Source organism: Rhamphochromis sp. 'chilingali' (assembly GCF_963969265.1).
Source record: "Rhamphochromis sp. 'chilingali' genome assembly, chromosome: 2".
NCBI lineage: Eukaryota > Metazoa > Chordata > Actinopteri > Cichliformes > Cichlidae > Rhamphochromis > Rhamphochromis sp. 'chilingali'.
In genome coordinates this window covers 54,445,050-54,587,056 of record NC_137930.1, presented here as the reverse complement: position 1 = coordinate 54,587,056, position 142,007 = coordinate 54,445,050, and the positions used below count along the sequence as shown (strand labels likewise).

The 142,007-nt window shown below is 40.9% G+C and overlaps 9 protein-coding genes and 1 long non-coding RNA gene across 14 annotated transcripts in view; 7 read left to right on the top strand and 3 right to left on the bottom strand.

The window, feature by feature from the left end:
• The first annotated feature begins 197 nt into the window (after positions 1-197).
• On the top strand, positions 198-13,550 carry ctdspl2a (CTD (carboxy-terminal domain, RNA polymerase II, polypeptide A) small phosphatase like 2a). Its single transcript, XM_080868426.1, has 13 exons — positions 198-376; positions 2,411-2,622; positions 6,535-6,670; positions 6,844-6,990; positions 7,179-7,418; positions 7,561-7,654; positions 8,167-8,278; positions 8,393-8,479; positions 8,591-8,653; positions 8,751-8,830; positions 10,610-10,736; positions 10,883-10,978; positions 13,242-13,550. The coding sequence occupies exons 2-13, from the start codon at positions 2,434-2,436 to the stop codon at positions 13,305-13,307; spliced, it is 1,437 nt and encodes a 478-aa protein (XP_080724552.1). The 5' UTR covers positions 198-376; positions 2,411-2,433; the 3' UTR covers positions 13,308-13,550.
• Positions 13,551-16,229: 2,679 nt separating this feature from the next.
• On the top strand, positions 16,230-18,026 carry LOC308392298 (uncharacterized protein). The gene is made up of 4 exons (XM_080875271.1): positions 16,230-16,565; positions 17,128-17,215; positions 17,294-17,489; positions 17,594-18,026. Exons 1-4 carry the CDS (start codon positions 16,238-16,240, stop codon positions 17,651-17,653), a joined length of 672 nt encoding a protein of 223 aa, XP_080731397.1. The 5' UTR covers positions 16,230-16,237; the 3' UTR covers positions 17,654-18,026.
• A 2,729-nt stretch (positions 18,027-20,755) lies between these two features.
• On the bottom strand, positions 20,756-27,852 carry parp16 (poly (ADP-ribose) polymerase family, member 16). 3 transcript variants are annotated; one of them, XM_080875179.1, is made up of 8 exons: positions 27,620-27,851; positions 27,357-27,514; positions 26,479-26,675; positions 25,613-25,750; positions 25,323-25,529; positions 25,013-25,184; positions 23,034-23,178; positions 20,761-22,201 (listed from the first exon to the last, which is right to left on the bottom strand). In XM_080875179.1, the coding sequence occupies exons 3-8, from the start codon at positions 26,665-26,667 to the stop codon at positions 22,066-22,068; spliced, it is 987 nt and encodes a 328-aa protein (XP_080731305.1). In that variant the 5' UTR covers positions 26,668-26,675; positions 27,357-27,514; positions 27,620-27,851; the 3' UTR covers positions 20,761-22,065. The 3 variants fall into 3 exon arrangements, with proteins under 3 accessions (XP_080731307.1, XP_080731306.1, XP_080731305.1); XM_080875181.1 differs by lacking the exons at positions 27,357-27,514; positions 27,620-27,851 and adding an exon at positions 27,140-27,337 and having other exon boundaries at positions 20,756-22,201; XM_080875180.1 differs by lacking the exon at positions 27,357-27,514 and having other exon boundaries at positions 20,758-22,201; positions 27,620-27,852.
• Positions 27,853-31,303: 3,451 nt separating this feature from the next.
• On the top strand, positions 31,304-40,261 carry scamp5a (secretory carrier membrane protein 5a). The gene is made up of 7 exons (XM_080873946.1): positions 31,304-31,508; positions 32,353-32,431; positions 32,534-32,653; positions 33,753-33,909; positions 33,994-34,095; positions 35,185-35,302; positions 37,288-40,261. Exons 2-7 carry the CDS (start codon positions 32,425-32,427, stop codon positions 37,474-37,476), a joined length of 693 nt encoding a protein of 230 aa, XP_080730072.1. The 5' UTR covers positions 31,304-31,508; positions 32,353-32,424; the 3' UTR covers positions 37,477-40,261.
• Positions 40,262-43,030: 2,769 nt separating this feature from the next.
• LOC308391572 (ubiquitin-conjugating enzyme E2 Q2-like) lies at positions 43,031-55,087 on the bottom strand. 2 transcript variants are annotated; one of them, XM_080874223.1, is made up of 13 exons: positions 54,837-55,087; positions 50,066-50,170; positions 49,836-49,958; positions 49,694-49,750; positions 49,444-49,596; positions 48,995-49,079; positions 48,825-48,885; positions 48,638-48,728; positions 48,485-48,543; positions 46,910-46,958; positions 46,738-46,833; positions 46,540-46,606; positions 43,031-45,345 (listed from the first exon to the last, which is right to left on the bottom strand). In XM_080874223.1, exons 1-13 carry the CDS (start codon positions 54,993-54,995, stop codon positions 45,314-45,316), a joined length of 1,137 nt encoding a protein of 378 aa, XP_080730349.1. In that variant the 5' UTR covers positions 54,996-55,087; the 3' UTR covers positions 43,031-45,313. The 2 variants fall into 2 exon arrangements, with proteins under 2 accessions (XP_080730349.1, XP_080730350.1); XM_080874224.1 differs by having other exon boundaries at positions 49,444-49,593.
• Positions 55,088-60,870: 5,783 nt separating this feature from the next.
• LOC308392264 (UDP-glucuronosyltransferase 2C1-like) lies at positions 60,871-62,472 on the top strand (the record flags this gene model as incomplete). Its single annotated transcript, XM_080875232.1, has 1 exon — positions 60,871-62,472. One exon carries the CDS (start codon positions 60,871-60,873, stop codon positions 62,470-62,472), a length of 1,602 nt encoding a protein of 533 aa, XP_080731358.1.
• A 1,460-nt stretch (positions 62,473-63,932) lies between these two features.
• On the top strand, positions 63,933-81,630 carry LOC308392006. Its single transcript, XR_013970739.1, has 6 exons — positions 63,933-64,221; positions 75,778-75,838; positions 75,952-76,000; positions 77,578-77,733; positions 77,937-78,029; positions 80,534-81,630. It is a non-coding gene; the product is annotated as an uncharacterized lncRNA (long non-coding RNA).
• An 11,264-nt stretch (positions 81,631-92,894) lies between these two features.
• On the top strand, positions 92,895-113,445 carry LOC308384550 (neuroplastin-like; the record flags this gene model as incomplete). Its single annotated transcript, XM_080863077.1, has 7 exons — positions 92,895-92,985; positions 99,542-99,814; positions 101,144-101,312; positions 101,396-101,490; positions 102,221-102,342; positions 104,290-104,560; positions 113,348-113,445. The coding sequence occupies 7 exons, from the start codon at positions 92,895-92,897 to the stop codon at positions 113,443-113,445; spliced, it is 1,119 nt and encodes a 372-aa protein (XP_080719203.1).
• Positions 104,422-131,596, top strand: LOC308383531 (potassium/sodium hyperpolarization-activated cyclic nucleotide-gated channel 3-like). Of its 2 annotated transcripts, none has more exons than XM_080861573.1 (8): positions 104,422-104,560; positions 120,651-121,074; positions 122,097-122,258; positions 122,797-123,015; positions 124,658-124,804; positions 125,404-125,644; positions 126,807-126,971; positions 129,790-131,596. In XM_080861573.1, exons 2-8 carry the CDS (start codon positions 120,670-120,672, stop codon positions 131,355-131,357), a joined length of 2,907 nt encoding a protein of 968 aa, XP_080717699.1. In that variant the 5' UTR covers positions 104,422-104,560; positions 120,651-120,669; the 3' UTR covers positions 131,358-131,596. The 2 variants fall into 2 exon arrangements, with proteins under 2 accessions (XP_080717699.1, XP_080717698.1); XM_080861572.1 differs by lacking the exon at positions 104,422-104,560 and adding an exon at positions 115,454-116,452.
• Positions 131,597-134,343: 2,747 nt separating this feature from the next.
• The window catches only part of pkmb (pyruvate kinase M1/2b), a 7,853-nt gene continuing 189 nt past the window's right edge, over positions 134,344-142,007 (bottom strand). The window contains exons 2-11 of the mRNA XM_080875897.1: positions 140,761-140,939; positions 140,509-140,600; positions 138,754-138,885; positions 138,485-138,671; positions 138,128-138,398; positions 137,865-138,015; positions 137,621-137,773; positions 135,891-136,057; positions 134,891-135,072; positions 134,344-134,780 (exon numbers count right to left, since the gene is read on the bottom strand). Of these exons, the coding sequence (XP_080732023.1) occupies positions 134,674-134,780; positions 134,891-135,072; positions 135,891-136,057; positions 137,621-137,773; positions 137,865-138,015; positions 138,128-138,398; positions 138,485-138,671; positions 138,754-138,885; positions 140,509-140,600; positions 140,761-140,911 (1,593 nt within the window). The 5' untranslated portion in view covers positions 140,912-140,939 and the 3' untranslated portion in view covers positions 134,344-134,673. The remainder of the gene's footprint in view (positions 134,781-134,890; positions 135,073-135,890; positions 136,058-137,620; positions 137,774-137,864; positions 138,016-138,127; positions 138,399-138,484; positions 138,672-138,753; positions 138,886-140,508; positions 140,601-140,760; positions 140,940-142,007) is intronic.

Sequence of the window (142,007 nt, the reverse complement as noted above, 5' to 3'; positions counted from 1 at the left end):
CAATTTGCAGTCCAAACGTTCAGATTCGGCTTAATTAATACAGGATTCTTGCAGTCGCACAACAGCACCAGCAGGGATAAAATGTGACGGAGAGCCCGGGTCCAGCTGCGCACATACTAAAGCCATTTTCCTGTTGACTGCGCTCGCCACGTTGGTTCACCTACGTGTGTGTCACATTCTTCTGCGCACCGCAACGTTATGTTTGTGATGAGGCGGGAAATGGCGTCCGCAGACATGGTCGATCTGTGACTAGCTACTGAGCGACGGACACAGCTGGCGGCAACAACCACGGCCCGATCTTTGTCCGTGGCCGCCACGGTCGTGGCCGAGAGCTGACAACGCTGCGGGACGTTTTGAAGAGCTTCCTAGATCATCGGTAAGCATCGAACAACGTCAACATGTAAACAAAAAGGCTTGTACCCCCCGTGAAAGCCCGACTCCTGCTAGCTAGCAGCTAACGTTGGCTACCGAAGGGGGCGTAGTCTCAATTGCTAAAGATGGTTACGGGAGCGAACAAAATGACGCGTTAGCCACAGCGAAGTTTGCTTTAATTACCTTTATTTCACTGAAGGATTAAAGAGTAATTTCCATATTACCTATAGATATGCTGTCGGAAGACACACTAGAGGAGTTTTTTGAAGCGGAGGGAGTAATGTCACGAAATGGCTTTTGCTGCCTTTGGCGTTTTGTTAGCTTGCAAGCTAACTATAGTTTGGTTAACGTTAGCCACAGAACCCACTGACAGACAGCGCCTGTTTTATGCTAGCATTAACAACAGTTCTGTTAAGCCTACAGGTGTCAGTTCTGACTACGTAAAGTCGGCGGTGGGCCAAATAATGCGGGGCATCAGCGTCAGAGCGGTGTTGTCTGTGTAGTATTGATGCTAAATGTCAGCGGTTGGCTAACGTTAGCGGTAGCTGACGTCGTTGGCGTTAAGGCAGCCCGTCTGATGTTACATAACGTTAGACAGCGGTGCTGTTTGCTGTCAGATCTCATTTAGCAACAACTTAGCAAACATATATAAACACAAAGCCTATCCTCTAAGCAGCAGCTAACCTCGGATAACTCGAAAGCTTCATATTTTTGCTAACTTCTGCTGTTTACCACCCACTCCGCTGACCGGTCCGGCTTACACGAATTTTTTGTTTTCATAACTTTTCTTTCATTTATACCGGAGTCGAGTGGCCGTGACAGCTAAAAAAAAAAGGCAAAGGTATGCGTTTCATCTGAACTAATTTGATGAGCTTCCTTAAGTTACTCAATTGTCTGCACACATTTTGACTAGATTGGTGGTGAAGTGTCCATAAATCGTGGGTTTTCGTTGCACAGCTTTAGCACGCCAATAAAAACGCATTTGACTGTATCTGCGAAGGGAGACAGAATGAGGATGTGAAAACTGTAAACATAAATAAATACAACTTTAGGAACTTGCTTCTTTGCTATAGTAAACTAGAACCACACACAGTCATGTCAACGTATGTGACCTGTATTTACACGTATTTCATAAAACAAGAATTTGCGTTGGAAACTGAGGGGAATTTAGAAGCTGCATCAGTGTTTTTCGTGCATTTAAAAAAAAAAAAAAAAAAAAAAAAAAAACTGAAACACATTAAAGAGGTTTTTGGGTAGAGCTTAAAAAAGATGGTTAGCTTTGTGGTGTATTTTTATTTTTTTAGTATTATTTTGTTTAGAAAATAAGCAAGAAAGAACATAGATGAAGTAACTCAGTCTTAGCCCTTGCTGTACTTGCATAGTAACGCCCAAAGGCCAATTTTTTTTTTTTTTTTTTTTTTTTTTAATTTTTAAGCCAGGAAAAACCCTGACACAGTTTGTCTGCCGAAGAGAGAAGTTGCTATATCCTGCTCAGCACAAGTCCTTGTCAGGATAAGAAATGTTTGCTTTGTGTTTATGTAAAAAGTCTTGTCTTGTATGATATTGGCTGGGCAGCAGATCTGAAAACCTATCAGGATTTTTAGGCACATGGTTGGAGAGGAACTTGTGCAATTTCCTGCTGTTTCTGACCTTTTGGTAAACAAAAGCCCTTTTGATACTCAAGTAAATTAAAACACCTTTTTTACAAATTAAAAAAACAATTTAAAATAGTGATAATTTTTATGTTTTTATCACAGTCTAGGTTTTTTGAGGGGGTTTTCTTGGGGGGGGGGGGGGGTAGAGTTTCATGTACTTGAGTGTAACTTGCATTTTTGGTCATAAGTAATGGGGACATGCACGATTCCTGTCAGAGCGGCAAAGCACACTTTTTTTTTTTTCTTTTTTTTTTTTTTTACCATTTATGGATGGATTGTGTTTACTGTTATAACACAAAGGATTGAGTGTCTACCCTTTGTGTTTGAAGTGCAGTGTCAAAACCGCTCAGTCGACTTAACTCCATCTTTTCCTTCCTTGTCAGATTTTTCTATGTGACGTTGGTACATGATGAAGCTGAGAGTGCGTAAAGCTCCTCAGCAGCCGAGCGTAGGCCATCAAACCCACCCGTCCCAGGCCAAAAGGAAACACTGTGAAGTGGAGCCATCGCCGGTGAGAGGTCGAGGCAAAATGCAGAAGAATGAGACAGGCCTGTTCTCCACTATCAAGAAATTCATTCGTGGAAATGCAGTCAAGGTAAGCACAGCTTTTTTTTTCTTTTTTTTTTTTTTTATGTGCTTCATTCTGTGCTTCATAGTACGGCGCAAGAACACACACAGCTACTTAAAAAAACAAACCAAAAAGCTGATAAAGGGAAGCTGTGTCACGCATGTAACTGTTAGTAGTGTTTTTAGACATCGAAACAGCAGGTTTACAGTTATTTTAAGTCTGACTCAAATTACTGATGTCCACACAAAAGTTAGATATTTTTGTCTTAGACTGCCGAAACCTCCTATAGGCTTCAGTGGGTTCGTTAATTTTTTCCACGTTGTTTAGTTTTACAGTTTCCACATAGTGCTAGTTTGCTTGGTTTTTATTTGTTTTTTTTAGTTTTCATTGTAAATTTTTGTTAATATAACACAGGTGATGAATGTCAGGGGCAAGATCTAAAAAGTTCAGAATAGGGATTATAATACAAGCACAGCGTTCATGCTATGCAGGCATGTCAGCCTTAATAAACACATACACTAATGCATCCTAAGGTGTATATTAGTTCTACACAGCCAGGTTTTCTTTGTGTCTGCTGGCTTAACAATACCTTAACTATACCTTAAACCCCAATCAGAGATAAACTTAAGCTTTCTGCTTGCACGCTCACGTAAAAGGGGCGGCGTTTGCCCACATCGTTTGACTCTTCTGCACAAAAATGGTTCGATTTAGCACCACTCATTCCAATCAGAGACATTTTACTCTGTAAAAAAAACATGACAATATCACAGTAAAATGCAACACTGCTGCTTACAGGAATACAAGAAAATGCAATGCTGCAGAAAATCCCCAGATCTACTGAGTTCATGATCATTATTAGCATACTGTGGAGTAAAGTAAACATGTTAATATCTTTGCTGTTTTTTTATTTCCGACCAAGCAGCCACACATTAGAGCTTGAAACCTTTAAAATGCATCTATTAAAGCATCAGAGGTTACTCTGTGTGTTTGACTCTGTCTCACAACCTAATAAATTAGACTTGGAAATCAGTTTAGTTTGCCACCAGATTAAAGTGAAATCAATTTTATTGATTGAATAGATATCCTGTTTGATAAACGGCCTAATAATGTAACCATAATCAGTTTTCTGGTCTGTGTTCTAGTAACTGAAGTTCCAGCAGTGTAAAACAGGTAGAACAGAATGTAAAAAAAAAAAACAAAACATGTAGACATTTTCTGCATCACCAGCTGCATGCAAATGCAGTGACAATGTCACACATTCATTTCAAAGGAGGGCTTCATTTAGTGGTGTTGGGACAGTTTGACTTAACAAGTTGCATTGAGTTGAGTGTTCTCCTTTTTCCTGTCAGTCAAAGCACTTTGCACACTCTGTTTTTACCCCTCAGCCATAAAAAGGTCCATGGGGTTTTGTTGTCTCCCTACTTGGCAGACAAAACTCTGTGTGTGGCATGTGCTCACGCAGGTTTGTGAAAGTGATAACTTGATAATGTGCCATTCATACCATAGGTGCATCTACTATGTTTGAATTTCAGTGATCTCAACCTCAAGGTCAGAGGTCACTGGGAGTTTGATTTATAAGTGCATCTACTAGGAAGCTGAGGGGTAGCACTGGCAGCTGCCAGTATTGTTATCATTGTTATGTCCTTAGAGGGGTACTACAAAGCAAGTTTAGTGGGTTAGTGAGGTATGTCAGTGCACTGACTTTTAACAGATCATCCTTCAGTTTTCTTCCATTTATTTGATTCATAGTGGTGAGGCAGACTTGAGGCTATCGTAGAGGTCATGGGGTAGAGATGGAGTGTACCGTATTTTCACGACCATAAAACGCACTGTACTAAAAGGCGCAGTCTCAGTTATGTGTGCCATTACTGTATTTAACACACACATAAGGCGCACTGGATCATAGGGCGCATACAAGTACCGTATGCGTATTTAAAAATAAAGCGGGAGCAAACCTGAGTTCGGTACCTTACTCACATTTTTATTACCAGTAATCATCATCATCAACAACACACAAGCATACAAGTGCGCGTATTTAAAAATAAAGCAGGAGCAAAACAAAGTTTGGTACTCACATTTTTATCATCAATCAAACCCATCGAAGTCCTCATCCTCTGTGTCTGAATTGAACAGCTGCGCTAAATCTCCATCAAACATGCCAGGTTCACTTTCTTCACTGTCAGAGTCACTTTCCGTGCCGTGCGGCTCCTCGGAAATGATGCCGGCTTTTGCGAAAGCTCGAACAACAGTGCCAGCAGACATGTTAGCCCAAGCATCTACAATCCATTCGCAAATTGTGGCGTAACTCGCCCGGCGCTGCCTTCCACTCTTGGTGAAACTGTGGTCTCCATCGGTCATCCATCGCTCCTAGGCCGCTCGCAGCCTTACTTTGAACGGGCGGTTCACACCGATGTCCAGCGGTTGGAGATCCTTTGTCAGGCTTCCCGTAATGACAGCAAGCTCACAGTTCATTTGTTTCACTAGTTTTTTTTTTCACATCGGCTGTGAGATGGGCACGCATAGAGTCACAGATTAAGAGCGATGGTGATGCATGGAAAAAACCACCTGGTCTCCTTACATACACCTCCCTCAGCCACTCTTTCATCATTTCCTCATCCATCCAGCCCTTTTCATTTGCCTTAATGATGATTTCTGCTGGAAACTTCTCTTTAGGCAAAGTCTTTCGCTTAAAAATCACCATAGGCGGCAGTTTCTGTCCATTAGCATGGCAGCCAAGCACAACAGTAAAAGAAGACTTTTTGTGCCCCGTTGTGCGTATCGCTAGCATGCTGGTCCCCTTCTTCTCCACAGTGTGACTCACCGGGATGTCAAAAGTGAGCGGGACCTCGTCCATGTTTGTGATGTGGCTGGGCTGGATGTTTTTGTCGCCGATGTGTTTGCTGCAGTAGGAGCGGAAGATGGCCAGCTTTTCCTTATAATCCGCTGGAAGTTGCTGCGCTACCGTAGTCCTGGTCCGGATGGAAAAATGGCACCGTTTCATAAAAAGTGAAAGTGAAACTGCTTTTAGCCGAATGGTGACCGTCGAAACGCTTCTCCCACTCGTTCTTTGCTCGATGATCCACCGCTCGAGTCTTTCCTCCAACTCGGGCCACCTCGCCTTATGTCCGCGGAAACTCAGCTGCGTTTTCTTGACCTGCCGGAGCTTGTTTTCTAGCTTCCTCCATTTGCGAACCATCGATTCGTTAATCTTAAATTCTCTCGCCGCTGCTCGATTTCCATGTTCCTCCGCGTAGCTGATGGCCTTCAGTTTAAACTGTGCTTCATAAGCGTGTCTCTTTGCCATTTTCAGGGTTGCCCCCACACTTCACCGTTTAGCGTTCTCATGGTGTTCTCTACTACGTCCTCCTTACAACACACAGGGCGCACTGCGCTATAGGGCGCGCCGTACTTTTTGAAGAAAATCTAAGACTTTTAAGTGCGCCTTATGGTCGTGAAAATACGGTACTCTCGACAGGTTGCCTGTCTATTGCAGGGTTGACCCACACAACCATTGACAGTCACACTCAAACCTGCAGCCAATTTGGAATCACCATTTAACCTAACATGAATGTTTTTGGATTGTGGGGGGAGGCTAGAGTACCCCGAGAGAGCCCACGCAGACACAGAAAAGGCCCCGGGCGGCCAGTGGATTCAAATCTAGAACCTTCTTGTTACGAGGTGGCAGTGCTAACCACTGAGCACCGTTCCGCCCCAGAACAGAAGTCACATTTTTAATCAAATGTCATCACATGCTTGTAAAACATCCACATTGAGAAATTAAAGATGCGCTTTCTGTGGTAATGTCATGGCAACTGCTTTCAGTGCTGCTAAATATATTTTGCATTGCAACATGTTAGCGATTTGCACACTGAAGAAGTTAAAGCTGTGGAAAAATGTCAATTATGTACATTTGTAACTGTGTGTGTCGTTTCTTTTTAGGTGGAGCAGGATATTCCTGCCAAGCGGAGTCGTATTGATTGTAATCCCGACGGTGATCTCATTACTTCAACACCACAGACTAGAGGCCTCTCTAATAAATCCGTATCCAGAGTTTGCCGGAAAAGTCCAAATAAAGGTATGACAGACCAGTCTATAGAAGCTGACCATAACAATTCGCATATCTTTCATGTATATTCTGCAGTTTTATAGCTCTGTCTTAAGAACCCTAAAAATTTTACAATAGTGTCAACAAACTAAAACCATGTCCTTTTTCCCCCTCCTTTTTTTTCTTCTTCTTTTCTTCAAAAGACACCATGACCTGCCATAGTAAACCAATTAAACCAAACGGTAAACTGGAGGCCCCCGTCGACTCAACGAGCAGCCCACCACGCACCACCCTCCTTGGAACCATCTTCTCCCCAGTCTTCAACTTTTTCTCACCAGCAACTAAAACTGGTAAGAAAGTCCACAAGTATTCTGTAGCCGATCCACAGGTAATTTAGGCTGAATTAATAAATAATAAATAAATGATAACAAACAATCATGCTGAAATATCATAAACTGAATGGTTTTAGGGTTTTTTTTCTGAAGAACCAGCGATATATGACTGAAAGCCACATCTTATTTGTATTCCCTCTGTTAAGCCACTCCTGGCTCTGATTCTCCCGGCCAAGCCATGGAGGCAGAGGAAATCATGAAACAGCTGGACATCGAGCAGGCTGAAGAGATGCCGAGCAGCACTCTCACATCCACCCTCACATCCACCGAGGGCATCGCTCCGTGTCACACTGCTCCGATTTTACCACAGAGGCTCCACATTACCTCCGATACAACCATAGAAGAAGGAGAGATCGTCACTGAAACTGACATGCCCCCGTTAACAGGTACGACCACGCACGTTAGGCCTAATCCTCCTTGAATTTAAAACTTAATTCACATAAACAAGGACAACTTCACAGTAGAGGCTTGTTATTTCTCAGAATCATTGCATTTGAATTTCTCTTAAATCTTATGTGTCTCTGTCAGCTCCTGGGTGTATGCCAGATGGCAGCTATCCACACTCATTACCTGCAGTTCCAGCAGAACCCTCATACGATGAGGACTGGGAAGTTTTCGACCCGTAAGTTAATCAATTTTTTTTTCTTTCTTTTTTTAAAACAAACTCTAAATTTAATATAAATCCTTTCAGTGTTAATTAAGTAAACATTAATAGACTTGGTGCTAATAGAATAAGTGCTGCATTGTTGTTAAATTTGAGCTTGCACTTTGCGCAGCAAACCCTGTCTTTGTTGAGTTTTGTGGTGTGATTCCACTTGAAATCACATTCAAGGTGACTTTGTATGCTGGTGTTGAGCTTGTTGTGAAACTTTCAGCCACCAGGTGGCAGCAAAACCACACTTTTAAGTCTGTGCATCGCTCTGCGTTTACTTCACTGGAGGATACTGTTTGCTCATCCCCGATTCCCCCAGTGAAGATTAAATATTCTCTTTGTTTTCCTTTATTTTTTTTATCCAACATCTATAAAAGAAACAGTAAATAAGTTATATTACTATCAAAGGTTCAACTGGGACATTTAAATACTTGTGATTTTTGACTGTTGATATATTTCCTTTTGGTTTCTTTAAATTCGAGGTACTTCTTCATCAAGCACGTGCCTCCGCTGACAGAAGAGCAGTTAACACGCAAACCGGCGCTGCCTTTAAAAACACGCAGCACACCAGAGTTTTCTCTTGTCCTTGATCTGGTAAGCAGCAAAATGTCCCTTATGCTTTCATCTCAAAATAAAATAAAAAAAAGACTCAAATTAAAGACAACAATAAAATAAAAATAATTTGTTTTTTTCTTCTCTTGCTTCCAGGATGAAACTCTGGTTCATTGTAGTTTGAATGAGCTCGAAGATGCAGCTCTGACATTCCCCGTGCTTTTTCAAGATGTAATATACCAGGTACAGGTTCAGCATCATTCCCCAGTTTAAGAGACTCACTTTTTATGGCTGTTCCTAAACCTTCTGTCTCTTGATCTATTTTTTCTTTTTTTTTTTTTTTTAAACCTGCAGGTGTATGTTCGGTTGAGGCCCTTTTTCAGAGAGTTTCTCGAGCGCATGTCTCAGTTGTACGAGGTAAGAGGCATCTTTTGTTAGAGTGCATACGTTTGTTTAGTCTGGCCTCCTCTCAGATTCAGTATTAGTCATTTATTGCTGTCCATTAAAATTTCAGATTATTCTCTTCACTGCTTCAAAGAAGGTCTATGCTGACAAGTTGCTCAACATCCTGGATCCGAAAAAACAGTTAGTAAGGTCAGTGGGGAACGTGCATCCAAAGATGAACTCTGCCTGCTTTGTAAGATGTCTGGTAGCTGTAGAGTAAGAGAGGAAATGAACAGGATACAAACCTGTATTCATTCCATCAGAGTTCACCAGCTTTATTCTGTAGTCATCCTTAGGAGAAGATCCAAGATGAACATTTAAAATATCGCTCTTGACACAGGAAAAAAAAAAAGGAACTTCCTTGATTTTTATACCAGGTGTACTATCCAGTATTCAAGTTCTTCGTGTTTCCTTTTCCAGTAAAACTAACAGCAGGTTTTCTTTACTGGAAAAGCCATAAAGCTCCTCCCCCTTCCTGATTGTGTTGATTTTGTAAACAAATCCTTTGAAGATTTGTGTTTGGACTTCTCAGCAAGCTCCGTTGTTGTTTAGAAGAGGTTCAGTTTATCAGGCAACCAGCTTGGTTGTGTGTCGCTCCTAAGCAGAGCCTATGCACAGCTCTGGAGAGTCATGAGGGGGAAAAAATCAGTATTCCCCAACTAGTAAGGCTTCTGGCTGTTTCGTGTATCTGAACGGCAGCAAAACTTTGAGCTCCGATCTTTACATCCTCTAATTGCACCTACACCGCAGCTAAAGCCACTCTTTTATTAGCACTTGCTCCGACCCAGCCAGTCAGGATGCTGATTAAACAAGGACCTAAACCTAAAAAAGCCAGAAAGGATGTATCAGATGACGATGTTAGCAACGAACTCCAAACCGAGAAGATGGAAGAAGCTAGCGCCCAACAGACCAAGACTAGTGTTCTGACTGCAATTGAGTTGCAAGTGATTATTGGGGTTGCTGGTAGTCGCTGGAAAAACAGTTGCTTAAGGTCCAGTCACACAGGTTTGCAGAGTGGTTAGTAACTCCCTGGCAACAACCTGTTGCTAGCATAAATGTGCATTCCCCAACTGATTGGCAAAACCCTCTTTGTGATTGCTTTGGCAGCTGCAGTTGTAGTTTGCATGGAAGTTATGGACCTCTCTACAAATGCTGTTCAGCAGCTCTGCTGGCTGTAGTGAAGCTGTGAAAAGTGTAACACAAACCAGAAATTGAGATCATGTTGCCTTCAAAATAAAAGTTTGAAGGCAATGTTGCCTGTAGCACTGAGCCACAAATCATATTTTAAAGACTTTCTCCAATTCTAGTTAGTGTTGCACTTTTCACCATTTTGCTATTGCTGGACTTGCTTGGACTAAATCTCTTTTTTGCAAATATTATGTATCAAAATAGTGTCTTGTCAATCACGAGTTGTTAGCCAGTAAGCATGCAGTTTCCCAGTCATACCCACCTTGCATTGGTATTTTGGCAAACTGATGGTGGGTGTCATTCATTTATTTATTTATGATTAATATTTGAAGGTCATCACTTGCACATAAACATGCAGCTTATATCATTTTTCTCACTCATTCAAGCACAACCAGCATTACTGATTTGGTCCTCTCAGCGTGTCCAGTGTTTCATGAATATATTATTCTGAAAGCACCATTCACTCCCTTTTCATTGTTTCAAACAAACCAATCTGAAATGCCTGTCGGGACGCTTGCATTTGTTTTTGGGTTTTTTTTTTTTCATGAAACATTTATTAATTTCTTTTCCTTCTGTCACCTTACCGCCAACCTCGGGACAAATGCACAGTGTAAATCATTTGACCCTTTGAATTTTTCTGTAAGCATCATTAACTTCACCAGAGCTCTTCTTCCTTTGGTGTTATTTTCTCGGAATAAATCTGTCATGCTGCATTTTTCTTTTTTGCTTTCTTTCTTTTAGACATAGACTATTTCGTGAGCACTGTGTGTGCGTTCAAGGAAATTACATTAAAGACCTAAACATTCTCGGGCGGGATCTTTCCAAAACTGTAATAATCGACAACTCACCCCAAGCCTTTGCTTATCAGGTAAAGTTCTTACACCAGAAATTATTTTATTATTAGTTGTTTATTTGTTTTTTGTTTTTTTTAAATGAATGAATTCATTTTAAACTGCACTTTTATCCATGATTTTGTGTCACATTGATCTAAACACGCGTTTTTGTTTCTTTCAGCTTTCCAATGGAATCCCCATTGAGAGCTGGTTTGTGGATAGAAATGACAACGAGCTTCTAAAGCTTATTCCTTTCCTCGAGAAACTTGTGGAGCTGGTATGTACTTGGACTTGTAAATATTTGCATCTGTGCATTCACACCAGTGGAAAATAACCACAGCTGGCAGTCTGCTGTCACTGTTCCACCCACTCTTCACCACACGCAGAGTTAGCTGTGTAATAAACTTACCAGTTTTATATTTAGTGTTGCTAATAGAGAACATATAAACAAATATGTGTAAATTATTTAAACAAACCAGTTAAGTTTCTTACTTTGCTGCTGATTCATTTAACTGAGTTTCAGTCTGTATATCTGCATTGGTTCATGGTTTGAAAACCACTGCACTGTACCAACAAAATGCTGCGTATGGCTGCTGAAATCGCAAATTTTGATTGGCTAGAAAGCTGTAGTCTAACTCTTGGTTAGATAACAGCTGTCAGTCAGCTGTCAATGGCTTAATTTGGTGCCAGGTTTAGTTTTGTGACCAATGCATTTAACCACAAAAAAGGGAAGTGTCAACTCAGTCAACAACGCTCACATTTTAATATTAGATTTTTTTTTTCAAAGCTTTGTAAGTGTATAAACCCAGTCAGCAAAGAGAAGGTGGTCTGAGAGGAAGTGCAACCAAAAAAGAGCAGAAAGTAAAATGGTGCAGAGAAGTTTTAGGTAATGTGAGTAAAGCAGAGGAAGACGGACGTGAGAGGCAAACATTGCTATTAACACAGCACTGTGTAACATTAACTCTGCTGGATTGACATGCTCAGTAATATCATGATTAGAGCTGGGCAATAAAACGATAACATTATCATGCAAAAGGTTTACTCAATAGTGATATCAAACATGGTCGGTATAAAATCGATAGAGCTCACTCCATCCATGTTTTGACGGACAACACAAAAGGCCATTGACAATAAGTAGTGCCAAGACAGTCATGTGGGTAGAATAACATCAAAGCCACACAGGTTGGGTTGACGTACACGGGGTAGGAGAGACAGCCGGCAGCAGCACATGAGCTTATATTTGGGCTGCTACACGCATTGCGCTAAAAGCTCGGGCAAGGTAAAAGACGACATGGCAACAGAAAATGAAAACTCAGAACAGAGTAGTGTGCGCTCCAACACTGCAAACTGTGTTGAAAGCAGGTTTCCACAAAGGCCAGGTGACAAGGCATGATGCCAGTAAGCAGAGTCGAAAATGTCAGATTTAAGAAGCTGATTAGAGAAACTGAGCCTGTTACCAACTTCGTGGCTATAAACGTTTCTCTCAGACGACTTTATCCTGCTACATGTGGAGAGAAGAGGGAGAGATGAACAGCTTTTTACTACCACAGCGGATTAGTGGTGGAACGAGTCACACATCTGATCCATGACTGAGGTCTAAGGAGCTTGGAAAGAAAAAAGTGTCTGGACTTCTTTAAGTTGCTTGAAGACGTTTCACCTAGCCCCACCTTATCCTGTAATTTACTGAGGTCAGATGGCCCAGGCTGTGAGTGGGCATTAAAGCGTCTGGCGTCTCATTAGGGGGTCCATTGTCCCTCTTCAGGGGGACACTCCCACAGGGCTTAAATCTGGGACTCTCCACCATTTGACCCTAGAACTGAAGAAGCTTCTTGGATGAGAGGTGAAACGTCTTCAAGCAACTTAAAGAACTCCAGACGCTTTTTTCTTTCCAAGCTCCTTAGACTACAATGACCTGGATGACTGAGAAGCTTCACAGACATCCATGACTGAGACTCCCATTGATACAAAAGTAGAACACAATTGAGTGTTAGTTTTGCTTATGTTCTCCTTTTATGTATATTTGAAAGTTTTTAAAAATTTGTACTGATATGTTTAGTATTTTCTGTTTGTGGAGTTAAAATGCTTTACCTCTATACTGTATTTATTAAATTTTTTGTTGTAATAGCTGCTTTATTTTTTTGGACCTGACCAAAGAATTTAGTGTTGCAGTTCGTTTTTGTTCTTCTGTAACACTTGAAGGTTTTTCCTTGTCAGAAAACCCATGTCACATATTTAAAATACAATTGCACAATGTAGCAGCGCATTTATCATGTTCAACGGCTCAACCGTAAATTTTAACATCTCATTTTGGTGTAAAAGGGAACCTTTGAACTTTACGGAAGTAGGGATTTTAATTTTAACGTGATATCAGTATCAACTGAAAATATTAGCAGCCCAGCTCTAAACACATTGCATTTAGTGAAAGTTTGTCTTTACTTGTTTCTCGTGCAGAGAAGAAGACATCCTGAATGTGTGATCAAAATGAAATTTTAATAATTTACAGTTTTTAAATCAGTCTCACCTTGTCTGTCTCGTCCCAGAATGAAGACGTCAGACCGCACATCCGAGAGCGGTTTCGTTTGCACGACCTCCTCCCTCCAGACTGAGGTGCTAATGTTCATTTACAAGATCGCAGTGGAAGAAGGAAAAAAAACAAACGGACTCATAGAAGGATGTCTTCAGTGGATTCAGCTCTGAATGGCAGTGTTACATACACAACATTGCCATTATTATAATTTTTTTAAGTCGTACAAAAAAAAAAAGAAAAAATGAAAATTATGCTCGAGTCCACAAAAAAAGTCCTGGATGTTTCTCCACACACACACACACACACACACACACACACACACGCACACACAGTGAAGGCAGACTCAGAGCAGAGGTTTCTTAGCTCACTTGTTTTCAGTGCGACCTTGCAGACGGCCTCCTGGAAGGTATTTTGTCATTTGACAAAACTGAATGTCACAGTGTTGGATTACAAGGACATTGTTGGTTTCCTCCTGACCTCCAGTGGCCAGTCAAACCTGTAAAATATTCACTCTATTTGCTTGTAAATATATGTACATAATTGTTTTGTTTTTTTGTTTGTTTGTTTTTCTCTGAGGTTTTTAAGTCCTTTTAGTTTCACTTCAGATTTTAGTATGTACTCTGACTCGGTTGCTTTTTTCTTTTTTAACTGATAAAATGTTGTTTTGTTTGAACTTGTTGATAAGCAGCTGCTTTTCTGTTGTATGCCTGCATAATTCCTGTGATGCTTTACTCCATTACATGCAGTCGTCTCTTATAAGGTGCAGTTTAAAAAAAAAAAAAGAAGAAGAAGAAAAGAAATGAGTGTCTTTGGGAGGAAAAATTTTTCTGAAATAATATTTTAAAGCTATGAAATGTAAGATAGACTAGGGTCTCAAATGAATACCAACCCATAATGGCAGAATCTTAATTTTGGAGATTTTTATTTAAGAGTCCGCTTCTGGTTGCGACATTTTGATCGTCCTCTTTGACAGGAGTGGTGGGTGGGAGGGTGGGGTTCAGGCATCTTGCACTTTGACATCCAGCCCTTTGTAAGTTGATGTAAACTCTTGTCACTTTTCTACACAGATGTGTATCGCCTAAATTTGTTATGTGGGGGAAAAATGAAATTGTAGCACCAGCAAATTGCCAACATGTTTGCTTTGAATCTTCTTTTCCAAGACGTCTTGTATGTGGGATCTTTGATGTAGGAGTCACGAGTTTTATTGACTTATTGAATGATCACTCCTGGTGTATTCAGTGTTACTCAATGGTTTCCTTGAAAATAAATACATTTTTATACGACACAAGGCTTCCTAGCAGTAACTGAGATTTTAGTTTGTTCAGCAACACTTTTTTTTAAAGATTTATTTTTAAAGTGAAGACAGCTTGCAGGATTATGCAAATTGATACAGAGGTGGACGAGTGAATGTGGAGATGCTCCTCTGGGATCAGTGCAACAGGAAAGAGGAGCAGGAGTTCTTTGGTTTGCTTTTTCTGATCAAAGCATCATTTTGATACTTAAAACTTTTTTCTTTTTTTTAATTTAAACTTTATTTTGTTTCCTAGACCTCATCAGATGACATAACCTTCAATGTTTTTGAAGGTTATGGGGACTAGACGGGGCATATTTATCCTATATGGGCTTCTCTCCTTTGGCTATGTCAACGACTAAGCAGTAGGACATGAGGACTAATGTGTAAAAAGATTTAATTGAATAATTAAAATTAAGTGAGAGAATAGCAGCTAACGTTATCTAGCTGGCGTATTATTTAAAGAGGAAGAATAAAATTATTAGTATTATTAAAAATAATAAACCTGTGGCTCTCTTTCACTTTTGTCCTGTCTTCCTCCCCTCGTCCCCAACTGGTCTCTCAGATGGCCACCCCTCCCCGATCCTGGTTCTGCCAGAGGTTTCTTATTGTTAGAAGGGATTTTTTTTTTCCTTCCCACTGTCTCCAAATGCTTGCTCATAGGGGGGTCATCTGATTGCTGGGGTTTTATCTGCATTACTGTAGGGTCTTTACCTTCCTTTTGTAATGCACCTTGTGTGCATTATGTCTAGCCTCTTCATATTTTTTTTAATTGTAGTTTTATCTTCCTTTATTAAATTGTTTCTCTGCACTCAGTAAACCTGGACGTGTTTCCAATTCGCTATGTTTCTCGTTTGTGGACCATCATACTAACAGTTCGTATGGATCCAAATGAACATAGAGCATATTAAGAGCCAAAGCTAAAGAAATCCTTTTCTGTCCTCCAGGATTTTACACAGAACATTTCCTCAAAGTAAAGTCATTAAATATCTCTTGTGGCTGGGGTTATTGTGGGCCTTTTTTTTCATTCAAAAATTGAATAAAAAGTAATGCAAAACGGGTTTAATATCCAAAGCGGCTAATTTTAATATGTTAACTGCAGCATAAACTACAATAACACAAAACAATTTACCTTTTTGTGACTTGCCGAGGACTAAGTATGTTTCTGCAGCAGTTTGTCCTACTTTTAAGCAGATGTTTCCCTCTTCAAAAGGAAAGAAATGACATACAGCAGCTGCAATGTCAACTGACAGACACCCAGTGAGTGCGGCCATATTTTACTGGCATGCACACAACCTGCGAGATTTTTCATTCAGCTAAGAACCTTGTGAGGCGTCCGGATGAGATAACCTGCTGATTTGTTAAACCTTTTGTTCTTTTGGGAAATGGGACATTATCTGATTACAGGTGCACACCGAATTGCCCCTTTCAGAGGTCATGTGACTCCGAATTCACCTTCATCCGAGTTTATCTAACAATGTTCGGACGGAAGACTTGTTTCAAAACAAAATCGCACTGTTGATAGCGTGGAGATAAGACGTGGGGATAATTAACCGTATATTTTAGACTAAATCCATCCATCTATTGGCTGGTGGTGGTGGGAGGAGGTTGTGGCTCATAAACTACGAAGCATGTGGTGTGACAATGCCGGGGTGCCCGGGGATATAAAAGGTGCAGACAGGCGCTCTCCCCTCAGGATAACGTCAGGTCTATCAACGATGCGGATGCTGCTATTTCTCAGTGCGCTGTTGGGGGTGTTCGGGTTGGAGAAAGCGTCCCCCGTGGACACCCAGCAGCTTCGGGCCCTTCAGTGCCCGCCCTGCGAGCGGATACACTGCTCTTCCCGGCGGGCGCTGAAGCTCCAGTGTAAAGGGGGCGTGACGACGGGTGTCTGCGGATGCTGCCCCGTGTGCGCCAAGACGGAGGGGGAGACCTGCGGGGGGACGTGGGACTACCTGGGGAAGTGCGACGAGGGGCTGGTGTGCGTTTTTCAGGACTCGGCAGCTGCCAAACCAGACGCAGAACGCAAAGGGATCTGCAAAGCAGGTGAGATTGTAACCATTACTCTAAAATGATGACAAGCAGCCACTGCGCATCAGATCCACGGGTGATGCTTTAATCACTCGTGAAATGCAATAGTGGGGAAATGAAAAGTTTTACAGCAGCACAAAAAAGTTATCGAGTTGTTCTGATTTATTCACATGTACAGAAACCATCATGCTAATTAAAAGAAGGCTCTGTAAGCAAGAATGCAATATTTAACTCTTCCTTCTGGAAATAAAGTTGGCGGGAACTACAAAGGCGCTAAAATCTTCTCTAAACGCGTAAAATGCACTTGGTGAGATTCTTTGACTGTAAGTCTGTGTAGTGGGAATGGTGCTGGTGCGGTAAAATCTGGTTTATGAGCTGTGAAGACTGATAGTGTGGTCAAGGCTTCCTTTGAATCAAAGGTTCCTCAGCCATAATTACTCATCTTATCTGTCCCCGATGAAAAGAAGTGTCACCGTTATCAATACGATATCAGACCTTTTACAGTTTTCCTGTCTTTTTTTAAAGTCTGACTCCACAATGCGGGACTCTCATTCGTAATTTCTTTAAATCTGTGCAGTGATTGAACAGCTGGATGCAGAGAGCTGCCAACCAGAGTGCACCAAGGAGTACTGCCAGGCCAACCCCTCTGCAATCTGCTCTGCCAGGTGAGCCCCCTCTCCATCCTCTTAATGCCACGTTGTTTTTGTTGTTTTTAGCAATAATCAGAATTTCCTCGTCTGTAGGTCTACATCTCTGCAGAATAAAGAGTGCCAGGGCTCCTGCCAGCACACGTCCTGCTCCAGCTGTCTGCTGCTGAAGCGTCCATCGTGCTCTCAGACCTGCGCCCCGTCCGATTCCACCTGTCTGCAACACTTTGGGAAGTGTGTGCACAATCACCTGACTGCACCTCACAGTCCCATATGCCACAACAACCTCCAGGTAAGGAAAAACAATAATAATAAAAACCAAACTTTTCCCTGTTTTTTCTTTTTTTTTTCTTCATTGCGCTCTGAATCCAACACGGTCTTTTTTTCTCTTTGCAGAGTAACTGCGAGGGGCATTTTGTGTGCTTGATCCCGGACTGTCCGAGCTCATCCAGCTAAGAAGAAACCAAGAGGAACACTTGTAGCAAAATGTGAAGAAAGGCAGCTATGTTTAAACCCTGTGAATATCTCAAAACTACTTAATCAACAATTACTTTTCGCCCCCTGCAATTTAAATCAAGATTAAAACCTTCTACTTTTTTAAATTCTATACCATCATGTATTGACTTTGCTCTATTTATTTATGGGGATTACCAGGCTGGATCTGCACTACTCTAGCTGTTAATTAATGCTGTCCAGTGATGTGCATTGCTTTATATGACGTTAGACAGTTGGCATAATCACTGTTTGTTTTTACGTGTTTTCTTGTATCTTATATGAACTTGTGTGTCACCATAAGTGTTTAATTCATGTACCACAACATGAAAACCTACCTGCTAAGTAAACATATGTCAGATTCTCTCTGTCACCTGTGTGTCAATTATTTAATTAGATCTCAAATTACTGGATATCATTACCAGTGATTGAATATTCTAATCCATATTCTTACAGTTTCAGCTATAAAATACAAATGCAGTAAACACATTATTTATAAAACACAAACTAACACAATACTTTACAAACAACCTGCAGTTTTTGGCCAGACCAGTAAATCCACTGCATAAAAAGAGCCCACAAACATGTGATAGATCTGTATCAGTCAGTCTACTGCCATAAAATATACTGACCAGCCACTTTATTAGGTACACTATACTAATACTGCTTTGGACCCACTTTTAGTTAATACCAATTTAATTCTTTATAGCACAGATTTGACAAGATGCTGCAATTATTCCTGAACTCATTGTCATGCTCTTAAGCAGTTTGAGATGATGTGAGGTTTCTGAAATGGAGCTTTATTATGTTGGAAAGAGCCATCAGGAGATTGGTGCACTGTGATTATAAAGGGATGGACATGAGCAGCAGGAGTACCTGGTACGCTATGGCATTTAAAAATGCTCAAAGTGTGCTGAGAAAACATCAAATCACCACCAGCTTCAACTGTTGATCCAACTCAGGATGGATTCATGATTCATTTGTGCAGTTTATGCCAAATTTTGACCCCACCATATGAGCGCTGAGATACTCAGAGCAAATTCACTTCCTCCTTCTAACGCTTGATTTGAACTTTAGCAGGTCATCTTGACCAAGCAGGGTAAAGACAACCTGCTCCATGTGGTTGGTGTCATGTGATTGGCTGATTAGATATTGGTGTTAACGAGCAGCTGAACAAGTATACCTAATGAAGTAGGCAATGAATGTACATTGCAATCAACAGATAAAAGCAAAAATAACAACAAAAAGAGATTTTACTTCTTTATCAAACAAGTTTCTGAGGTGTTTGAATGCTTTCCACACCTTTTCACTTGTGTGTAGCAATGCTTGCAGCAAGGCATCATGTATAGCAAAACATTTTATATAAGACATCATTATTTTCCTGCTTTGCAAAACCATCCAGTGGACTGTGTTGAACGTTTAAATCACGCTTAAAAACTCGCCTGTTCCATCTAGCTTTTGAAGCAAATTAGTTTGGACTTCCACCTGGTCTGCATTTGTGCTATGTAACTGTAACTGTCACTGTAACTATAATTGTTTTAACTGTTTTTGTTGCCTTTTGTTGTAATCTGCTTGGCTACCTTGTAGGAAGCACTTTGATGGACACTGACCTTTTTAAATGTGCTATAGAAATATAATATTGATTGATTGATTGTACTCTCTGACAGGTCTGCTCTGGCCTCGATCTGTAAGTGAGGGTTTTGGAGTTTTGGAGCAAATGTTGGCAAAGATAACAAACATCATACCTGACTGCAGACCTGCCTCAAGTTCAGTCCTGCACAATACACGTCTTTTACAGGGAAATATTAAATTGTTAATGCATGAATTTTTTTTATGAAGAAAACAAAGTGTGAGGCACAAACATTTAGTGGAATAATACAGATTCCCTTTCTTCTGATTGCTTCTCATTTTGGGAGTTTTTTCCTGATAAACAAGTTGAGCTCCCTCTACGGCTGCCGCCCCCCTCACAGTTGATGGTTATTGAATAACAGACAGTTTATGAGGCAGCAATAATGAAGCCTGTACATAAAGGGAATAAAGTGTGGACCAACAATGGGCAGTTTGTTCTGTGGCCTTCAAATGTGAGCCATTTCTGATGAACAGAAGCAGTTTATCTGAAGGATTTCGCAAGACGGGAATGGTTTTTAAACCAAAACAATGGCCTGCAATGTCTTTCATCTTCTTTCAAACTTGTTAGTAAGCTGCATCCGTGACGTAACGAGACATCGGAATAATATCTGATGTTTAATTAAAGTACAGAGATTTGTGCAGCATAACAAGTACACCTGAGGAAACGAAAACTAAGACTGAAAGCACTGTGCCATCGGTTATTTATGAGTAAATGAAATTATTTATTGACACAAAGTGTTCTCCTGGTTGTCTTCATTTCTTAATGAGAACCCCGATTTAAGCTAAAGTCTTGCTTTACATCGTCGCTCCACAAAACCAAACAAAAAAATTCTCTTTTGCGCGTTTCTCGGGCTGTTAATACACACACATCAGCACATCGGGTATCTATTAGGAAAACAGGATCGGTCACCAAAGCAGGCCGCCTGTGTTATCAAACCCATATATCACTCTCACTTTTTTCTTACTGATAAAGTACCACAGTTAAAAGAGGACTGTCTGTGTGCCAGCAGTAATAAATTTGCCCCTGTTAGAGGTAACCCATGTTTGAATGCAACACGAAAAGCTGAGAACAATAGAAACGACGCACTGTTCGAAAGAGGTGCCTCGCACTGTAAACACTGTTTACATTAGAGATGTTAGTATTTCAAATTCATTTTAACCTGATGCTTTAACACTTTTTTTATGCTGTATGGAAAAAAAAGCATGTGCACTGTGAAAGATTTTGAGCCACCCCTCACTTTTTTATATTTTGTTATCAATATGGGACATAAGTGCAATCATTTATCAAAATGTGCAAAAATACATAGATGTACAGCACCAAGACACAGGGAATAAAAGTCATTATTTCCTGGGCCACCTTTATAGTTAGCTCAGTCCATGACTGATAGTGCTTTATTGTACGTTTTTCTATCCAGGTGCGCTGTTACTGCAGTGGCACTGCGTTTGTGATCGATGTCATGCTGAAGAAATGAGACACACTCCAGATGGTGGATCAAATCTGGTTTCAATTTAGAAATTTTAACAAGACCTCCAACAACACTGGCTGAAATGCAGCCGTGACAGAGCCGCTGCCGTGTCTTACAGATAGCTGAAACTCACGGTTGTACCTTTCTACTGACCTCCATACATACTGACAATGATTTGAACCAAGCCGCTGATTTTCAGTCCACCTCTTGTGTAATTTAACGTCCCCATTTTCCTTCCTTCAGAATGGCCTCATGACAGCCAACCTTCCACTGAGAGTATTTCTGATCAGGCTTCAATGAACAGTAGATGGATCAGCTGAAGGGCCAGTTGCATCTCTCAGATCCTGTGTCTGGTCTTTGCTGGAATTGTTTCATATTTCTTAAGGACATGACTCTCAGATACTGTTCATCTGCATTAGAGGGTTTGTTTGTTTGTTTTTTAGGTCTGCCACTTCTTCTTTTGTCATCCACATCTCCAGTTTCCTCAAATTTTTAAGAACATATATCGAAAGATTCCAAGTTTTTAGCTACTGTAGACATGAAACTGTCATTCCACGAGTTAGGTACCTTTTTTTTATGTTTTGATGATTCAGAGATCAGTGGTTTTAGATGACAACCCTGAATATCTACTGATCCATACTACAACGCCGCAGTCCCCAAAACCGAATGTATACATTAAAATAAAAACCACTATATTTGATCTACACTTAAAAACAAAAGATTTAAAAACATCCCAATTTATTAATTTCCAAAATACAGACAATGACAATCTTAAGAATTTAAAAGTGGAATTTCAGTTTATCATTAAGGCCAGAAAAACTGATTAGTGATAATAATGGCTCAGTTAACGAGGAGTTCACTGCACATCAAACCAGAGAGAGAAAATCAAAACACACTGATTATTTAAACAGGATGATCTCCATCGTTGTGTCCTCGGAGGACTGAAACAACACAGTAACAGAGATTAACTATAAAACTGATTATTTACTGAATCATTCAAACTCAAGGAGCAACACTGCAATTGTCTTAAAATCAACAAAGATCTTCATACAGATTTCATTAAAATCAATATATAACAAGATTCCCATCTGAAACGATATGTTATCTTGCACTTACAGTAATGATGACTATATTACATTACATATTGCAAACAAAGCAAAGAACTATAAGAGAAAACAGTAGAAAGGTGCATAAAACTCTTCTTCTCATGCCTTCAGCCAACATCTTGGCAGGAAGGCACTGTGGATTAGAAACATCCATGCCATGTGTCCTGTTGTCGTTTCACCTGAATAGTCTGTTCCAAAAGGATACAAAGGTGTTGGAGTTTAAGGCACCGATGAATACAAGCAGCAGAAGGTAGAGACTCATCATGATGGCAAAATGGTGTCTGAGGAGCCACGAGCGGCTGCGGGAATGTCTGAGGAAGAAAAACAGAAAAGCACGGTGACCATCAGCACAGAAGAGCGAACTATCAAACCTCGGGATGAAAACAAGTAAACATTTTCATTTTCTTTCATGCTATTGATTATTTATCTGTCAGTTCTCTTAACCACTCATTAAATGAGGGTCACAGCGGAGCTGGAGCCAATCTGACATTGGGCAAGAGGTAAAGTACACCTTGGATCTGGACCCTGTTTTATTTTATTTTATTTTATTTCAAGTGGCTACTCGCGTCCATCCAGCTCTGGGTTTAAGAAGAGATGCCTACACCACTCCTGGTCCAGCCACCTCCTCTAGCTCTGTGGCATTCCCAAGACAGCCAATAGAAAAAATACTGCCAGAATGTCCTGGGTCCATCCTGGGATCGCCTCCTGGGTAGACATGCCTGAAACACCTCACATAGGAGGCACCCAGGAAGCATCCACCACATCAACTGGAGGAGTAGCAGCTCTACACTGAAGTTCACTCTAAGGCCAAGCCCAGATACTCTTCAAAGGAAAGTTGTCTCTACTCAACACTATACTCTCTTTTATTTAATCTGAATTAGTAAATGAATGAGTAAAATAGATAAAAACAAGTTTAAAAAATTGTATTCTGCTTCTCTTCTTTGCTCTTAGTGGGCTGTAATCAGATTACTGAGACTGCGTGCTGGAGGACATTCAAATAAATGTGACCTTTCCACAACTTTCACATTGAATTTCTGATTTGTCAGCCAATCCTGTTCTGTATGAAAGCATTTTTAGGTCTAATGTTGCCTATTCACCAGTACACAAAAGCAAACTGCATCATTTGTCCCAGAAAAGTCTTACCTGGACAGGTGCCTCTGCTGAGAGTAAACAAGCAGGTACTTGACTCGTAAAAGCTGATTATTGGTGACTACAAAGTATTTATGTGGTACATCCCCTCCTTCACTGTTCTTTGCCCTCGAGCGCTGGCGGTCTACAACTTCAGAATCTGAAATGAAAAATGAGCGGAAGGCTTTAATAGGTTCTGATTTAAAGAGCAATAAGCAGGTAGAACATTCCTGGAAAGATTTATGCAGTTACTGAGTGTTTTGAGAGGCATAAAGGTCCGAAATAAATTCAAGACAAAGTGTAGGCCACTTTGTTTTTACCCACAACGTGTCATATTACATCATATAAGAGCATTATCGCTGCCACGAGTACTCTCTGCAGTACTTTGTGACTCCCTGAATTGGTATTTTTGGCAACAGTGAATTTTTCTGTTTCCCTAACTCTAGCCTGTCTGGACATTAAGTCCTCACTCTTCCTGATAAGTGGAGGTCAGCTGTGAATCAGGAGAGCAGATTGCATGCATACTCCAGTGGGCTGGTCCAAGTGTCCCTGTCCAAGATACTGGACAAAGTGCATCCACGTGAGTGTTTGTAAGAGGTAAAAAGTGCTTAAAAGACAAGAGAATAAAGCAGTGCATTAATGTGTGTGTGAATGAATGAAAGTGACTTGTAAGTGTTTTGAGGGCTAAGTTAGAGTAAATGGAAAAAGTGTACTCCGGGTCAGGGACAGGTTCCTGCCCCAAGTTGGAGGAGTTTGGTCTTGTTCATGAGTGACGGGAGAAGGAAGCGGTAGATCGACAGACGGATTGGTGCAGTGTACTGGTCTGTTGTGGTGAAGAGAGAGCTGAGTGTAAAAGCGAAGCTCTCAATTTACCAGTTGATCTACGTCCCTACCCTCACCTATGGTCACGAGCTGTGGGTAGTGACCGAAAGAACGAGATCGCGAATACAAGAGGTGGATATGGGCTTCCTCTGAAGGGTGGCTGGCCTCTCCCTTAGACATAGGTTGATAAGTTCGGCCATTCGGGAGGGGCTTAGAGTAGAGCCGCTGCTCCTCCACATTGAAAGGAGCCAGTTGAGGTGGTTCGGGCATCTGACAAGGATGCCTCCTGGGCGCCTCCTGGGTGAGGTGTCCTGGGCATGTCCCACTGGGAAGAGGCCCCAGGGCAGACCCAGGACACACTGGAGAGATTATATCCCTCGGCTGGCCTGGGAACGCCTTGGTGTTCCTCTGGACAAGCTGGAGGAGGTGGCTGGGGAGAGGGAGGTCTGGGCTTCTCTGCTTGGGCTGCCGCCTCCACGACCCGACCCCAGATAAGCGGAAGAAAATGGATGGATGGATGGATGGATGGATGGAAGTGTATATAGGTATTTAAGCAATAAAAGTACCTTGTTTTAACCAAGTTAGCACAGGAGCCTTGGTGGATCTTATGCAAGCAAAGAGACTTAAAAACATCACTGTGCATCGTCTACATGATCATTAGTGCAGGCTTGGTACCCACAGCTGTTTTGGTCCCATCAGCACCACCCAGATCCCCATCACCTTTCTCTTTCTCCATCTTATGCTGGCTGATCGTTAGGTATTATTATCTGCTATGTGAAGTATCACGACTCAAGTATCAAACAACAAATACTAATTCTGTTACAGCCTTGTTACATGACGTGTCATTCGAAGTTATCCCTATCTAACATCACTCACCCATCAAGTCCCTCGCCCATTTCTGCTCTGGTTCTGCTCACTCCACCGAATTATGTCTCCCATTATTTGCTCTGTTCCTTTTCTCTTCCCAGTCTCTCTGATTCACTCTTATTTAAAAACTGTGACCCGTCATATATGTACAAATGCACACATTTTTGACCTCTTTACTCCATATGTCTTATTGCTAATTGTTGACAGCTCAGGTGTTTTCATAAACTGTCACTTTTTTGTTGCCTCCTCATAGCTTTGGAATCCATGTTGAAGACATACTGCTTTTACCCGACTGTTAAACATACCTTTTTTCTTCACCTGGCATTTAACATCTGGATGATCAATGACTTCACACAAGGCGACACAGCTCAGCAGTGGACCTAGAATGCTTTCTCTCCAGCCGCTGCTGTGGGGACTGTAGAGGACAGCCATACTGAGGTCACTAGTGAGGTAGGTCCCCTCTCCAAACACCGAGTTCTGCAATGAAAAATGTCCATGTAAGCCCAATGTATCACTCTGATTTACACTCCAGCCCTTCAGCATCCTCTTAAACTTGCCTTGCTCCTCATGATCTGTAAAAAAACAATTTTTTAAATAAGGTTTCGGTACACTGACCTTGTTGAGGTGACAGTGTAGGCCGTTGTGAATAATCGAATGAAAGTTCTCCAAGCGGCTCCCGTGGAAAGCATAGAAAACATCTCGTCCTTCCCTCGTCCTCTCAAACCTCGCGTTCATCTGATCAGAGTACTCCAGCTCAAAGAGGAAGTCTGGCACGGGTGCAGACATCCCTTCATTTTCCGTCAGGCTGCAGAGTTTGGCGTACTAGTGAAGATCGGAGAAACACGCTTGAGCAAAGAAGAAAGCTGTGCAAGTTTGTGGTTTATCTCTCTATGCCTGTAACATACCTCTTCCTTCTGTAGTGTCTTTACAGCAAAGCTCTTTGAAGACAGAATCCAGTGTGCGAGGGCCAAATGATGATCTGCTTCTCCAGGTCGTAGTCTCACCAGCTCTCTCACACCAGGCAACGAGTTCACATCTGCCAGCTGGAGAAGGAAAAACTCCTTTCTTTTATCATATTACCACAAACAGATTCAAATGTCTCTTTTACACACGTCTCTCAAAGTGAGAAGACACCAAAGACATGAAATGATCACAAATTCATCTATGAGTAATAATTGGCATGAAGCTACCATTAACAGCACATCACTGCCACCGAGTGGATATATATCATGTTACATTTGATCAGTTCTCTCAATTATCTTAGCAGACCATATCGCAACTGAAAATAAACAATTCTTGTTTCTTCCCACTCATTCAACACAGGATCATAGGTCAGCCTATATGAGTGGTAGTGGATTTGAGAGTTGATACCGATTACTTGCTGGGAATTTTTCTGAAGTAGCTACATTTTATGTTCTACTGTTGAGTCTGCCATCCCTCTGTCTTCCCCTTTTGTGTAGATGTGTGCATGTATGTTATTTTTTCTAGTTGCCATGTAAAGCTCTGTATCCCTTTTCATGTTAATGAGTGTCCTTGTGCTAGGATACCTCTGTCCATAGGCTTGGTGATCATTCTGATCAGTCACCTGAGTGAATGAATATATGGCTGAACTACAGAGGCGCTGCTGCTGTTGGTTTGGTGATCTTGACCCTACCCCTGAGGCTGGTTAAAGCTTGTATGATTAAACTGAGGAGCACTTAGGCAAGCATAGGCTACCAGTGACTATAATCTAGGATCTTCAAGAGGTTTTGACAATCACTTTAGCACTCACCAACTCCTCAAACTCCTTATTGTCACCACTTAAGTAACGAGGAGGGAATGGTCTAAGCAAAGAGTCTCTCTTGTAGTTCTGAGTGGCAGCAACGAAGAGGCTGCATCGCAGGTCTGCTGCTACGGGGTCTCTTTGCAGGCAAGAGCACACCAGCTCTCTGACTGCTTCAGGTGGCAGCGGTGGCTGCATTCCCAGCACTGTGTACAAAGAGATAAGATAGCACACGGCCAAGGTCTAGGTTTCCGCTTTATGCAAGTCTGCAGTCAATAATGACTAAGTTTTTAATCCTCACACATTGAAATATTTCAACTATCAAGGCTCTTGTAGTTTATTTCACTCAAATCCTCACATCAAAGAGGATGCTATAATTTAACATTTAGCTTTTTGGTGAGTATTGTGGCAGTGTGGCATCTCGCTGCCTTTTTTCTTTTACTTTGAAAGATGTTCTGCTTGGGATGCAAACGCTGACATTACACCTCACCCTTGGTTTGCTAAACTAGGACACTAGCTAAATTCAGCTCATCTACTGGAACAATTACATACTTTAGCTTTTGCTAAGTTAGATTGTTTTGGTTTAATACAATCTTTATAAAGTCAATATTAGGACAAAAATGACAGTTCAATTATAGTTACTAATGCTGATTTGTAATGTTAGTCTTACCTTTCTGTATTTGGTTACTAATATTATGCAAAGAAAGCGACGTCTGAGTAGCTAACACTAGCTGAGCCACTACAAGAGAGCATAACTGCCGCTCTTCACTAAATAAAGCCTTGTCGGACTACTGCAGGTCCCCGTATGTATTGGGAATACATCACTGTGGCACTCGTATGAGTTAAATTTGACAGACCTTGTTTAGAAATATAATTTTTGCCCTTACCTTCAGTCTTGCTTAACTCATAGCACTGAAGGGAAAGCTAGCGTTAGCTTCAGGCACTGCTGCGTTCAAGCACAGTTCTGCCTTTTGGAAACCGTATACGAAACACATCAGACAGATGTGCAGCTGAGAAAGCGTGTGAGCCGTGCTATCGAGGCAGTCTGAGACAAAGACGGAGCACAAAATTAATTTCCGCATAAACGCCAATGTGTATTCGGTCTGCTGTTTTAAAACGTTTATTCTAGCAGGAGGGACCATGCGCTTACCTGCTGCTCTCTGGCAGGTAGCTCCAAGCCCTCCTGGGTTTTAAATGCACCTTAGAACACACATGCATCAACATTACAATGAGCGGGTGGAGGGAGGTTCGGAGTCTTCTCTCACCCCCGTTCTCTGCGACCTGCTGGAGCAGGGGGGCTAGGACTAGGAGGAGGAGTTGGCCGTCCGACTGCGGTCTGGAGTGTGGAGCCTTCCTGCTGCTGCGGAGTCGGGGCGGTCTGCCTCCCCCCACCGCAGGGAAAAGGGAAACACCACCTGGGTCTGGGTGCAGTTCCCCCCTCCAGGGGCGGGGGCACCTAGACCCGGTTTGTAGAGTACGCTTGGGGAGTGTGATCGTGTGTACAACGTCTCTTTATGTCTGTCTCCACGTTGGTTGAGTGTGGAGTAAGTGCATATGAGAGCATGAGGGTGGGAATGGATGTTTGTATCTGTGTGTGCCTGTATGTCTGTGTCTATATGTCAGGTTGGGTGTCAGGCGCCACCTCTCTGGGGACATCTCAGGCCCTCCAAGGTTTGGAGGCCTATCTCCCCCTACCACCACTTCCCCTGCCAGTGGCGGACCCCCTCAGACATCGGTGCGTTGGTGGTTCTTTGTGTCCGGGGATGGGCGTCCAGGTACACACCGGCTCACTCCTTGGCGGCCGCTTATCGGGGCCTGGAGCCTGGGGCTCGCTCGGGCCACTTCGGAGGTGGGGTGCCCCCGGCCTCTCGGCCTGGGGCTCGGTCACTCAGGCGCAGCTGGCTGCCGGCGGAGCTCACGGGCGCGTCACTGCAACTCCCCCTGGCTTCTGCTCCGCGGCTGCTGAGTGAGCCCTCATCTGGGACTCTCCTCAGCTCTTTCCGGGACAGTGGCGCAGCTGCCCCTCTGTTGGTCTTCCTTGGTCTCTTGTGTTCTGGGGGCCTCTGGATGTCTGGAGTTTTGATCTCCTCCACACCTGCTTCACGCCCTGGAGGACGGGGCTGTGGCCCCCCCACACCCTCTAGCAGATTATTACATGAAGGAACCTTTTAAAAAAACAAAAAACAAGCGCGTCCATGCTCACAGGTGTACACACGGGTGATCACACCCACAAACTACACCCTTTTTGGCTCCTACCTCAAAGCACACTGTGTTCTGTTGATCTTATGTGCTGCACAATAATGTTTAACATTTAGTATTTACTGTCATATTCCCATATATCATTGTGATGTTGTTTATTCTATTACTCTTGTTCTCTTCTGCTTGCTTTCTTTTTTCTTTCTCAGCAGGTGATCCAGGTGATTGATATATGCATTTTTTTTCTCTGCCCGTTCTGTTGGTTTTTGTCTTTTGCCCTTCTCCCCCGTCCCTCTTCTCAGCTGTTTCTCTTTCCCTCTTTCTTTCTCCCCTTCTTTCCCCCAGTCAAGTCTGTCCCGTATTCAGTAAGTGAAAATAAAATAAACAATAAAAGGTGAATCAAATGGACCATTACGGCAAGGCTGGGATGGTCAGTTTGGTAAAGTAAATCCGTTGGGCATCTTTCTTTGCCTTTAGACAACAATTCTGATGGCAAAAGAGCCAAACGGGACAGGCCAAAAGAAGAAGAAAAAAAAACAAAACAAAAAAAAACAAACGTTTATTCTACCTGGAGTCTAACATTGCACAGGGCACGCGAAGGCAGGATTCATGAGACCAACTGTACCGATGTTTCAGAGAGCCATCTAATGTTTGACAGTAGCAACTAAACAGTGCTTCAGCTGCTGGGGTGGCACGATAGACAGTCTTAGGCCATTCATATCTTTGTATTTTATTAGGCACACCGATTTAGTGAGATATATGCAAACATACAGTACATTGAAGTACAGAAAAAAAAAGATTTTGGACCATTCTAATACGTTTGAAAGTCAATATTTGATATAAACATATCAGTTTTTCACCACACCCTGAACGCTCTTTGATAAGCTTTCTTATCATTTCTTTAAGCAGACTTCAGAAATAGTTCTCCAGGTTTCTTGAAGGGCATTCAGAGGTCTTTTTTGAATGTTCGCTGCCTTTTGTTCCACTCTTTCTCAAGATCTTCCCACACTGCTTCAGTAATGATGAGGTCCAGGCGCTGGGAAGGCCAGTCTATGACTAATAGTGATCCACTGTTTGATTTGAATCACATGTTTTCCAGATGGTAATATGTGGTGGATCAAAATCTGATGGTATTTTTTGTGTTCATTATTCCATCAATTTGCGAAGATCCCAAACACCACTGTGTTTTCCAGGTGGCTGTCTGCTATACCTCTCTCTCCTGACCTGTTGCCACTGTTCTACAGTCCAGTTCTTGTGTAGTTGGGCATACCTCAGCCTTTTCTTTCTGTTTCCCTTCCTTCAAATCTGTTTTCAAAGACATGTTATATCCATCAATTACTCTTAAATAGAATTAAATAATCTACCAGACCAATTCCTTCAAGAAAACCAAACATTTCCTGTGGAATAGACTACTGTCTTTTGGTCTTTCCGTAGATTTTTATACAACAAACACTAAACTCAGAAATATTTGTGGGTGTTTTCTTGTTTGTTTGTTTTTTGTACTACTTGAACACTAAAATGGTCCTCACATGAGATGACAGTGCCAGCAGTGGCCCACAGCGCATTTAAGTTTGAAACCCCTGTTCAAGTTAGCAGAATATGTACTTTGAATAAAAGAAATCCCTTGGTTGCTTATGGTTTCCCAGTTTCTAATAATACTAATCAAGTCACATGAGGGAATTGTTTCACAGCCTGGTATAAAAGTGATCAATAAGTCATTTATAAATAATTTACTACTCCTTAGTATCTTTTCAGCTTGATAAGTATTTTAATTGCACACAGCAATTTCAGCCATGCTGATTATGTGGTTTCTTTGGAATAAACTTAACTTACTGTGAAGCAAATTTGTAGTCAAGCATAGGAGAAAAGCACAAGAGAATTGATCCAGTCCATATTAACTTGTTGTACCTCAGGTAAAGGTACTATAATACTATTGTTTTTGGATGAAAATATTTTGCAGCTGGTGCCCGAAGTCTAGAATTTATAACCAAATGCTGCACTTCCTCCCTTGAGAGGATTTGCCAGCTGTTTAATGAGTGTCTCCTTTGCTTGCAGCGACATCTTTTTAGACTTCGTATTGAGCATGTCAGTGCACTGCTACTAAATGCACGGAATAACGAGGGAACAGACCTCATCTAATCATCAAATAACTTGTTGTATAATTGTACATGTTTCGACCCTCTGAAAATAGGGGGTACATATAAAAAGTTCCTGAATCAATTGAATTGAAATCCATTATCTTGGTGTACAGATGCAAAATTACAAAAAAAGTAATTCTACTTATCAAGTGTGTTTTTATTTATTTTGTTTTGTTTTATTTTGTTTTATTTTATTGCACTTGTATATATATTAAAAACTACTACTACTACTACTACCACTACTGGGAAAAGAGTTGTACATTGAAATGTATTTATACTACTAGTAAAGCGGTATCTTTATTATGGAAGTAGCTGATAACAGGCAGCCAATCAGGTCAGGTTGTGTAATGCCTCCTCTGATTTTTAACACTGTCAACCTATTGGTTAAGAGCTAAAATATTTCTCCTTTGTGATTGGTCAGGTCAGGTCAGCAACAAATCCATTGTTTTTCCAGGGCCCTGGTCCTACCCGGCCGGGCACAACCCAGCGTCGAGGAGGGGGCCGGTATGTACGTAATGAAAAGACCATACGTCACGTGCCCGCCTCTTACTCCCAACCCCATCATTTGAGGAAATACGCGACATTTTCGTGTGATTAGCGCCAGATCTAGCTGTTTCGGCCACTGTATTTTAATACAGATGAAATCGTAGGATGCAATTTAAACGGACGGAGGTATTCTAGCGACATTCACGGACTGAACCGGAGGTAGGACATCGCATTTTCATTCATTGGTCTCCAGCTAGAGAGGGAGGGAAAATATTGGATTTTTTTATTTTATTTTATTTTATTTTAGCGGATTCTAGCTTCGGTAAAACCTCGAAATTTGTAGGCCGGGCTGTTTACTGCGAGGAGTTTGTGCTCGACTTGCTCGACGTCCGGATGATGAACAAGAGCCCCGATGCAGCAGCCTGTCGCGCAGGCTGAAGGACGCTTCTCCATCGCCTGTAATCTCAATGCACTACCCCACTGCAGCATCACTGCCGCCAGCCGAACGAAATACACGTCTAAGACAGCCGGCGATTCACAATGAATAAAAGCAACTTCAGCCAGACAGCATTTTCGTGGCATAGATTGGTTTATCTGTGCCAGAAAGATGCCCTTCAATACACCATGCGTCCACCATGACGTGCGCTACAAATATGATTTTCTAACACAGTTAAATATGGAAGGTAGTTGATTATGGCCTGCTTAGCAAGGAGAACGCGATAAACAGAGAGTAACGTCTATATAATCCAGCCTTTAAGCTCAATAGGCCTTTCAAACGCCTATTTTGAATCCCAAAGGATATGCATTCGAGATCACGACAAGGCCACACTGTGTCCTGGAGCGCGCATTACACCGCTAAAATATGTGACCAAGAAAACAGGTTCATCTCAGTCTATCTGATGCTCCTCTGGAGGCTGGGTACCACCATGGGTACCTCCTCTCTCCAAATCGTGTCAGGATGTCAAAGACTCCTATTGCAGTGATTGTGGCCTGTTGCTTACAAGCAGGGCCGGGATAGTAAGTGATGTTGCACTTAATCATGCACTTCTCTCCTTTTCTGCAGTTTGCTTTTCAAGGGAGCTGAGATTGAAGAACTCTGTGTGCCTGGTTTACAAGTGGCGGAAAGCAGTGAATCATGGCAGGTGAGCTTCCCCCTTTTATAAAGGTTGAATAAAAGCTCATGCACCTCTCTTGACTTGATTTCTTCTTGATGTGAAGCACTGAATCATGTCTCTGTGTCCTAGAAAACAACTTCCCTCCCCTTCCTCGCTTCATCCCCCTTAAGCCATGTTTTTACCAAGACTTCAACGAGATCCCAGACCAACACCGCACTATGTGCAAGAGGCTCTACTACCTCTGGATCTGTGAGTGTACCTGCAGGAAATGCTTTTTATTTTCTTTGCATTTGGAAGCAGTCGGTATTTGCATGCATCTAGCTGTAACCCGTTAACCTGTCTACTTCTCTTCCTCCTCATGCCGGGCTGCTTTGTTTTACCCAAAATATTATGAGAACTAAAGAGTGCAAACACTCCGTGCAGCTGGGAAACTAGATTGGCCGGTCTCACATTATGTCACAGAGCCAGATAACCACCGTTTTCATTTTACCGTGGTTTTTATTTTGAGGGGTAAAGTTCGAAAATGATTTAGCTCACAGATTTACTTTGTGGTTTGTGATTTGACTGACAAACTGTTTACAAATCTGAAGCCCAATTGAGGTCCCACGGGCAGAAAATGAGGACTTCAGCTATATTTTTTTAATTTCCCAAGAAAATAATTTATTTACACAAATCAGTGGGGTACAAAATGAAAAATGGTACATCGTGAAACAAAGTTACAATCCAATACCAATATTTGATAGTATTGATACTTGGATTGTTCCATTCACCTCTAATGTATGCTATAACTCTTAGAATATAATACAGAAGTATGTGTGTGCAATCTTAGGCTTGACAGGTGTCACCTGTCACAGAAAGAGGAGTTATTGTACAGTTTTATAGTGAACGATAGGAATAATTTCCAAAAACATTTATGCTCTTTGTTTATTCCCCACTATTATCTGAGATCCACTAACTCTTAACTCATTAATGAAGAACATAATTTGTACATAATTACAGTCACATGAGTATTATGGTATGTTTTTCATTATCACATAGGTGCTGCTATTTAAAGCAAAAATGTAAGTCTGGTGAAAAGAGTTTAGAGTATATGTTATGTTGGGTGGAAATGGTGTGCTGAATAAAATGCACCTCTATATCATATTTTATTATTGTAGTTTAAGTCTTGAATGTAGAACTGGAAATATGGCAGTGTGTAGTTGTTGGTCTTCATAGTGATTAAATCCTGCTGAGTTATGAGTAATGATGGAGCCTGCGGGGTGTTTGCTGTAGCGTTTTTTTTTGTTTGTTTGTTTGTTTCCTCACTCTTTTATGTTTTTGTCATTCTTCCTCTCTGTGACGCTGATAGTGCATAGTGCCACGCTAGCTGTTAATCTGATTGGTTGCCTGGCATGGATGTGTGGAGGCGGTGGAGCTACCAACTTTGGCATGGCTATCCTGTGGCTCATCCTCTTCACCCCTTGTTCCTACGTGTGCTGGTTCAGGCCCATCTACAAGGCCTTGAAGTAAGCGTGTTTCCCTCTGAGTTACACTTCTTCCTGCTGTTCCGCTGAATCAGATCGTTTCTGACGATTAGTCTCTCCACGCAGGACAGACAGCTCATTCAACTTCATGGCTTTCTTCTTCGTCTTCATGGCCCAGGTGGTGATCAGTATTATCCAGACTGTTGGCATTCCAGGCTGGGGAGTGTGGTAAGAGTTTGTACTGGTTTATTAAAAGTAATGTGTACAGATGAAATGGAAATTAACTGGCATGTATAGAGTTTATTTCTTGTCTTATATTGTTGTTAAAGATGATTCTAGAAGCACCTGAATCAAGGGGTATACTTTGTAATCTAATCTAAAGCATACACTTTCATTCAAAAAATAATTTTTTTCTAAACCAATGAGGCTTTAAAGAGGTTCATTATCCTTCTGAGGTCTAAGCCATCAAACTTTAACTCCTAATTCTTAAATCATTTTTTTGGTGATAAAATATGATTAACTTTGATGCATGGTTGTTTTCTTTGTTCCCTGATTGCCAAGATATGGGAAAATAATTTAATAAATGAAATAACTATATTCCCATCACCTAGGTTTAGAGTTAGTGTTTGGGTTTTCCACCACCACATAAGTATACTGTAATATACTCAACCTCTCTTTAACGTTAATGTACTGAAGAGAAATGGGAAATATTAAAAAGCAGGTATACAAGCAGTTTTTTACCCCTTGTAAATCCTTTTTGTTCGAACCACCATTAGCAGACGGCCTGCTATACCTCCTGAGCTACAGCAACCCCAGGAGACACCCTTTAGGAAAACACAGAGTTTGTCCAGCACAAGGCTCTCTACAACTTCCATTTTGATCAGGCTGTTTTGAACTCCACAAACACAACAACCAGCTGATCCGAACAGAATCATGCCTGAATTATTCTTCGGCAGGAAATCTATGCTGTAGCTTTCGTTGTAACTGAAAACTCTTTTTAACTCTACACTGTAACCTGACATTCAGCTTTTAAGAAATGTATCTATATGCTGGCTCAATGGCATGGAGGGTTGCGATGTAGGGTTAAGAGGGGTTTCTGGTTGTAAAGTTAGGATGTAGATTTTCTGCAGAAGTCTACATCAGGCTTTAGGCACAGCATAGATTAGTAATTCACAGCTTCTAACAATAGTCTCTAAATATTTTGGTATCAATCTTAAAAATCCAATATCAGAATTATCTAGAATTATCAAGCTTAATGTATTATTTAAATATGGCGTATTGTGAGCATATGATGATTCTTCTGTGCTTCTTCTTCAGCGGTTGGCTGGCCACCATCACCTTCTTCAGCACCAACATTGGCTCAGCTGTGGTCATGCTGATTCCCACCATCATGTTCACTGCAGTGGCTGTTTTATCCTTCATCGCCCTCTCAAAGGTGAGTGACAGATTTCTACCTGGTCACAGAAATTATTAGATCAATCAGTGCTGGTATTATCAAGTGAAAGATAGCAATCCAGTCCAAGTAGCATTGAATAATTAGCTTGTATTATAATGCCAGCGCCGTTTCCCACTTAAAGGGAAGCAGTGATAACATGACATTTGATCCATTTGCACTAGCAACAGAAATTTTTGGAGGTGATATTTATTTATTTCAGGCTGTTTTTAAATCCCTTTTTGGTGAATGCAAGGAATCCATGAGGGGCCCAAGTACTCATTAGAACTTGGTGATCAGAGGTTATTGTGGCTGTTTTTTTTGTTTTTGTTTTGTTTGTTTTGTTTGGGGGGGGGGGGGGGGGGGGGGGGTTCTATAACTCTGTATTTGACAACATATTACAGTAAGGTTTAATAGGATAACATTATGACGTTTTCTATACAAAATGTCGAAGGTTGACTTCACTATGACATCAGAGTGTTCTGCAAAAACATTTGAAGCCACAACTCTTGAAAAGAAGAGGGGATTGTGACCATATTTCATGATTGGTGGCATCTAAGTTGATGATGCTAATCCCGAGTTCTAACGTTAAAGCTTTGGTCAAGGTGTGACTGTTTTGTGCTGCAGGATTAAAGATGTGTGTGAAGCATCCACCTTTTAGAATCTGTTGTTTCTTTAAGGCTATTATTCTAGTGTTTTAACTATACCTGCTAAGTCATTGTGGCAATTTCTTACCATGGGAATGCTGTCCATCTATCACCACACCCTCATATATCAATCAGCGGTATTCTTTGCTCTCATTGGTAGTTGCTTCACTTTGTGGATCCCAAGTTAACGGGTCCCAAAATAGCAACACCAGGAGTTATTTTGTCTTGATGTCACTTATTGTCATTGAGGGTCCGATGCCCCTTTGGCTGTGCCTGCCCACATGGACATTACATAAATCAATCGGTAGTCATGACTAGATGGCATAAACACACAGCTCTGGATCTGCACTCAGCTCTTTTGTCCAATAAACTGTGACAAAAAACTAGATGATTGTGAAAACTATCTTTTTGATTTTAGTAAAGCACAGCAAAGCAAAGATATTACAAGAGGGGCCTCAGGAACGACAGAAATTCAGTTTGAAATTACTTGCAAGTATGTACCATTACATATTTATATAAATTTATTATTCATATAAAAAGTGAAGTAAAAACGGTAATAACAGTTGGTTATGTTGTGATAGTGCTCATTACTCTGACCTGAATTTACCGCTCCTGTATTAAAGTTTGTGTCCCAGGCAGGCGGGTCACAGATTGGCCTTAACACTTTGCTTAAGACTGGGTAGGATTAGCAATGAATAGCCAACAGCCTGTGTTTATGTTTTTAATACATTTTTCAGAGAAATACATCAGTTTGCCTTGTGTTTCGATCAGAAGATCTAAGATCGGGTGGGCTTCATGGGATTTTCTGGTTTTTAAGTGGGCCGCAGCATAGTGATGATTTTTCATCCACTTCATTATTGTTTTTTCATATTGGTATAAATTCAACAAAAACAAGATATTAGTGTATTTAAAATGCAACATTAAAGTAGTAAATAATCATAAATATCCCACTGCAGAATTGTCACATACTTAACAAGGTGCGTCAACTTCATTAAGAACGTCATTAAGATATAGGATGATATCATTTAGTATTATAAGCTGGGAATTTCTTGCGTTACAGCAGGTATAACATTATTTAAACATGACAAGCATTGGGAGTGTAAGTCTCAAATATATCTTTTTCGGTCTAGAATTGCTTAGGAACAGCTCTTTGGAAAGTAAATGTTGCCAATAATGTGGTCATGACACAAAAAAATGAGGTGCCACTACAGACAAATAATAAAATTCACCTTTTCTTTATGGTAATTTGGTCAATTTTACAAATTTAAAAAAGTAAAAGTCATACTTGATAGAGAGTAAAATTCATGTTGAATCCCATTTCTCCTTTCTGTCTTTTTTTAGGTGCATAACTTCTACCGCGGCAGTGGTGGCAGCCTGGGTAAAGCCCAGGAGGAGTGGGCTACGGGTGCCTGGAAGAACCCCCATGTCCAGCAGGCAGCCCAGCAGGCCGCCATGGGGGCTGCTCAAGGCGCCATGCAGCAGAATCAGTACTCAGCAGCTCCCACCTACAACTACGACGAACCCATGTAGGACAGAGGAGTAGGCCAGGCGGCTGAGTGGGAGAACTAAAAAGGGATCAATTAAGAACACAATTCAGAATTAGGTGCCCGTCATTATAACACTGTAATGCTGAACTCAAACAGAACAATGTAAAAGTCATGTTTTTGGTGCAAATGTACTGGGATTTCATTATTTTACTCGGTTCACATTTAAATCAACAGTTATTTTAAAAAGCAAAAAATGTTGCTGTTGTTTTATGCTGCTCAGTTGTAGCTGGTCGGTGTTGTTTTCCAACAGAGACACATAGCCTAAAATAGGTAGACCCAGTCCCCTGAGCAGCTTCAGTTTATTTGAGTAGGTGGTCTCCAATGTCACTCTGTAAATTTTCTAATGATCTTTAATGTGATATTTAAGGGACTGAAACAGCTATATTGTTAAGGGTCTTTACTTTTATTAGCCTTGAAGATCACCAATGCTGAAACAGTTATTTCTCAGCTGATGTAATGGACTAGCTGTTTGGCTAAATTCTTATATACAAATGTCAAGAATTTTTTATTTCCCATTAAAGGAATAGTTTGACCATCTTGGGAAACACCTTAATTCACTCTCTTGCTTCAGGGTTATATATAGGGTATTATAAAATTAATCTTTGCTAGCAGCCAGTTAGCTTGAATTAGCAAAAAGACCAGAAACTAAAGCTGAAACAGATAGTTTGGCTTTATCCAAGGATATTAAAATCTTCTTAGCAATTATAGCTAGCAGTATAGCTCTAATAATCTGACTAGCTCGTTATATGTCACTTAAGAGCTCTTAGAGGCAGATTTTATTTCATTTTGACAAAGTCATGCAAGCTGTTTCTCACAGATGTGAAAGATCCACAGATCGCAAGGGGAAAATATGTACTCTCCAACGGGCTAGCAAGTGGTTCCTGGATATTGCCAATAGTCACCAGGTGAAATCACTCAAAAAAAAAAAGGGTGCAACACCAAAAACCTCCCTTGTGGTTGCTTTGGTTGCTAGCAGGTCAAATTTAGTTTGCATTGAAGATGCTGACTTGTATGCAAATGCTCGCTAACTATTGACCTAGCAGCAGTAAAACTTGAAAAAGTGCAACTTAACCAGGAACGTTCTGCCTTTTGAAACATGTTGGCTGCACCGCTGAGGCACAACTTTTATTTTAAAGGCTAACGTTTTCCGTTTCACCACAGCTCAGATAGCAGTTAGACAGTTTTTGTAGACAAGTTAGCATCTTCCTTGCAAACTACTAGCAACCGCAGCAATCTGTTAGCGACCAAAGCTATTTCATATTTACATACAGATGTGACAGGGGTTGCTTTTTAACTTACAGCAAGAAATTAATTGGATCAAACTACCTATTTCTTAAAGGTTATGGTACATTTTAAGTAACCTTTTGAGTTGTTGTTTTTTTTTTAAATTATGCTTAAATACCAGTAAAGAAACTCATCATCTTTCTCTGCTTTTTTTCTTTCCTTTTTTTTGATTGAAAAAGAAAGTTAAACCGACTAAAATGAATATTCTAAAAAACAGAAATATGGAGTTTTTGTTTTGGTGATCTTTTTGACAGTATAAGTCGATTTATTTACATTCTCAGGAAAAGTCTAATAGCTGTTTTTAAATTCTACCTGTAAAGCCTGTAGAGCTTCAACATGTCGGGCTTTTGTCTCCTTATATCGCCCCTATTGACCATGTTTGGTTTTGTCGTTACATACTAGTTTTATGTTGAGCAGGCTGAGTTTAGTTCAAGTATTTCATTTTTTTTTTCATGTTAAAGTGAAGCACACGCAGTATTTAAAGATTGGAGTTTATTGGTCAGACATTCCAAATCGATGTTAGTATAAAGGTCAAAGTGAAAGAAAACCAAAACACTTGCAGGTTATGGTAAGTAATAGTAATAATTGTTGTAAGGTGGTCATAACATTGTATGGAGTGATGGATGTTTACTCTCCCTTTGGCAAACTCTCCCGCTTACCCCTACGTGTAAATGCTTCAGTGACTCCTTGTTTCTGAAATTCGGGATTTCAGGCCTTAGTGTGTTATTTCGTGGATGTTGGTGTTATTCCATGAGTTGGTGTAATAAGAAATCTACATAAAAGAAAAAAAAAGAATATTAAATTCAATCCAGCTATTTCTTTATGGAGTAAAATATCACAAAAAGACATTCGTGCGTAGCCCCGGTGAGGCCTGATGTGTTCAGTCAGAGACGGTGTCGTTCTGGTTTCTTCGAGTCTTTGAAAGCTTCAGCATACAGTAGATGGTTCGTACAGTCGAACACTATTAGATTTAAAACAGTGAAGTTATCTGAATCCTCGTTACTTTAACATCTGTGAGTCGTCTTGTCTGATTGTGATGACGTGGTTTCCAGTAGGCTGTTTGTTGTGCTACCTTTTAGTTGTTTTGTTTATCTCTCTTTTTTCCTGTGTATTTGAATGACGTGTGGATGCTTGTGAAGCACATGATTTGTTGTGTCTTTCTGTTTTTTGTTTTTTTACTATACTTTTTGTTTTTGGAAAAAAAAGTAAGTAATATTTGCGCTGGTTTTCCTCTTGGCATTGGTGCAAACTTCATTCAGAGTGGAGCAATACTAACAGTAGAGTTATTACAATCAGCTGGGGTCCTGTTGTGCAGCCTTTAAATACAGGAAGAAAAATGTTACCAACCCCAACCTAAAGTGTCATAAAATGAATAGCTAGCCTGTTTTTGAGTTGGACACCACTTGTATGATTTTACAGTTTCATAGCATTTTCACCAGCACATGCACACACAGAAGTAAGGAGGTGTAACCCTGTAAAAAGTACCATACATCCACTCATCTGTTAGTAAATGCACAGCTGGCCATTTCTATAACGTAAATGTGAATTTTTTTGCACAAAGTTGAACAAATAAGCTACTTTCCCTGTGTATGTAGTAAGTTGGTGAACTTTGGATCAGTCCAAACTTTCCGCCATATGTACATACGGCACAATTCATGTGTTTATGGAAATTGCAGCTGTGTAGTTATTGTGTAGCAGGAGCCGCTTATACACTTAATGCCACTGTATCAAAGCTTCTGAAAGCCATTTTCCATCTTATTCCCACATGTACTGTATGTTGTGTAAAATGTATTAACATGTACTATATCATAAGTATATATGAATATATAATTACTTGAGGTGCAGTAAATATTTGCCATGGATCAAACAAATTGAGTAGGCCCTAAATAGTCGAATAAGTCGTTTGAGGGGGCTGCGTCTCCACGAGTGAACGAGGAAAACATTTTGTGTATTACTTTTGTATTATTTGGTCTTACCCTAATAGATATTAAATAGTTCTTGTTGCATCCTGTTTTGTTATGTGATGAGTTTGCATACGGGTACTATACAGTTGTAGATATGGAAAATGTAACTTTTTTTTAAATGAACTATTGACTTTTAGGTGTAAATAGCTGTGTCGAGTAGCTGACCTTCAATTTCTTCTGTCCAAATACAAACCTTAAATATTCTAATATTCATCTCACCTCCGACATAATTGAATTTTGATTCTTTTCTAGGTTAAAACTCGCTAAAAAAAAAAAAAAAATCCAATTTAGCCTAAACATGGTGATGAACAGTGATGTGGTTTCTTTTTACATCATAAATTACAATTCATAAACACTTTTATGGATGCTTCATTTTTAAGGAAGGTTGATGATTTGAATACTCCAAATGAATCAGGGGCATTTGTATATATCATTCATTTCATACCTCAGCACACTGTATCCGATTATTACAACTGGAAATGATGTGGTAGTGGAGTAGTAACTAAGTAACCTATAATAAATTACAGAGTTATAAAATATAACAAAATGGTTCTAATAGATACAAATAGCTCTAATTATAAATATTCCAGATGCTGATCACTATGCTAGACAATCTCCCAGTTTATATTTGTTATATTTGTTCAACCTGCCATCAGCAGCCAATCAGCAACTAAGTTTAAATCAGAGAGGGAATAGAGCAGGTTAATGAGGGTGGCAATAAAAGAAAAACACAAGAGGAAGCCCATTGCTTTCTCCATATCCCCCCTGACTCGTATTTCTGTAGCTTTGCTCTTTGCTAGTGCCATCGTCCCTGCTGGTAGCATGAGATGGTACTTGCAGCCTATTCAGGTTGCATATCCATGCATGCTGTCACAAGAAAATTTACTGGGTCTTCCTGCACAGTCCAGCACAGAAATGGAGAAGGGCATCAACCAGGCAGCAGGACCAGCCCCTTTGTGCGAGGAGGAACAGGAGGAGCTCTCCAAAGTGACCTGCAGCAGGCTACTCGTGTAAATGTTTTGTCAGAAACAATGAGATCTGCCAGTGAAGCGCCATGTGAGCCCTGAGCACATGTGACAGATGTGAAAGGGTCTGGACACAGCGTGTTCAAAATTACGCTACCAGCAACATCATCCAGCATGATCCTTCAAGGCATATTCTTGAAGGATACCATAAACCTCCATGTTCCAGCCAGCAGTACCAGGCTAAAACCCTCGGATCTGATGGTGGCCTCACCCATCATGTTCCCCAGGCACATCCATGACTTTATCCAAGTCTGGGGGAAGATTCCCAGCACACCATCCACCATCACTTCACGAGTGTTCCCAGATGTTGGGAGTGCACATGCAAGTGGGGGCTGTAAACAGTAATGAGTACTAAATGAGCTGCATCAGCCTGTAATTTGAATTTTTAACTCTGCTTTTTGTGGTTTTGAATCCAGCCCTCAACAAGCTGCTGAAAGGGTTTACACTGACCGTTATATCATTTCATTCTCAACAATTTATACTGCATCCATGCTTACCAGTAAAGATTTTCATCTTGAATATTTCATTCATCAAGAGCCAATGTATATTTTAAGTGTTTCCTTAATTTCCTGGAGGTGTAAAAAGAATTTATGGATTCCTAAACACAGCTCTAAGAGATTAAGTATTTACCCAATTATTCCAATAAACTACAGACTTAAAGGATATCAATCCTTTGTAGTAATGTTTGTAAACTCACTTGAGTACAAATATTTGCTAAATAAGCAACAGAAACAATTTCCCAAAGGTTTTGTATTTATGTAGTTATTTACACCTTTGCCAAATTTTGAGTCAAATATTCAATTTGTACAATTTTAGTTATATTTAAGTATTTGAATACATTTTCCACGCTTGGCAATAAGAATAATGTAAAACCAGGGAACTCTGAAACTAAACTTTAACATCACTACTAATTATTGCACTTGAGATAAAACCAGATAAGAGTTACCTTACTCTGAATGTGCCGGTAGATTTTACCTCATTTTAACTATTTTTCTTTTAAGTACATAAATTATTACACTACATTGTAAATATGCAACTACATAATAAAATTGTGTAAATTACTTAATACACATTACAACTGCCACCTAATCATCAACTTTAAATTATGGCGAAATATATTTGATATTCAAGAGAAACAAAAACTAAAAAATTTGCTACTGAATAAAATGTAAATTAAAACAATTGAAAAACTTTACAACTCCAATGCTACACACGAATACCAGTGATAATCTTAAAATTCTTTATTCATAAACTTGATGCAAGTTTACAAATTACTGTACATGGTCAAAATTTCTTCAAATGGAAAAAAACCCAAAAACAAGAAACCCAAAATGAGCCAAGAGTGTCAGACTTGTTGGTGCCAGAAAATGAATTGAGATAAATGATACACAGTCCAGTTAGAGAAGCGCCCAATTACCATTGCATGACCGTCAAACTTGAATCGTCTCAGTATCTGCTGTGACCCAAGCTTTTGCATTTTGAAGGGAGGCAGTCACACATGTGGATAAAGGGTCTGTAACAGAGGGTTTAATGTGCACCTCCTCTCTACACCTGACCACACGGGTCCCCATCATTGGTGAAAGTGTCTTGATAAAAGATATTAATAACCTCCACCCTCAGATACATCCTGTTGTCACAGGTCTGATGTAAGCAGTGTGCTGAGAACAAAAGAAATTCTGATCAGAAATTATTCACGATATGACACCTCTCTGGGGAGAAGGGGGGTGGGGGTGAAAAAAAAAAAAAAAAAAAAAAAAAAATCAGTGAGAGCAATTACACAGACTGGTCAACATGCTCCTTGCAATCCAGCACTCGCTATGTAAATTGCTTTATTACAAAGTCATGCGACCTGTGTTTTAAAGTTCAGTTCATCAGTGGGCAAGTATGTCAAAACATTACTGAAACTGCGCACTAATTAAACCCAGAAAGTCACCCGCAGCTCAACATGGACATGTACCGATCCCCCTCCTAAGTATTGTTTGTTACCTGAGTTGCCATTCAAATGTACTTTTGCAGACAGTGTTAGCAAATAAACTGCAAAAGAGCCAACAGATTGATAGATACAACGTGTGTCCTGTAATTTGGGGAACAGCAGCACTCTGTGTGTACTACAGGATATTTCAAGGTCAAAGTTCGAATGTACAGTTTTATAATCACACTACTAAATCATCCTTTTCCACAAGCAACACTGAAACACACCTGTGCTATATTGTAATGGCAGAGGAAGCCCTACAGATAATGGACATTTAGCTCCAAGTCATGTCGAGTGACAGGGCGGCAAACTTTAAATGGGCAGGGAGGGGAACGAAAAACAAAACAAAAACAAACAAACAAAACACTACAACAAATTTATGCGAGGATGATATGACAAGTTTGCTTTAAAATTAAATTTAAAAAAAAAAAAAAAAAAAAAAAAAAAAAAAAATGAACAGAGGAACATCCAAAAAAACCTTAATTTATTTCCTCAATAAAGTCCACTCCAGCAGATATGCTGGATGAAATGACTGCAATAAAATCAAACCCAGCTTTTTAGATCAGCGGCTGAATAGGGGGCTTCTGTACAACGTGCTGTTAACTTTACACACAGATGGCTTCATTGTCAGCATCCAACTAGCCATCAACCTCTACAGCTATTTAAAAAAAAAAAAAAAAAAAAAAAAGCACTTGCAGCCTTTGACATAAATAAGGCAAGAGGACCCAAGAGGGGTTAGAACTTCCAAGCTTATGTATCCTCTCACTATAAGATATACAATATGAAAATTCTGATTTATTTCATACCTATCGGCCTTATTTTCTAATTAACTGCAAGTTGACTTGTTCACAACACTGCAGCATTTTGTTTCTGCTTGACCCGATGTTCTTCACACATTATAAAAAGCAAGTGCCAAAAAAAACAAAAAAAACAAACAAAACAAAACAAAAAACAGTGAGTAGGTAATCTCAAATTTAAGATAAGCTTACAAAATATGGAATCGTATCATTTGTTGTCTAGGATACCCAAATAATTTAAAAAAAAAATGCCAAATAATATTTCTAGAACAATGTTTGCATCTATGTACCAGTTAATTTCCAAAAAAGAGAAAAAAAGAAAGAAAAAAAAAAAAAAAAAAAAAAGCAGTTGTGAGGAGGTTCTGCTTCTGTATCAATCTTCCTTTAAAATTCCCACTAAATGAGGGGTAATGGACTGTGAAGCCCGCTTTGTCAAAGCAGCTGAAGAAAAAGCATTTCCCCAAATTTCAAGGGAGAAAAATTTTTTTGTGTTTGTTTTTTTTTGTTTGTTTTCAAAAGACAAATGAGCATATTTAGAAAACAGAACTAGTGATAACCTCACATAATCCTCCTCACTAAAACACTGAGGGGGAGAAGCAAAGTGAGACCGGAATAAAGTCTTTCCTGGAGCGAGGTGACGGGAATACTTGTCAAATGAGCCACGAGATGGTTTCTGTGAGAACGATGATATATTCCCAGTAAGTCAGAGAGGGAAAATATTCCAAAGAAAGCAAGACGACTCAAAGACATGTTCCCGGTGCATAGTGGTAGAAGCTCCTTATCCATCCTCTTTAGGTGGTGTGTACCAACCTGAAGGAACAGAAAGACAAACGCAGTTATTTAAAGAAGCCTTGTTAAAGTGGAATTCATTGACAGTGCATATTGTACACGAACACACAAAAGCCTGATATAAATGCAGTTTCAAACAACTAGAACTGTAACACAGATGTGGTGAAAGAAGAGTGCACAGTTCATCCTGCATGTGGGTCATTGATGTGACCTATTTCTGTGCACCAGCGCATCATTTCTGTTAAATGAATTCGTTTATTTTATAAAACTTAGTTTGAATACATTTGTAGTGCCTTCAAATATGAATTTTTAAAAGTTATCTAAAACCTGTAAATGTCACATGGTCCAACTGTTCGTTTAAATGAACAGAAGACCATCTCTTTAAATGGTAAAATATTTAAAATAAAATATATCTAGGCTGGTACACTTTTCATGGCAGGTGGTATGACCAGTGTATGTCATAAAAAAGTGATATGTTTATACTATTGCTACCAAAAACAAAGGTCAACATTGGTGTCCAAGTAAAACCCTATTTAAACTGGTAATAGTTGTGAAAGTAAGGAGTGCAATCTCAGATCTTTCTTATCTAATAGCTTTTATTATTTAATAGTTTTACTTAAAATATTTGAGAGACTCAGCTTTTGTCATGAACTGAATAAATTGTTTTATACAGAAATTTAGGCACAAAATATGATTCAGAGACACAAATTTATAAAACATTCATACATAAATGCGTTCATGCATGAATACCAAATACTACGTCACATCGATGACCCACAAATGACTGCAGTACCCAAAAAAAGGCCATTTTAAACCAAGAGAAACAGGGTGTGTGTATATACATGCAAATGAAACGTGCACTTATAACCTTTAAGGAAGTACAGTACAAAAATGCAGTGGTATTTTACATATGTGGAAGTATGCTTAAAGCTAATGGAAATGCCATTAGTAAAAACATAATACTCAAATTGTAATTTGTGTGAAAAAACAGTGGGACTAGTATGGATTTTGTTTGTAAAAAGGTTAATTTTTTTTTTTTTTTAAACACTTTTGCCTATAAATTTTAATTTCCCAGTAAGAAAAGCTTGCTCATGTTTACATTTATATGAAAGTAGACTGTATACATGCATCAGTGAATGGGGACCATTAGCTAAGGATCATGATGTTCCCATTGTGTGTTTATTGAGTGTCAGTAATTCATAACTCTTTCCTTACCATTCTTTTCATGAATCTGAACCAGGGATTTGTATGACTGTTGTGCTCTGGCAAGATTGTACTGGTTCTGAAAGACAAAAGGCAACATGTCAATACGCAGAAGCAGGATGATCCATTTATTTTACTTGTTTTCATTACTGAAACAAAGTTCATTTGAAAACAAAAGCAAACATCACACCAGTTCATGATATGTGTTACCTTATTGGCTCCAAACTGCACCCTGGCTTTTCCTTTAACCAGAGTTGCATTTATCTGCATAATGACAGATTCTATGGAATAGGCACTGCTCCAGCCCTAACAAACGCAAATAGAAATGAATCAGTTCCTGTTGTTAGTCATAATTATTATTTTATTTATCCCATTTGCATACCTGTTTTGTGAGAAGTTCCATGCACAATGCTCCTCCCCCTAAAACATAACTGGAAAAAAAAAAAAAAAAAAAAAAAAAAGATTCACAAATGTGTCATTGAGTGAGAGTATTAATCTTTTCAAAAAAAAAAAAAAAAAAAAAAGTATTTTTCTTGCTCTCCAGAATTTTCTTTCTTAATTTGCTAAAATTATCAGAAGCCTTGAAAGTAAGTATAGCACAGTGATGTATGGCAATGGCGTGTGCTTTATAATTCCTTTTAAATTAAATTTTAACTGCTTCACCTCTACTGCCATAAGCATAGATACAGTGAATCTTCACAAGTCATACCATACTTATTTACAACAGGACTTCTCTAGCAGAGGATCTCCTGTTCTATGATAATAGGTTATTTCTACCCTGTACCGAGCACAATGCAACATAAGCCACTGTATCTTTTAAAAAATAAATAAATGAAAAAAAAAATCCTAAGCCACTTAATTTCATGTAACATTTGCTTTATTGAACCACTTGACACACACTTTTTTATTTTTACTTAACTCTTTAGAGTATTATATATATATTATATCATCAAACTCCTTATTAAGCACCTGTAATTCAACTTTTGTTTTAAATTTTTTTATTTCCGACTTCCTTTGTTTTATCCTGTTTAAGTTCGGTCTTCCCATTTTCATCTTCGTAATATTAACTGCCTTCACTCACTCCACGCCATACTTGTCAATGCTCTTGTCACATCTCGTTTAGATTTTTGTAATTCTCTTCTCTGTGGTCCACCTCAAATCTCTCCATAAATTGCAGTTAGTTCAAAACAAAGCCGCTCGTATTATATTCTGAATTAGATCTACTGAACATAGAACACCTGTTCTTAAACCGCTCCGTTGGTTTCCAGTTCACCTCCGTGTCCATTTCAAGATCCTGCTTCTTACTTTCAAAGCGCTTCTTAACCTTGCTCCCCCATATTTATTTGATCCTTTCCATACGTACTCACCCCCTAGTACACCTTGCTCTTCTTCAGTTTCCCTTCTGTCTGTTCCACCTGCTCGCCTGACTTTCATGGGACTCAGACCCTTTAGTTGTTTTGCCCAGAGACTTCACAGTTCGGAGATGTGGTAGAAGTGCATTCCAAACTCTCTCTCCACTTTTAAATCGCGTCTTAAAACCCATCTATTCAAAATTTCATACCCTTCATCATGATTCCGTCATAGTCCATTTGTACCTTGTTTAGCTTTTATACTTTATTTTTCATTTACCTTATGTTTTATGGGGTTTTTGTACTAATGTAAAGTGACCTTGAGCGTCTTTAAAGGCACGATAAATAAAATGTATTATTATTATTATTAGTTTTTTTTAAGTTATTTCTTTAAACACCACCTATAAAATGGCTTAAACAATCTTAAGGGTGCAATACAGCAGGAATTTACATATTTGTTTAGTCTAAACAGTGGGGTGTTATTTTTTAATAACAGAAGAAACCATTTGAAGTTGTCAAGCAAATCATAAAGCATATTCTGGGCAGTAACATTCATAAGATGCATATGATGTATGTAATTTGGGCTGGGAACACTACTGCACACTCACCCTCCAGAGAGCACAGGCGAGACAACCCGTACAAAAGGTGGGTCAAAGGGAAAATTATCCTGTTGTAGAGAAGAAGAAAAACTGCCTTAAGACAGCCCTATACTACAAAAAAAATAAAATAAATCTGTTGACAATTACTTCCATAGGACTCACTTTATAAGAGAAATTGAGCAAAATGTAATCCACTCCTTCCTTTTCTTTTAAGACCTGCAAGTCACTATGTAATGGACTATCTGGGTCTACCCTGTAACAAACAGCAACAGAAAAGGTCAAATAAAAGCATAATTTTCAAAGTTGGAAATATAAATAGAATAAAAATACACTCAGAATAAGAACTTACGTCCTTAACTTCACATGCCATTCATAAAGGCTGTCATTGACTAGTTCGACTGAATAAATACCTGTGAAATGAGTCACAAACGCACAAAGAGCTTCACTTAAAGCTTCTGGAAAAAAAACATTAAATACAATGCAAGCCACAAGCATTGAGTAATGGTTCCTTGTATTCACCTGTCTTGTAACTCTGTGACCTGTAGATCTCCCTGAGTTCCTTCATTAGGCGGTCTGAGGCTTGCACTGAGCCAGAGACTGCACCCTGCAACATAAAACAACTGACGGTTAAACAACTGGACAAACAGGAAGCATACCAGAGGTTTTCAGATTTTGCACAATTTTCTTGGACTGCTGCATTTTTGCACTGAGTGTTGGAGGTTGCTGTTAAACTGGTAGGTTGCATGAGAATGTACAACTTCTTCCCTTTATAATTGACAGACTCAATGAGTCTGTCAATTATACCGCGCCGAAAAAAATAAACAAATCATAATTAAAATTATTTTCTAGTAGAAATTCATACAAAAGACTAATTATCTCATCGTGATTGTGCATTCATAATCTCCAAAAGCCAAAAATATTAACTGAGATTAAGGTTTGATTAAAAATGTGACAGATGGAAATCTTACATTCAAGTGATCTTGTCTCTGATTTTTACGGATTTTCTCCAAGATAGCCAGATTTTCTTTTTCTATCCCTTCATCTTCTGACTTTTTTCCATCCACCGGCTCCTCTTCTTTCATTTCGTAATGGTCCAGGTCTTGGTCCAGATCAATATCCTGCTGGCAGAACACATACATTTGTTCAGAAAAGAGAAAAAAAAAACCCCCAAAGATATTAAACAAATTGACGATCAATCAATGGATCATATTTGGATACCTCTCCCATTTCGTCTTCTTCTTCCTCTTCAGATGTCACGTCACCTGATAACCCGTGCTGTGAAAGGTTGGAAATTGAAAAACAGTGAGTAGCTAAGGTCAACGAAAGACTCTTGAGCTTTACTCTTATTTACTGAGCTTACTTTTCTGTCTTGGGTGATCGGGCCAGCTGGTAGAGGCTGGTCCAGCATTTCTACATCTGGATGTTGTGGCAGGTTGTAAAGACGACAGAGATCACAAATAAGGCGCTTCAACTGCTGTAGAAGCTATAAGAAACATCGAGAAGATCAACTGTCAATAATAATATTAAATTACATTTTCCTAATGTAGCAAAGCATCCTATGTGGAGCAAGAGCCATATTAACCATCTTACCAATGTGCTGCCTTTCCTCACATCTTCTAGGCGCTCCAACACTTCAGCCAGACTGGGATCATCAGAGTCGACAAACCATATTGGTGGCGTTGAGGGATAGGATTCCTGCAACAGCAGCAATAAGAATCATGCTCAAGTGCTGATGGCTTTACAGTCAACAGAATGCACTTGAATTGTACAGAGAAAACCACTGCTTTTAAGAAACAAAAATGTCACCCTGGGTTAGAAATCTGATTAACATAAAGGGTAATAAAGTTCGTTTCAGAGTTACAAGTGACTTCAAACCAAAAGCCTTAGCCCACACAGCCACCCACTGCACAAAATTAGCCTCCTACAAGCTGAAGAGCGAAAGCAACTCGAGCACGAGAGAGAAGTGGTTAAGTGCTCCTTTGACATTTCAATTAGGTCTTAATACAGCTTTTGAAGTCATGAGTAAAAATCCAGTTTTCAACTGCTGTGCCTAGCAGCAAACGTATTCAAACAAGCATTTAGACACATATGGTAGTACTATGTAAAGTTTGTAAAGCCCAAGAGAAGAAAATACTGCACACAGAAGAAGAGAGAACCGTGTATATATTAATAAGAGATGTTTTATTTTTGATTAGGTTTTTCAGAAAGTTAAGAAAGATGTTGAGAGAAAACATGCTGTATAAAATATGCAGTAATGACTGTGCAGTATTCATGTTAAAATGACTGCACTGAAGTCTGAGAAAACTTCCCTACTTTTCAACTGATTCAAGATCCCAATTTTAAAAAAAAAAAAAAAAAGAAAAAAAAAAAGAAGTTTGTCTCGATTGGTAGTTTTAGTTAAAGTTCAAGACCAATTTTTCTTCTCGTTTTAAAGGTTAATAAATCTGCTGGTTTTCCAGAGTCTGAGTAATCATGCTGATTAACTGAGTCAGAAACATCCCTCAATCATAATGCCTGCTTTCAAACAACAAAGATGGTGATGACCAAAAAGCCAAACTCGTGTTTAAAATAGGATCTGACTGAGTGCCTGATACATGCATGCGCCACAGATGAAAAATATTATAGTATTTACAACCTCCAATCAAACCTGGCATAAGATCTCTCATCCACTGTGGGGAGAAGTTAAACACACGGTGCCACAATGTAAACTACACTGTGTAAACTGGGCATCTAATTGTAACCATGACTTGGATGCTGACATGAATGCTCTTTACAAGTCAGAAACTGGTGAACTGGTAATTACGATGCCTTTATTATCAGCACAGTGCAGTGTTAGTGTAACTCAATAATATGTGCCTTTCAACTTCTTACTAATCTCCATACTAGAGTTCAGCTGATAAACTGATCTTTTACACAAAATGTCATCAATTTCCGAGTTCCTGCTTCTATTTTATGCCTTCGATAACTAAGTGTCATGAGATTTGGGCTGTTGTTACACATTTTAACATTTATTCTTCTGTCTAACTGAACTCTGACTCTCATTCAAGAAAAATGCTGTAAAGTTTATTTTATACTTGCACACAGTGGCCCCCTTTTTGAAAGCTGGAGTGTGTGGTACATAATGGGCGAGCTAGAGGGTCAGTCTCTGCAGGTATTTAAACAATTTATCAAGGACAGAGTACAATGGCAAGGAATTTTTGGAAAAAGACTGCTGAAACAAGTGGAAAATAAAAGACTTTTTGCAGAGAAGTCTAGAAAAAACACCTTTGTGTTTGTAAGACACTTCCTACTTCCTATAAATCATTGCCTACAACTCCAACAGTCAAGTGTACCCGTATGTGTGACTGTCTAGGATAAAGCCATCTATAATTTCATCCATCTAATTTCAAGCTTATCTAAGGTCAGGTCACAGAAGCTGTAACCCTTAACATTATATTTCAAACATCTTTTTACTCCAGTTACTCCTTGAGGACACCCACTCCATCCCAGTACCCAGGGATAAATAACCTGAGTGTTCTGGTTTTGACCCAGGGTCTCCTCCTAGTTGCCAGTGCCCAGAAAACCTCCAAAGGTAGGTGTTAAGGAGGTATTCTGGCCAGATAACAGAACCATCTCAGTTAGCTCCTTTAAAAGTGAAGCAAGAGGGACTCTACTCTGTGCTCCCACTGGATATCTGACTGTCTTACCCAGTCTATAACACTGAGCTCAGCCACCATATGATGGAAACCGATCAACCCCTTTTATTTGTGACCTTGTTCTCCCAGTCGCAACCCAAAACTCATGACAACAGGAGAGGGCTGGAACTACAGACAGTACAAAAGATGATCCAGGCATCTGATTTGGGTCTGAAAAGTGAAGTCTATTTGTCTAAATCTGTTACGTTCACATGACGGCTCTACGTGTACATGGTAAATAATGTGCACTTGTCTTTAAATAATACCAGCGAGAATAACAGCATCAGTGGGTGCTCTCCTATGTTTCACGAGACAGAACATTTGGTTTATGCTTTGACCCGTCTTCCTCCCTTCATACCAACCATTTGTGGAAGATGGCCACCCCTCCCTGAACCTGGTTCAGCTGGAGGTTTCTTCCTGTTAAAACAAACTTTTTCCTTCCCACTGTCGCCAAACACTTTCTCATAGGAAGTCATACGTTGGGTTTCTCGGTGTATGTATTATTGTAGGGTCTACCTTAAAATATACAGTCCCTTGAGGTGACTGTTGTCGTGATTTGAATTAAATGTCTCTTTGCTTTTCTAATCCTTGGAAGACTTGGTTTAAATATCTTTTAAGTATCAGCCGTGCCAGTTTTTCCAACTATTTTAATCAGATATTTTGTGGCTGTCTGCCAACTTAGATGCTAGCATAACACTGTGAATGTGCTGCTTACGTAGCCTTAAGCTTTATTTGTGCTCACCACATTGGTAGCCGTGTGCACCTACTGTGATGTCATTGCAGTACATCAGACTAGAAATCTTCTCCTGATTGATGGAGGTCACCACTCAGACAAAACCTCTGCATCAATGCTTGCATAGAAGGAGGATGCAAAGGAAACAGTTTTATGTTATTTTCCTTCAAAGTCTCATCTTTCTGAAGCAAACTTAAGTGGTGAAAACTGGGCCCTAGACTGCAGTCTAAAGGGGCAATTATAATTTGTATTGTCACCGTTGCAAACAGTGGTGCCTCAAGCCATGCTTGGTCATTTAGGCTGCTTGTACATCTACATTGGTGGCAAAGCTGGTAGACATGAATGTATGGCTGTGACAACTTGCACCACCTTTTCAATGATATAGCAGTATAGGAGCTCAGTGATTCACAAATTATAGAGAGGGAGATGCCTCCAGTTTTGATTTCTTCTACTCCTAAACCAGCACTAATGTGGAGGTTTCTGTCTGAGCAGAGAAGAATGCAGTTCAGGAGAAGAATGAAGCACTGGTATAAATGCTGACCAGTTTGTAGTGACATTACTGTTTGTGCACAACATGATCAATGCAGTAAACCTAATGGGCTTTGGCATAATCCTAGCTATGTAAAAATAAATAAATTTAAAAAAAAAATCACTCTGTAGCTCTGATGTCTTCGTGGCAATCTGCTTCAAATCATACCCAATGATATCCAACATGACCATGTTCACAGCATGGGGCCACATTTAACTCACAGCTACCCCTCTGAACAGGAAGAATGCAATATACCTGAGTGTAATCTAGTTTTCCTTTAGCATGAGCTGACTCAAAAGGACACAGACAGTGAGGTTTAATCTCAATATGGCAGGGTATTCGGAACGTTTCAACAAGCACTCGCGCGTCCTCAAAATGCGCATAAGTGTAACTCTGTGTGTGCATGCTTTTGCTGAGAGGAGGAGGATGTGGTCAGGTTGTCAGGAAGATTCATCATCTGCTTACCTGAACCAAGCAAAACAAGTGCCAAGCGAAAAGAAAGAACCTCAGTTGTTAATAGATTACACCTACCTTCATCCACATTTTGTGATGGCTGGGAATGTCTGCTTTGCGCAAGTTTGAATTTGATTTTAATCGCTAATGTATTGGAGCGGGCTGTGAAACGCGTATAAATACTAGGCCCCTGTTTCGTTTCTTTTTGGTGGTGGGGGGGGCTGCGTTACTAAAAAATATACAGTTCCGCTGACGTTAACAGCTGGTCAAAAAAGCAATATTGTCACGTACATTTCACATGTACATTGCGTCGCTTTCGTCAGGTTTTAGTGTCGAGATAAAGAAGACACTAACGTAACCGCTTTAATGTATGCCAGTAAGTTCGTCAGAGGGATCAGTCTACTTACTGAAAAAGGCAGAAAGGACGACCGAACAGCATTCCATTAAACCGCTTCTATTTCACGTCAATTAAAGCCATGTACGGGACCTCGACGCTATGTCTGTTTAAAAAACACACGTACACAGTAAAATACTGCTTGAAAGCAGCTGGGGTGTAGTGAAAGCCCTCGTATGACCGAACTAAATTAAGTTTAAATTGAACTAGATATAGGCCATAAGTGATAAAGTTAGCCGTTGTACTACTTTCAACAGTAACGCAGTTAATTTGGCAAACAAAAACAAGCTAGCATTAATGTTAGTTTCAGTTAACAAGCTAGCAAAAGCAACCGCAGCGTCGTTACTAATCGACGTTTTATTGTATAATTTTTCAAAGTGAACATAACACTGTTCGTGTGTCGTCCACTTTAATCCACGGGGTTACTCGGATTTTAATGGCCTGACACAGTTTATAAATGAAAGCGAAGACTTTATTCGTAGTTAATTTGTAAACACGGTGCCTTCCGCGGACCGATTTGGTTTCAGTCGATAGTCAGACGCTGGGTTAGCTTGTGCGCAGAGCTGGCCTGGACTCACCGTGATGTTGCAGTGGATGATCAGCAGCTTCTCCCCTGTTACGTTGAATTGGCAACTGAGTTCATCGGGTTTCCAGTCTATTATTCTGAATCGTTCGTGGTTTGGGTCAAAGATTGACTCCAAAAACTTCAGTTCGGCCTTCAGCCCCGAAACCGACATCTTCTACTCATCTCAAACCACCAGGCCGCTGGCAGAGGGGAAGTCGGGGCGGAATGCGACCGCGCAGTCGAATCGGCTGTACGGATCTCGCATATTAGCGTGAGAACAACAACAAAGGGCTGGAGAGTTAGCTTTATATAAACCTGTGTAGCGCACATAGACTCTTAGCAGCGTTTTGACAGCTGTGACACCACATACGTACATAAATATATTTACATTATTTTATATTTATTTTCGCACCACTACAGATGGAGTCATAGTTGTGACTTTTGCTTAAACGAACCATTTAACAGCATGAAAAGGTTCAGTGTTATACAAGATAATTAGTGCCCCCCATCCCCTTGTTTTTTTTTTTGTTTTGTTTTGTTTTGTTGTTGTTGTTGTTGTTTTTAAAAAAAGAGTATTTCCTATATGCTGTTAAACAAAGCAAAGAATCTTAAACACGGACAACCTAGTTTTATTTTGGATGGTTACTACTTCACACATAGAAATAAAATTATTTAGGAAAAAACGAAACTACCATGGTCAAAATTATTAGCTTCCCTATTGCCAACAGTCAGTTGTGTATCCTTTTTGCTGGATAACAGCCTAGAGTCAGTTGTTGTAGTTTTCACCAAGTCCCACAAGCAAATCTTGAGCAATCAATTCTTTTTTGGCAAATCTCTCAAGCTCCTTCAGATGTGATGGTCTTCTGTCTGGCAGGGACTCTGGTCTTCAGTTCACCCCACAGATTTTCAGTGGGATACAATTCAGGGCTTTGTGTGGGCCAGTCAGCAACGTTCACTTTGGTCTTCTGTAGGTAGTTCTTCACCAGGAGCGACCTATGCTCAAGGTCGTTGTTGTGTTGGAAGGTAAAGTGATGACACAGACACAATTTTCCTGTTTGAGGTTTTTTAAAATAAAAATCTTCACACACCATTCTTTCTTAATTATTGCTTCTGCTTTGATAAGATTTCCAGTTCTTGATGCACTGAAGTCTCCCCATAGTATAATACTCCCACCACCGTGTTTACCCTGGGGATGATGTTCTTTGGGTTGTAGGCCTCTCACTTTATTCTGTAAACATAAGCAACATCTCTTTGGCCAAAGAGCTCTAGTTTTAGGCACACTGCCAGTATAATCTTTCTCCAGGTTGTCCTGGGAATACTCCAGTCTAGCATGAAGGTGTCTGTTTTGCAAAAGCAGAGTTTTTCTTGGTCTGAAACCTTGGGGTCTATTCCTGAGCATTGATTTAGTTATTTTCTTCTTTAAGACTACAATTGTCTTCCTTCTCATATCCCAACTAGTGGCAGCAGATGGCTGCCCCTCCCTGAGCCTGGTACTGCTGGAGGTTTCTTCCTGTTAAAAGGGAGTTTTTCCTTCCCACTATCGCCAAAGTGCTTGCTCACAGGGGATCGTTTGACTGTTGGGTTTTTCTGTGTATGTATTATTGTAGGGTCTACTTTACAATATAAAGCACCTTGAGGTGACTGATGTTCTGATTTGGTGCTGTATAAATAAAATTGAATTGAACTGAATTACAATTGCAGGCTCAGCTAAAGTATTTACTAGAATCTTAGCAGTTGGTTTGGGGCCTTTAGACACATGTTTCACCAGTTTTACTTTCATTTATCTAAATTTATCTAAATCTTTCAAGTTTTGAGCATCACAAAGTTAAAACACATCATCGTACAGCAGTGGTTTGTACCATGGCTAAATAAAACGGTCAGTTTCTCAGGAGAATAATAATATTGACCCTGGTCAATTTTGTTTTTCTGAATTAATACTGTTATTGTGTTCAAACAGAAATAATTTGTGCAGTCTAATGAAAAATAGTATGTTCAGGAAGTGCTATGTTGACAGTCTCTTGCGCTATTAAAAAAAGCACAGGCCAATTTCGACAAAAACTTTAAATTTCATGGGGGGTAATAATTTTGTCCTGATATGCATATACATGTATTGATACTATTTATCAATCAGATGTATAATTAGTCAGTGTATAATACCAGTCAGACATGTAGCTACATCAGCTGTTTGGGAATTGTGAATGTTTGTGGCACAACAGCACATATTAACTGTCACGCAAAGCAAAACTGTGAATCATGAAAAGACCACAAACTAATTGACATACTCAAGCCTGTGGTCTTATGAGTGTTGCCTGGCTTCTACAAGATAAGATAATATAAGAGAAAAGACGACTACATAGTTTAATGTAGAATAGTTAAATAAAATAACAACAATATGACAAAACAAAGTATAGAAATGCACAAAAGCCAATACTTAAAACGTATTGTCAAATGAAGTGGTAAAGATTTTCTGTATCTGTCCTGTGTCAAACAGAGTAAAAGAACCGATTAACAAATTTTGAGCCTATAGTCACTGTGTCAACAGTTTGGCCCATATATTTTTATTTCTTTTGTTTTTGTCGTTATTTATTCCCTCCTTTATTTCCTAAAAAACATGTAAATCTTCAGTGAAAGTAAATATATTTTAGTAAAGTCTTCTAGGTCTTGAATATCATCACACTGTCTTTAAACATGTAGCTAGTGTAACTTATGTGACACCGTTGATAAACCACTACTTATTGTAAATGTTATCTCATTGGCTGATAAGCTGATATCATTTAATATAGCCAATGCTGGATGATAACAATGTTTGGTGTTAATGAAAATAACAATGGTGCACTAGAGGGGCATCAGTGAGACAAATGACAAGACGTGAATGGTTTTACAGGTGGAGGCCAGTGACATTTTTTCCTCCTCATATTTCTAGACTGTTTTTTCACTACTTTTGCATTTAACTATAGGGTCAGGGTCACTACTGGTAGCACAAGGCGATACCTGGACCCTACAGAGGTTTCACAGGTAGTCCCACTCCTCCAGTATGGCATATGTGCCACTGGAGTTTGTTCTGTCTTCCAGCAAAGTCTCAAGAGCATGGAGGAGATTCCGGGAGACAAGCAGTTACACTTGGAGAGCTGGGCACAGCTGTGGAAGGTCCGTAACCCATCAGCCACCAAGGACAGGATAAGGACTGCCAGAGCCCTACAAAATGACTTCCAGCAGCAGGACACTGGTGTGAGTGTCTCTGACCAAGCAATCAGACAGTGACTTCACAAGGGCCTGGCATCCTCAAGTGGGACTGTGCTCACGGCTCAGCACTGTGGAACCAGATTGGAATTTGTCATAGAATTACAGGTCCAGCATTGGCACCCTGCGCTTTTCACAGATGAGAGCAAGTTCACCCTGTGCATATGTGACAGACGCATGTGAAAAAGAATGTTTTGCTGCCTTTAACATTGTTACATTGAAGGCATATAATAACGTAGGGAGGGACAGACCTCTACAGGCTAGCCAACTGTGCTATGGCTGCCATTCACTACTATGCTGGTGGAGTGGGTGCTGGGTTCCTCCTGATGCACAACAATGCTTGGCCTCATGTGGTGAGAGTCTGCAGGCATTTCCTGGAGGAATAAGAAACTGAACCATAGACCGGACCCTACGTTAAAACCTATAGAGCACCTCTGGGACCTTACATTTTGGTCCACCGAGTTGCACGTCAGCCTGTGCAGGATCTAAGTGCTTCCCTGGTCTAGATATGGAAAGAGATCACCCAGGACATCATGTCTTCTCATTAGGAGTGTGCACCAATGATGTCAGACATTCATAGTCAGAATCTATACAAACTACTGATTATCGTTCTGAGTTGCTATAGTGACATGTTAGCATTTCCAGTGAGATGCTCTGCAGCCACTTACAGTTGCTGCTTGTTTATGGGTGTTTCTGCATTCAGTCTTGTATTTAGTAGTGGAAAAACACCCGATTTAAGCTCAAGAGCTTTGATCGGGTGACTGACGTGGTCACTGGAGAATATCCCATTTCTTTGCCTTTGGGAAACTCTTGCAGTTTGCTTTGGGTCATCACCATTATCACTACGAAGCACTGTCCAGTTTGGAGCATTTGGCTATTTTCATTCTGTCATAATGCCGTGTGTGAGCCAGGAAGGATCAGGACCTAAAATACAGAACTCAGAAGTAGGACTAAGTTATAAGTGCATATAAACCAAGTTATTCCATTGATATGAGTTACAGCTGCTTTTTAAACATTCAGAACTTTTACTTCTATACATCTATAAACCATCTCAACATAATATGACTGCATTAATAAGCACATTTCTAACTGATCTCATAGAGATAATCGTTTCTGGTAATTTTAGGCTGTGGAAACACTTTTTTGCATGCACCCATGCAGTTTAATGCTCTGGCCTAGGTAAACAATCAAGCAGTACAGAGTAATGCACTGATTGGACACTAGATGGCAGAAAACATGCATCTGTTCTGTTTACAAGCTAACATGAACTCTGGCAGTAGTAGTTCAAAGCCCAGTACACACACCTTGTATAACACAAATCAGTACACCGTGTAAAAGGTGGATTTAACACAGCACCAAACATTGCATAACCGTGATAGCGAACTTGAACCTGGGGTTCACGGCTCGAAGCATTTGGGTAAGTATTACTATAGCTTAAAATGTAAATATGTTTGGAGAAACATCCCGCACTTTGTGATAAAACACTTTATGATAAAAATGTGAGTCTAACTATTTTAATTTTGGATGATTAAACGTCTATAATTAGATATTATGGAGTGGTACGCCTAGATTGTGATCTTAAAGGCAGATTTAGCTAGCTTTGTTGGATTTGATTTTATTAAACAGTGTGGTCTTTCGCAAGCAAACTGCAGTTGGAGTTGTATTATATATAGGCTGTGGACCAAAATGACGCAGAGCCGGTTTTTCATTAGAACTTAATTCAATTATTACAGTTTAAATTTCTAGAATGTTTTCAATTTTTCCCTCGTGTGGCTATGAAGAGTGAGGCTGGTGCAAGATTTTATTTGTGAAATTGAGCGTGGGTGTGGATAATTACAATTATACTGTTTGATTTGAGTTTTGTGTCTGGATCCCTTTCTTTATTTTTTTTAAATCTCTGAGAATTATGAAGACCCAGGCTGGTATAAAAGTTTTTTTTTATTTTTCACTGTAAGGGAGTGGGAATGTGGACTAGCAGTCCAGCGCTGGTTGTGTGGCACATCCCCGCATGGAAGCTGTGGGTCCAGCTGTGGGGAATGACCAGTTAATGCCCAGCTGCACGTGTGAGCTGCACATCCCCAAAGCACAGAGTTTCCCAAACCCTGGCTTGGTCCATAACATGGACATATGTGTCCAGCTTCTCACAGAACACAAAGACTATCAGCAAATATATTCAAAGTATCCAAAGTTAAAATGCCTACATAAAAATTCTTTTAATGTCTAATGTTATAATACTGTTAGTACTGATGCAGTGAGGTATAAGAAGCCCTGTTTTATGAGTTTAAACTGAGCTGCTTTTTAAAAACTGCTTTAAATACAACAAAATATCTTAATCCATAGATTTCTAAGGTTTGGGTGCTCCAACAATAAATAAAAAAGCAAAAACAAAAAAAGACAATACACATATGTTTATTTTTGCCATATTTGCCATGTTTCTTTAGTCTTTTAGAGGACGTTTGAGTTTTATGAAGTACTAAATAATTTGAACTCTTCTGATCTACATAAATTATTTCAGTGAATCCCTGTGAGAAGATTAGTAGAGGAATCCCCACACAGCTCTTAAACATCAGAAACACGACAGGGAGCCCCAATAGGGCACAGCATGCTTCTATAATCTCTGATAGGTAAAAAGAAACTTTGGGTTTCAAATATTGCAATGAAGTAAACACTATTTGTCTCTTTATTGCAGTGGAGTAGACATATATAGTCAAGATATCAAGTGGAAATATCAAATTATACAAAAATGATCAGGCAGTACTGTGTTACCGACTTGTTTTTGTGTATTTTTAAGGTATCTGAGGGACGTCATGAAGATGCTTTATTTACCTTTGATCCTCTTTACGCTACTCTCATTCCAACCACCCGGTTCATTTGGGGGCAAAATTCTGGTGTTCCCACTGGATGGAAGCCATTGGATAAACATGAAAGTGCTCATAGAGGAACTGCATGCCAAAGGTCATGAGATCACTGTCATTCGGCCATCTGATAGCTGGTACATCAGTGAGAAATCTCCACTCTATACCTCTGTCACACTTCCCTACTCTAGTGGATTTGAGGAAAACTTTGAAACATATTTGTTTCAACAGCTGGAAATCCGGCTTCAGGGAAAACCTACGTCCTCTTGGTCCCACATCTGGACTCAAATTCAGATCCGGAATGTGGTTGTAGAACAGTTCACTCAGTTTCACAAAGGGATGAGAGAAACAATCGTTCAGATGTTTGAAGACAAAGAGCTGATGCAGTCTTTACATGCTGCTAAATACGATGTGCTTTTGACTGACCCTGGCATCGGTTGCGGGGCCATGCTGGCACGCCGACTTCAGCTTCCTCTGGTTTTCAATGTAAGATGGACCATTCAAGGCGAGGCTCACTTCCTTATTGCTCCCTCACCTCTGGCATACATTCCTTTTACTGGAACAGAGTTAACAGATAAGATGACCTTCTCTGAGAGAATAAAGAATATGTTGAGTTACATTATTGGCATGTACACATTGTTTCACATGGCAGAAACAAACTACAAACCGGTTGTTATGAAGTACTTTGGGCCTGATGTGGATTACTCAACGTTTTTCCTGGACGCTGATATATGGCTTATGAGAAATGATTTTGTCTTTGAATTCCCACGTCCAACATTGCCAAATATTGTCTACATGGGTGGATTTCAATGTAAACCCTCAAAAGCGCTTCCTGATGACCTGGAGACATTTGTCCAGAGCTCTGGAGACCACGGAGTCATTGTAATGACCCTCGGGACTTTAGTTGCAAAGCTTCCTCAACATGTTACTGAGGAAATTGCTGCAGCCTTTGCCCGACTTCCTCAGAAGGTTATATGGAGGTATATTGGACAAAGGCCAACCAACCTGGGAAACAACACGTTACTAGTTAACTGGCTGCCACAAAATGATCTCTTAGGACATCCCAAAACTAGAGTGTTTGTGACCCATGGAGGCACCAATGGAGTTCAGGAAGCAATTTACCACGGGGTGCCTATAGTTGGACTGCCCTTATTCTTTGATCAGCCCGATAATCTCTTCAGGATCAAAGCAAAAGGAGGAGCTGTGATTGTGGATATCGCTATGCTCAAAAGAGATAGCTTTGCAGAGGCACTGATGACAGCTCTTTACAATTCCACTTACAGGGAAAACATGCAGATGCTCTCCAGGCTGCACAGAGATCAGCCTATGAAACCTCTGGATCAGGCAGTGTTTTGGATAGAATATGTTATAAGACATAAAGGGACCCGTCATCTGCAGACACAGTCGTACAAAATGTCGTGGTTTGTGTACAAGTCTCTTGATGTCATTGCTTTTTTGTTGACCGTCGTTTTGCTTATGATGCTCATTTGTGTGTCATGTCTAAGGCTAGTGTGGAGAATGATCTTTTCTGGAAAAAAAGTTAAACGTGAATGATCAGAAAAACAAAAGCGATCCAATCTGAAAAACGTTCTCTGCACCAGCCATGTGCTAATTACCTGAAAGCATTTTACTTTGCCATATTTATCTTGAGAAAATCAAGAGCATAACCCTGAATGTTTCTGATTTCAGTCGAGGTTTTTATTTGTGAAGCTATGATATCTGGTGGTGAAGAATCATTTAAAAAAAAATAAAAATCAACCAATCCACACATGGATCAACTCTAGAAGCGAATCACTTTAAAGCTGGGCAAGCCCCACCTTGTTTTTCACCAAATTGTTTTTTGAAAAGTGCTTTGTGAATAAAGATGATTCTAGTATTTTCTATTTAATAATTTCTCTTGTATTTTCATTGTTTCCTGCTTACATTTTTAAAGAATTATGTCAGTGATGTGTACTGCTCTTAAGCCATTTACTGACCAGGCACTAGATGGCAATACAAGACACGCTGCACCTATCTGTCCCGTACTGTTTTCCTGACAGTGAAGTTAAGCTGATTTTTATTTATAATGGCTCAGTCCAGTCCTGCATTAGTAGACGTGCCATTCTGTAACAATTTGTAAGAAATTCAATTTATGTCCTTTTGTGTTTGAAAAATTAAGAAAATGGATTCTGCAGGATTTTAATGAAAGCCCCTGGGCTCAGGAAGTAGAGCAGGTCATCTGCTACAGAAGGTTGGTTGCTCAATCCCTGGCTGCTCCAGTCTGCATGCCAAAGTATCCTTAGGCAAGATACTGAACTCAGAGTTTCACCTGATGCGTTTTTTCAGACAGTGAATGTATGTGAAGGTTAGACAAAAAGCATTTACACATTCAAAAACAAAAACAAAAACAGTTTTTAGGACTATGTGTGTGAATGAGGCTTATATAAACTGCTTTGAGTGTTCAAATAGAGTAGAAAAGCACTCTACCAGTTCATTTACTATTTATTTACTCTGTTTGTCAGATCTGTGGGCTTTATGAAGACATAAATGATTTAAAAACGCTCACAGTCAGCAAACAGATGTAATTGCTTGTCCTGTGTGCATGCTACTGCACATTGGCAACAGACGTCATGTCTTACTTTTTTTGTTTGTGGCTCTCATAGTCAGTGAATTTCCAGGTGGACTCGGGATGAGGGACAGATTCAGTAGCAGTGGGTTAATTACAGTGAAGCAAATTTCAAAGTGACCACTAAAGGAATTGTGAATAGCGTGTCCAGAGGTCTAATATATACAAATCCACAGGGTCTCTTCCTCACAGGGAAAAACACTCTGTCTTGGAAAATCACTCAGAGAAGAGAAAATGGTGAGACATTTATTTTATCCTAGTCTACACTTAAATGAAAGCAGATGTCCTCTTAGCACTGTGAGGTGCAAACTACATCATCAGTTTATCCATCCGTTCTCTTCCGCTTTCTCCCGATCAGGGTCGCAGGGAGGCTGGAGCCTATCCTTCACTCAAAAAAGTCAACTAAGGCAGTTGTTTGATTAATTCAATAGACATTTGTCTATTTAACATGAACATATTGAGTTTAGGTTTTTAAATCATTATCAGTTGTTGGTTTAACATAAAATAACAAAAAGTTTAATGAACTAGATTTGCATTCTTCAGTTCAATTAAATGTAATTATTTTAAATCAACAACTCTAAAACCGATGCCTAGTGCGCATGCTCAAACTTCCCAGAAGTGAAGAGGCGGGAACGCGGAGAAAGTTATATGTGTTCAGTGGACTGCCATTTCCCTCTGCGGAATCTTCCACAATACAGGTAAGTAATAAATAACTCAAAATATCTTAGCCAAACGAAGTTGTTCCGTCGGTTAATTGTTTAACAATGTTTTTAATTCCAAATGTGTAAGTTGTCATTAGACAGTGGAGTGGAGCAAATACAGTGAAAATCTGGTATTAGACGGTGCCAATCGGTACCGTCTAATACCTGATTTCTAATCCGCTCTGGGTATATTTATACTATTATTAGCATTTCCACTTCATTGTTTTTCTTTTTTTTTTTTACCCGTTTTTGCAGTTAGTCTTATAGTGTTTTTAGCGGTTATTGATATGTTTAATTCAATATTTAACACGTTTGTAATTCACTTTCAAAGTAAATGAAGTTAGCTAAAGCTAGTATGGTTGTCTCATTGAACTTTTACCTAGCTCTGTTAGCATTCACTTTGGTTTTAAATGACGGTTATTGCAAGACATGGTCTTTGTTCACTTTTTTTATTATCATTTGCATTTTTTCTTTCTTTCTTTCTCTCTCCTTTTATTTTAAGCATTCGGCCTCTCGCAGTAATGCAAGTTAAACTAGCATGCGCGAGTTGCTAAATATTAGCTGTGTCCAAATTCACGGGCTGCATCCTTCAAATTACCGCGGTAAAGTGAGCCGTCATTTGTGAGCCGCGGTCAAGCCAGCCGCCTCCTATCCGCCGCATAAATTTCCTTGCGCTTTTACACCAGTCTTTACGGTAGCGCCTTTTTGCTTTATGTGCCGATTGAAAGCCTATACCCGCGCACACGTGCTGTTCGTGCGCGCACAAATTACAATGTAACAGCCCGATACAGTCAATACAATTATGGAAATGTCAAAAATTCATTAAAAATCATCCTGAATAGTTGAGGTCCAACTTTCAACACATCCCTCCTCTGGGACACCTACTGTACCTGTGTGCCAGGTTTCACCAAGATTTACTGTAGAATTCCTCAGAAATTAAAGGGTACTTGTATTCAATGCAATACAGTCAATACAATAGAATTGTGTCAATTTTCAGAAATTCATTAAAAAATCATCCTGAGTAGTTGATGTCCAACTTTCAACACATTCCCCCTCTGGGACACCTACTGTACCTGTGTGCCAAGTTTCATCCAGATTTACTGTAGAATTCCTCAGAAATTAATGGAAACATTTATTCAATCTAATACAGCCAGTGCACTACAATTGTGTCAATTTTCAAAAATTCATTAAAAATCATCCTGAGTAGTTGATGTACAACTTTCAACACATCCCTCCTCTAGGACACCTACTGTACCTGTGTGCCAATTTTCATCCAGATTTACTGTAGAATTCCTCAGAAATTAAAGGGTACTTGTATCCAATGCAGTCGGCCAATACAGTAGAATTATGTCAATTTTCAAAAATTCATTAAAAATCATCCTGAGTAGTTGATGTCCAACTTTCAACACATCCCTCCTCTAGGACACCTACTGTACCTGTGTGCCAGGTTTCAGCCAGATTTACTGTAGAATTCCTCAGAAATTAAAGGGTACTTGTATCCAATGCAGTCGGCCAATACAGTAGAATTATGTCAATTTTCAAAAATTCATTAAAAATCATCCTGAGTAGTTGATGTACAACTTTCAACACATCCCTTCTCTGGGACACCTACTGTACCTGTGTGCCAATTTTCATCCAGATTTACTGTAGAATTCCTCAGAAATTAAAGGAAACTTATATTCAATTCAATACAGTCAATACAATAGAATTATGTCAATTTTCAGAAATTCATTAAAAATCATCCTGAGTAGTTGATGTACAACTTTCAACACATCCCTCCTCTGGGACACCTACTGTACCTGTGTGCCAAGTTTCAGCCAGATTTACTGTAGAATTCCTCAGAAATTAAAGGGTACTTGTATCCAATGCAGTCGGCCAATACAGTAGAATTATGTCAATTTTCAAAAATTCATTAAAAATCATCCTGAGTAGTTGATGTCCAACTTTCAACACATCCCCCCTCTGGGACACCTACTGTACCTGTGTGCCAAGTTTCATCCAGATTTACTGTAGAATTCCTCAGAAATTAAAGGGTACTTGTATTCAATGCAATACAGCCAATACACTATAATTATGTCAATTTTCAAAAATTAATTAAAAATCATCCTGAGTAGTTGATGTCCAACTTTCAACACATCCCTCCTCCGGGAAACCTACTGTACCTGTGTGCCAGGTTTCACCAAGATTTACTGTAGAATTCCTCAGAAATTAAAGGGTACTTGTATCCAATGCAGTCGGCCAATACAGTAGAATTATGTCAATTTTCAAAAATTCATTAAAAATCATCCTGAGTAGTTGATGTCCAACTTTCAACACATCCCCCCTCTGGGACACCTACTGTACCTGTGTGCCAAGTTTCATCCAGATTTACTGTAGAATTCCTCAGAAATTAAAGGGTACTTGTATTCAATGCAATACAGCCAATACACTATAATTATGTCAATTTTCAAAAATTAATTAAAAATCATCCTGAGTAGTTGATGTCCAACTTTCAACACATCCCTCCTCCGGGAAACCTACTGTACCTGTGTGCCAGGTTTCACCAAGATTTACTGTAGAATTCCTCAGAAATTAAAGGGTACTTGTATCCAATGCAGTCAGCCAATACAATATAATTATGTCAATTTTCAAAAATTCATGAAAAATCCTCCTGAGTAGTTGATGTCCAACTTTCAACACATCCCTCCTCTGGGACACCTACTGTACCTGTGTGCCAAGTTTCAGCCAGATTCACTGTAAAATTACTCAGAAATTAATGGACATTTATATGCAATTCAATACAGCCAATACACTACAATTATGGAAATTTCAGAAATTCATTAAAAATCATCCTGAGTAGTTGAGGTCCAACTTTCAACACATCCCTCCTCCGGGAAACCTGCTGTACGTCTGGGCCAAGTTTCAGCCAGATTTACTGTAATATTCTTCAGAAATTGCAGGGAACTTATGTTCAGTGCAAGAAAGGCTGAAAGACGACCACCACTGAACAAGACACACAAGCTGAAACGTCAAGACTGGGCCAAGAAATATCTCAAGACTGGTTTTTCTAAGGTTTTATGGACTAATGAAATGAGAGTGAGTCTTGATGGGCCAGATGGATGGGCCCGTGGCTGGATTGGTAAAGGGCAGATAGCTCCAGTCTGACTCAGACGCCAGCAAGGTGGAGGTGGAGTACTGGTTTGGGCTGGTATCATTAAAGATGAGCTTGTGGGGCCTTTTCGGGTTGAGGATGGAGTCAAGCTCAACTCCCAGTCCTACTGCCAGTTTCTGGAAGACACCTTCTTCAAGCAGTGGTACAGGAAGAAGTCTGCATCCTTCAAGAAAAACATGATTTTCATGCAGGACAATGCTCCATCACACGCGTCCAAGTACTCCACAGCGTGGCTGGCAAGAAAGGGTATAAAAGAAGAAAAACTAATGACATGGCCTCCTTGTTCACCTGATCTGAACCCCATTGAGAACCTGTGGTCCATCATCAAATGTGAGATTTACAAGGAGGGAAAACAGTACACCTCTCTGAACAGTGTCTGGGAGGCTGTGGTTGCTGCTGCACGCAATGTTGATGGTGAACAGATCAAAACACTGACAGAATCCATGGATGGCAGGCTTTTGAGTGTCCTTGCAAAGAAAGGTGGCTATATTGGTCACTGATTTGTTGTTGTTTTGTTTTTGAATGTCGGCGAGGATTCCGCACAGCACTCCCCTCCATTCACCTCGCGAATCTCCGCTCTCTTCCAAACAAAGTCGACGAATTACTGCTCTTAAACCGGACTAACAAGGACTTTGCACGCTCTGCTGCCCTCTGCTTCACTGAAACCTGGCTCAGTGAGCGAGTCCCAGACGCTGTCTTAAATCTGCCGGGCTTCCAACTTCACCGGGCGGACCGCGAAACAGAGCTCTCAGGGAAAACAAAGGGTGGTGGAGTCTGCTTCTACATTAATGAAGGTTGGTGTACTGATGTCACAGTGTTACAGAAACACTGCAGCCCACACTTGGAAAGTTTTCTCATCAACTGTAAACCTTTTTATTCACCGCGGGAGTTTTCTTCCTTCATGCTGGTCAGAGTTTACATCCCTCCACAGGCCAACGCGAACAACGCACTGTGCGAGCTGGCTGACCAGATTACTACCCTGGAGAGGAAATTCCCGGATTCCTTTACAATTATTCTTGGGGATTTTAACAGAGTAAACCTAAACTACGAACTCCCTAAATACAGACAGCATATAGACTGCCCCACCAGGGACAACATCATACTGGATCACTGCTACACCACTCTAAAAGATGCCTATCGCTCTGTGCCCCGGGCAGCTTTGGGACATTCTGATCACTGCATGGTCCATCTTATTCCAGTTTATAGGCAAAAACTCAAACGTGCGAAGCCTGTAGTCAAAACTGTGAAGAAGTGGACTAACGCAGCAAAGCAGGAACTGCAGGACTGTTTTGACTCCACTGATTGGACTGTTTTTGAAGCTGCATCTAAGAACCTAGATGAGCTCACGGACACTGTGACATCATACATCAGTTTCTGTGAAGACGTGTGTGTGCCAACAAAGACCTTTTGCACATACAACAACAATAAACCATGGTTCACTCCTAAACTCCAACATCTTCGTAAGGCCAAGGAGGACGCCTACAGAAGTGGTGACAGGGTCCTGTACAAGCAAGCCAGGAACACACTGACCAAGGAGATCAAAGCAGCTAAAAGGATCTACTCCTAGAAGCTGGAAGAACGGCTCTCAGCCAACGACCCTGCATCAGTGTGGAGGGGCCTGCAGGAAATCACCAGTTACAGACGCCCCCCACCCACTATTGAAGCAAACAAAGACCTGGCCAACGAGTTAAACACTTTCTACTGCAGGTTTGAGACGGACAGACTCCCACGCCCCACCCTCCCCTCCCCAGGGACATTGCTTCAGACATTGACCCCCAACACACCTTCCACCTCTCCCCCCTTCACCCTGCCCCTCCCCAATCAAGACTCAACGACCACCCCCACCCTCCCCAATCCAGACTCAACGACCACCACCACCCTCTCCAACCCAGACTCAACGACCTCCACCACACCTCTCACCCCCCTTTCCTCCTCCCTGAAACTAAGAATACACACTCAGGATGTGAGCCGACTATTCCAGAAACAGAAGCCCAGGAAAGCCCCCGGACCAGATGGCGTCTCACCCTCCTGCCTCAAAACCTGTGCTGAACAGCTGGCTCCCATCTTTACTCGCATCTTCAACAGATCCCTGGAGCTGTGTGAAGTTCCCTCCTGCTTCAAACGCTCCACCATCATCCCTGTTCCCAAGAAACCCACCATCACAGGACTGGATGACTACAGACCTGTCGCCTTGACGTCTGTGGTCATGAAATCCTTCGAACGACTGGTGTTAGCCCATCTGAAAGACATTACAGGCCACCAGCTGGACCCTCTGCAGTTTGCCTACCGGGCAAACAGTTTGGTGGATGATGCAGTGAACATGGGGCTGCATTACATCCTGCAACACCTTAACCGCCCGGGAACTTATGCCAGGGTCCTGTTTGTGGACTTTAGTTCGGCTTTTAACACCATTGTGCCTGAACTTCTCTCCTCCAAACTCTCCCAGCTCAGTGTGTCACCAGCTACCTGTCAGTGGATCACCAGCTTCCTGACAGACAGAAAGCAACAAGTGAGGCTGGGGGAGATCACCTCTGAAACTCGGTCCCTCAGTATTGGTGCCCCTCAAGGATGTGTCCTCTCACCACTACTGTTCTCCCTCTACACTAACGACTGCACCTCCAAGAACTCGGCTGTCAAACTCCTAAAGTTTGCAGATGACACCACTGTCATTGGCCTCATTCAAGATGGTGATGAGTCTGCATACCAGCAGGAAGTTGAGCGGCTGGTACTCTGGTGCAGTCAGCACAATCTGGAGCTGAACACTCTTAAGACTGTAGAGATGACAGTGGACTTCAGGAGACATCCCTCAACTCTGCTCCCCCTCACCATATCAGACAGCCCTGTGTCGACTGTGAAGATCTTCAAGTTCCTGGGTACAACCATCTCCCAGGACCTGAAGTGGGAGACCAACATCAACTCCATCCTCAAAAAGACCCAGCAGAGGATGTACTTCCTGAGACAACTGGGGAAGTACAGTCTCCCACAGGAGCTGCTGATCCAGTTCTACACTGCGGTCATTGAGTCTGTCCTGTGCTCCTCCATCACAGTCTGGTATGGAGCAGCCACTAAACAGGACAGGAGCAGACTGCAGCGGACTGTACGGGCAGCAGAAAGGATCATCAGCGCCCCCCTGCCCTCCATCCAGGATCTGTACCTCTCAAGAACCAGGAAACGGGCAGGGAAAATCATCGCAGACCCCTCACACCCTGCACACAGACTTTTTGATCTGCTGCCCTCTGGCAGACGGTACAGAAGCCTGCAGACCAGGACCACCCGACACAGGAACAGTTTCTTTCCCCTCGCCATCTCCCTTCTTAACAGTTGACCTGTCACACTGCTCCCACTGCCAGACTGCAGCTGCACCTTATGTACATTTTGTAGTATTCATTCCACCTCATTCATTTCTGTATTTTATGTATATAAGTTTAGATTCGTTATTTATAGTTGGTTTACACAGCTTTGTGTATGTATGTGTAATGTGTATATATAGACACTTGTGTGTGTGTGTGTGTGTGTGTGTGTGTGTGTGTGTGTGTGTGTGTGTGTGTGTGTGTGTGTGTGTGTGTGTGTGTGAGATTTACATTGCTGTGCTTGAGAGCCACCATCTACCGGAACCAAATTCCCTGTATGTGTCTGCACATATACTTGGCCAATAAACACGATTCTGATTCTGATTCTGATTCTGATTCTGAGATGTATATTTGTGAATGTGGAGATGTTATATTGGTTTCACTGGTAAAAATAAATAATTGAAATGGGTATATATTTGTTTTTTGTTAAGTTGCCTAATAATTATGCACAGTAATAGTCACCTGCACACACAGATACCCCCCTAAAATAACTAAAACTAAAAACAAACTAAAAACTACTTCCAAAAACATTCAGCTTTGATATTAATGAGTTTTTTGGGTTCATTGAGAACATGGTTGTTGTTCAATAATAAAATTATTCCTCAAAAATACAACTTGCCTAATAATTCTGTACTCCCTGTAGGTCTGTTGACAGAGCTCTGTACAGGTCTGCTCGAGCTGACCTGAAAAGGGGTCCCACCTGTCCAGCAACAACACATGGCATGGAATAATAGACATCATAAACCACAGAGGCAGAACTGTGAAAACAGAAAACCTGAGTGTGCAGCTAGCAGAGGACATAAACAGCTTCTTTGCCCGCTTTGAAACACCACAACAGCAGCATTCATCTGCCTCAGCCCTGCTCCCATCCTCATCCTCACCTGGTTCCTGCACCGCTCCATTCACTGTAACGGAGCACGATGTCAGATGCGTGTTCCTAGCAGTGAACCCCAGGAAGGCAGCCGGTCCAGACGGAATACGTGGTAAAGTGCTAAGACCATGTGCCCACCAGCTCACCCTCATCTCCACCAGAATCTTCAACCTCTCACTGGATGAAGCAGCCATCCCATCCTGTCTAAAATCAGCCACAATCATCCCAGTACCAAAGAAGTCTCCCATCACCAGCCTGAACTATTATTGCCCTGTGGCCCTCACACCGGTAATCATGAAATGCTTTGAGAGACTAGTCCTTCAGCACACCAAGGATTACCTCCCCCCAGAATTCGACCCCCACCAGTTTGCATACCGTGCAAACAGATTCACAGAAGATGCCATCACCCTCCACTCGGTGCTGAGTCACCTAGAACAGCGGCAGAGCTACGCCAGAATGCTCTTTGTGGACTACAGCTCACCCTTCCACCACTCGCCCATTGAGAGCCTACTAACTTACTGCATCACAGTATGGTACAGCAGCTGCACTAAGGCGGATAGAGCCACCCTCCCAGCATGTTTGCAATGAGTAGGAGATGCTCTGTATCTCACTGTACAACTGTATAGTGACAAAGGTATTGGGTTCTTTTCTAAAAATTGCTATAAACAGAGGAACCCAAACTGATGAAAAGTGGCGAATATTTTTTTTCAAATGACTATTTTTAGTGGATTTTTGATATAGAAGCAGAATGACAGAATGTTAAAAGAAGTTACTTTTAGTCGCTCTAAGCTGGGCATTGCGTTCTCTGGCTGTTCAAAGCCATGGAACTTTAGACTTTCCAAGCAAATAATGATGGCCATACTGATGTTCTTTTCAGTACATTTTACTTTATGTTCATTTTCATTTTTATGATGTTTCTATTTTTACATAATTCCTCCCACATAGCAAAATTGGTATGGCCTGGATCTGTCCCACACAATGTGCTTACACATGGCCTGCGTACCGCAAAGAATGACGGCCCTATGGTGGCCCAGATCTGGTTTACCAGAGGTGGCCCACACATGAGCCAGCACAAGGCCAGTTGCAGACACACTGCTGGCCCTGTGCTGGCCCAGAACAGTTTCAGCTCTGGCCCCAGATGTCAGCCTAATGTGCACCTTAGCCATGTAAGCCATGTAATAACAACATGTGCTGGAACATAATAGTGCAAAAGTAACATGACGAAACTCTGTTCAGACAGTGAATGGACTGATTCTTATACAGCACTTTTTTACTCACCCATATTACTCAAAGTGCTCTATACAACATGTCACATTCACCCAATCAGGCCAAATGTGGCATGCCATCACATAAACAGTGCCATCTTACCATGCCAGAAGTCAGCCAGCAGTGCCGGCTTGACACCAGATCCAGGCAAGACCCGTCTGCTATGTGGGATGACTTGTTCTTTTGGCATTTTAGTTGTGGATTATGTTTGGACTGTGTCTCTTGCCCTTTCAGTATTGTTTTCTTGTGCTTCTAAGTGTCCCTTTGTTTCTTTTTAGGTTATGTAGTATGGGTTAGAGATATTTTGTATGTTGTTTTTGTTTAATAAATCCGCCTTTTGGATTATTCCCTGATGTGCCTGAGTTCTGTTATTTAGTGTCACTTTGAAAGGACACACATCCAGCATTGACATATAATTGTTCTTTCAATTTTTGATAAAGATTACAGTGAATTGAGATGTAACTTGGCCCAGAGGTACGGTAGGACGCCCAGAGTAAGAAAGTGTTGAAAGTTGGACCTCAACTATTATGGATGATTTTTAATGAATTTTTGAAATTTCCATAATTGTAGTGTATTGGCTGTATTGAATTGCATATAAATGTCCTTTAATTTCTGAGGAATTTTACAGTAAATCTGGATGAAAATTGGCACACAGGTACAGTAGGTGTCCCAGAGGGGGGATGTGTTGAAAGTTGGACATCAACTACTCAGGATGATTTTTAATGAATTTTTGAAAATTGACATAATTCTACTGTATTGGCCGACTGCATTGGATAGAAGTACCCTTTAATTTCTGAGGAATTTTACAGTAAATCTGGCTGAAACCTGGCACACAGGTACAGTAGGTGTCCTAGAGGAGGGATGTGTTGAAAGTTGTACATCAACTACTCAGGATGATTTTTAATGAATTTTTGAAAATTGACATAATTCTATTGTATTGACTGTATTGAATTGAATATAAGTTTCCTTTAATTTCTGAGGAATTCTACAGTAAATCTGGCTGAAACTTGGCACACAGGTACAGTAGGTGTCCCAGAGGGGGGATGTGTTGAAAGTTGTACATCAACTACTCAGGATGATTTTTAATGAATTTTTGAAAATTGACATAATTATAGTGTATTGGCCGACTGCATTGGATACAAGTACCCTTTAATTTCTGAGGAATTCTACAGTAAATCTGGATGAAACTTGGCACACAGGTACAGTAGGTGTCCTAGAGGAGGGATGTGTTGAAAGTTGTACATCAACTACTCAGGATGATTTTTAATGAATTTTTGAAAATTGACATAATTATAGTGTATTGGCTGTATTGCATTGAATACAAGTACCCTTTAATTTCTGAGGAATTCTACAGTAAATCTGGATGAAACTTGGCACACAGGTACAGTAGGTGTCCTAGAGGAGGGATGTGTTGAAAGTTGTACATCAACTACTCAGGATGATTTTTAATGAATTTTTGAAAATTGACATAATTCTATTGTATTGGCTGTATTGCATTGAATACAAGTACCCTTTAATTTCTGAGGAATTCTACAGTAAATCTGGATGAAACTTGGCACACAGGTACAGTAGGTGTCCCAGAGAAGGAATCTGTTGAAAGTTGTACATCAACTACTCAGGATGATTTTTAATGAATTTCTGAAAATTGACATAATTCTATTGTACTGACTGTATTAGATTGAATAAATGTTTCCATTAATTTCTGAGGAATTCTACAGTAAATCTGGATGAAACTTGGCACACAGGTACAGTAGGTGTCCCAGAGGGGGGATGTTTTGAAAGTTGTACATCAACTACTCAGGATGATTTTTAATGAATTTTTGAAAATTGACATAATTCTATTGTATTGACTGTATTGCATTGAATACAAGTACCCTTTAATTTCTGAGGAATTCTACAGTAAATCTGGATGAAACTTGGCACACAGGTACAGTAGGTGTCCCAGAGGAGGGATGTGTTGAAAGTTGTACATCAACTACTCAGGATGATTTTTAATGAATTTTTGAAAATTGACATAATTCTATTGTATTGACTGTATTGCATTGAATACAAGTACCCTTTAATTTCTGAGGAATTCTACAGTAAATCTGGATGAAAATTGGCACACAGGTACAGTAGGTGTCCCAGAGGAGGGATGTGTTGAACGTTGGACCTCAACTATTCAGGATGACTTTTAATGAATTTTTGAAATAAACATAATTGTAGTGCATTGACTGTATTGCACTGAATATGAGTTTACTGTGATTTCTGAGTAATATTACAGTAAATCTGGGTAAAAACTGGCCCAGAGGTAAAGTAGGTGTCCGAGAAGAGGATTGTGTTGAAAGCTTGGCATCAACTTTTAAGAATGATTTTTAATGAATTTTTGAATATGCAACCAGACTGTCACGATGGCTGTATTGAGCTGTTCCATTGTAATTTGTGTGCGCGCGTGCGTGTGACTGTTCACGCGCGTGCGTGTGCGCGCGAGTCTAGGCTTTCAATCAGGATATAAAGCGAAAAGACGCTACCGTAAAGACTGGTGTAAAAGCGCAAGGGAATTCATGCGGCGGATAGGAGGCGGCTGGCTTGACCGCGGCTCACAAATGACGGCTCACTTTACCGCAGTTTCAAATTGACTTGAACGCTAGTGCATGGGAAAAAGAGCATAAACACGAGGTCAGAGGAAAAGGCAATGGCGGATAGTTATGAAAATTGCCTGTCGGACCTTTACCGCAACTACCAGCATCTTTATTGCATAGTGTGAAACACTGCTATTACATTTGGCAACAGATTGGATATTTATCTGTGAATTTTATATTGCAAGAGGTATTTATATGTATTTGTATATTTTTTTTTATACATTTGCAACAAAGTAAAAAAAAATCCACTGTGGAATTTTTATAAAATAATTTTGTCTGTTTTCTTTACCATAGTAACACCACAAAGAAAGCTGACCCCTTTTTCTGATTGTTTGTGCCTCCTCTTTAATACATGGTAAGCCTTTTACCATCATATATTTATTATGATAGTTTTATGATTTAATCAAAGTGGAAAAAAAAGGTGCCAATAAAACCATCCTTAAAACTGCTTTTCTTTTTTTCTTTCAGTGACTTGTATGTGGCAGTGCAAGCGTTGTTCCATCAGGGAGAGTAGTAGGTACAAATTATTGAAACACTGTACAGGGCTCGCCAAATCGCTAGCCCGACGTACCGGGGCTAGCGATTTTTCCAGTCGGGCTACCAAAATCTATCTCTGCCCTGCCCGTCGGGCTGTCATAGGAAGGAAAAATATATGTCAATGCTTCTGCATTCTTTCGGAAATGTAGCTGGGTAATTATGTCATTGGCATCGGTGAGCCACTGTCAATATGTGACATATTGAAATCGCGTTTGAATTCGCGCTTGTTTTTTGCTTTCACTTTGCAATCGCGCGCGAACTGTGTATAGAGAGTGATAGTACTGATTGGTGAGTGATGATAATTTGCGCACCAATTCCTCTGACATCGTCTTATCAATCGTTAGCTTACTATGCAAACATGACAAGTGAAATCTCCCGCAGCTTAAACATGTGAGAGGTTGATCGCGCAGAGAATCGCTGAGCTTATGTGAGTGCGTGTGTAAAAGCAGCAGGATATATATTTCAGTTCTGCTGAGCCAACTAAGACAGGTCAGGGTGAAGAAGTGACAGCCAAAGAAAAGCTTACCACAAAACGGAAAAGTTATGACAAATCAGACTAAGGCAAAAAGAAAGTGCAGCTTTATGGTTTCATAGACAAAATAATTTCTGTGGCTGCAATATGACGAGCTAAATAACCAGGGCTGCACATAAGTGGTCCGCAGGTGCGTATTTGCTGTCAAAATAAAAAACGCGCACAAGATAAGAAGTTGCAACGCGTGTTTGCATACATAAGATTTTCTGGAGGAGGACAGACATTTGTTTAGAACTCTTAAATATGTCGAAGAAGCTCCTTTAAGCAATTACTTTGGTTTTCCTCCACCTCCAAAGAAATGTCAGAAGGAGTCCAAACCACAAAATAAGCGCGTATTCTCGGAAAAGTGGTTGCAGAAGGTGAGCTGGCTTCAAACAAATGATGAACGCACAGATGTGGTGCAGAATGTGTCGTGAAAATCCCACTCTAGCGGACAAAAACAGCCTTTTATATGGACGCAAACGCGCGTTGCAACTTCTTATCTGTTGCGTGTCTTTTATTTTGACAGCGAATGCGCACATGCGGACCACTTATGTGTACCCGTGTAAATAACATAATGTTCTGCCGGGTGTGTTGTTGATTTTCCCTCGATTTCTGAGTCGACAAGCGCCTTTGTTACTGGGACCAGTAATTTTAAGAAAGGCCCCCATTAGAAATGGATTATTGCTCAGTCTGCAATATCTTTCCCAGAACAAACACCAATTGCAAATAACATACTAAAAATAAACCTGAAAATCAGTTTAGAACACCGTACTATGTTGCAAAGAGTGAACTACCACTGGTGCAATTTAGCAGTCTTTGCAAACTTCAAAAAGCAAATGGCCTAGATCTTGGTTCCACTTGCCTCTTACTTGTGACTTTAGTGGAAATTTCAAATTCAGGATCTGACACAGACTGATTCATGTTCTACACAGACAGCACTGATGTCTGCATGGTCTTCTAAAAGCAGCTTTAGTCAGCTTAGATGTGAAGTGAGTGAAATATACAGTTGAGTTTTTAATCAATGTATTTGTTCTCTATTGCAGATTGACAAGGAGTTTCTGCGAATCACCACAAAGCCTCTGCTATCTACTTTCTTTGCCGAGCTTGACCAATACGCGCCACGCTTAATGGAAATCTTTCTGACCAAAGGAGGGACACGTGGAAAGAAAATAAGAGGTCTCATGCTTGCCATCTCCAAGGTTTGTATTAGGATTGAGTAGACTTTGTCATAGGCAGCAAAAATAACTTTTATTTGGAGATGAAGTTGTCAATTTTGTTTCGGCTTAACAAATGGTACATGCCAGGTTCTAACCTAAAGAATAATTATGCAAGTTAACTGATTACCCTAGCTTTAAGAAAAACAGACTGGTTTTGGCTCATATTATCTCCTCCTCCTCTCCAGCATGACAACATCCATACCAGACGAGCATGCATCTTGAAGTCTTTGTGCATCTACCTAAACGAAGACTATGAGAAGTTAATAAAGGAGTACTTGGTGAGTCACTGTGACAGCATGTTGACCGTAACATTCTCATACAAATTGTAACGTTGCCTCAAATGCAAATCGTTAAAATTAAAATTTTGAGATTAGCAACAAGACACCTGGTATTGGGGAAAGCATGTCTTGAATACCAAACAGTATTAAGCGTTGCAATAAAGAATTTCTGGAATTTGGTATTGGAAGGAAAGAAATTTATGCATACTTAAACTTGATACACAAACATACAATGCATTTAACATGCATCAAGACAATATTGCTTTTGAATCTGTACTTGGATTAAAACAAGTCCTGGGGCCCGTTCTTCGTACCTCGCTAAGTAAGTTAGCTGGATTTGATTGTTGACGATTTCGCGTGATCCTGGATCGTTCGGTTCCCCGAAGCTCATCCGGGACTTGCTGCCATAGCAACAGAGCCGTAAGCGTAAACCTGCTCGGGAGCAGGTTCACTTTATGTAAACAGGATTAGATCGCGGCCACGCAGGTATGTCCGCTTCATTTATACGAAAGCAACAGCGATATTCCACCACTGTTTCACCATAAATAAATAACATCAATGTAACTAAAGATAATGCAGCACTTGATCCATTTATTGATTTCACACAGATACATACAGGTCATTTCCTAAAAAAGGGAAATGTACTATTAACATTCTATTACATGTATGTGATTATTACAGATGTAATTCATATTTCAGAGTAGTAATTGCAAATTACTTTGTGCAATCAAGATGAGAGACCACGGCTATAACAGCGAAGGTGGATTTGGGAAGTCTGTCGCAGCCGTGTCCTGTCCGTATACGCGACCAACCCATTGCGGAAGGTGCAAGATTGATAAGGAGAGTCCTCAGAATTCAGCGTATATTGCGGGATAGACAGGATCCTTTAGCTCAGCGCGACAGTGTGCTCATTGAGAGATATCGATATTCCCGTGAGGGTATTATTCACTTAACCAACTTGTTGACGAGGGGGTGCAGGACCACCACCTTTCTTTTTTTGCTCTGCCCTTTTCTTGGTTGCTGTTATGAACAAACAAACAGATTATTCCAGGGTCTCATTCCAAGAGACTAAAAGCAATATAAGTGATAAATATTACCATTCTGTAGAATATTCTTATATTTCACTTTTACTTGTTCCCATGTTCTAGTGGGTCCTGTTGTGGCTCTAATGTGAAAGGGGATATAATATAACATAATATAATATAATGTAATATAATATTGGATAATATAGTGTAATATAATAAATTTACCCTACCGCCTACTGGTGTTGGCCAGAGGGGCCGATGGCGCGATATGGCAGCCTGGCTTCTGTCAGTCTGCCCCAGGGCAGCTGTGGCTACAACCGTAGCTGCCTCCACCAGTGTGTGAATGTGAGAGTGACTGAATAGTGGCATTGTAAAGCGCTTTGGGTGCCTTGAAAAGCGCTATATAAATCCACTCCATTATTATTGTTATTATTAAATTACTTACGAGTTTAATTTGTCAGCAACTTTCTGCCAGCCCTCTCTCCTTGCTTTTGCAGCCTTTGCAGTGTTCCCTTGCGTTTTAATTAAACTCTGAAACTCCTGAAATCCCTCACTCAAGAGTTCTTGCTCTGCTGCCGAAAAATACCGAGCGCGCTCCTTCGACATTTTCGCCGACCAATCAGAGGGTTGCCGATCAATGTTTCTACTATCGATGCGTAGCCCCTTTTACGACACCCAGTGATCTCACATTACTTCATCCAGCTGTACTGATCGTCAACAGCAGGTGTGTTCGGAGAACCGGATTAGCGAGCTCACGGTTAGCGCGATGATTTGGTCTTGGATGCGTCATTTGATCTTGGATGTAGTAAGCGACGTACGAAGAACGGGCCCCTGTTGTTTTTTCATTGCTATGGTCATCAGTATTTGTAAATAGAAATGTCTATGAACTTTGAGCTGTTTAGTACTAACACTTCTATACCTGTTTTATTTTAGCAGCTGAGTTAGCCTTTTCTCGAGTCCTGTCCCCCTAAGTTACTCTTGCTACGTCCGACAAACAAATGGTTTCCTCTGCGCACCAATGGGTACCCGAATGTGCGAGCAGACATGCTTCATAATGTTCGGTACATTTACCTGGGAGTGGGGCCATACACACTGTTTAATCCATTCACGTTGTTTTTGACTTTGTGAATGGAAAGAACACAACTCCTCCAGACACAATCTCTCGGCGTATCGGTGGGCACACCGCTTCTCCATCTTGCTTGAGGTTAATGTTTGTCAGACACAGTAACGGTTGCTATAATGTGTAATTGGACAATGGCCCTTTCGGGGGAGGGGCCGGTGAGAGGTCAATTATGCCACCTCTTTTGACATGAGAGGTGTATTTTATAATTTATGTATTGGAGTAATTACTAACAACTACTTTAGTGGTGTAATTTTCTGTTTATTACTTTGACTACTTGGATTTTATGAACAGCATAGAAACAGTTGTTTAAACAATCTCTTAAATTTTACTTTGTTGTCTTATATTTTTTCATGTAGGATACGGACAGCGAGGCAAAAAGCTGCATGGAGCAAACTGTGATGGGGGTGTACGTCATCCAGAAGGAGGGTGCTGAACCTGAAGATGACCCAGAGGACGTTGGTGTCCTGATTGAGGGTGTGGAGGCTAACACTGATTTGGGTAACATTGCACAAGCATGTGCTCTGTTGTTTGGACTCATATACTGTTTGAACCTGAGCTACCCACCAGAACTTAAATGCACCTTTGAAGTCCTCCAGAAGATACTTTTAAATCTTGATGGACAAAAGCTGTCTTCAAAGGTACAGTTTCTGAAAAACAAGCTTATGGGGTGAGAGCACTTGAAAATGACTGATAGGTCTTGAATGGTTCATTGGTGCAATGGTGATTTCCAATATATAATGTTAATATTTGAGTTGTTTATATTTTTTTCTTTCATTTAAAAAATATTTTTTTAAGTTTTTGGATTCTCTCTGTTGGGCAATTCACCTTTTATACAGCACTGCCGATGATTTTTGTTTGTCCTTATATAGATGGCTCAAAATGGATCAGAAGTACTGACAGAAGTACTATGTTGTGTTTATGTGTCAAGGGCCTGTAAAATTTAAGACCACTGCCACCTGTTAAGTTCACTGTATTATTGTGTCCATTTTGCTTGCTAGCATGTTTTAAAACACAGCAAAAACTATATTGCTAGCTGTGGAGGACTGCAACCAAAATTAAAAAAATAAATACAGAAATATAAAAATTGGTCAAACTAATAATTATTTCAATGAGATACACCAAACAAATATAGATTTTCATCACCTATGGATTTTTTTGTTGTTGTATTGCCCCCAAATTATTTCTAATTATTTTATTTTTCCAAATTCACACAATAGTAATTCTATTTTGTCACATGTTTTAACTTGCCAAGTGGGAGATGTATTTTTATCTTTTAGTTTAATTTTTTTAAAATGCAGTCGATATATTGAGCAAATTTTGCATCTGTTTTTAGTTGTCGAAGCTTTGGTTCCAACATATTACCTATGTAAATAAGTATTCTAACGTTTACCTTTTGAAGTGGCATAATGCTTGCAGGTGTACAAAAATGGTAAGCTTTTATATTGTCCACTAAATCCAGTTAATAAAGATAATGTTATCATAATCTGATTGTGACTTTTTTTGTAAAGTAGTGGGTTTCTAAATGTGTAACAAATGTAAACAAATCTAATTGAAATAATTTGGTTGAAATGAGTGAAATCATTGCCTTGATTAACGAAGTAGTTGTTGAAACAACAAGATTTAATTCTGTTTTCCTAAACTTTTTAAATTGTGTAGAATGAATTAAAACAAATTTCACTCTACATACTTAAATAAATCACTTCAAATCAATGTAAGTATAGTATGTTGATCCAACGTAATCTGATTACATTAAACCACCAAATGCTAAATGTGTTGGTTTGACATGATCGAAAAGGGTTTATTGTACTTGGTTAAATTGTGTGCAAAAAGGGTGCCATGATTAAATTGTGTTCATCCAACAACAGATTTTTTTGAGTGTTGCTACCTTGGGGCGAGAGGCAGGGTACACCCTGGAGAGATTGCCAGTCTGACACAGGACTCAAACTACATTATGTATTTGCTTAACTATTACTCACCTCTCATTGAAAGTTAACAACCACTAAGATTATTGTACATTCACAGATGCCTGCTAATTACTGCAGCTGAAATTTCATTCACAAAAACTGGAGCACATTTGTACGGTCTGTTAGTACAATTAACTGCACATGAGTCACATTGTTTGACAAATAACTGAAGAAAAAGGAACTGACAAAGACCAGTGATTGTATAACAGGGTCCAGTTCAGTGACCCCATACTGCGTTGTTACAAAAGGGAGGAAATGAGCTTCGAGCCATTCCTAAATGCAACGGAAGGTTTTCTTGCAATTCAGCTAGTGCTTTATTTTTCAGCCTTTCGGGTTGTTTTTTGCAAATCATCCCTTCACAGAAAGCCACAGGGAAACTTAATTAAATGTCATATATGTGTGCCCATTTGTTTACCTCTTTTGCTGTGATGCACCTGCGTGTAGTACTCCTAAACACCAATGATGTGTTGATGTGGATATTTTCTCTTTTTTTGACCGTTCTCTATAACTCTGGGAAAATCCAGTTCAGCAGTTTCTGAAATACTCAGACCAGCTAATCTGGTATCAACAATCACGCCACATTCAAAGTCACTTAAATCACCTTTTATCCCCATTCTGTTGCTCGGTTTCAGCCCATTGATAAACAACAACAAATCCTGGTCTGAGTGTGGGGGATTGTCACATTTTCTCTATCTAGTTTCCAGCTCCACAAAAAAGTGATTTTTTTTCTTAAAAATATAAATAAAAATTTTCAATCAGTTAAGCATATTAGAAAATTGACAAGACATGCCCTAATGTAAAAAGAATGGTGATAATTATTGTATCAAGAAACAATAAACCTTTCATCTAATTAGAAATCCCAGTCTTCAATTAATTCAATACAAAATATTACATAGAGTGCACTATACAGGTCATCGGATGTTCAAGATGGGCTTTACGTCTACCAACAACTGCTCACACTGCCAAACCAATTCACCGGACAATTATATCCACGCTCTTTGGTTCTGTCCACCAGTTCAGAAGTTTTGGCGCGAGATATGTGAAGACTTATCGAAGTGTCTGAAATGTAACATTCCAACTTCCCCCTTAGTGTGTTTGTTGGGCAGCTTAGATAATGTCACTTCAGAAAAGAATATCGCCCATATGGTTTTCACTGCCCTATGCATAGCCAAGAAAACAGTCCTCATGAACTGGAAAAATAAAAATAATCTTAATTCTAACCAATATAGAAATTATCTATTAGATTACATTAGTCTTGATACAGCCTCTGCCACCACATCAGATCAATTGCTCTGGGCTCCTTTGATCAGCTCCATCACCTAGTGGGGGTGGGGGGTCATAGTTTGGTCCCGCCTTCACTGTTGTGATTGGTGTGGGGGTAGGGACAGGCTTAGGGCGTCGGGGGGGTTCCCCGGAGGCATCTTCCTTGGGGGGCTCAACCCGGGGTAGCGGTCATGTCCGGTTAGGGGCTCTGTTGGCTCTCCGGTGACTGTTTCCTCGCGGCTGCGTGCAGCGGGGCTAGGGGAGGGTCTGTGCTGACGGACGTGGGTTACTGACCTGGTAGCCTGGCTGCCCCTGGGTGGGTCCGGGATGGGCGTGAGGTTCTGGGGGCGCTCCGTCTCTGGGCTGGGACCCGGACCGGGCCTCGGGGGCTTGGGTCCTGGTTGGTGTGTTGCCGGGGTTGTGGGCGGGTGGGTGCATGGGGGCCCAGCCCTGGAGCAGGGTGCCGCCGGTGCGTCGAGCCACCTGGGGGGCTCTTCAACTGGTGGGGGAGATTGTCACATCTTGCAGGAGCTTTCCTCTCCTCAGGAGCTGCCTCTGCAGGAGGGGGAGATACAGGAGAGGTGGAGGAAGATCTCAGCCTGGGTGTTTATTGTCTTATGTAGTCTGGAAGATGAGTGGATGGTGGGGTGGGTGCAGTTTTCTCTGTGGTGGGGTTGGGTGGACTGTCCCGGGCTCTGTGGGGCCGGGCGGCGCTGCTGCACTGGGCCCGGTCTGGATGGGCCTGGGCCCCCTTTCCTTGGCGGGTCGCGGAGTATGGGGGTGCCTACTGGGGTCAGCGGGGGAGCTGGCCCCAGGGAGGGGTCACCTGCCCCTCCCTTCCTTCCCTCCCCATCTCCAGCTGCCTCCCTCTTCCCGCTCCACCACAACCACCCACACATGCAGGGCCTTGGAGTAGGGGTATGTCACCAGGGTGCAGAGGAGGCTACCCCCCCCCGTCCCCTTCTGGCTGCCTCTGCCTCAATTTTATCCCACAACTTAGACATTCACATTACTCACACTCTCATTACACATACATATAGGATCTTGGGGGTGGGCACGATACACGGAGTCCAAAGTACCATCAGGGTGTACACCCCACCCCTGGCATCGTTGCCCACCTCTCAATTTTAAATACACGTAGACATTGAGGGCTAGCAGGAGGGACCATGCGCTTACCTGCTGCTCTCTGGCAGGTAGCTCCAAGCCCTCCTGGGTTTTAAATGCACCTTAGAACACACATGCATCAACATTACAATGAGCGGGTGGAGGGAGGTTCGGAGTCTTCTCTCACCCCCGTTCTCTGCGACCTGCTGGAGCAGGGGGGCTAGGACTAGGAGGAGGAGTTGGCCGTCCGACTGCGGTCTGGAGTGTGGAGCCTTCCTGCTGCTGCGGAGTCGGGGCGGTCTGCCTCCCCCCACCGCAGGGAAAAGGGAAACACCACCTGGGTCTGGGTGCAGTTCCCCCCTCCAGGGGCGGGGGCACCTAGACCCGGTTTGTAGAGTACGCTTGGGGAGTGTGATCGTGTGTACAACGTCTCTTTATGTATGTCTCCACGTTGGTTGAGTGTGGAGTAAGTGCATATGAGAGCATGAGGGTGGGAATGGATGTTTGTATCTGTGTGTGCCTGTATGTCTGTGTCTATATGTCAGGTTGGGTGTCAGGCGCCACCTCTCTGGGGACATCTCAGGCCCTCCAAGGTTTGGAGGCCTATCTCCCCCTACCACCACTTCCCCTGCCAGTGGCGGACCCCCTCAGACATCGGTGCGTTGGTGGTTCTTTGTGTCCGGGGATGGGCGTCCAGGTACACACCGGCTCACTCCTTGGCGGCCGCTTATCGGGGCCTGGAGCCTGGGGCTCGCTCGGGCCACTTCGGAGGTGGGGTGCCCCCGGCCTCTCGGCCTGGGGCTCGGTCACTCAGGCGCAGCTGGCTGCCGGCGGAGCTCACGGGCGCGTCACTGCAACTCCCCCTGGCTTCTGCTCCGCGGCTGCTGAGTGAGCCCTCATCTGGGACTCTCCTCAGCTCTTTCCGGGACAGTGGCGCAGCTGCCCCTCTGTTGGTCTTCCTTGGTCTCTTGTGTTCTGGGGGCCTCTGGATGTCTGGAGTTTTGATCTCCTCCACACCTGCTTCACGCCCTGGAGGACGGGGCTGTGGCCCCCCCACACCCTCTAGCAGATTATTACATGAAGGAACCTTTTAAAAAAACAAAAAACAAGCGCGTCCATGCTCACAGGTGTACACACGGGTGATCACACCCACAAACTACACCCTTTTTGGCTCCTACCTCAAAGCACACTGTGTTCTGTTGATCTTATGTGCTGCACAATAATGTTTAACATTTAGTATTTACTGTCATATTCCCATATATCATTGTGATGTTGTTTATTCTATTACTCTTGTTCTCTTCTGCTTGCTTTCTTTTTTCTTTCTCAGCAGGTGATCCAGGTGATTGATATATGCATTTTTTTTTCTCTGCCCGTTCTGTTGGTTTTTGTCTTTTGCCCTTCTCCCCTGTCCCTCTTCTCAGCTGTTTCTCTTTCCCTCTTTCTTTCTCCCCTTCTTTCCCCCAGTCAAGTCTGTCCCGTATTCAGTAAGTGAAAATAAAATAAACAATAAAAGGTGAATCAAATGGACCATTACGGCAAGGCTGGGATGGTCAGTTTGGTAAAGTAAATCCGTTGGGCATCTTTCTTTGCCTTTAGACAACAATTCTGATGGCAAAAGAGCCAAACGGGACAGGCCAAAAAAAAAAAAAAAAAAAAAAAAAAAGGGCAGGGTTGTCTGGTTCTGTGGCGTATGAGCCAACATAACTCTGTGATGATTAAATGACAACAAATAACCGCAAAGTTGTTTTTATAAATACTTTTAATTACATTATACATGTTTGGACAGCTATTTTCAAGGGGTAACTATCTGCAGTACAGACTTTGATGGAGTGGAAATATTCTCACACTTTCAGTCCAAGCTTCTTCTCTTTTTTTTTACATGCTTGTATTTATTAGCCTCTTTAGTTGACACAGAGACATATGCAGTTTTCACCTTCACTTTTTCCATCCAAACTTCAGCTGAAAACGTGCTGTAATTGGTTTGCCTCAATGCTATGTTGTTCACTTGCACACAGATTTTCCATACGCATGCCTAGTTATTTGTGAATATCTGACCTATAACAAACAGCTGTTGGCTGGCTGCTTAGTTCTGCCTCAGATGAGAGCAACCTCTTTGCCACAGTCGACATACAAATAAATAAACCGTTTATTTATCAGGCTTTTAAACAACATCGAGCTCGTTATACAGTCGTTAGGATGACTTGTGTCATGCATCAGTTTGAAATGTCATCTTGTGACCTTATTATCCCCCGTTGTTGTGATTAAACCTGTATTTGTGACTCTCTTTGCTTGTGTGTGCGCTTGTCTGCAACAGGTGTTGATACATATAAAAAAAAAAAAAAAAAGGTATCGCACACCACAGCCGCTCTATCACGTGACCACACTGATCCAACGTGCTACGGTTATAAGCCGAGTTATGCAATGTCGCAAGTTTTGTGAGGTGCTTTTTTGATATTTAATGGATCGATTACATTTTTTATTTCTCTCCGATATCCGATCCAGTAATTTAGGTCAGTATCGGACCGATACCGATACGTAATATCGGATCGGTCCATCTCTAGTGTGTAGTGAGGGGTTTCATAGCCTTAAAACATCTATAATAAAAAAAAAAAAGAAAAAAAAGAAACAGTGGATCATCTTTTTTACTGCATACTTCTTATCTTCTGCGGCTTCCCCAAAAAATACTGACATTGTCAGCGCCACCCCCGCATTCACCGTGAATGAAAGCGGACTTTTATAATGCATAACAAAAATAGTGGTTAAATACACCCATAAGCGTGTCGGGCACTGAATGTGGGAATACCGGTAGTTATGATGATGAACGAGCACAAATTTGCCTTTTTTAATAAAAAGAAAAGAGAAGAATCACTCGAGGCAAGTAGTAACTTTCTTTTGCAAAAGAGTAATTTCTGAAAATACAGTTTCAACTCAAAATGACATTATACTGATTAACATTAGATTTTCCTGCTAGTCTTGGCTGATAGGAAGTGTTCTTATTGCATAGTAAATAATAACAAGAGTCCAAACAACTGATTACATCATGTTATAAGGATGAAAGAAAATGAGAAACAGTATCGTGTTTAGTGTATTATACTAACGTCTGATGGGGTAAGGTAACACTCCAGATGTCCTGTCCAATATATATTACAATTATTACATTCTCACATGCACCTCTGTTTAGGGATGTCTATTAATATTCAGCGTTTCAGTGCATGCTTGAAAACAGCTTAAGCAAAGTGTTGGACCACCAGAACAGCATCACTGTCTCTCTGCAGTGATTCTCCAGACGTCTGAAACTTTACTGGAGGAATGGAACATTATTATTTTAACAGATGTCTTCTGTTTTGGTATTTTGATGGTGATGGTGGAGAGTGCAGCTCAGTTGACTGACAAATTGTACTGTTGCAGTCTTACAGGTTCCAGGGTTGCATAAGTTTTGGTTCTTGTTTTGAATTTATAGTTGTTTTTTAGGTGTTCGCGTTAATCAGTGTAGTCTAAGGATAGTTGTCCGTGCCTATGTGTTTATATAAACACCTGCCTTTGCCCTCACTTTTGTCTGTTTACTTTCCCTCCTGTATATTTGCTGCTGTTCCTGACGTCGTTGCCCACCTCTCAATTTTAAATACACTTAGTCATTGAGGGCTAGCAGGAGGGACTATGCGCTTACCTGCTGCTCCTTGGCAGGTAGCTCCAAGCCCTCCTGGGTTTTAATTGCACCTTAGAACACATATGCATCAACACTACAATGAGCGGGTGGAGGGAGGTTTGGAGTCTTCTCCCACCCCCATTCTCTGCGGCCTGCTGGAGCGGGAGGGCTAGTAGGAGGAGTTGGCCGTCCGACTGCGGTCTGGGGTGTGGGGCCTCCCTGCTGCTGCGGAGTCGGGGTGGTCTGCCTCTCCCCACCGCAGGGAAAAGGGTAACACCACCTGGGTCTGGGTGCAATTCCCCCCTCCAGGGGCAAGGGTACCTAGACCCGGTTTGTAGAGTACGCTTGGGGAGTGTGATTGTGTGTACAGCGTCTCTTTATGTCTGTCTCCACGTTGGTTGAGTGTGGAGTAAGTGCATATGAGAGCATGAGGGTGGGAATGGATGTTTGTGTCTGTGTGTGCCTGTATGTCTGTGTCTATATGTCAGGTTGGGTATCAGACGCCACCTCTCTGGGGACACCTCAGGCCCTCCAAGGTTTGGAGGCCTATCTCCACCCACCACCACTTCCCCTGCCGGTGGCGGACTCCCTCAGGTGTCGGTGTGTTGGTGGTTCTTTGTGTCTGGGGGTGGGCGTCCGGGTACACACCGGCTCACTCCTTGGCGGCCGCTTGTCGGGGCCTGGGGCCTGGGGCTCGCTTGGGCCCCCTTTGGAGGTGGGGTGCCCCCGGCCTCTCGGCCTGGGGCTCGGTCACTCAGGCACAGCTGGGGGCCGGCGGAGCTCACGGGCGCGTCACTGCAACTCCCCCTGACTTCTGCTCCGCGGCTGCTGAGTGAGCCCTCATCTGGGACTCTCCTCAGCTCTTTCCGGGACAGTGGCGCAGCTGCCCCTCTGTTGGTCTTCCTTGGTCTCTTGTGTTCTGGGGGCCTCTGGATGTCTGGAGTTTTGATCTCCTCCATACCCGCTTCACACCCTGGAGGACGGGGCTGTGGCCCCCCCACACTCCCTAGCAGATCATTACATGGAGAAACCTTTGGAATGCAAGCATGCTGATCCACACAGGTATGCACACATGGGTATTCACAGACGCGGACTAAAGCTTTCTTGGCTGCTGCCTCAAAGCACACTGTGCGCTGTCTATCTTGCGTGCTGCACAATATCGTTTATTATTTAGTAAATATTGATATCTATGACTAGCTAGTTTATTGTGATGGTGCACAGCAAATTCAAAAGTGTTACATTTTTTGGTGTTAATAGTCTCCTTGCAAAAGTAGAGTTAATTTTACTCTAAGCAGAGTCACATTCTTTTAATGTAACTCTGAGGTGTAAAATGACAGTAGTTAAAATCGAGTGTTAAAAATGAGTGTTTCTCTGTCAAATCTGGAGGTGTTACAATGGAAACATTAACTCCTGACCTCTTAACTCTGAACTCCTAGAGGGGCTATGACACCAACAGAGTAAATTCACAGACTCCGCCCCCAGCACGGCTCCAATCGAAGCTGAAGTGAAGCCGTTTCAGAACATTTTGCTCTACATATTTGAGTTGTTTGCCATGCTTGGTAAGTCATTTTTTCAAAGATTGTTTCAATTATTATTATGAGCTTTTACTTCTGTGGCTCTTTGGAGTTGAGACAAAGCTGTGTGAAAGGCATTAGCCATGTTGCTCGCTGATAGCATAATATTCTGTTTTAGCTAGCTGAAAGGTATTGTTTGCGGGCAAATACCACAGCCTTGAAAAAAGCTTGCATGTGAATTTTCAGTCAAACTTTTGGTCTAATATACACCTAAAACAATGTCTAGAATGTGAAATGTTGGTATAATGGTGCTACTTGAAGCCTGAAAACGATTTCCCATTAAAAAAAACAAAAAACGAGCAAACAGCAGTAGCTGACGTCCTGACTCGATTCTACGTTAGCATAGATCCCTCCAGAGTTTTGTGCACACGGTTTAGGTAAAAATGAAAAAGGTTGAGGTTTTACATTTAGTTCAGTACTACCTGTTGCCTGTGTCCTTGTCTTTTGGGAAAATACTTTACACAAGTAATGGCTCAAAGAGGATTCCTTTTTTTTTTTTTTTTTTTTTTTTTTTTTTTTTTTTTTTTTTACTGTGCTGCAATTGTTTACTGGATTATTTGTGCCATTAATTAGTGTCAACTAATTTTTATTCAATCTCCACACAGGATATGCTTGTGAAGATGGAATATGGGGGAGAGCAGAAGTGCGTTGAAGTTCCACAAAGGGATGAATGAAGGACATGCATATTGTATTAAAGAAATAAGTGATGAGAATGCTGTTATTTGCATTTACCATGTCAGACCTTTTGATAAACAAAATACTAATGAAAGTGAGAACATGTATACTGTTACATCTTTCAGAAAATGTTTTGAAATTGTGGTGCACAGTTCAGAATAAATGTTTTTCAAAAACCATTGCATCTTTTTAGTAAATGTTTATTTCCAAAAGAAATTTCTAGAAGTTCAGAACAGTAAAATTCCCGCTTTTTAGAATGAATTAGAAGATAACTCTTACGTAGTTAAACTAAAATACTCTTTGAGAGTTAATATATAAACTCTTAACACCAAGTGTTAAATTATCAACTCCAGACAGATTTGGTGTTTAACACTAAATCAGAGTTAACGTACCAACTCTCCAAAAAGAGTTAAATTAACACTCTCTGGTGTGGACCCATATAGACACTTTAATAGTGTTGAAATCAAATCCAACAGTGTTAATTTGGACATGCTGGATTTGCTGTGTGCTTTGTTTTCTCTATTATTATGTTGCTCTTTGTTGTTTGCTGTCTCCTCTGTTTGTTTTTTTGTTTGTTTGTTTTTTTTCTCCATACAGGTGACCCAGGAGTTCTTTTTTTTTTCTTTTCTCTCTCTTCCCCCCCCTTCTCACCGTCTCTTCTCCCCTTTGGTTTTCTTTCTTTCTCTCCCCCTCTTTCTCTCATTCATTCCCCCTGTCCTATTTATTAAAAAAAAAAAAAAATGACAAAGGATGAACTGAAGCTCTGCCATCACGTAATGTCGCATACTGCTGTTTCTGATGTCATTTAGAAAAAAAAAAAAAAAAAAGAAAAGCTGCTGAAATAACTCTAAGGTTTTACTTTTCTCTTTTATTAATACAGGAATTTAATTACTGACTGAAGAAGTGGTGAAACAAATCTTTAATTTACAATATAGAGTGTTGGCAACAGTTGTTGTCATTGGTTGCGATATAAATAAAGCTGAATTGAATTGTTTCTTTTTATTTGATATGTAGATGCTTTTTTTCACTTACATATAATTATGCAAACGATGCAAGTATGGTGATATGAGTACAAACTCTTGGTTAATACGTTGTTCAATACACTGGTTCAATCTCACATTAATGCAAATATGTGATCAGCCAATCAAATGGCAGCATCTCAGTGCATCTAGGCACGATCAGGACAACCTGCTGGAGTTCAAACTGAGCATCAGAACGGAGAAGGAAGATGGACTACAACAGCAGAGGACCACACCAAATGCCACTCCTGTCAGCTGAAAACAGGAAACTGATACTACAATAATGCCTGGTCTGGTAGAGACAGAATTGAGTGTTAACAACATAAATGCATTCATTCTTCTTGACTTGTATCAGTTGTTCAGGCGGTTGCTGGTGGTAAAGTGACGTATTTGCATCCCTTTGTCCATCCCTTTAAAACCACAGAATACTCATTTTCTAATGGATGCTTCCAGTAGGATAACACACCATGTCACGAAGCTCAGATCCCCTTGAACTGGTTTCTTGAACGTGAAAATGAGTTAACTGTACTCACATGGCGTCCACAGTCACAAGATCTCAATCCAACAGAGCACCTTTGAGGTGTAGTGCTACGGAACATTGGCATCATGGATGTACAGGTGATAAATCTGCAGCAACTGTGTGATGCTGTCATGTCAGCGTGGATCAAAAATAATGTTTCCAGCACCTCATTGAACCCATAGCACAATTAACGCAGTTCTGCAGGCAAAAGACACCATACTCTTTGCCCCACATTCATGATGTAAAAGACCAAGTGACTTGTGCTTCTGTGCTGTAGGTGTCAGCCTGCCATTAACCTATATTTGCTCAAAGAGAAATTGGATTAAAAGTTTGCGTAAAGCCACAGGTGCTGTTGGGTTCAAGGCTTAGTCAGCCCGAGTGAGAACCTGCTTGACACAGGACACGGCTGCTCAGCGAGTAGCTACTGAAGGATGAAGTGTCAAAGAAACACTCGCTTCTGATTGGTTTGCAGACACTGTAGGCGACAACGGCTTAATTTGACTACAAGAAAGAAACAATCGCAACTATATTCTAATTCTTAAGGGGCTTCGTACAAAACAGGTCTAGCAGTATACATATAAATACCATGGTTATTATCTTATTTCAACAAAAATCGATTTGTGCTTCACTTTTGCCATTGGACGCACCGTCTTGTCTCTGCGCTCCTCCAAGATCTCGCGGGATTAAAGATGTAACGGGTGGTTAAGAAAAAAAAAAAAAGGAAAAAAAGGTGGTTCGGTATCTGCACCGGGTTGTCAGCAGAGCGGCACAGGTAGCCAGCTGCACCTCTGTGGGCTCACGCTCGTCTACCTAGCGACGCTTGACTCAGTACGTGACACGACTGGGGAGTATCTGGAGGTGCGAGCCTCGGCGAACCAGCCCGCTCCATCATAACCGGCGCAGGTCACCTTAGCGCTCTCCTACCGGCATTTTCCGTCCACCGTCTCCGAAGATGATACCTGGCAAACGCAGAGCTGCAGTCATGATCTTCTCGGTGGCGATATTTGGAGCTCTGATGCTGCAGTCCGTCTCATCTCAGAACGGTAGGAAAGCTCTCCCTATAGAAAAACGCAGCGTGTTACACATCATGGTGAGAATGCGGTTTTAAGGGAGGCACTGGCATTGGCTGACTTTGATGCATTAAAAAAAATGTTACTTTAAATGAATTACTGCAAGATTCCTCCAGCCTCATTAGATAATCCTCTGTTTCTGACAGAAACACACACCAGAGCGGATCGATTGGCGTCTTGTTGGCCCAGCGTTAGAAAAGAAGGGTTAATAAATCATTAATGGGCTACAATCTGTACTGCTGTAGTGAGCCATAAGGAGGCCTGTGCAGTGTCCCTAAAATGTCCTTTGAAGTGTGGAGCTGAATACTGAGCCGATACATGAGCGGTTCAGGCAGCAAGGACAAGTTCTGTCCACGGGTAGGATCGTGCCACACTGAAGTTTAAAACCTGTGATGCCAGCACACAAACACTCTCTCACATGTCCAGTCAACATGCTGTCACGCGTGGGTCTGCTCAGAAATGGCAGGATAGGGATCAGGAATTCAGAAAAAATAAAATCCTCTGCTACAGAGTGAAATAATTGTATGCATCAGTGCAGGTCCTTGTAACATAGGCCCATGTAATTATGTAGGACCTTAGAAGCGCAGCTCTGTAAATAGCATCAGTCCATTTTGCTGCATGTTCCTATTTTTAGAGCAGAGATGCTGCACTGGGAACTATGGCTTTAATGTCCTCTTGCAACAGTGAATCTGTTAACTCTTTGCTGAGACGTGCTGCACTGCAGAATGGCATTGATTTCCCAGCGCAGCTCCACTTGCCCAATTCACCCTCAGCTCGTAAACCTCATCCCCCCCCAAACTGATTAGGGCTGTGTAACCCCCCTCTCAGTCCACTATCTGTTTGTGTATACTGTAAGCGTGCAGTGCTTCTTGCATTCCTTTGCGAGCTCTGTGTGCGGACGAGTGAGAATGGATTGAGCTCCGGCCTTCCCCGGAGTGGTCCATGTGTAGGATTGCATTACACATCTCCTCCTATACTGTGCGCCCACTCACAACATCTCTTCTCCAATCAGAGCTGACAAAGCTCAGACTTCTGATTAGAAATACTGGCTTTACATCCGACAGGAGGAGGTAGAGATCAATCTTCTTTATTGCCTTTCAAATATTGTAGTTTTCTCTCTTCTTCTTTTTCTTCTTCCTTTCTTCAGATTGCGGTCACACAGAATATTAGCAAACACTGCTGCCAGTCACGTCCCAGAATCCATTTGGCTGCTTATATGTGAAGCTATATCTCAAAAGATTAATACAACAGTATATCATGTTGCTTCCTGTCGAGATGCGTTATCCCCCCTCTGACACCAAATATCAATGTTTTTTCACAACATACAGATGCTCTAAATCACAGGTGTCGAACTCCAGGCCTCGAGGGTCGGTGTCCTGCAGGTTTTAGATGTGTCCTTGATCCAACAAAGCTGATTTAAATGGCTAAATGACCTCCTCAACATGTCCTAAAGTTCTCCAGAAGCCTGGTAATGAACTGATCATTTGATTCAGATGTGTTGACCCAGGGTGTTATCTAAACCCTGCAGGACACCGAGGCCTGGAGTTCGACACCCCTGCTCTAAATAGATATCAATCCAGTTTGATTTACCAGACTCACTTCTTCATTTCTCTTTGAGCTAATGTTTTAAATGAAGTGAAGAAGGAGAAGAAACTGACTCACATGGGGGAAAAATCAGACTGCCAGTTAATTGAATTGGTATTTAATGCAATAGTAATCTGTAACACAACAGTGCACAGATGAAATAAATGATTCTTTTCCCAATGTATCAAGATCGTATCTTGTGATTCCCAGCCCTACTCTCTGTGGACGTATGAGTCTAAAGTGAAGTTAACATAACAGACTGTTTAAACAGTCTGAAAAACAAAGTAGTGTTTTATTTTCAGAAGCTAAAAAATGATATTTTGTGAGCTATTTCAGTTTGAGTTGTAGATTTTATTGTTTCAGTACCTGATGAATTGGCCAAATTACAAATAATTTGCATTACATTTGTAGATGTTTCCAGAGACTGAAAATGATTGTGTTTAAGGAAACGATTTAAACATGTAAAACTAAAAGATGTAACAATGTATTGTATTATAATAGAGCAAATTAACAAAAGCATATAAAGCACGATAATTGCCGGGGATATTAAATATCAGTTGTTTTCATTGCCCAGCAATCCATTGATTATTACTCTCACTTGGCTAAAAGATTATTTGGTCAACATATGGACGAAGAAGGGAAAAAGCGGGGAACAAATCTCATCACAGTTTTCCGAAACATAAGACGATGCTGACATGTTTCTCATGAAAATTTAAACCCCGAGCAGCTGAGGAGCACACAGGAGAGAGAAAAAAGCTAAATCCTGCAATTAAAAGGTTGGAACCAGTGAACGGTTTGTATTTTTGACTGGTAAATGACAGAAACCATTACTGATCACGACTAACCACAATTGCCCACATTTATTCTTTTTTTCTGATAATTATTGGATGGATGCATTGTTTCATCTCTAATGTGCATTTCTGCTATATCTAACATCAAAGGCAATCCCTACAGGGAAATGTAAGAGAAGTAGTGCCGTTTTCTGAAGCCCCACGATGCATATAAAACATTAACATGCTTGAACAACACAGTTGTCAAATTCAGTTTAATCTGATTGCATGTAAGTATAATTATTGTTACTATAACACATCAGCTCCCTTATGTTGCATTTCAGTGCTTCGAAATGTTTATTAAACTATATCAAAACATTTAAGACATATATATTAGAACCATTTTCACTGTGCAGTTAATGCCGTCCAGCATGTGAATGTATGTAATTGCTGTTTTCTTCAGTATGTGTTGGAACATAAACTGGGACTGTGGCCAGAATTTCTTCATTTTAGACACATTTAAATTGGATTCGTCAGACGATTCGAGGTCGTCTGCTGTCAGTTTGTGCTCTTGGATTTGCAGTTTGAATAATAAAACTGAAATTGGCACACAGTGTCATAGTGTGGATCTGGACAGGAACAAACACTCTGATAAAGGACAAAAGAAAGTTAGGACTATTTATATACTGGACTGATGGGCAGGTGGAAACAGGTGAGGAACGAGACACAGCTTAACCTAATCAACACAGTTTATTGCAAGCTGAAAGTAAAACTAGAGTGAGGAACGGCAGAAAGGTAACCTTCAAAGCAAAAGAGGGAACAGCTCAGAAGACAAAGGGTAAATGCAGCGGCTAACAAGAATAACAAACAGTGGAACAGATGCTAGTAGAAAGACAAGAAAGAGGAACAGATGGGGAAAAACAGAGGAAACTAAAACTGCTGCAAAGAATAAAAATAAACACCTGAACTTGAACTGAAACCAAACTGAAAGGCTAAAGGTTTTAAAAATAACAGCAACAACAACAAAAAAAACACGAGTCAAAAAGTGAAAAAGTGCAAAAATATAAAAAATACAAGGACCAATAATGCACAGATCTTACCAGAAAAAGCATATAAACACAACATCTAAAGACCAAACAATTATTTCATTGAGAGAACAAAAGACACACACACACAGGTGCTTTATGCACATTAAAATTCAGAAAGAATTTAGAAGCAAATTGGGAACACAGACAATGAAAACGTTAGATGGCAATAACAGATTTTTGGACTGTCACGCTGATATAGCGTATATGAATAGATCTCTTGATAATAAATGTGATGTGATTTGCTACAACAAGTACAATTTTACAATGTTGCATTGGGTTTTTATACGTTTAAGTGTGAAATAGGCAAATTATTTCCTTTAACATGTCAATATGAACTAAATGTTCTTTGCACAATGTTATGGCTGTTGAGTTTAGCACCATTTGTTTTTAGATTGGTTGCCTCCCATCATCAAAGGTTTATGATGTAATTCTGTCTTGCACCAGATACAAAATCTCTCAGGAAAATCACTAAAAAATGAGAAGACGATAGCAATTTTATTTTCCCTGGCATTCATCGGTGGCGTTCCCTAAGCGATGGAAATAGCGCAGCAGCAACAAGCGCAGTAACTGTGGAAAGTAACAAATTAAAGAAAAAATTAATTGGAGGGGATAAAGGAGGTGAAAAAATAAAAGTGAACCTCAGTCTTTGTGACAGCAGTACAGGAAACACATCTCACTGTGAGTAAAAACAGATTCATTGCTAACAGAAGGAGCTTTGATTTGTGGCTCAAATAGGGACTGTGTAGATAATTTAGGCCTTAATGAAAAGGACAAACATTACAATTCTCCACAGTTTGGTGAGCTGTCCTCTCCCAGCTCATGTGAAAAGAAGCACATTTTGAAATCCAGCTGGAGTAGCATAGTTTTCCACCCCTCGAAATCCCGGGCCCGCGTCAGTCATGAACGTTCTCGCTGAGTTGCACCAGGAATGTGACCTTAAGTTGCATTCAAACTTTGAAGTGCTGTGTGAGAACTTTATCTGTGGACATCATGTTTAATTTAAGATATTAAGCTAGCTTATTATTCACTAATGGAAAAAAAACATCCCACACATTAGACGCACACAAAACTAAACCGAAATCCTCTTGACGCGAGTGGCGTCATTCGGACATGTGCTGTACAGTGGTGTGCGAAGACGTGGCTACTGGCTCAGCACTTTTAACATGTCTACTCTGTCGGAGTTGACAGGGTCTGTCTCTCAGCATTTCTGCGATAAGAGCTGAGGGGCTGGCTTTAGGTTTCAGTCATGTTATTTGCTGGTTTGCATGTATGAAGGAATCTTTATGTGCACACTGTATATGGTCTGGTCTTCAGGAGCCCGTTGCAGGCTGTGCAGCAGAGTCTTGTGATGTCAGCAGCTTGACACAGAAACCAGGTGATGGTCTGTCTCATCTGGTTGGCTGTCTCTTCTTCCTACTTTGTTGCCGTAGAGTGCTTCTATGGAAACGCAGGGGGTCTATCACCATGTGCCCACACACTCCCCAGAGACCCAGAGCTGAGGCTTCTATAAATCTCTTGTCTCTCTGCAGAGCCTATAGAGCGTGCATATAACTTCCACCTCCATGATTAAAAGCATTTACATTTAAAAGGGAGACATTTCAATCCAGTCAAATTATAAGCAGCTTGTTGTATCAGTGTCCTTGTTATTCAGTAATTACATAAACACGATTTTCTGAGCACTGAGATATTTTTATTATACAGCCAAGAAAATGACAAGGTCGTGTGGAGGACTTCTTGATGTGAGCGCTGTGCGAGCCAGGCGCAGTTTTATATGATGCCATTAATTGCACAGAACCAAGTGAGAGCAGCCTCGCAGGGCCGTCCCAGAAGAACTGAATTAAAGCTTCCCAGGAATAGCAGCAATAATAGTTTAGACAGATCTGGGGTTGTCTCTTTTTCCCAGAGCAAAAATTGTCAGTGTGATGACTGATGGCTCATCAGAGGTGAAACTGTTTGTCAATGAACTGATTTGTGACTTTGCATCAGACGCCATCACATTGCGCTGGGCTCTGGTTGAGAGCGAATGGTCGCATCTGATTTGTTTTTTCATATTTTGTGTAATATATACTGTATATATACAGTGGGTGCTTGTTGTGAACATGGTGAAGTTGGCTTAAGGTGAGAGGATTTAAAACGTCTTGAGCTGACAGACCCAAGATGAGATGTATAAAAGGATTATTTTAAATTTGGTGTAAGATTTGTGCAAAAATGTTTTTTGTAGCGGTTCACACCAACCGCTAAATTTTGCAGGAGAAATTTTCAGCATTTATTTTTTGGACTAAAAACTCGATTTTTCACCGATTTGTTGAAATATGTGCAAAAGAGACGGTAATACAGATTCAACTTCTTGATCAAACCAACTTCCTGATGTTGTTTCCTAGTTAGAATAGGATGAACCCAAAATCTCAATCTCTTTCTTCTTTGATTTAGATTCAGAACGCACTGTGGATAAAAAATAATGCTTAACTGAAATCTGTGGGGTGATTGTGTAACAGCAAAGTTGGTAGTAGAAGAATTACTTACAAACCAGGAACCTTTCTTTAGTCAGATTTGACTGGTGTCCTTATTCATCCCTGGGACTACTGAAATTAAAGTTGTGCCTTGAGGTGGCTACAAGTGGTGAGACTAGCTTCAAGGATCCTCTGATAACAAGTCCCTTTTCAATTGGGAAAAACTAATGAGTGCCAGATTAATTAATGAAGGGAAATGATGATATTTGCAACTTTAATCTGAATTTATCAACATGGCTAGACATTTTATAAACCAGGAAATGATTAGATTAATTGGGGAGTTAAGCAGCTGTCATTTATTCATTTATTTATTTCTAATTTTAACATAATTTGTCTGTTCTGTTCATTATTTTGCATTTGTTGCTGTTCTTTTCATTTGGTCATGTCCTTTGTCTGGCTCCTGTTTTAATTTAACCTGTTACTTTCTCACCTGCACCTGTTTCTCCTCTTTTGTTTTGCCTCTGGACACGCTGCCCCCGTAAACGACCACCACCAGCACCGGCGGGCTTTGTGAAATCACCTCTTTCTGAGACTAAGCTCACAGGTGACACCTTTGAGCTGTACTGTGACGTGGTAGGTAACCCCACCCCCGAAATCCAGTGGTGGTACTCTGAGATCAACCGAGCCGACTCTTTCAGGCAGCTGTGGGATGGTGCCCGGAAGCGGCGGGTGTCCATCAGCACCGCCTACGGCATCAATGCTGTGAGCGTGTTGGGGGTATCGCATCTCACACTAGACGATTCTGGGACATACGAGTGCAGAGCCAGCAATGACCCACGGCGTAATGACCTCCACCAAAATCCAGCCACCACCTGGATCCGTGCTCAGGCCACTATAACAGTGCTGCAGAGTGAGTGGTCAGTGTAGAGCAATCCTCCCCCAGTTCCTGTGTGATTCAGCCTCCATCATACCTCTCCAGAGGGGCAGTAGCTTCCTAAGTAGGTGCCACCCTCCCCCACAGACCTGAGAAATGAGGAAAAAACACCATCCTCTCATCTTCTTGTTATCTTTAGTAAGCAGAGCTGAGTAGTATTCTTTTAATGCTCATCGCACATTTCAACTCTTACTTTAAATAGAGCTCACAGAGCCCAGTTTTTTCCTTCTTTTCCTCCCTTTTCTCCTCTTTTCTTCTAATTTCCCAGAATTATTCATTATAATTGTGGTTTTTCTCTCATTGTTGTAACCTGCTTGGTATTTGGCATTTGGTATCACCTTCATCACAGCCATGTTTTATTTGGAGAGTGATAGCACGTCTCATTTCTGACTCATATTAGCGCTAACAGTAGTTTCTTGTTTGCTCACCAGAATCACAGTGCTTTTTCTAGAGACGTGTATCTTCTTCAGCCTTATAAAAGGACAAAATGGGGGCCAAATCTCCATACAGTTTTTTTTCTTTTTTTTTTGGGAGGGGGGCTGAGTACCTGCCAGCACAAACCTGCAGGTGCTTTGTTGCAGACGGTGTTTTAGGCCATGACTAAAGATTAAGAGCTTCACTGGTGTCTAACTGTGCAAACAAGACATAGATAATCAGGATTAAGCAGAATACTAACTCTCCAATTAAGATCTTCATTGTTTAAAAGCCAACTGAAGCGAGCAGCTTCGGCAGGTTACATTTCTACGGGATGCAAACGAGGAGGCAGATTTCAATTGTTGTAAGAGGTTCATTTTAAGGTAATAAATCTAATCTCTAAATTAAGTGGAGGGATATTTTCATGAAGCTAAATAAGTTGTGGTAAGTCCAAAGAATTGGTATAAATAACATTAGTGTGCTTCATAAAAAATGTTCTGGAGTCACTGTAATGTGAAACCTGTTTTTATCCACCTGCATTGTAACAGATGTATACTTATCATCATGCCTCACACAAAACACATCCAGCTGCTATAATTAAACCAAGTGCTTCTCCAAAGCTAGCCTGTAATCCAAAAGCTGCATTTTGTTCTGTAAAGTTATATTTGGTAATGTAGTTGCTCGAATGGGTGTATTTCATGTCCAGCTACCCAGAAAGTGAATGGACCTTTACTTCAGCAGGCTGGGATGCCCAGAATAATTCCTCCCACTTTAAACTATTCCTGAGCATTATTGAAAAACGACTAGTCGTCTGTAGTGTCTGAACTCTACATCTTCCAGCGCGCCTTCACCCACTACTTCTGCTGTGGCTGAGCTACGCTTCTCTTGCAGAGCCGTCCATTGCTGCCTCTGAACACGTCACGCTTCCAGTGGAAGGAGAAAGCCTCACACTGCAGTGCAACCTGACCAGCCCCCACAGCACCGTCCAGGAAAGCTTCTGGATGAAGAACGGCGAGGAGATCCCAGAAACGCGTGACTCAAGCAAGAACACTGAGTACAGGTCAGCTTTTTTCACGAGTCTGAGAGGAAGAGGTGTTTAGCAGCCTGGCGTGCGTTCACGTGAGATGTATTTCTGCTCCGCAGGCTGAAAAGACCAAGAGCAGATGACGCTGGAGTGTACATGTGTGTCTACAACTTCAGCACGACTCCTTCGGCCAACGCCACCATCGAAGTTAAATGTAGGTGTTGACTGGCGAGCTAAAGCCGTCTTTGCAATTTTGAGGCCACATTAGAGATGCCACCAATAAAAATGGCCTTGAGCACTTGTATCGCTGTCATGTGAGGACCTGTGATCTCAAACGGCTCTGCTGGCTGCTCAGGGGCAGCCGGTGCCCTTGACACCTCCATCAAGCCAGTGCCCGGCTCAGTGGCAGCAGATGGTGTCTTGTTTGTCTGATGGAAAGGGATTATGTAAAATCTGGTCAGCCTTTTCTGCTGTTGCATTGCAATGGAGGTAAATTGGATTTCAGGGGCAGTTTTCTTGATATTATATGGGGCATTTCTATTATTGCAGTCCGTTTTATAATATACTGAGTAATGCACACAGTTTATGGTTACATTGGCTCAAATACTCTTGCTAGATTAAATATAATGCTTTATGTTTGAAGTTCACTTTCATACACACAAGTGTTCGTCTCTGCAGTGTAAAAAGACTATTGGAATGACTCCTGCTTTGCGCTTCAGTGCTTTATTCTTAAAAAAGAAAAACAAACTGCTGTGCGTGATTTACCTCATGTGACTGTTTTTTAGCTTTTACTCAGATTACTTCATAAATGTGCAATGTGGTTAAATGCAATACAGCGATCAGTGAGAGCATTACTATCAGTTTCAACTTGGAAAAATAACAAAAATTATATTATTATTGTTATTTTTAAAAAATTAATTTCTCAAATGTGTTTTGTGTTTTAGCTGCTCCTGAGATTGTAGGCCACAAACGTAGTGAGAATAAGAACGAGGGCGATCACGCTATACTCCACTGTAAGTCTGTGGGTTATCCTCACCCTGTGTGGTCCTGGCGCAGGAACGACAAGGTATGTCATATGAATTTAAATGATACTGCTTAGATATCATTTGTGATGTTTAGATTTTATGATTTTAAAAAGATTCTAAGTCTCATATGTACAGCAACTGGTTTCAGTGGTAAAGTAAATCTCCTGTTAGTAATTGAGACTAGCTACCTAAGCAGAAGGTCACCATTAAGAACACTTAAGGTTAAGAGGTCCACAAATCCCACAGCTGCAGTCTAAGGATTTTATGTGTTTGACTTACTCTAAATATTAAAGCTCAACAAGAACATTTACGATTAACAGAAACAACAAATGGAAAATATTGTAGATCGATTCTTTAATTGATCTACAATAAATGGAAAAATGAAAACGTATCCAGAATAAATATAAACCCACCGGTATAACAGTTTCACCTGAAAAGTATCACACTCAGGCACGACTGTTGTTTTTCAGTCTGATTTTATGTTTTTTTTAAAAAGCCCATGGTCATAGAAAGTTGATTAAAAAACAATAGCTAACCTTTCAAAATAAAAGTGAAAATACTCTTTTCAGTTTATTTTTACTTTAGTATAACTACATTCATATACAGGGTGGGGCATTTATATGGATACACCGTAATAACATGGGAATGCTACAGTTAGCAAACTGTTTGCCCCCTCACATATACTAATGTGCCACAAACAGGACTTTAATATCACCAACCATTCCCATGTTATTACGGTGTATCCATATAAATAGCCCACCCTGTAGTTAAAGCTAAGTTTTATTGGTAAAAATCTATTTAAAAGATGCTATTGAACTCCAAAATGAAGTAGAAAAATGGATGTTTTTACTCTCCAGCTCCTTGGTTTAACTAGTGTTGATCTGGAGGTAGTTCTGCTGGCACCAGTCTACAAAGCCTTGGGTCAGTTCTCTGTACTCCTTGTCGTCCCCATCAGTGATAGCATAGATAAAACCAGGTGCTTGAAACAATCCTCATCTCAAAGGTGCTCCATTGGATTGAGATCTGGTGAATGTGTAGGTCATTTTAGAAACAGTGTACTCATTGACATGTTTAAGAAACCAGTTTGAAAATATCTTAGCTTTATAACATGGTATATTATCCTGCTGTAAGGAGCCATCAGAAGACGCATACACTGTGTGGATCGGCAACAACACTCACGTAGGTGGGTGGTGAGTCAGTGATGCTCTGGGCCAAGAAAATATCCCCCACACCATAGACCACCACAACAGCCTGAAATGTTGATAAAGGGCAGCATGGACCCAAGCCTTAATGTTGTTTATGCCAAATCCTACCATCCAAATATTCAGGTAGAAATTTAGTCTCATCACACCAAGCAACATTTTTTCAACCCTCTATCATCCAATTTTGGTGAGCCCATGCGAACTGGAGCCTCCGTTTCCTGTTCTTAGATGACAAAAAGCAGCACGTGATCTTCTGCTGCTGTCGTCCATCTGCTTCAAGGTTGGACATGCTGTGCGTTCAGAGATGCTCTTTTGCATACCTTGATTGTAATAAGTGGTTATCTGAGTTACTTTTTATCAACTCTAAGCAGTCTGGGCATTCTTCTCTGACCTCTGACATCAACACTGCATTGTCACCCAGACAACTGCAGCTCATCCTTTTCAGATGATTCAGAGATGGTTGTGTGGGAAAACCCAGTAAATCAGCAGGTTCTGAAATGCAAGTGGCTTAAATCACCTTTCTTTTCTGTTCTGATACTCAATTTGAACTTCAGCAGGTCGTTTTGACCATGTCTACAAGCCTAAATGCACTGAGTTGCTGCAATGTGATTGGCTTATTAGACTTTTGTGTTAATAAGCAGCTGAACAGGTGTACCTAATAACATGTCTGGTGAATTTATAATACTCCATGATCTAAACTAAGGCACAAAAAACTGTCCATGTAAAAAAAAAAAAAACTCTCACTGCCAAATCACCAGGATGATTCTCTTCATTCCCTCTTCGTAGGACTTTGAAAACTCAACACGCATCTACATCGTCAGCAAAGACAACTACACAGAGCTCCACATTCTGAATCTGGACATTAATGAAGATCCAGGGGTGTACGTCTGCAACGCCACCAACATGATTGGCCACACTACTGAGAAATCTGTGCTGAGGGTTCGCAGCCACTTGGCCCCCTTATGGCCTCTCCTGGGGGTTTTGGCTGAGATCATCATCCTGGTCATCATCATCGTTGTTTATGAGAAGCGCAAGAAGCCAGAAGATTTACAAGACGGTGAGTCACCGCTGATAATTCATTCATTCATTTCATTCATTTATTTATTCATTTTCAGGCACAACAAATACCTATATTGAACATAAAATACACAAAACAAAAAACAAAAATTGCCTGAAAAAGGAGTGGGACGAAGAAAACTTATTAAATCCCACCCCTATACTCACTCATCAACAAAAAAAACAATAAACTTCCCGCAGCTACGCCCATCATTGCATACAGACCCATCAACAGCTCCGGGCACATACAAGCATCTAAGCGGCAGCTCGCAACCAACAATTAGAGCCTTCATAACTGAATACAGAATATATAAATTATAAATTGCATTACCACAGGTAACAGGCAGTAATAACTACAAGTAACAAACACACATACATATACATACATATATATCTACACACACAAGTACATATATGTACATACATACGCACACTTTATTTTTTTTTATTTTTTTTATTTTGGAATCCATACCAGCAATGGTAAGAGGACAGACATTACAGAGCACACTAAAACCCATCATTGAGTATACTGTGACCAGACCAACTGTTTGTAGAGAAATTTAAATCTATGAATATTTTTGCATTGTTTCAATTGTAAACTCAGACTGTTCCAGATTTTCACACCACATACAGACACGCAAAAGCCTTTACGGGTTGTTCGAGTTCTGGGTAATTTGAATTCTCCAAAGCCTCTCACATTATAAACCTTTTCTCGAATTTCAAATCTAGTTTGTAAATTTGCCGGTAAAAGTTTAGTAAAAGCTTTATAAAAAATTATGGATGTATTGTAATTAACCAGATCCTGGAATTTAAGTAACTTTGCCTGAAGAAAGAATTTGTGAGTATGATCTAGATAACCAGCCTTGTGAATAGTACGCAGTGCTCGTTTCTGTACTGTGACTAATGGATTAGTTGTATTTTTATAATGCTTAGGAATGTTTTATTAGTCCATCGTTTAAATATAACTGGGGATAGATTAGCTGCCTTCAGCATACAAATGAAATACCTAATGGGTCTGTCATGTGAAAAGGCTCTGGTGTGAGCTTGAAGGCATTTCTTCCCCAGGTGCACCGGCAGAGTTGCCTGACACTGTGCCCATCGCTGTGCCCGCATTCAATAATTCAGGCAGCGAGGCTGACCCAGAACGCAGACACTGTTGCACCTTGTCAGGACAATATCATGCCTTTAATATTCATGAGAAATATGATACTGCAGTGTTGAGGAGGTGGGCGGTTTCAATTATTAATACCTTTCCAGGGACCTTGTAGTGTCCTCAATGCAATGTCCCTAATGCAAACTTAACAATGATGCTCGTAATTTAGCTGTGAAACCTGGGTATGCCATCCTGCAATTTTCTGATAGCGCTGAGCACTTCATTTGAGAGTCTAGCTACGTCATATATTATGCATTAATGGTATTTGGGCAACCTTTTCCTCTCAAACAGAATTTTGATGTTGTCACCTGCTGATTAGCTGTAGCACCGAGGGAATGACTGACACCTAAGAGCTGTCGGTGGTATTCACTAACGCCTACAGTCATTGCACTTGAACGTTTTCTCAGTACGGTTTATTATTTTATCAGAATAGATTGCAGAATATGGGAGCGATATAGTCCCCTCGAGAATCCGTACAGCCTTTAAGCAGCAAATCAAGACGGATGCAGATTGCTTGCTTTCGTGAATTGTTTTACTTGAAACTCTCGGACCTGGTTTCTCTTCTCTCCGCTTGTTGCATATATTTTAAAAGATTGTTTTAATATCTCCCATCCTCCCCTTTTTCCAAATTGCCTAACGTAAACTGTGTTTGTGGTAAGTGAGAGACTTTGCATGCCTCGTGAATTTCAATAAGCATTCAGCCTCGTCATCCTCCCGTCTGCGGCACATTATAATCAGCACTTTTAAACGTTTCAGTTCCAAATTTTAGGTTTTTATTTGTTTTGATGAAATGATTATGCCATGTCTTTGCATCACACTCATAAACATAATCACCGCAGCAGAGAAATGGCATGTAGCACTCTAAGGAATTTGAAGTGTTTCGTCACTGTTTGAAAATGCTGCGCTGAGTTATCACCGCAGGGCTGATAATCATGGACCTGCTTCTCGCTAATCTCCTTGAGTGAGCAGATGTTCTTTGTGAGCGCTGCTTGTCTGTGCATGACTACAGTATTTTTTTTCCCCAGTTTGAATTCTGCCTGTTGTTCTCAGTTGCTCGTGCATTTTATTGTGATGTTTAATTACACTCGGTGTTTTGTGAGTGTTCTCATGAGCTACTTTTCATTCTGCATCGCAGCCTTTTATATATATATATATATATATATATATATATATATATATATATATATATATATATATATATATATATACACATACACACACACACACATACACACACAGTTTGCTCCTGTGTTACTTCACCTAGGCTATGTTTTTATTTGGTAACAGTCTGTACTTGGAAACCACAGACGTAGAGATTTTTAGGGCACTAAATGTCAGCTTTAAGCAAAACACCTCATCAGCGTGTGCAGCTTCTTTGCGATTATTTTATTTTTTTTGGTGTTCATTTCTCCATATTTTCCTCTTGCTGCCACAGATGATGATCTAGCTGGACCAATGTAAGTATAAACATTTCACCTCTTACCACCTTATCTCTGTTTAGCTTGGTAAAGTAATGTGTGTTTTGTTGTAGATTATCATGATGTATCTACTCCAGACAGTCTGTAGAGCTCACTGTGAAGTAGTTCCTAAAACTGGGTCACAAATAACGGTGAGCATCATGTCCTAGTATTTCAGATAAATCACCGGATGGTATTTTAAGGTCAAGTTTGGCCACTGTTGCTGTGACTGACAAGTTGTCTGGATTAGGAAAGTCCTGCTTAATCCGCCCATGTTTGGCAGTGAGAAGCAGTATGCATTGTTTATTAAATGTTTTTTTTAACACGCCACAACGTAGTTTTAGGCAGATGTGTGATTTAAGGCATAGTTTTGTTCTTCCTGTTTCCCCTCCTGGCTTCAGTAATCTATTGATAGGTGTCCTGGTAACCTAAATTTTAGTTACCTAGTATCTTTTTTAAGAGGAAAAAACTTAGCTCACTGAAATGCACACAAAAAAAGAACAGAAAAAACTCTCAGCAGGTAAAAAATTATGTTTAAAAATGTTTTAAAAATATTTACATAACTGGTCCTGGGTCTGGTTTTGTCCTTGCTGCAGTCAAAGACTGAATGTAAAAGATGGAGGTAGCCTCAGATCTAAAAACTAATCTAATGCGAGAGTGCTATATACCTGCATTCTCTTTAATGGCCAGCAGGGGGAAACAAAATGTCTATAGAAGAAAAAACTAATATGCTTCTTACATGACTTAATACCTCAGTAAACATTTTCCTTGTGTGTTTATGGTCTCATTCACTAGTTTTAAGTCGTGTTAAAGAAAATGTGATGTTAATTTTATAACTTATTGTCCCATTTAGTATAAAATACATTATAGCATGGGCGTCAAACATAAGGCTAGGGGGCCAGAAGTGACCCAGCAAAATATATATAGGAAAGGCTAAGAAGTGATCTGCAAGACTTTTCTGTACTTTTACATTTCTAATGTAAAAAACTGACATGTGCTGTTGAAATTGTACTTCTTTATATTATATTAAGATATCTCGGGGATTAAATGTGTAGTTAAATGTCTTTAGACTGACAGAAATTGGAGTTTCACTCATTTGGCCCACATAACTGGGCCAGACTCGGCCCTCGGTGTAGAATTAGTTTGACATCCCAGCATTATATAGACTTAAAGGTTTAGAGACTAGACATGACAAAAGGACTAAATGACAATCCTCTGGCTATGTCCATCTTTGATATACAGTTTATGGCTGCAAACAGTAGTAGTAGATGTTTTCATCAGTGGTTGCATTAATAACCCTGAGCCATCATCAAGGCATCAGTCAACTGTCAACATCAGTCAGTTTCATCTATAAATAAAATGATGGTAAATTTCTACCACAAGCTTGCAGATGTTAAAATTGGTTAATTAGCAGCCTGCAGCGTTTATTTTATGTCATGAAACAGAAAGCGGAGCATTAGCTATTTTTATTTCATACACGACAACAATCATTTTACAGTTGTTAGGACTGAGATCACTAGTTTCTGTGTATGACATGTGTTCAAAAGTTTATTTAAATTAGGCTCATCTCTGTTCAAGATCAGCTTCTTGATCATGTCCAAAAAATTTTTGCCAAGAGACCAAATATCAAGCGAGCTGATTTATATTTTTCCCCCTATGAAGGATCTTGTGTCATTGTGAGCGTAGGTAGCTTCATGAAAAATGATGGGTCACCACCCAGACCGGTTGATATTTGATATTTGAAGTGTCCAATCATGTGTTTTAAGACAAAAAGCAGCAGCCTTGCTGAATAAACTGTAAAGGTGCATGAGAAGATAACCTTGAATTTGAGATTTGCCATTTATACCACAAGGCGGTTTTTTTGGAGGTTTTTTTAGGGATTTGATCACAGAACTGCTTGATAACACCTCATATACGCTTTGTTTGAGATGACAGCTGATTGTGTGTTTTACTTCTTTGTAAAGGAAAACTAACTCGACCAACAACCACAAAGACAAGAATCTCCGCCAGAGGAATACAAACTGAGCAGCCTGTCTGCTGAGTAAGTATTAAATTATTAAGAGAAGCCCTGATAATAAAGACCTGTGGCCACAAACCCAAGATGACTGATTTAATTTAATTTAATTTAATTAAGTGTAATTACATAAAACCAAATGAGAACAACAGTTGCCTCAAGGTGCTTTATATTAAAAGGTAAAGACCCTCCAAGAATACAAGTTGACTATACGAAACAATAACTGAATGCTTTTGTCACGCAGGATAACTCATATATACTAATAGATCGCATTTACACTGGGCTAACAAGCTGAATCTTCTCTTTTCTGCAGGTCTCATTACACATGTATTGACCATATGAAGGTAAACAAGAATGGACTCCATACCCGTTGTTTATAGGACACATCTGCCATTAAAAGTATGGTTGTGGAGGAATTAAATGAGGCATGCCTTATGATTTTATTGTGTGAGGGTGTGAGGTCAGGAGGTACCCAAACCATTATAGAATTGTTAACATTATAACCATTGTGACTGCATGCGGTTGTTGACGTTTATTATTTTTTCCCCATGCTCTTAACCACTAATTTAACATTTTTACTACTTCTAAAAATAATGCATGCAAGACGTTGACCTTCTGTTTGCTACAGAAATGGCTTTTTTTTGGTTTTATTTTGTTTTTTCTCTGAGAGTGGCTTCATTTTAATAATCTGTACTGTGTGTTTTAGAGGAAAAACGACACTCAGCAAAAGAAAATACCACCGTAATCTGGTATGACAGATGTGTACAGTTTTATCATCCTGCTGCATACCATTGGTTCATTTTATCCGACAGTATCTATTACATTTAAGGGCTTTACAATGTCCCTCTAAATTTGATTAAGATCTACTGTATGTATGTACTGTATGTATTAAATCATAATAACTATGTATCAGATCACCGTTAATATAAAGACTATCCATATTATATGATGCACTTAAATGTTGAAAAGTATGAAAAAAAACCTGTATAAAAGCCTACTTTAGGAAATCTGTACTAATCATTCTAACGTATTATTTTATAATTATGTGTATTGTACAGCATGGCTATTATCCTATGCAATTATCATCCATATCAGTATATGGCAAATCATTGCAGCTTTTGATTTCTCTGTGACAAAGCTTTAATCTAGTAGGATCACCGTAGAGCGTCGATGGCACACAACACAGCTGCATGAATTCTCGACAGCTTACGTGGGGCAGAAAGGAAAGCCCGCGTCCGAGCTGACACATGTGAAGCAATTCCAAGATCCCGAGTCATTTTTAAAAATAAATATCTTTAAAAAATCAGACATGTCTGGCAAATCAGTTTCTTTGCAAAACACAGAGTTGTACTCTTAGTCACATGGACTCTCAAAAGTGGAGAACAGCTCCATCTAGTGAGATTTCAGGAGGTCGAAATGGGGAATGTAGTGATGAACATCAGAGCAATAAAGACCTGCAAACCGTGAGGAAAGTGTTCGGGGGTACGTTTAAGTCTTACGCTGTGAAAATCAAGGATCAGATTAGATATGAAAAGACAGAAAGTAGTACACGGTGAAAGGACTTTGAGTGACAGCCGAGGGATGAAGCTGCCTTTCTTTTTAGGATTAATGGAGGATGCCACTGAGGTCACGTCTTGAAATGAAGGAAGGGAAATGAGTTTTAAACAGCAGATTCAAATATTCAGAGGGCTCGATGTTTAGAGTTCTGTTTTATGGTGCAATGTCAAATACTTTGACTTTGTAGTTCTGCCACTGTTGAGGGAGCTTTTTATAAGTTGTCAGGTAGTGAAACAGGCAAACCTACATGTCAAGTCAGCCATTAAAAGCTTTGCATTCATGATTTTAGTGCACATCATTGGAATATGCATGCATACATACATCTCAGTTCACTTACTGAGACTGATCTGTGTTCTTGTTGTACATTAGATACCAGTTCTTTTTGCTTAGTATAAAAAATCAATGTGCAAATTTAACCTGAGTCACATGAGACATCCTTAGTCTTTGAAGCCTTTTCTTTTTGTTAAACTTTATTCAACACTTTGCATAGTACGAAACTGCAAACATAACAGATAACAGAGCAGTCACAGACATTTATGTAATCCCAAAAAAGATTACTTTCACATCAGTCCATATCTGGACTTGAAACTGTTCCTCTTAAACACTGTCCTCTGCTGCTCCGTCTTCTTCTTTTTCTTCTTTAAAAAAACAGAGATCAATTTATCTTGTAAAGCTTTAAAAAAAAAAGAAGTATGATATCTCACTAGATTTAAAATAAATACAGCATATATTCTTTCTCCTGTGTTATCCTCGAGCTGTCGTGGGAAGCACTTTCATCACAAAATGTGGGAAACTGCTGCAGCCCAACAAAGGCGGGCACTATTTTGTCATTCCTTCTGGAAGGTAGCATCGGTTTCTTCCCTGATGGACTTTCAGGAATATTTTAAAAAACTATTACCAGCCAGAGAATAATAAACTATTGTTCTTTGACCTTTTTTTTGTGTCTTTTTTAACTGTTTTATTAATTGTTTGGGTCTAATTCCTGTGATGTAATGCTGCACCCTGGATTAATATGTCAGCAGGATTCAAACAGTAATAAAATCAGTCCATTTCTAGAGCAGAGAGACATCTGTGACTTTGTGAACCCGGAAAAAAAAGGAGGGAACACAACTCCTGACAAAAATGATTTGTTGTTCTCTCGGGGCGGATTAATCTCTCGGATGTCAGGTGAACTTTAAACCGGTGTGATGGACTACTTCTTAAACAAGCCAGCGGATTGTTTTAATAGCAAATCTAAAGAGTTCTCCAAACTTAATGGAGAGATTAATGTTTTATTTATTTATTTATGGGACTTTATTTACATCTGCTGCCACAGTTGTCAACATCATGTGTCACAAATGGCATATAATTAGTTGTCTTAAATAAAGACTTTTTGTGGTAAGTGAAACAAAGCAGTGATTAGTGCAAAATAGCATCATACAGTGTGACGTACCATTTAAATGGAAGTTTTGGGTAATACATGATTTTATTAATTGTTTGACACCTAAATGAAATGGTATTTTGTCAAAATGAATCTTTTTTTTTTTAACTTAAACAAAAAATGTTTCCAATGTGAAAAGATACTCGATGTTACTCAAATGTGGAAGCGTTAACTCACAGCGGTAACTTTCAGTATTTCAGGGGTTGTTTAAATCTCTCTATTCTTATTGCAAACTAGTCAAGCTTTGTATGAGTCTCAGCACCCTAGACTTATGTAACGGCACTGATACAAGCTACTTTGGCTTCTGTCTCTTTAAAACCCCTCTCCCATTTTCTTCTGATTATGTCCATCTTGCCTGGCTTTTGCAAAAAGAACCTCGAGTTTGTGAGCCTCACGTCCTCTGCTTGCCAGTTCAGAGGTTCAGAAAAACAAACAAAAAAACCCGCAGTAAACCTATCATTTCTTGTTCTTGATCGGAAATGGCAGCTCCGCACCTCCATCTGCATGTGTTAGCACCAGAATCCATGGCCAGCACAAACATCTTAAGCAACAACGATTACAACAGAGCATGTCTATTCTGTGAATTTTGAGCTCATTGCGTGCTAACTGCGTATATAATCTATATAAAAAGTATCTGTTCTTGGCTGACAGGAGCGGCACCTGACCGTCTTCTGCTGCTGTAGCCCATCTGATGGGGTGCTCAGGAGGTAGAGCAGGTCTACTAATGGGAAGGCTGGTGGTTTGATCTCCGGCTGCCCAAGTCTCCAGTTTACATGCCTAAGTACACCTTGGCAAGATACTGAACCCCAAGTTGCTCTTGAATGTGTTCATCGGAGTATAAATGTATGTTAATATTAGATAGAGAGCACTTAGGTGTAGAAAAAGTAGGAATGTATGAATGAGTGAAAGAGGCATGGGGTATAAAGCGCCCTGAGTGTTCAAGTAGTGTAGAAAAGTGCTATGCAAGAACCAGTCCATTTACCATCTGCTTCAAGCCTGGACACGTTGCATGCTCATAGATGCTTTTCTGCATACCTTGGGTGGTTATTTGAGTTACTTCTCCATCAGCTCACAGTAGTCTAGCAATTCTCTTCTGACCTCTGCTATCAACAAATCATTTTCACCTAGAGATCTGCCACTGAGTGGATATTTTCTCTCTTTTGGACCATTCTCTCTAAACCCTGAAGATGCTTGTGTGGGAAAATCCCAGCGGATGAGCAGTTTCGGAAACACTCCGACCAGTCTGTCTGGCACCAACAACCACACCATCTTCAAATTCACCTAAATCACCTTTCCTCCTCATTCTAGTGCTCGGTTTAAACTTCAGCAGGTCATCTTGATCATGTCTTCATGCCTAAATACACTGAATTGCTGCCAGGTGATTGGCTGAGTAGATATTTATTAGATTGTTTATATTTATTGATATATTGATATAACGATTTGATATATTGATTTGATATTAACACATTAATGCGCAATTAAAGAAAACATGTACCTAAGAAAATGGCTGGTGAGGAGTATGACTCTATTGTTTTCTCTAACATGTTTTCTCATTTTGACTTGGGTGTAAAATTATTATTATTATTTTTAACATTTGATGAGCTTCTTGTATTTTGGGATAAGATGGGATCTATTGTGATGTCACAGGTCAGAAAATTAAGCAAGTAGTCAAATGTAAATCAGCCAAAGCCACCTATACAGTGCACTAGGGGTACGAATAAGGATGACACTGCATGGAAATTCAGATTTGTAGCCCAGTGAAGACACACCGACCTGATTTCCAGCAGGCTGGGATGTTTACATTTGCAGGTACCAGAAAGGGCTGGAAATAAAACTCTGACAATTTAGCTTTACTGCCTACCAAACATCACTAAGCTTGATGATTGTGGTGTAAAACAAAAAGTGTTAAGTCCTTATCTGGGCATCCCTTTAGGAGACTAACAAGCAGCAAATAAATAAAAGAGAATAACCTGTTTCCCTGTGTGCTACTTTATATCCGCGTATTATGTGGCCGCTGATGGCGGGGAATTAAAATAAATAATTTAAGTGGAGGAAGAGTTCTCTTAGTTGTGCAAGCGGCACACAAATGATGATTTTAATTAGTTTACCACTGTGTCGTGGGGAAACATTTCGAGGGAAACAAACTGTTCAGCCCTTCTTGTTGGTTGGCAGTGAGCCAGATGAGATTGCTGTATGGTTTAAATCACTTTAGTGACATTTGGATTGAATCATACAACCTTAATGCAGCCAGCTGTCAACAACCTTTCATCAAATTAATTTGCCACATTGGCCAGAAGTATTTCATCGCTTCTCCCTTTAACTAAAATTGTCTTGTTGAGCTAATAAAACTGAAACACTGATGCCAAAAACACAGGTGATATGTGACCAAACAGCTTTGTGCACTATTTTAGTTTTAATTAACCCCCAACTGATGATTTTCAATGAAGCATTCAGCGTTATTTATACAGTGGGGATCATGCCAGTGTTTATGGGAAAAAATAAAATTCAATACTATCATTACCCGGTGGTCAATTTGAGATATTTTAACCCTGGGTGAGAAATCTGGGCAGTTAAGAGAATAATTTGGGTTGGTTTATGGATTACAGGTGCCATTCCTTAGATTTTTCCACGTGGACTGTTTTTATTTTTATTTTTTTCATAGCCAGGTGAACCTGCGAAACCCAGATAATGCAGTAGAGCCATACACATCATATAGACGCACATTCTGCCTGCCGTACATGTGCTGCCAAGGACGTACTATCCACGTTGCCCACCAGAAATGACCAAGATGGGCACAAGATTTGCGCATCCTGAGCATCACAAACAACCACGCATGCTTAAACACAGGATGCAGCTCGTGTAAAACTCGTGTCAATCAGACTTAAGTGTCAGTTTTGTGCCCAACATCATTCACCGGGTTGGGCAAATATCAGAATTGTTTGTTGCAGTGTAAGGCCCGATGCCACAAACACCAAACCTTAAGATTACATTCTCTCAACTATTTAACTACCAACTCCAATGCTAGATCGCATCCTTGAATCATCCTCTCCAGTTTGTCCTGCCTGGGCGGGGTGAGCGCGTGTGCCATCCTGGCTCCTATGGCAACCCGATAGATTAGCTCCATCAATATTCACGTTATTAGAAAGCGCGAGGCTTATGGATTAGTGATGTCAGCGCTCAGTGAAAGCCAGGGGCAGCTGCGTGCATGTGTGTATTCACCTTGCGCCGTGAGAGGGCTCAGATAGGCTTTCGGGGGAGGTGGGGATCATGCTTTGTCATTGAGGAGCTCAGCAGCAGCAGCATTCTCCCACTCCGGCACGTCCGACGCTCAGCATGCTGCATCCTGATGCGCTCCCGTCTGCACTCAACGAGCTTACCTGGATTTACATGCATTTGTCGTTTGGCGCTTTTACATGAGCGTCTGATCGCAGCCGCCGCGTATTCGTTGACGCATCTCAATGTTTGAACCGGAGGAGAGCGGCACGTCCCAAGAGTCAGATAAGATACGACCCGTCCTGCGGACCTCCCCCGTCACTGTTTTTGCCTCCAGCGGCACCCCGAGTGTGTGAGATTCATGATTCATCCCCCCGCTTTCACGGGCTGTCCTTAGAGCGCAACCTCTTCTGGTTCTTCCAAATGGAGAGATTCCAGTCCTCCATGCGCAAACGGCTCTACAGCTTGCCGCAAAACATTGGGCAAAAGCCCTTTGTGACTGACGAAGGGGAGAACGGCGACAAGGACACTAAAAGGAAAAGTATCGGGCTCAAACATTTGTCCTCTCTGTCTCCCGCGAGCAGTTGTAAGAGCATTGGGGAGGCCGGGGTCGAAGACTTTGAAAGGGACGTCACCGTGAAGACCAACTTGAATGGGGACTGCCGCTTTTTTAGGGGCAGCATCTCTTCCATCTCCGGACGGCATCCCCCCGGGTCAGATTTGGCGGAGCAGAGGCGCCTCATTCCCGAGGCTGATGCTGGAGTCAACGAGAGTTTCCCCGGTGAGCACGGCCCCGGGGCCCTACAGCGGGCAACGGGTGGGCTGACCGGCATAGTCGGGCAACCGTCACTGTTTGACCAGTCAACTTTCATCAAGTTGGAGGGCTCTGAGCAAATAATACCCGAAGATGAGCGTCTCTACCAGGCTGGCTTCATGCACCGGCAGTTTGGGGCGATGCTCCAGCCGGGAGTCAACAAGTTCTCCCTGCGGATGTTGGGCAGTGAGAGGGCCGTGGAACACGAAAGGGAACGCGTGAAGTCTGCAGGCTTCTGGATAATCCATCCCTACAGTGATTTTAGGTAATTTCTGTGCAGAAATCCTTTTTCTTTTTTTAAAATCGCAAATAGTTGTGTCCTACAAAGAAGTGCTGCAGTGATCCTATCACACATTAAAGGCTCATTTGGCCTGCGCATGCGTTAAAACTAATAATTTAAAAACTGCCTGGAATGAATGAGCCATAAAATGTGTTAAGGGTATAAACTATAATCCCCGTGCATGCCTTTCTGTAACTACAGTGGCCATATTAGCAGCACGATAATCAGGAGTGTAAGCCTCTGCAGAACAGGTAGATCATTAGCTAAATGTGCCTCAGTAGCCCACCTTGAGCAGATAAATGGCTTAACGTGTGCAAATGGACATTTTTAAAAGCGTTGTCTACATTTTTTTTGCAGGGAAACGTGGTTATGTCATGCATATCCAGGATATAAGTCCTTTTGCTTTGGTTGGCCCAGTTTGTGCATTTGTGTGTCCATGGTGTCATCAGGTTATGTAGAACTTAATTAACTCTTTGCAGCTCTTTGCATGTATGTGCAACAAACTAAGCCAACCACAGTTAACAAATTTCCCAGCCATGCTGCACTATTTCATTGCACACCAGTATTCTGGATACGTCCACCACCAAAAGATTTTCCCGGCATTTAACCTTAATGCTCACTGTCATCATATTTTTCATCAGTCAGCTGTATGCCGATGTGTGCCACTGCAGTTTTTTCCACTCATCTGAATTACACTTTTTTTGTCATCATTTAGCCAGGGCAATGGATTACAGAGTGCAGCAGGGGCTTGGAAATGGGGTAATCAAAATAGGGTAACATGACCATTCAAGATATTAGAAGCACACATCAGTGGGAGATTATTACAGCACAATTAGTCTAATGGAGCAGAGATGGTGTGGACGGGGAGGGGACATGCCACAAAAACGCAGAGAGAGAGCGCACGACACACACACACACACACACACACACACACACACACACACACACACACACACACACACACACAGAAAGAGAGATTTGAAATGAAAATGGTGTGTTGTGAGGAATCAGGACGGCCAGCTGTTAACTCCGTGTGTGAGGTACGAGGTGTTGTTACTTTATGCTCACTTTGGGTCGCAGTGCGAGCAGGAGGGGCATTTTTAGTGCTTGCCATGGGTCTCATAAGGTGAATGCTTTATCCCGCAGATCCCATTTTAAGTTACAGATGCCTTTTGCAGCACCAGAGATTATTCTGAGATTTTGTGGCAATCCAGCAAAGAGGCAGCTCCGTGCCCTGCTTGTGAGCTGACATACCGTGCGCATCCATGACAGTCAGCAAGGCATTGTATAACCGATGTACGGTTTCCTGTTATCTTCCTATAGACACACACAATCTGATGTTTTTATCAAGTAACTGCTGTTTTTTTTTTTTTTTTTCATTCTAAAGCTTTCTAAGGATACAGCAGCAGACACACTGAACTGGCACACTGCGTAAATATGGTTAATATGATTGCTGGTGGGCCTGAGCCACAGTACAGGTGTGTGTTAAGCCACTGAGCTGCATGCAGGCTGTTGTGTTTCAGCTGCACTCTGGCAGCAAGAGATAAGTATCTCTAGTACAAATGTGATCCCTTTTTCAGCTGTCCTGATTGATCTAAGCTCCTTTCACCATTTTAAGCCTTTTTGTGTTCACTTTGCTTGTAAGTCCCCTCTCTTTTTTGCTCTCATGCTCTTTAACGTAGTTGCACTCTGACCTCAATAGTGCAAGATTTTGTCTCTGGACCAGTCGAGGTCCACAGACCGTACAAGCAGCAGCTTTGTTTCGATGGTAACATCAGATTACACCAGCCAGTTGTCTGTTTTGTGGTCTGAATTCTGCGCGCACAGGCAGCCGATGTTCCAGCAGGGTGGTCAGCAATGTACCGTCCTCTGCAGACCTTTTTTAAAAAAATAAATAAATAAATGAATAAAATTATCCAGCTGTTCCAGCGCTCTGCAGCACAGTGACGTTTGCAGAGCAGTAATGCTAACTACTCAACATCTGGCTGATGGGTGCTGACTTCTGGAGATGACATGGATTCACAGGAGATAACGGTGGATTTAGCCAGAGAGAGGAAGCGCAATTAGGACCAGTGTGTCACTGCAGAGACAACGGGCAGATGTCGAGAGAAATGCAAATTCTTTGTTTGGCAAAGAACAACAGAAAGCTGATTAGAACAAATGGCCACCGTGCCCTCACTGGTTTCTACATTTTGTCACATGTGACTGTGAACGTTTTGGGTGTAAGTAAACTAGAAGAGGTAGAAGTGCATTCACCAGATTCCTCTGCCTCTTTCCACCGTGTTGTCCTCATTCGACTCTAGAATGTTTTCCATCACCAGTAACACAATGCAGCACCTGTAACTCATCACAACAGCAACCCACTGGGAGGTATCACCTGAAAAAGCAAATATTACATCTAATATTGTGGTGAACCTGGCATGGATCAAACAGTGACACTCTGAATGACTGCTGCATCCTTTGCACACAAAAAAATGTATAAAGAAAAAGCATAATTAAGTCTTAAGAAAATGCAATTCAGTTTACCTTTGAAAACAAATGTATCGCTTAAAAGAAAAAATTAACTAAGAAAATAAATAAATACATAAGCTAATTAAAAGCTCAGATCCTGTATATTTTAATATTTATGAATGTATACCAATAACTTTACACTTTTTAAAAGAAAGAAATATTTTGGCATGCTTGAGCCTCCATATAGTTTTCTTCCCCCCCATTCATGGAGAAAACGCTAAAGTTTTAAATATACCTGCTGATGAGATGATGAGATATTTGGTTTCTTAACCTCCAGCTGGCGTGCAGTTTTTGCTGACCCTGCATGTTTGTCCTGTTGAGATCATTTGTTTTTGTTTTGTTTTTTGACACGACTCACTCATGAAATCGCACATGTATGGTTTCTCATCTTACACGCTCTTTGTGTGGATGCGTTGTACATTACTGTGTGACTCTGACAAATGTAGAACGCTAGATTAAAAAGAATGAGTATAGCAAATAGCTGGGAAACATCAATCAAGAGTCAGAATAGCTTACAGTGAACTCCAATTAGCCATATTTCTAAATTTCATAAGAACATTTGCTAAATAAATGTGTTCTGTTTTGTGTGTAAATGACTAGTAACAGGCAGTTTTCGATGAAACTGAACACACTCCTGCTGATACTTTTGAAAATCAATATGTATTCATGATTAATTCAAATGAATTCCCAATAACCGGTGTCACTCTTTTCCCATTTGGCCCACTCTTTAACTGAATCAGAGAATAATTCTTTGCTTGTTTACATTGTTTCTGCTCACTCGGACAGAACTCTGCTGGGTTTTCAGACCGTGTGAAACAGCGAGGTTCATTTCTATAAGTAGCCAGAATCACTTTGAATTTGGAGCACATACTCACACATACTTGTATTAAGTGTTTTGTGTAAACTAAGCAGCATACACTGATTGGCTTTGTATTGATGAAATGTTCCCATCAATACGTCCCTGTTTGTTGTTGTTTTAATACAAAGTTCAAACAGATGCGTTTTTATTACCAGTTATTCTGTCCAATTTTTTTCTTAAGTGAAGGCAAAAAATGCTCATTTTGAATTTTCAGATCCACAAGCAGGAATTTCCTATTTCTCTGGTCACCCAGAAACATTTCATTTACATCAGTTTTGCGTTTGTTTAGCTCGGCTCTTATGACAAAGGTATGACATTTGCAATCAGGTTTTCTGCCGTGCTGAGATTTAATACCAGCATGTGTTTATTTAGATTCTGTTTTTAAACTAAATTAGTAACCAAATTGCATTGCATTTATGAGCTCCTACTATAATTGCTTTTCTTGGCCTGTTGTCATTGTTAGTGCAAGTTTACTTTTCGAATGAAACTAGGTCATTTAGCATAGACCACAACTAACACCTGCAACCTAATATCATATGATAAATTAAATTAAATTTGATCAAAAGAACAGAGGAAAGTCAACACATGAATTTGTTCCTTTCACCAAAATGTTGTCGCCTCTAAATCTTTATTTTTCTGTGTATTATATCAACAACGTCACTTTGGCGACCCCAAAGAAGTTTTAGCCAGACCTAGAGGAGACTATACCCTCTGTTTACATCAAATAAGAAGAAATTAGCCGTTTCTGTGCCTTAATGACGCTGGCCTGCTGTGGTTTATGGTGTGAGTCACATCCAACTGTCCATCTTTCAGGTTCTACTGGGATCTGACAATGCTGCTGTTGATGGTGGGAAACCTCATCATCATCCCCGTGGGCATCACCTTCTTTAAGGACGAGCACACGCCGCCCTGGATAGTCTTTAACGTCGTGTCGGACACCTTCTTCCTCATGGACCTGGTCCTCAACTTCCGCACGGGCATCGTCAAGGAGGACAACACGGAGATCATCCTGGACCCGCATCAGATCAAGATCAAGTACCTGAAGAGCTGGTTCGTGGTGGACTTCGTCTCCTCCATACCCGTGGACTACATCTTTCTTATCGTGGAGACGCGCATCGACTCAGACTTTTACAAGACGGCCCGAGCTCTGAGGATCGTCCGCTTCACAAAGATCCTCAGTCTGCTACGGCTGCTGCGCCTCTCCAGACTCATTCGCTATATCCACCAGTGGGAAGAGGTAGATGAAGATAGCCCCATACTGGCTAGCTTCAACTGACTGGTTGGATATTTAAAAGATTTTGTTACAGTCTTAAAAATATTAGTCGATAAAAATGAACAAATTCACAGCTTCTAGCTTTTTAAGTGGGAATATTTTTTAAGTCTTTTAAGTAGTGTGGCTGATATTTAGAGAATTTCTTACACTATTTTCCAGATTAATACCTGCAGCATGCTCTCAGATGCTTCTCTCATTTCAAAGGGGACGTCTTGTGCTCATTTCCACCTTCATCCTTATATTCCAGGACTCTACTGGAGTAGCTTTGCATGGTTCACAGTTCAAAAGTAATCATTGTTTACCAGTCAGCCAGTTTATCAGTTCATCCTCTTCCTGACAAACTATTTCACATTCTCTCCCTTTAGGCCAGCTTTCCTCTCATTGGCTGTGTCTTGCAAATAGAAGGTTTGAAGAGCTGCAGAATGAAGGAGGAGTGCAGAAAAAAACTCAATCTGAAACCAAGCGTTTGCAGCTGCCTGAAGCCTGATCTCATTTTTTTAAACTTTCTCCATGTTAAATGTGCACATCCATCTTTTTAACAGTACAGGTTTCCCTTTAGGCACCGTGCATACTAAGGTTTCTCTCTCATTAACAGATTTCTTACACTTTCGCTCTGTATGTGGGGAAAAAAAGTGCTGCTGCAGAGTTAATTTGTTGGCTCTGCATTTAAACACACTTACACACAGTCAGCTTACTCAATAAGAGATATTATCCCGCGTTATTATTTTTTATATGTTCCATCCCCATCAGCCATTAACGTTACAGATGGTTGCTCTGAAATAGCCTCTGGTAGTCTATAGAAGATTAAGTGTGGTTCGGTATAGTTCGCTTGCATCCATCAACACCATCATCGCGGTTCCTCCTGTTTATTTCAAATCCTCTGTTTGCGTGCATGGGTGTTAACATTTTATAGAAGAGATATGAGTGTTTTATTATCTCTCTTTTTTCTCTCTCTCTCCCCCTAATTCTGAAAATCTGTGTCACAGGTTTTCCACATGACATACGACCTTGCCAGCGCCATGGTGCGTATCATGAACCTGATTGGTATGATGCTGCTGCTGTGTCACTGGGATGGCTGTCTGCAGTTTCTGGTTCCCATGCTGCAAGACTTCCCCCCAGACTGCTGGGTCACCAGGAACAAGATGGTGGTAAGTGGATTATTTATGAGTCAGACAGCCTCCAAAATGTGTTCCTCCCCAAAACACGACGAACCACATGCAGACATTTATCTCTAAGCGTCATTAGTTATCGGTTTGGGAGCACAGATTAAATTAACGTCAACAGGTAGCGTGTTTAATCTTTATATCCAGTTTTCAGTCACACATGTTTTTCAATAAACATTTTGCAGAAATAGGGTGGTTTTTGTTTATTTGCAAAGCTGTTAATACCTCCTGAAGAAGATAGAATAGAATAGAATTAGAATTCAACTTTATTGTCATTGCACATGCACATGAAACAGACCTACCCATAAATGATGTTTTGTAACAGTTGGGACATACATCTGTGTTCACGTCCATAAGCTCAGATTAAGCTGATTTAGATGTGATGTACGATGGCTCCGTAATGTAGTGGTTTACACATTCAGGAGAGGCATCCGGTGTAAAAATCGAACAAATCAAATATTTCCTGAGCCGCTGGTCGTAGATAGCCGTACGCGTTATCTCTCCTCCTCTGCATCCCTTTCAGAATGACACCTGGGGTCAGCAGTACTCCTACGCCCTGTTCAAGGCCATGAGTCACATGCTGTGTATCGGGTATGGCCTGTACCCTCCTATCGGCATGGCTGACGTGTGGCTCACTATCCTCAGCATGATCGTGGGTGCCACCTGCTTTGCCATGTTTGTGGGGCATGCGACTGCACTCATTCAGTCTCTGGACTCCTCCAGGAGGCAGTACCAGGAAAAGGTGGGTGTTTTCTGAAAAATCATCCACAGTTTTACTTCTGATATAACACTTCTGTTCCACTACATTTCATAAGGTAATATTATTTAACTGTTTCACTTATTACATTATCAAATCATGAAGTGTATCAAATTCGGTTCTTTTCTGAATTCTTTTGCCAACAGAGAAAGAACAAAAAAAATAGTCATCAGTTCATAAAATGTGCTTTTTTAGGTTAAACTGCCAGCTATATATATATTTAAGTTCCAGCTTAAATAGGGCCTTTATTTACTTATACCTCATTTATAATGAGCGGCTACAGCAGTCTGAAGCCTGCGATTTTGAGTCAGAGGGATTACTTGCACATATGCTGACCTCATTACTTCAAACTGTGGCCACATTTAATATGAGTATTTTGCATATATATATATATATATATATATATATATATATATATATATATATATATATATATATATATATATATATATATATATATATATATAGAAGGAACACGAGAAGCTGGAGAAATACCAAGGGCTCAGAGAAGAGCTCGAGAGGATGTGGAGGGTGAAGGTAACGGTGGTCCCCGTGGTAATCGGAGCACTAGGTGCGGTGACTCCCAAGATAGGCGAGTGGCTCCAGCAGATCCCGGGAACAACATCGGAGATCTCTGTCCAGAAGAGCGCAGTCCTGGGAACAGCTAAGATACTGCGCAGGACCCTCAAGCTCCCAGGCCTCTGGTAGAGGACCCGAGCTTGAAAGATAAACCGCCCGCAGGGGCGTGCTGGGTGTTTTTTTTTTTTATATATATATGAACAACAATAAGCTTAAGCTTAAAAGGCAGATTACAACGGTAAGATGTGCTTCATCTTAAAAAATAAAAAATATGAATACTATCCTATAATATTATTATTATTTGATATCATATATTATTAGGTACAGGAGAGGAGCTTTTTTTCTGTGTGATGTATTTTAATCTGGACACCTACATAAGTGCAATTTTTAATGCAGGATTTCTGTTTTATATTTCAATATTGCTACTTTTCACTAAGTGACAGATCTTGAAGGGGAGCGTAAACCCACTTTTTTGTTTGCAAAAACATGTTTTATACATCCACGTATAGCTGCCGTTAACTTTTCATTTGGGGAATATGGGAAAGGACAGACGAACTGCAACATGACACAAAAAAAGACAGACATGGCAGTGCATTATGAAAAGCAGAGCTGACACTTACAGCTGGATTTACCATGCATAGACAGGGTGCATGGACCATATTTGGTGCTTTGCTGCTAGAGTACACTGCTGAAGGACACAGTAGTTAATGTTATTAGCTGCAGCCTGCAGAGCACAACTGTAATTGTCAGATGGGGCAGAGTCACAACATTGCACTGTGGGCAGGTTTCACAGATGGCCTGACAGTTGACTGTTAAAATAATGAGACACATTATATTCCTACCTCTGAGCCAACACATCAATCAGTGTAATATATTCATTTTGACATGACTTTGCATTTTGTCTCACGGTTATGTTACGTTACATTTGCAGCCTTCTGCTACTCTAATCAACAGGAATATATCTATATATATATAGATATAGCTATAGATATAGATATATAGTTTTTTTTAATCATGTTAATAAGTGTGCTCTTTGTGCTTTTCATAGTACAAACAAGTGGAGCAGTACATGTCCTTCCACAAGCTTCCTGCAGACATGCGTCAGAGGATCCACGACTACTACGAACACCGGTATCAGGGCAAGATGTTTGACGAGGAGAGCATACTGGAGGAACTGAATGAGCCGCTGAGAGAGGTCAGCCATCAACAGATGATTTTTAGATAACATACATTATGCAAACAATGTGTAAATGCTTAAAGACAACATAAAGTTGTTATTTGCTCTCTTAATCATTTACTGTCCGTTTAATATAACCCTTAAGTAAAGTCTGGTGTTTAAAAAAAAACAGATGCTTTTTGACAAATACATTTTTTATTCTTATATAAGCTTTCAGCTACATTATTCTGACCTGTAGGCTATTTGTTTAGCATTTCTTTAATTCTTCTAAATAGTAAAATGTTAACAAAATTATTCATTGTCCTTATTTTATTTTGCAAACATTTTATTGTCGTCAGCAGCACATGTATAAATGCATGACATGAGCCACGTTGTTCTTAATGGTGAACAGTTAATTATGTAATCTAATATGGCTGTGTTACTTTGACAATGTTAATAGTCATGTGATCTGATAAGTAATGGCTTGAAGAGGACGGGGGACCTCATTAAAAGAGCATTAAGAGCATTAAGCTGTTAGCCCCCCTGCTTTTATCATGACTGAAATTTGTTTTTGAAGGCATTGCATTAGCAAAAAGAAAAAAATGTAAAAGGTGAACTTTTTTTTCTCTTTCCTGCAGGAGATCATCAACTTTAACTGTCGCAAACTGGTCGCCTCCATGCCCCTGTTCGCCAACGCTGATCCCAACTTCGTCACCTCCATGCTAACCAAACTACGCTTTGAGGTCTTCCAGCCGGGCGACTACATCATCAGGGAGGGGACCATCGGCAAGAAGATGTACTTCATCCAGCACGGCGTTGTCAGCGTCCTGACCAAGAACAGCAAAGACACCAAGTTGTCCGATGGCTCTTATTTTGGAGGTGAAGTCGGCTGCTCTGCATGCTAATATGTTCTGTAGTGGACAGTGGGTCAGTTTGAATGCATGTGAAGGAGTGGTGATTGTATGATTTGTTTTGATTTATTTGGCTCAGGCACTCGGCAGATTATCTTCCCCGACTATTACAGCTGGGAAAAATCGTCCACATCATCTCCTTAAAAGCGCTGGGAACTAAGAGGGGCAGAGCTTTGCGATCTTTGATTCCATCTGTGGGGTTTTCCCCTTTTTGTTACACCATATTTAAAGCTGAAATCCAGAATTTTTCCTCTCGGTTATGTTTTCTCAACCTGCTGTTGTCTGTTCCATCTGTGCACCAAAGTGAAATGTCATCATTAAATGTCAACTACGAAGCATAAAACTCTTAATTCTTTTCAGATTTGTTTCGGCAGAAGTATTAAACGAGGAAAGGGGGGAAAAAAAGCAGCTAAATTAAACCTTTCATAGTCACGCATTTATTTGGAGTAAAACAGTCAGGGCAAAAACAATTTGGCTTCAAGTTATTCTCCTACATCTAAAAACACGAAGAAATGTTAAAATAATAAACTAGGACAGAAAACATCTAAAACCAACACAAGATAAAAAGAAATCCCATGATGTAAAGTGTAATAAATTCAAGAAAGTGACAGAATAGGGCGGAGAGAGATGGAGAGAGACAGAGTATGTGTGTGTGTGTGTGTATTTGTGCGTCTATATCCTCAATATGTCTGTCCTGAAAAATATGCCTCATTTTTTTCCCTCCTGTTTTCTTTTAATGGCGCATTATTTTATTTTTCTGATCTGGCACGACAGATGAGGTCAGAACAAACTGTAAGCTGCAGAAATTGCATTAAGTGCTCCATCTGTGGAGTTCAGAGGCATCAGCCTTTTTCATGCTTTATCATCTCATACTAATAATACTATTTTGGACTTTTCTTTTGTGAATGGATCTAAGAAGATAGGAATTCTGTTGCGGCTTGTCACACAACTTCTGAAAGGAGGAGGAGGGTGGGTGGTGGTGGTGGTGGGGGACTCATTATATAACACTTCATAGTAATGCGTTGTTTTTAATCCTTGCTGTTAATACCTGTCTTGCACTCTGCAGGAAGTCTTTTAAAGCGGTGAAACAAATAATTGAAGGGTTTTTTTTCTCATCTCTTTCCCTGCAGAGATCTGCCTGCTGACCCGAGGCAGGAGGACTGCCAGCGTGCGGGCAGATAACTACTGTCGACTGTACTCTCTGTCTGTAGACCACTTCAATGAGGTGCTGGAGGAGTATCCCATGATGAGGAGGGCGTTTGAGACTGTGGCGCTCGATCGCCTGGATCGCATAGGTTAGTCCTTAAAGATAAGATAAAACCTATTTACTGGCACCAATTTTATATTATTATCAATCATTCATTTGTTCATTTTAGTGTTGCACTAAAATTAACATCAGTTGGACTTTATATCTGTTATTAGTGGTGGCGTGGATGTAGGCACGTATTTAAGCACAGCGGCTAACAAAAGCCAAGAATAGAAAACAGTGTATAATAATAATATTTAAATGTAAGCGTGCCACATTAATCCATGGTCTTTAGACTTTACTAATTAATCTTATATGAATGGAAAACAGTTTAAAGTCATTTTCCTGGGTACACCTTGCTAAGGACCCCCTTGTCCTTTGGAAGTCTTAATTCTTTGTAGCACAGATTCAACAAGGTGCTGGAAACATTCCTCAGAGGTTTTGGTCCATATTAACGTCACAGCATCACACAATTGCTGCTGATTTATAAGCTGCACATCCATGATTCGAGTCTCTGGTTCCACCGTGTCACAAAGGTGCTCTGTACTAAAGAGCCCGAAGTGTGCCAAGAAAATATCCCACTCACCGGCATCCGGAACTGATCATACAATGCAGGATGGAGCCAGGCTTTCATGCTGTTTACACCTACCATTCCAGTGTCATAGCAGAAATTGACAGTCATCTGACCAGACAACTTTTCTCCAGTCTTCCACTGTCCAATTTTGGTGTGAACTGTAACCTCAGCTTCCTGTTTTTAATTAACAAAGACCTAAGCCATCTGCTTCAAGGTCCAAAGTGTTATGCATTCAGAGATGCTCTTTGGTTGTGACACGTGGTTATTATCAGCTTGAAGCAGTCTGGCTATTCTCCTCTGACCTCTGGCATCAACAAGAACTCCTTCTCACTGGACAATTATTCTTTTTCGGCCCATTTTCTATAAACCCTAGAGATGGTTGTGTGGGAAAATCCCAGTAGATCAGCAGTTTCTGAAACACTGAGACCGGCTTAGGCAACAACAACCATGCAAGATTAAAAGTCAGCTTTCTTCCCCCATTTTGATGCTCAATTTGAACTTCAGCAGGCCGTCTTTACAAGGCCTCTGTGCCTAAATGCACTGAGTTGCAGCCATGTGATTGGTTAATTAGATATTTGCATTTTTAAGCAGCTATTCAGGTATACCCAGTAAAGTGACCAGTGAATTATACTATAAGCAAGTATTTACTAAGTAAACTAAACTCAAACAGAGTATTTTTTGTGCAGTCTGCAGTTGGATTGGAACCTAAAAGAGACAGTTAGGTCTAAAGGGTGGCATTTTTCTAACTTTTTGATTGCTTCCAGTCTAATCTGGAGACATAATATACCCACATAGCAAAATTGGTATGGCCCGGATCTGGCCCACAAAATGTGCTTACACATGGCCCCACATACCGCAAAGAATGACGGCCCTTTGGCGGCCCAGATATGGTTTGTGAGATGTGGCCCACACATGGGCCAGCACAAGGCCAGTTGCAGACACACTGCTGGCCCACAACAGTTTCAACCCTGGCCCCAGATGTCAGCCCAATGTGTACCTTAATCAAGCCATGTAATTACAACATGTTCTATATAAGAATCAGTGAATGGACTGATTCTTATATAGCGCTTTGCTACTCTCCCAGATTACTCAAAGTGCTCTATACAACATGCCATATTCACCCAATCACACACTTCCGCTAAACTGAGTGCTTCCTAACTACAGCCACACACATTCTCAGTTTTGCCATGCAGACTGGAATAACCAGGGATCGAACCACTAACCTTCCGATCAATGGGTGACCTGCTCTTCCTCCTGAGCTACAGCCACCCACTGGAAAAAAATGAGTAAACCGACTTTGGATAAAGTGTACACTCACAAACCTGTCAAACCTGCATTTGAAACGTTAGCTACCATAGCAGTATAGTATTGCAACATGGCATTTGGTCTTCTAACTAAAATAGAAGACCAAACAGTGCCATCATTTGCAGACCTGCCCCACATCTGGTTGACATACACCCTGCCTGGACACCTTGATGCCAGATCCAGGCTAGACCTGTTTTCTATGGGCTTGGGCCACATAAACCAAACCACAATCGGGCCAGATATGGCATCCCATCACATAAATAGTGCCATCTATGCCAGGCCTGGCCCAAATCTGGATGACATACATCTTAGAGAACCAATATAGTAGTGATACATATGCTGTATAACATTGCAATGTCTTTATATACTGTGTATTTATGCAGTATGTTGGTATGTTAGTTAGAAGAAAATGAAAATCTCTGGATCATTATAGATTAACTTCACATAAGCATATTTCAAAAACTAGTTTGCAACTTAGTGACTGACTTTACTCCACTGTTTACTCAGCAGTGGTGCTCCTCCGCTACATGTGCTACAAACAGTGCTGGGTTATTGTAAACGATGAGACTACATTGTTTTAAGACCCACTGTGCCAGAGTGTGAGATTGTAAAGCATGGAAATATATATGACAAAATTTGCACTGTTGAACTTGTAAGCCAATATTGTCAGATAATATCTGTCAAATTGTGAGTGTATTTTTTGTAGTGTTTTAACAGCAGGCTGCATTTTCTAGAGGTATCATTTGCCTTTTTACTCCCATATACGAGAGGAGTTGTGGGAGCTTTTGTGTGCAGAATAAGAAATACATAATTTAAAAGTGTTTGCATTGCATGGACGCACTATTGACGAATATATTTTTGAGTTATACAATTATATTTAATTCTTCCTCTTCAGCGTGTGGTATGATGTGTTGTCTAAGGATGTCATTTGTGAAAAAAGGGGAGGGGCTAAAAGTGCATCACGGCCTTATTTCTCTTTTCTTAACAGGGAAGAGGAACTCTGTTCTTCAACACAAAGTTCAGCATCACCAAAGTTCTGGCACACTAAACCTTCATGAGAGTGAGATCATCCAAAGAATAGTGCAACACGACCGCGACATGGCCCAGTGCACTCAGCTGAACCAAACCAGCACTGTGCCGAGTATAAACCGTCTGCCTGCTCCTCCGTCACCCACCCCGGTCATCTGGGCCCCGCTGGTTCAGGCTCCGCTCCAGGCTGCGGCTGCCACCACCCCGCTTGCTATGGCCTTGGCCCACCAGTCCCAGCTTCCTCCAATCCTCTTCCACCATCCTCTGGTGCCACGTCCCGGCTCTGTGAAGGACCCGTCCAGCTATTCAAAGAGAGTACATGTTGGAGCGAGTGCCTCCAGTAGCTGTGGTTCAGGGCCCAATTCTCCCACTAGCTCTGCCAACCTTAGATCTGAGGTTGAGACTGCCACACTAGTATTCCCCAGGACACAGCTACTCTCCAGTGGGCCGTTGTCACCCATACTGACGTCTCAGCCCATCTTCACCAGCAGCCTGCAGCCCCTCGCCCCTCTGCACACACACCAGCCTCTGCTCCATCCTCCCCACTCTGGCATGGCGTCGGTGTTTCCCATCAGCCAGGCCACCGTCTCTTACACCTGCTCCGCTCAGCTCCACTCCCAGCCGTTTCACGGTGCTATGACCACCCCACCACGACCGATAGGTTTACTCCAACAGGGGGCACCAGGGAGGCTAGCAGGGAGATTCCCGGCCCCCTCAGCCACCACATTAACCCCTCTTATTTCAAGCTCAGTCGGCCCCATACTGAGCCAATTGCAGCAAACCTCCCATATCACCTCACAGCAGGTGGGGTCCAGCAGTGACAGAGCAAGCAGGAGAACCAGTGGCCTGAACCTCCCACATTTTCCCTTCATCACCAACACCCAGTCCTCCGCTGGATTTAATCAGCCAGTGTCTGCAGTCGGAGCCGGGGCCGCAGCCTCTCTGGCCCAGCACAGCCTGGCAGGACTCCAGTCTGTTTTTCTCCCGCAGGTTCTCCCAGAGCACTCAGCCCTTGCCTCCCTGGCCCAGTATGGCTCTGCAGAGGCCTCGCCTTGCTACACGCCTCCTGTCCACAGTCCCAGCATCCAGAGCCCTGTGAGGGGAAGGACAGTATGCCACAGTGAGCTCCCCAGCACTGCAGACTCTCATAGTCCTCTAACCCTTCAGACCTCATGCCCTGCCAGGGTGGCCTGTACCCTCAGACAGAGGGCAGAGTCCTCGGTGGATCTCTTTTCCCAGGAAATAAAGACTATCTCAGGCTCTCACAGCTCTATACACCAGGAAAGGCCTTTGGCCATAAGCGGCTCCTCTGAGGGTGTAGCAGGGGCGCCCAGCCCCTTCTCCTCACCGATGGCTGTCAGTAAACCCTACACCCCGATCCCGGGTCAAGCCACTCCTGTCAGTCGGACACATTCAGGGCCTGAGCCTCAGCACCAGTCCGTTGGTTTTCACTCTTCTCCCATTAGATCTCCCGCTAAAATGTTAGAGAAGGAACACAAACAGTCCAAACTCCCGTCCAATTTGTGAGATTTAGACACACCCTCCTTTAATGCCTGAGTGAAGGGAAGATCACTTGGCATCATTTTAACCACTATGTCAAATTTTGAAGTAGGAGGGTGTGCTATAGCTCAGTGGTTTTGTTTTTAACCAGAGTGAACGGATCGAGTTTGATAATGGACAGTGACAGATATATATTTTTTACAGGATACTGCGTCTTTAAAAATGCTAATAACATCCAAACTGTATTGATGGGTATATGTAACACCTCATGAAAGTATCAATTGTTCCGTGTATTATATTCTAACCGCACTCTGTGATTTGTATTTGTTTAAAACCCCATCGTCCAGGCAATTTGTGTAACCTTTTAGCCACATCCTATTTAGTTGGAACGTCGTCCACAACTGTATCCAGTTATGATCAAAACCAAAAAAAACCTGCTGTCCTCTGTTCACATCCTTTCCCATTGCTGAGAGCGTCGTGTGAACGCAGGGTTACTCCGTAAGAGATGTGAGGAGAGACAGACTGTGCACTTTGCTCGTTTCAGAAATAACCTGAAGGCTTGACGATGGCACGTCTTCCAAGATAGCTTTCCAGCAATATTGCACACCCAAATGGGTCACACAGATCAGATAGTATTTAAAAATAAATCTAAGTAATGAATGTAATGAAAATGTGTGAGTGGGAGGAGCGGGATTCATTTTGAATGTGTTTAAACATGAAGGTGATGACAGATTTCACAATAGATGCCAACTTATTTCAGTCTGGCAATAACTTTGGTACAAAACATCCACCTGAGCCGAGGTTTGTGTGCCATTAGCATAGTATGCAATAATCTGTGTGTTCTTTTGTCTTGTTTTTTTTACTGGTATGCAAAGGTACTGTGAATCGAAGCACTGATTTGAGATCAGACTCATTAAAACAAGGGAACTGAATTTAAAAAGAAAGAAAGAAGCAATTGTCGATAATCAAAACATCCTGAAACCAGCGATGCACTGAGATTGCTCTGAATGTTTCTTGCACCAGTCAAAGGGCTAAAAGCAGTTTCCTGGACTCAAGATCAACGAGAACCCCTGATGGGTCATATTGCTGCATATTTACCTCTTTCATTGTACAATATTTGAAAGATTTGACATGTATTGTTGAACAATTGCTGCTTTGTGATGCTATGCTGAATCAATAACGTGTATATCAACTGACTTACTTTTAAAAACCAGACTCTTAAATCCTTCTACTTGTTAATAAGTTCACGTGTTTAGATGATGCGTCTACCTTTGTGGACCTGCAGCCGGTGACAAACTGTGAGCTGGTCGGCAGGTCGGATCATCAGAGGATCCTGTCCAGTGGCTTTAGCTGCCCGGTTGGTGAGCCTGAGGTCTGCAATGACTCTGAGTTCCACAAGAAAGAGATACCATCAGACACTAGCCAGCCTCTGCCAATGGGCTCGATCAATCCTTCATTACTATTCTCCTCCAACCGCCTGCCACAGGCATTTGCTTAGAGGTTATTTTGAGTGCATTCAACTTAAAAGTGTGTGTGCGTGTGTGTAGGAGGTGTCATTCGTTCATCCATCCATTCATATATTTATTTATCATTTTGCTGCCTTTTAGCCATCGAATCTCATTCTTTTGTCACCTGTATGTTACAGACATTTTATTTAAGCCTCCAAATTCAATGCAATAAAATGACATATGGTTAATTACCCTCACCTCAACCGTTTAATTCCTTCCAGGAGGAGAGTGTGCGAGAATCTGATAATAAATTATGGCAAAGTTCTAGACTTTAAGCCGGATTAGAAATTGAGAACTGAATGGTGTTGTCTGGTGCCAACAATGAAAATAACCAGGATTATAATCTGCCAGGTACTCAATACAAAGAAATTATCTACCACGTTCATGGAGCGATAACTGCTGGTTTAGTGAGTAAACAGATTTTAAATGCAGGGCTACTGCAAAGTTTTATTAACAGACCTGACAGACCTGATCCTCCATATCCTTAAATAACTTCACTAGATCAGCTGGTTTTGGAAGATTGCTTTATCATATAATGATCTACTTAATTTTTCCTGTCCTTTTATGTAACTCTAAATTTATAAATATTTCTCTTTATATCAACCCTTTGCAGTATTCAGGGATTAAAAATCATGAAACACCAGTCATTGGAGATTTCTGGATATCTGATTTCCTCAGTTAATGCTTAAAGATTGGCATTAATTTAATCACAAATCTGAAAAAAAAAAGTCTAATAGTTTTGGATATTTAATTCTAGCAGCTTCCTATTCATCCTCACAACTAATACAACCAATCACAATGGCTCTAACCCAGCAGCCCACCACAAGCAGTCCAATCGCCTTGATGGCTTTGGGAAGTATGGAAATTTCAAAGGAGGGCATCAACTTTGAAACTAACAGTAATTTCATGTTTTCCAAACACACAATACGCATATATATATATATATATATATATATATATATATATATATATATATATATATATATATATATATATATATACACACACACACACACACACACACACACACACATTATTAGAAATAATAAATAAGCACAGACTAAGATTTGAAGAAGCAACAAAGACAGCAATTAATTTACATTTCTTTGTAGTTGCTATTGTGTTTGCCATTTCTAGGTGCAGTAGTTCACTTATTACACATTTAAAACAGGTAGCGTTTGAAATTGTTGTTCTTAACTGTCAACTTTTAAAGCTCACATCCTAAAAACAATTTATCAAGTTATTTGTCACTCTAGTGCAAAGGACACCATCCTGTGCTTTCCTTTGGATGACTGCTTTCCAGGAAGTGGCCTGTTTACAGTGGGAGGTTTAAATGGAAGTATGTTTTGTTATTGCAGTTCTGTTTAACACAGCTAGTAAATGTTTGCCAAAGTGTGTTTTTTAGTAGTTTATTTTTACTTTATCTGCTTTTTCAGATTTGACAACATGTTTTCTTATTTGTTATAATTTTGCTGACTCAGTGACAGTGATTACAAGAGTCAAAGTTGATCACATAGTTCCTTTTAATGGATGTAAACCCAGTCATACCAGTTCACTTCACAATGATACATTTGCACTAGCCATGAACAAAGGAAAAAAATTGCTTGAAATGAGGCTAAAGTGTGCACTGAGAAGCAATGTTGTTCACTTTGTTCACCAGAAGGGTTGCCACTAAAAAGTTTAGTCTCCAGCAGCAGGATTTAGACAGTGAATGAGACATTTATTCATGGAGTCTGTAGACATCAACAGAAGAGCTTTCTGAAAGCAGTAACAAAGTTCAATATGGAGGGAAGGTGGGCTGCAGACGAGTAGTAAGTGATATTTTTCGATGAAGTTCAAGGCACCAGCACAACCCTCATGGTGTTGGTGTAACCAGACCCTGGGCGCCACCCGGTCACAACAATGGCCATGTCTCCAGTTTTGAAGAATTTGCGGTGCTTGCCTACAAAAAGAGGTTTTTTAAAAAGGGAAAAAAAGATTAAGTTAACAAGCAAAAATCTCTTGCTCAGCTTTACTGAACTACCAGAACATCCTCTTAACTCTGACACTCACCAACTTCCATAGCAAAGTTCACACGCAGGTCCACGTCCTCAGCCCAGACGTCGTTGGCAGTCTTGGTGTAGAGCACAGGGTAGATACCGCGATACAGGTGAGCCTGGCGGGCGGCCTGACCGCAGCGGGTCAGAGCAATGATGGGGGCACGGGGCCTGTACCTCGACAGCATGTGAGCAGACCTGCAGGTGACAGGCATAAGTCACTGCACTCTGACATAACTTGGAGCAGTTATAAAATAGCTGGCTATTTATTTTAGAAGTTAGGGAACAAAATATTAATTCGTTTGAAGTTTAAATTAGTGTTATTAGTGCAAGTCTAATATTTATTCTCAATCTGTCTTTTAGTTCAACTGCTGATTAAAATGCTTGGCTTTCTAGCAGCTAAATGCTTTATTTAGTTTACCTGCCTGTTGCTAACTATCTGCTGTTTCACACTATGTAGGTAGCATGCTGTGAACACACCTACTGTGGCAGAAAGAGCCCACCAATAAGAGCAGAGCAAAGCAAAAAGGTGTGAGACAACCAACACTGAGCTGAAAGATGCTACACATCTCCACAGAGCTGATCTGAACAGCAAAGTCAGGAGATAATTTAGTTCCGTCATATAAATCACTATTTAAAAGTATTTAGTATAGCCCACGTTATTTCATAGGATTATCATTATGAAATCAGCCCAGTTGACTATATGTATGTGCTGAGTGCCATGTGCTGGGAGGATGAACTCTAAAGTGGAGAAGAACGATTAGGGAGTTATAATTAACTTGTAAAATGTCAGGGTTCAGATCTCAAAAAGGTCACGGGCAGAGCACAGATTGTGATTGCAGTGAAACTTGGCACACTTCAAACGAGCTGGGGGCTTGCGTTCAAGAAGAAGCGGAGGCAGCAGGATAGAAAAATATTATAATGCCCCAGTTTCTTCTCTGAGAGTGGGCGCCGGGAGGATATTATGACTCAGCTTTACAGAGATTTACTGGGTGGAAATGTTCCCGGAGTCTCACCTGCCAGTCTTGGTTAGCACAATGATTGCACTGGCGCAGCACTTGAAAGAAGCCTCGACGGCACCAATAGCGACGGACTCTGTGGGGTCACGGGTCAAATGAGTGAGGCGACGCAGCTCCTCGAACACCTGCCTGTGGAACATGGCTGCCTCAGCTTCACGGGCGATCTGAATAAGTGAAAACAGATTACAGTGGCTGTCAGACTGCAGATACACAACTAGTCTGAGCTGTGGGAGCAAAGACCAAAGTTAGGCTTAGTGCAGAGTTCCTCATACCTGAAAGCAAAGTGAAACATCAAGCTACACAACAGCCATGGCTGCGACGTCCAGAGACCGTTGCTGTGCACTGCAGACACATGCAAGCTGAGCTCTATCACACCACGCAGAAGACAAGAGGAGATGCTGTTGGTAGCAGATGGAGTGCAGGAGCAGTGATGGGCAAAGAAGGTTGAAGAAATGGGAAACAAGCTGTTAGTAAAACCCAATGTGATGGCAGAGATGTCATGCCACCTTTGACCTCTGACCTTTCCTTAAAGGCCAACAGATTGAGCTGAAGGTCGAAGTGATAATAATGCGATGCAGAACAATTTATAACTGCGTTTCTTACTGCCATTGTTTTTATTTACAACATATACGCATATAGGGAATCAGATATGTGGATTCTAAATATCAGGTTACTTTGACCTTTTTTGGGGGCGATCGTGGCTCAAGAGTTGGAAGTTCGCCTTGTAATCGGAAGGTTGCCGGTTTGAGCCAGTCTCGTTTGTTATGTCCTTGAGCAAGACACTTCACCCGTTGCCTACTGGTGGTGGTCAGAGGGCCTGGTGGCGCCAGTGTCCGGCAGCCTCGCCTCTGTCAGTGTGCCCCAGGGTGGCTGTGGCTACAATGTAGCTGCCATCACCTATGGGTGGATGACTGGATATGTAAAGCGCTTTGGGGTCCTTAGGGACTAGTAAAGCGCTATATAAATACAGGCCATTTACCATATATTAGTAGCATTTGAGAAATGATGCTGGTACATGGGGACTAAACTGAGTTTTTCCTTCCCACTGTCCCCAAAGTGCTTGCTCAAAGGGGATCATATGATTGTTGGGGTTTTCTGTTTTCTTCGTATTATTGAAAAAATTAATTGAACTGAATTATACCTGTTCTAAAAAACGTAACGTACGTGACATGGCAGACTTGATTATCGTAAGAAGTGCTTATGTTTACGGTCTTTTTTTAATTTCTCTGGATTTGAGCGTGGATAACATTCATGGCCTTGATCATTATCATCAAACTTTACTGATATGCCCTCATGGAACCTGTGAACAAAACGATGTTACATATTCTGAGCATAAATTTTCTGGACGCAAGGCACACAGTTCGCGATTAGTAAGCAAGACACGACAATAACGAGTGCAAAAGTGAAACAAGTAGCTTCAGATAAAAGGAACGCACAAAGGAGCAAGTCTAATCTGAATCATGTGAACCTTCTGTTGCTGAAAAACTATCTGTTTGGCAGCAAACGCTCAAGATTCACATGTAAGATAAACCACACACTTTATACTTATAATGAAAGCTTCCTCACAGGCTCAAAACACAACAATTTGACTGAGTGTGACTGCCGCGGCAGCGGCAAACTTCACAGGAGGAGTTCTCACATCAGACATTCAAAAACCTTCTGGTGTTCTTTTGATATTGGTATTAAAGATGGTTACACTGAGCACATTCACACTGAAGCCATCTTACCAAATGCTGTGTGCGCACTGCCTCCAGAGGGTAGTCTCCCTTGGCTGTCTCACCGCTCAGCATGATACAGTCGTTGCCATCCAGCACAGCATTGGCAACATCACTGGCCTCAGCGCGAGTAGGGCGAGGCTTCTTGGTCATGCTTTCAAGCATCTTAATGTGAACAAAGAGACAGACTGCATCATTTCACGTCTGCAGAAAAGCACTTATTTGGACTCCACTAATCCGTGCTCCCATCACAGACCTGTGTGGCACAGACGATTGGCTTGCCAATCCTGTTGCATTTGCCGGTCATCATTTTCTGGGCGATGAAGACCTTCTCGGTTGGGATTTCAATTCCCAGATCTCCACGGGCCACCATGATGCCATCACTAGCTTCCAGGATCTCATCAAATCTTTTAGAAAGAAAAAAAAAAGGGGGGGGGGGGGGGGGGGGATGAAGAAAAAAAGTTCAACCATCAAAAAGACAGACTTGTGCTGTGATCGTTTGCACACTACACCACCCACCTGCGCACGCCCTCATGGTTCTCCAGCTTGCTGATGATCTTGATGTCCTTGCCCTTCTCACCCAGCACTTTCCTGACAGCATGAACGTCAGCGGCCTTACGGATGAAAGAGGCGAAGACCATGTCAACACCCTGTTCCACGCCAAACTGCAGGTCCTGAATGTCCTTCTCAGACACTGCAGGCAGGTCAACAGCAGCTCCGGGCAGGTTGACGCCCTTCTTGCTGCCCAGCGTGCCGCCGTTCTCAATGTCACAAATCAAGTAATTGCTGCCTTCGGTTACAAGGAAGCACAGAAAAAATATTTCAGCTACTGGAGGCAGAACGAAAGGAGGACGGACAAATTGTTCGTGCTCTTACCGACTTCTTTAACCTTGAGGGAAATCAGACCGTCATCAACATAAATGTGGCTTCCAACCTGCACAACCTTAGTGATGTTTTTGTAGTCCAGCCACAGAATTTTCTCATCACAGTTGTCTGTGTACTGGTCATCGAGCGTGATCTTGATGGTTTCACCCTTTTTCAGCTCAACCTCAGCAGTGCCACTCTGAAAACAATGAGAAGTGACTTGAGGAGAGAGTTGCTCACACTGGCTTCATTAGAGCTGCGGTAATCTGGCAAGAACTCACGCCTTTGATAAGTCCAGTCCTGATTTCTGGTCCCTTGGTGTCCAGAGCGATGGCCACTGGTCTGTAGTCAACAGATCCAGGTACAAAGCTCTCAGTTGCGTCGCGGACATTCTTGATGGTCTCGGCATGGTACTGCATGAAAACAGATGTTATATTAAAAAGATCTTGCAATGGTTTAACCCTTTAAAGCCGGTCGGAGGTTTTGCGTAACTATTTTTAAATCCCCATAGAACCGGAACCACGTAAGCTAGCGCGATAATTTTTTTTGCATATGAAACCGGAGGAGTTGTACTTACATCTTATGCCATCAGCTTGTCCTAGGTCACGGTTTCCTTCCACATATAGTTTTGCAAAAATTGCATAAAAAGCAGTATATAAAAATTATATCTCTCAAAAATAAAACAAAAATAACACTCAAAATAAATTTCCTGTTGTTGTAAACTATTTTTTGCAACTTTTTTGTATTTAAAGTTTTGAGGGATAAACTTCTTAAATTTCTCCAAGTAGAAGTATATGTAAAAAAACAAAACAATTTTCAATTTTTTTTGTAGTTTATTGCACTTTTTTGCAATTTATGTAGTTACTATGGACTTAATGCAGACATATTATTAAAATTTGGGCTATAACAGTTGTATTGATGTATAGCAACTTGAAATGCTCCCAAAGATGGTACTACAGCATGTAAAAATATAAAGTCAGCTCTGGCGGACTTGGTTCTATGGTAGGTCTTAAAGGGTTAAAAAGCAAATAAATTAAAAACGTTACAAAAATATTAAAGGTGGATATTTATACATTTTTTAAACCCTTTGTTTAAAAACAGCTAAATTCAGTTAGTAGAGCAACAGGTGACGCCTCAGTGCTGGTTATGTAACTATATATTTATTTATAAGTGCAACATATTTTGAAAGGAAGACATTGTTCAGCTGAACTGTACATAAACAGCTGCCACATACGTCGGTACATGACAGGTATGAATGTATTTTTCACTTAAACAAAAACAGTGATGTGAATTCTGACTACTGTCCTTGGTCACTGGCTTCTCTACATGCCTTCTCCTCATACTGTTGCTGTGGGGGGGTGACTCCTATTTATAGCTGTACTGGCAACTGTGACACCAATAACACAGAGGTCAAATGTATTTTCCCCTCCTCAGAAGAAATCATACATTCACTTTGCTGTACAGATAAAACTGAGGTCTTTTTATTTGACTGCTGTTGAGCCACTTTGAGTCAAGTTAAATTGGAGAGAATTTTTTTTTAACATACTTAATCTTTCAAGATCCAAAAATTAACTGTGGGTGTTCATTGCTACAGCTGATGACATTTGACGGCTCATCCACTCAGGTGACAGTGAAAAAGGGAAAGAGGCTTGACTTTTAAAGGCAAGGGGTCAACAGTGTAATGTCGGCTGAAGAGCTGGCCACGATACAGTGGGTTCACAAGCTACCAGACAGACCGAGCGCCAAAGGGGCGAGAGGAGGCTCAAAGATCACATTACAGATGGTCACCAGGCCACAGGAGTAATGGCACTCTGACTGCTGCTGCAGTAAAGGGTAAATCCTCACCGACTCACTTCTAAAGGGCAAAGAAACTGACTTGACGATCTGGGTTTGTACTGTCAAGCATGTGGCTTTACTGGAATCTGTGACGTCACAGTGTGTGATTGTGAAATCAGGGCTTTAGCAGGTTAGAACATTTAATGTAAAACAAATAAGGAACTGAGGTTGGCAGAAAGTATTTCTGACCCTTCACTCACTTCATGTGTGCCATGGGAGAAGTTCATTCTTGCAATGTTCATCCCAGCCTTGATCATTTTCTTGGCCATCTCCACAGATCGGGTGGCAGGTCCTGCATCAAGACAGTTAATGAACACAGTGAGACACGGGCCCAAGATGATCACATTTTTGCACCAAGGTCGTGTTTCTTTTTCGATGCAGATACATGAAGAAAATAATCAGATTGTACACATAATAAGCACAAATCAATGGGCCTTGGTAATGCGCCTGACCAATTGTGCAGATGATGCCAGTGTTGCGAGCCACAGCCGGCTCAGAGTCGATATCCAGCAGGCACATGTGCTCAATAAAGGTGTCTGCCATAGCAGCTTGTAGCTGCTGGGTGTGGATGATAGAGGAGCCTGTATCCTTTGGCTTCGACATGGCTGGATCTGTGTCTGCAGGAAGAGACCTTGGAGAGAGAGAAAGAAACATGAAAGATAATCGACCGGGGCCCTGGTGACTCTGGTGTATGGCACCAACCACAGGTTATGTAGAAAATCTCCTGTTTTTTTCATGGGCATCTAATATTTTTACTCGTGACACAATGGAATTTGCACTTACAACCAATAAGTTGAAGAAGAATTTATATAGACAATAAAAAATCAAAAAGAGCGTACAAACAAAAAAAGAGACCGAAAATATGTAATAGGAAAAGAAGAGTGCCAACACAAACTAAATGTTCCACTTCTCTGTGGATGACTTTCAACCCTCTCACAGTCCAGTTTTGGCTAACTGGAGAACAGCCGACACAAAAAGCAAGGACAACAGTATGGGGCTGAATGACTGCACTCTCCCACATTCCAGCATGAGTGTATGTTAAAGAAGAGGAGCTGATCACTTCTGACAGCGACTAAAGCTGATTCACATACACAAAAAAACCCGCACAAACTTGAGGAGGAGGCTGAAAAAAATAATGTTTCATGCCTGAAGTGTAATGCTGGTCCACAAGCCCACATTATAGAGACAAGTAAAACTTATATGATTCAGCTTGCACTTGTTTAGCCTGGAGGAGTGCAGCATGCTTGATAAAAGTGTGTTGTCGGGCAGTGCATGGATTTGTGGTGGGTGGGCTGAGACCATATGTCTGCCCTTTGTATTCACCTAAAATAACAGTCAGCTGAGGCTATTTGTGGACTGTAGAAACATCAACGTCATAATCAAACAGCAACAGACATTTTTATTAACTCATTATTTAAGTAAATCAAAGTCTTTATTGATCCCTTTGCTGTCTGCAAAACCAGCAAAAAATAAAATAAAATAAATAAGTGTAACAGCTACTTCCTAACCCAAATCACTGACTGAAAGGTGATACATTTGAACGTTAATAAATGTTATTGCGAGATTACGGTTTCTTTAAACGTGCAGTTCAGTAAGAACACATTTGGTTTTTAGCTGCTTAATTAACAGGTAACGTGCTACATATATACATAATTACCAGATAAATCTAAAGGATTGCATGTGCAAAACCAACATTAAC

Excerpts from the sequence above, each read along its gene's own strand:
- ctdspl2a (XM_080868426.1), top strand. The coding sequence starts at position 2,434 with ATGATGAAGCTGAGAGTGCGTAAAGCTCCTCAGCAGCCGAGCGTAGGC. Across the intron at positions 2,623-6,534 it reads TTCGTGGAAATGCAGTCAAG|GTGGAGCAGGATATTCCTGC; the intron begins GTAAGCACAGCT and ends GTTTCTTTTTAG. Across the intron at positions 7,655-8,166 it reads GACTGGGAAGTTTTCGACCC|GTACTTCTTCATCAAGCACG; the intron begins GTAAGTTAATCA and ends TTTAAATTCGAG.
- LOC308392298 (XM_080875271.1), top strand. The coding sequence starts at position 16,238 with ATGCGGATGCTGCTATTTCTCAGTGCGCTGTTGGGGGTGTTCGGGTTG. Across the intron at positions 17,216-17,293 it reads TCTGCAATCTGCTCTGCCAG|GTCTACATCTCTGCAGAATA; the intron begins GTGAGCCCCCTC and ends CCTCGTCTGTAG. Across the intron at positions 17,490-17,593 it reads TATGCCACAACAACCTCCAG|AGTAACTGCGAGGGGCATTT; the intron begins GTAAGGAAAAAC and ends TTCTCTTTGCAG.
- parp16 (XM_080875180.1), bottom strand. The coding sequence starts at position 26,667 with ATGCAGCCACCGCTGCCACCTGAAGCAGTCAGAGAGCTGGTGTGCTCT. Across the intron at positions 25,530-25,612 it reads AGACACTACAGAAGGAAGAG|TACGCCAAACTCTGCAGCCT; the intron begins GTATGTTACAGG and ends GATCTTCACTAG. Across the intron at positions 23,179-25,012 it reads ATGCCAGGTGAAGAAAAAAG|ATTCTGAAGTTGTAGACCGC; the intron begins GTATGTTTAACA and ends TTTTCATTTCAG.
- scamp5a (XM_080873946.1), top strand. Across the intron at positions 34,096-35,184 it reads ATTCCAGGCTGGGGAGTGTG|CGGTTGGCTGGCCACCATCA; the intron begins GTAAGAGTTTGT and ends CTTCTTCTTCAG. Across the intron at positions 35,303-37,287 it reads CCTTCATCGCCCTCTCAAAG|GTGCATAACTTCTACCGCGG; the intron begins GTGAGTGACAGA and ends GTCTTTTTTTAG.
- LOC308391572 (XM_080874223.1), bottom strand. The coding sequence starts at position 54,995 with ATGTCGGTTTCGGGGCTGAAGGCCGAACTGAAGTTTTTGGAGTCAATC. Across the intron at positions 49,597-49,693 it reads AAGAAGACGAAATGGGAGAG|CAGGATATTGATCTGGACCA; the intron begins GTATCCAAATAT and ends GTGTTCTGCCAG. Across the intron at positions 46,834-46,909 it reads TGGAACTTCTCACAAAACAG|GGCTGGAGCAGTGCCTATTC; the intron begins GTATGCAAATGG and ends TGCGTTTGTTAG.
- LOC308383531 (XM_080861572.1), top strand. The coding sequence starts at position 115,797 with ATGGAGAGATTCCAGTCCTCCATGCGCAAACGGCTCTACAGCTTGCCG. Across the intron at positions 116,453-120,650 it reads CATCCCTACAGTGATTTTAG|GTTCTACTGGGATCTGACAA; the intron begins GTAATTTCTGTG and ends TCCATCTTTCAG. Across the intron at positions 121,075-122,096 it reads ATATCCACCAGTGGGAAGAG|GTTTTCCACATGACATACGA; the intron begins GTAGATGAAGAT and ends TCTGTGTCACAG.